The 139,533-nt window shown below is 36.2% G+C and overlaps 19 protein-coding genes across 24 annotated transcripts in view; 9 read left to right on the top strand and 10 right to left on the bottom strand.

Moving 5' to 3' along the window:
* LOC147532633 (uncharacterized) overlaps window positions 1-281 on the top strand; it is a 4,201-nt gene extending 3,920 nt beyond the window's left edge. The window contains exon 3 of the mRNA XM_086647832.1: window positions 1-281. This exon is cut by the window's left edge and continues 475 nt beyond it. The gene's annotated coding sequence lies outside the window, so the exon portion shown is untranslated.
* An 11,234-nt stretch (window positions 282-11,515) lies between these two features.
* Window positions 11,516-14,183, top strand: LOC147532632 (uncharacterized). Its single transcript, XM_086647826.1, has 2 exons — window positions 11,516-12,028; window positions 12,601-14,183. Exons 1-2 carry the CDS (start codon window positions 11,963-11,965, stop codon window positions 13,699-13,701), a joined length of 1,167 nt encoding a protein of 388 aa, XP_086503952.1. The 5' UTR covers window positions 11,516-11,962; the 3' UTR covers window positions 13,702-14,183.
* Window positions 14,184-19,540: 5,357 nt separating this feature from the next.
* On the top strand, window positions 19,541-22,414 carry LOC147532631 (BTB/POZ domain-containing protein At1g67900-like). The gene is made up of 4 exons (XM_086647822.1): window positions 19,541-19,872; window positions 19,972-20,041; window positions 20,133-21,353; window positions 21,763-22,414. Exons 1-4 carry the CDS (start codon window positions 19,814-19,816, stop codon window positions 22,240-22,242), a joined length of 1,830 nt encoding a protein of 609 aa, XP_086503948.1. The 5' UTR covers window positions 19,541-19,813; the 3' UTR covers window positions 22,243-22,414.
* Window positions 20,070-28,915, bottom strand: LOC147532630 (RAF-like serine/threonine-protein kinase PRAF). 3 transcript variants are annotated; one of them, XM_086647824.1, is made up of 6 exons: window positions 28,634-28,888; window positions 27,397-27,584; window positions 26,307-26,770; window positions 25,923-26,192; window positions 25,208-25,263; window positions 20,070-22,183 (listed from the first exon to the last, which is right to left on the bottom strand). In XM_086647824.1, the coding sequence occupies exons 3-5, from the start codon at window positions 26,593-26,595 to the stop codon at window positions 25,256-25,258; spliced, it is 567 nt and encodes a 188-aa protein (XP_086503950.1). In that variant the 5' UTR covers window positions 26,596-26,770; window positions 27,397-27,584; window positions 28,634-28,888; the 3' UTR covers window positions 20,070-22,183; window positions 25,208-25,255. The 3 variants fall into 3 exon arrangements, with proteins under 3 accessions (XP_086503950.1, XP_086503951.1, XP_086503949.1); XM_086647825.1 differs by having other exon boundaries at window positions 20,070-25,263; window positions 28,634-28,915; XM_086647823.1 differs by lacking the exons at window positions 20,070-22,183; window positions 25,208-25,263 and having other exon boundaries at window positions 25,627-26,192.
* Window positions 28,916-39,495: 10,580 nt separating this feature from the next.
* On the top strand, window positions 39,496-41,913 carry LOC147532629 (Concanavalin A-like lectin protein kinase family protein). The gene has a single exon (XM_086647963.1). It carries the CDS (start codon window positions 39,744-39,746, stop codon window positions 41,694-41,696), a length of 1,953 nt encoding a protein of 650 aa, XP_086504089.1. The 5' UTR covers window positions 39,496-39,743; the 3' UTR covers window positions 41,697-41,913.
* A 569-nt stretch (window positions 41,914-42,482) lies between these two features.
* LOC147532628 (uncharacterized) lies at window positions 42,483-45,426 on the bottom strand. The gene is made up of 6 exons (XM_086647964.1): window positions 44,889-45,426; window positions 44,495-44,535; window positions 44,237-44,400; window positions 44,046-44,145; window positions 43,788-43,957; window positions 42,483-43,407 (listed from the first exon to the last, which is right to left on the bottom strand). The coding sequence occupies exons 1-6, from the start codon at window positions 45,026-45,028 to the stop codon at window positions 42,850-42,852; spliced, it is 1,173 nt and encodes a 390-aa protein (XP_086504090.1). The 5' UTR covers window positions 45,029-45,426; the 3' UTR covers window positions 42,483-42,849.
* A 7,961-nt stretch (window positions 45,427-53,387) lies between these two features.
* On the top strand, window positions 53,388-60,189 carry LOC147532627 (spermidine copper dependent amine oxidase 1). Of its 2 annotated transcripts, none has more exons than XM_086647820.1 (12): window positions 53,388-53,975; window positions 54,395-54,504; window positions 54,607-54,912; window positions 55,792-55,904; window positions 55,993-56,323; window positions 56,417-56,632; window positions 56,741-56,977; window positions 57,208-57,393; window positions 57,615-57,755; window positions 58,131-58,399; window positions 58,477-58,558; window positions 59,801-60,189. In XM_086647820.1, the coding sequence occupies exons 1-12, from the start codon at window positions 53,744-53,746 to the stop codon at window positions 59,927-59,929; spliced, it is 2,352 nt and encodes a 783-aa protein (XP_086503946.1). In that variant the 5' UTR covers window positions 53,388-53,743; the 3' UTR covers window positions 59,930-60,189. The 2 variants fall into 2 exon arrangements, with proteins under 2 accessions (XP_086503946.1, XP_086503947.1); XM_086647821.1 differs by having other exon boundaries at window positions 53,398-53,899.
* A 478-nt stretch (window positions 60,190-60,667) lies between these two features.
* On the bottom strand, window positions 60,668-61,459 carry LOC147532626 (uncharacterized). Its single transcript, XM_086649979.1, has one exon. It carries the CDS (start codon window positions 61,457-61,459, stop codon window positions 60,668-60,670), a length of 792 nt encoding a protein of 263 aa, XP_086506105.1.
* A 3,796-nt stretch (window positions 61,460-65,255) lies between these two features.
* Window positions 65,256-68,085, top strand: LOC147532625 (uncharacterized). Its single transcript, XM_086647819.1, has 2 exons — window positions 65,256-65,353; window positions 65,691-68,085. Exon 2 carries the CDS (start codon window positions 65,914-65,916, stop codon window positions 67,762-67,764), a length of 1,851 nt encoding a protein of 616 aa, XP_086503945.1. The 5' UTR covers window positions 65,256-65,353; window positions 65,691-65,913; the 3' UTR covers window positions 67,765-68,085.
* A 2,735-nt stretch (window positions 68,086-70,820) lies between these two features.
* LOC147532624 (transcription factor MYB35-like) lies at window positions 70,821-72,613 on the bottom strand. 2 transcript variants are annotated; one of them, XM_086650900.1, is made up of 4 exons: window positions 72,212-72,589; window positions 72,002-72,131; window positions 71,159-71,894; window positions 70,821-71,062 (listed from the first exon to the last, which is right to left on the bottom strand). In XM_086650900.1, the coding sequence occupies exons 1-4, from the start codon at window positions 72,342-72,344 to the stop codon at window positions 71,057-71,059; spliced, it is 1,005 nt and encodes a 334-aa protein (XP_086507026.1). In that variant the 5' UTR covers window positions 72,345-72,589; the 3' UTR covers window positions 70,821-71,056. The 2 variants fall into 2 exon arrangements, with proteins under 2 accessions (XP_086507026.1, XP_086507025.1); XM_086650899.1 differs by having other exon boundaries at window positions 70,821-71,894; window positions 72,212-72,613.
* Window positions 72,614-80,264: 7,651 nt separating this feature from the next.
* LOC147532623 (histone deacetylase 6-like) lies at window positions 80,265-85,546 on the top strand. Its single transcript, XM_086647818.1, has 6 exons — window positions 80,265-81,441; window positions 82,728-83,168; window positions 83,284-83,426; window positions 84,466-84,556; window positions 84,649-84,779; window positions 85,046-85,546. The coding sequence occupies exons 1-6, from the start codon at window positions 80,902-80,904 to the stop codon at window positions 85,200-85,202; spliced, it is 1,503 nt and encodes a 500-aa protein (XP_086503944.1). The 5' UTR covers window positions 80,265-80,901; the 3' UTR covers window positions 85,203-85,546.
* Window positions 85,547-91,415: 5,869 nt separating this feature from the next.
* On the bottom strand, window positions 91,416-91,748 carry LOC147532622 (cyclin-dependent protein kinase inhibitor SMR6-like). The gene has a single exon (XM_086649977.1). It carries the CDS (start codon window positions 91,746-91,748, stop codon window positions 91,416-91,418), a length of 333 nt encoding a protein of 110 aa, XP_086506103.1.
* A 6,111-nt stretch (window positions 91,749-97,859) lies between these two features.
* Window positions 97,860-98,291, top strand: LOC147532621 (oleosin H2-like). The gene has a single exon (XM_086649976.1). The coding sequence runs from the start codon at window positions 97,860-97,862 to the stop codon at window positions 98,289-98,291; it is 432 nt and encodes a 143-aa protein (XP_086506102.1).
* A 944-nt stretch (window positions 98,292-99,235) lies between these two features.
* LOC147532620 (Transducin/WD40 repeat-like superfamily protein) lies at window positions 99,236-104,016 on the bottom strand. Of its 2 annotated transcripts, XM_086648175.1 has the most exons (11): window positions 103,848-104,014; window positions 103,645-103,724; window positions 102,352-102,452; window positions 101,755-101,864; window positions 101,584-101,650; window positions 101,342-101,441; window positions 100,774-100,890; window positions 100,557-100,694; window positions 100,294-100,375; window positions 99,645-99,694; window positions 99,236-99,563 (listed from the first exon to the last, which is right to left on the bottom strand). In XM_086648175.1, exons 2-11 carry the CDS (start codon window positions 103,714-103,716, stop codon window positions 99,393-99,395), a joined length of 1,008 nt encoding a protein of 335 aa, XP_086504301.1. In that variant the 5' UTR covers window positions 103,717-103,724; window positions 103,848-104,014; the 3' UTR covers window positions 99,236-99,392. The 2 variants fall into 2 exon arrangements, with proteins under 2 accessions (XP_086504301.1, XP_086504300.1); XM_086648174.1 differs by having other exon boundaries at window positions 103,645-104,016.
* A 915-nt stretch (window positions 104,017-104,931) lies between these two features.
* Window positions 104,932-108,571, top strand: LOC147532619 (AP-1 complex subunit mu-2-like). Its single transcript, XM_086647817.1, has 11 exons — window positions 104,932-105,340; window positions 105,585-105,731; window positions 105,829-105,891; window positions 105,982-106,158; window positions 106,242-106,345; window positions 106,721-106,828; window positions 106,912-107,008; window positions 107,125-107,222; window positions 107,331-107,472; window positions 107,827-107,949; window positions 108,290-108,571. The coding sequence occupies exons 1-11, from the start codon at window positions 105,212-105,214 to the stop codon at window positions 108,386-108,388; spliced, it is 1,287 nt and encodes a 428-aa protein (XP_086503943.1). The 5' UTR covers window positions 104,932-105,211; the 3' UTR covers window positions 108,389-108,571.
* A 156-nt stretch (window positions 108,572-108,727) lies between these two features.
* Window positions 108,728-112,969, bottom strand: LOC147532618 (uncharacterized). Its single transcript, XM_086647816.1, has 3 exons — window positions 112,353-112,969; window positions 110,942-111,223; window positions 108,728-110,141 (listed from the first exon to the last, which is right to left on the bottom strand). The coding sequence occupies exons 1-3, from the start codon at window positions 112,626-112,628 to the stop codon at window positions 108,948-108,950; spliced, it is 1,752 nt and encodes a 583-aa protein (XP_086503942.1). The 5' UTR covers window positions 112,629-112,969; the 3' UTR covers window positions 108,728-108,947.
* Window positions 112,970-116,762: 3,793 nt separating this feature from the next.
* LOC147532617 (FKBP12-interacting protein of 37 kDa-like) lies at window positions 116,763-120,983 on the bottom strand. Its single transcript, XM_086648456.1, has 7 exons — window positions 120,787-120,983; window positions 120,262-120,540; window positions 119,631-119,684; window positions 118,576-118,701; window positions 118,291-118,360; window positions 117,805-117,860; window positions 116,763-117,127 (listed from the first exon to the last, which is right to left on the bottom strand). The coding sequence occupies exons 2-7, from the start codon at window positions 120,526-120,528 to the stop codon at window positions 116,978-116,980; spliced, it is 723 nt and encodes a 240-aa protein (XP_086504582.1). The 5' UTR covers window positions 120,529-120,540; window positions 120,787-120,983; the 3' UTR covers window positions 116,763-116,977.
* A 5,856-nt stretch (window positions 120,984-126,839) lies between these two features.
* On the bottom strand, window positions 126,840-134,021 carry LOC147532616 (FKBP12-interacting protein of 37 kDa-like). The gene is made up of 14 exons (XM_086647859.1): window positions 133,838-134,021; window positions 133,682-133,730; window positions 133,540-133,601; window positions 132,673-132,740; window positions 132,526-132,562; window positions 131,797-131,884; window positions 131,319-131,383; window positions 131,163-131,240; window positions 131,021-131,068; window positions 129,956-130,009; window positions 128,733-128,894; window positions 128,427-128,496; window positions 127,938-127,993; window positions 126,840-127,303 (listed from the first exon to the last, which is right to left on the bottom strand). The coding sequence occupies exons 1-14, from the start codon at window positions 133,847-133,849 to the stop codon at window positions 127,154-127,156; spliced, it is 999 nt and encodes a 332-aa protein (XP_086503985.1). The 5' UTR covers window positions 133,850-134,021; the 3' UTR covers window positions 126,840-127,153.
* A 924-nt stretch (window positions 134,022-134,945) lies between these two features.
* On the bottom strand, window positions 134,946-139,316 carry LOC147532615 (kinetochore protein). The gene is made up of 8 exons (XM_086649378.1): window positions 138,466-139,316; window positions 138,061-138,126; window positions 137,319-137,465; window positions 137,032-137,145; window positions 136,768-136,857; window positions 136,531-136,653; window positions 136,131-136,366; window positions 134,946-135,239 (listed from the first exon to the last, which is right to left on the bottom strand). Exons 1-8 carry the CDS (start codon window positions 138,620-138,622, stop codon window positions 135,228-135,230), a joined length of 945 nt encoding a protein of 314 aa, XP_086505504.1. The 5' UTR covers window positions 138,623-139,316; the 3' UTR covers window positions 134,946-135,227.
* Between the last annotated feature and the right edge of the window lie 217 nt (window positions 139,317-139,533).

The following is a 139,533-nucleotide window of genomic DNA, read 5'->3' as shown; positions in this document are numbered from 1 at the left end:
TGCTAGAGGGGTGAATTTTTGTGAGCTTCTCTTTGAATGGGTGAATGGAGTAAAGTGTTCAAGTTGGCTTTGACTAACTCAGCTCCGTTGGTGAAGCGTCTTACTTTGATGTGTGGGAGGGGTCCGATTTGATTGTTGGGTTCCCAATTGAGTGTTTAATTCAAAGAAGTAAAATTTTAGTTGTGTGCCTCCTCTGTTAAATGATAAGCTTCGCATTGTACTATGTTCTTTCTCTCTTTGAATGATTTCTTGTTTTGCCAATGTATATATGTTGACATACACTTGCGTCGCTTAGCTCTTCTCGGAGTTTGTGTCGGAATACATACGCGTATATGCATATACACAAATGCACGCACACATGCTTGTACTTCTTGGTTTTTTCGGGAATGTGATCCTGAGAGAATAATCTGCTACCTTAGTTCCTTAAAGAAGTACCCCAGCAGCAGGAATACTAAGTACCTCCTCCTGCTATATTGGATGCAGATCATGCTACAAACAGGTAAAGTTCAATCATCATCTTTGTGTGTCTGAACTTGAAACAGTTCTTCGCGGAGAAAAAAATTGAGTTGAGGCTTTTCTTAACCATGTATTTCATGTTCGAAGAAGTCATTTCAGGAGCTTGGTGAGGCCAACAGGAAGTGTTTGCAGCCCTTCTGGAATCATATATGAAGACCATTACCCTGTAGAAGAGCTTGTATAGTTCCTCCTATATTTGGATCTGACGACCAAACCAAGCAACTAACCAAGTTAGTTTCGCAGGAGTGGCAGAGTAAGAATATTTTGAGAAATTTCTTTTATTTTGAATTCTTTTAAGGAAAAATGGTAAATACACTGATCTGTAATCTTGATACGAGAATAATGTTCAAGCTTGTGTTGTTACATATACAAATGCTGCCCACGAGTAACCGTAGTAAGCTATTAGCTATTACCTATTTATGAACATTATTTAGTTAAGATGGTGAAGTTATTAAGCTTACAGATATAACTTATAACCCATATGTATAGTCTTCTAGCCTGTCTATATCTTTATTGAGACCAATTTAGATAGTTCAAACATGTTGTCTTTCTGTTTTGATACTAGTTATTGTCTCAGATGGATATGATGATCTTTAGACCTGCTTGGAACATCTTCATGATGACGATAAATTGGATTTCTATAATATATTGTCGTCGCAGTGATGGCGTTATGATAGTTAGGATTGAAAGCAATTGACTCATTACTAGTTGTAGCTGTCTCCGAGTCCTGTTTAAGATGTTTCGATGAGTTCTGCCAACCACCAGGTTAACATGGCCTACATGATGAACTATTGGCTGAAAACCAACATAGTCTGTTGATTAAGTCATCTAACTAGGTGGTAGTTATTGCCTTATTGGTATACTGGTTTGTATATCTACACACACACCCACATATCGAGTTGCATCTAATGTCTATTGCCTTTTAACAGGAAGATGATCAAGCACCATATTCTCTGCCAGATCTTCGCATAAACTTGCAATCAGAACTGCCATTTGCAGTGCAAAAGACATCCAGTGAGTTTTTCTTTAGCTCTTAGAAATTTGAATTTCTTATTTTCAATTAAAAGTTAAGATACCCAAACTGTTAAGGAGAAAGAAACTCCTTCATCAAAAAAAAAGTAAGTTTTGGTAGTCTTGACAGGAAGTAATTTAGGCACCATCCTTTATGCTAAGTCGTAACATCAAATTATACAAGGGCCTTAGCAAAAAATTGTGGTTCCTTGCAACTCCCTAACGTGGACGTACTCACCCTCGCGTCACTGAGACGGGCGTGTCAGGCTATTTTTTTTTTTGGTTAAAAGGCGTGTCAGGCTATAACTATGCAAATTAATAACTCTTCATCAGAAGGGTATATAGGGCCGGGAAAACGGTCCGAGAATCCGAAACCCGGTCCTAACCGCCCGATCCGAGGCGACCCGTAGACCGAAGGAGATCCGGCGCGGGTTTACCCGGCCCGAAATTTCGGGCGGGCGTGGGCGGACATCGGGTAGGGGGTCTTACCCGAGGTCCGCCCCATACAGACCGCCCGAAATTCAAGCCTGATCCGCCCGACCGAAATTCAAGCCCGACCGCCCGAAACTCTTACCCGCCCGCGACTTAAACCCGTTACCCGCGACCAATCGCCGCAACCAATACCCGCGACCGCTACCCGAGACACATTTCTTTAATCCCTTTATGATCCAACGACTGAGAATCATCAATAGTTGGATCAAAATATCTAACCTATATATACCCTCTCAAAAGACCACTCTCCCTAAACTTAAACTAAAACCGCCTCACTCATACTGACAGTCACTCACCGCCGACGACCACCACTCCCGAACAACCGATCCACCATATACCACCACCATTACACCTGTAACAATAACACTACCACTCCATAACCACCAAATATAATAGATGAAATTTAGTTTAATTTTTGATATTTTTAATTATGTTTTTTTTTTATGTATATTATTTTTAGTTTAGTTTAATATAAACGGAACCCGAAGCCCGACCCGCCCGAATCCGTTAGAGCCCGAACGGGCACTCGGACATAATCGGGCCGCGGGCTCCCACATGCTCATATTTACCCGCCCGATATCCCGATCAGGGGACTTGCTATCCCGCCTGAACCCGCCCGTGCCCGAAAATCGTGAGTCCGAACCCGCCCGAACCGATTCCCACCCCTACTGGGTATACAACCTTGGCCATGATGTTACATGTGTCTCTTTAAAAGGGCCATGACGGGCTTTCTTTGAGCCACCATAGCCCGTTGTGAGATGGAGATGGAGTACTTGGGATCAGCAGAATTCTAAAACTACGGAACCAACTGGTTTCACAGCGGGGGAACAACATCCGGAGCAACGACCCCAACAATTTGGAAGTGATCTCGAGAAAAGGTTTTAGCACCGGTGTAGAAATTCGTGAAAAGAGATTCTATTTATCCTCATGGTTTGATTGATGTTCATTCGCTTTGCTCTTGCTTGTTGGCGGAACTATCGAGCAGGGGCAAAAATATGATAAGTAGATGCATGAGATTGAGTGTAATCAGACAATCAAAAATCACACAATGACAGAACGAAAGAGACAGAACGCGTACCATAAAAGCAGACGCCTCATTTTCTTCGAAAGAACTTGACTATAGTCTTTACTATCCCTTCCTTTTTGGATAAGATCATACCATAGGCTACCTACCTAAGAATTTCATTGTTGCACTTCACAATGTGAAAAATTCAAACCCAAAGACCCAAACTCTACTTCAAAAGTTATTTAATTTCATTGCGTTTTAGTTGAAACTACGCAAGGAAATACAAATTTTCATTTGACACTGCTAGGAAATAACCTGTCAACTTGAGCAAGTGGGGGCAAGCAAGCGTTGACCGAAATGAGATCGACTAATAGAGGTTTGGTCTCTTCAATAACTTGTGGTTAATCCCTTTTAATTTTTATATCAAACGATATGCGTGTCATATATATTATATATAAACAAAAAGTAATTTCTTGTTATCATCGAAAGTTAAATAGCAGAAAGAATGTTCTTTAAAAGTTATAATTCTAAAGTTGTGAGTATTATTCATTAAACTAATCCAATTTGATTATAAAAATATGAAAAAGAGTAACTACTAGTTCAACCACAAAAAATTTACAACTTAATTAATCCAGTTGTCTCTTAACATTTGTCCTGTTAAACTATACTGAATTATAATTTGTTAAAGTATATCTACCGGCTGTTCGGTTGAACCAACTAATACTGTTAGTTGACCATCAAAGTGTACGACTAGTCGATGATTAATTATTTAATAGAAATATTGCAACATTAGGGTTCACGAAGTATAAAGCTAATTAAAAAAATGGATATTATAATTTAATCTATTTGATAGAGTTGGAAAAGAAATAAAAACTCAAGGTTTCTTTTTCTTTTTGGTGGGAAGAGGCCTCGCCCTGATTTTATTAAGAGGAAACATTAGCTACATCAGTCCGCCTATTGACTTACAATGCGAGAAGGGATGATCGGATACATCCGACTTTGAGTTACATTATTTATAAAAGCAAATTTTGCAAGTAAATGAGTACTATTATTCATGATTCGAGCACAATGCCCAAACTCTAATCTATCGAAATTCTGCAGTAGCTGAACATCTTAAAATATATGTTCTATTCTCCACGGCAGTTGTTCGTGCACTGCCATACAAGCCGAGATAACTTGCAATGAATCCCCCTGAATAATAACTTTTCGGTGCTTCAACTCCTTTGCCAAGCGAACTGCCATAGCTTCCGCCACGACTGCATCCGACAATACCATAACTTCAGTTATGACTACTAATAACGAACCTTCATGATCCCTTGCCACAGGACTGCTGCCAACCCTTGTTTAAACGTTTCGTCAAACTCAAGGTTTCTTGGACAAGTTGGGTTTTTTTTTTGTCAAAACATTCCAACTCAGGTATTTAGGAAAATATATAGACTTTTGGTATATTTAGTATAAGTTAATTACTATTTCTCAAGTATAGAATTGAATTTTAAGTATAGAATTGAAATTTAAATCACATCATCTTTAGTTTCATTATTTTAGTTATAGTTCTGACTTTGTTTCAGTTTCAAATCACCTAAATTCATATACACATATATGCTATATGCATGATGCAAAAGATACTATATTAATAAAAATTGTTAATAAATCACAGTTTTACAAATATTACATGTGTTTTGAGTGGAGGAAGTTTGATTTCTAGTAATTTTAGTTTAACCTCTACTCACTTAGAATCCTGTTCCGCCCTTCGTCATACATATAATTTTCGTAACATTCATCATCAGCCGATTCAACATACTTCATAAATCTTCTTGTTTGTAATTTATCTAAAGATAATTTTATGTTTGATTTCTTTTTTTTTTATCTGGAAAAATAAATTTATCTAATGAGATTGTAAGAAGATTTCGAACAAAAAAAGTGTTTGAAATGCTTATACCTTTGCCATTAGAATTGTGAAAGAAAAGTATAAGTTAATTACTATTTCTCAAGTATAGAATTGAATTCCTTCCACAACAAAAAAAAAAAAGTATAAAATTGAATTTTAAATATCCCAAAGAGATTAAATATGCACACCCAATTTTTTTTGGTATTAATCAAAGTAGAGATAGAAATAAAAAAGTGGAAGTAGTGAGGTTGGACAAAGTGATGTGGAAGAGGAACCTCAAAATTCGTTTGCTAGTTTGGTGTGATAAGAAATGGCATTTTTGTAATTACATTTCACTATATGACTTATTATTTTGGTATTTTTATCATCCCTTAAATTTAGGAATATAACAGTTGTACTTTTTATCCTTTAAAATCATTTTAAGATATCTTTAGGATGTAATGGTCAATTAGCTCAAGCTCATATAATTAAATATGAGCTTAAGTTCATTGAATCACCCCTCTATTTTGGTACAAATAAGTGTCCCATGAGTTTATGTGAAAGTAAATGTCAAATTTAGCAAAATTCTTTTTTAAATATTAGCATAAAATGATCAAATAAACCTAATTACTCGTAAAAGATAAATAACATTATTGATACTATTTGTTGTGATCACGACCTAAGTCATTGGCCACCAAGTCTTTAGAAAGGCTTATCATTTAATTCTATCTCCAATTCCTTTTTTTTTTTTTTTGTTGAAGATATCTCCAATTCCTTGGTGTTCTATTTCAAAGAATTACCACTAACCATACAATAAATACTTTTGACGAAGACCCAAGTCATTCTCATTGACTACCAAGTCTTTTTGTTTTTTTTGTTGAAAGACTACCAAGTCTTTGGTAAGGCTTATCATTTAATTCTATCTTCAATTCCTTGGTGTTCATTTCAAAGAATTAACCACTAACTATATAATAAATACTTCTAATACCCCACAAGGCTATGGGTTTCCCCTTTTGAGTTAGATGAAAACCTCTAGTTAGTGTCATCTACTTTCATGTGTTAAATTCGTTAATATCAAATCAGATTTCCATAGTGGTGGCCAACGGGCCGTGCCGACATTCATGTGTTAAATTCGTTAATATCAAATCAGATTTCCATAGTGGTGGCCAACGGGCCGTGTCGTGCCGGCACGACCCGTTTGGCAGCCGTGGTGTGTCAGAGACGCCACGGCCACGCCAGGCACGGCTTGAGCCGTGGCGTTCCGTTCCGTGCCCAGACCACAAAGGTCTGGGAACAGAAACGGCCCACGGGAACGGCCCAGCCGTTCCCGTGGCCTTTTCGTTACGTTTCTGGCCGTTTCCGTGGCGTTCCCGTAGTCGTTCTCGTGGCCGTTCCGTGGCATTCCCATGACTCCGACCCATTCATAAATATTTTTTTTACTTGTCAAAAAAAAGTAATAAAAGAAACATTACATTTTTTTCAAGTAAAAAATTGTGATGTACAAAAACTTTAGAGTTTATGTCATATCTTTGTTTATTTTATTGGAAAAGAGTTATATAAAGATTCTCCATATTTACTTTATATTTTGTGGTTTAGGTGTGGGGCTATCTTTACCACTTTATTTGTTTATTTTTTTGAAAAAAAGTTTTAGTTTCTTTCAAAAGAAAAAAATTCTAAGTAAAAAAAAAAAAAGTAAAACCTCTTTTGTTAAATTCAAGTATTACTTTTTTTTTAAGTATTACTTCTTTTTTAATTTAAGTATTACTTTTTTTTTACGTTTTTTCTTTTTGTAATATAAAGTAGTTGTCATGAAAATCTAACAATTTGTAAACACATTAGATTATTAGATGAATGAAGTAGAACTATAAACAAAATAAAAATCGAAATAGCTCTTTATTAATGTGAAAAAGATCAAAATTTGCATCACTATAGTTTAGATACATCCCAACTAGGTTGGCACCCAACTAACTATCAATCATTTGCAAAAAAAAAAAAAAAAATACAAAATTGACTTAATAATAGAAATCATCACTATCACCAATTTCATCACAATGGGGTGGGGGTGTACAACACCCTCACCCTAAGTAACTTTTTAAAATAAAAAAAAGTTGAAAGTGTTTTGAGGATGTTAGTACACCTTAGGTAATTCTTAAAAATTCAAACAACTAAATTGGGTTGTTGCTAGCGTGTCGTTGTTGCCGTTTCCGTTCCGTGTCGTTCCGTGCCTACGGGTCGTGCCGTGTACGATCCGTTCCGTGTCGTTCCTACGTGTCTAATGGGCCGTGTTTAACGGGTCTGGGGCTCTAAAATCCCAGCCCCGACACGGCACGCCAGACCCGTGACGGGTCGGCGCGGCACGGAACGGACCGTTCCGTGTCCTCAAATAAACGGGTCGTGCCGGTCCGTTTCCGTGTCGGCACGACCCGTTGGCCACCACTAGATTTCCACACAAATATGGTTAGGTTTGTTAGGTGGCTTTGGGCCCCAACACTATAAATCCGCTTGGGACCTCTTGATCATTTGGGTCGGCCTAAGTTATTGGGATGAGATTTTTTATTATCTGGGTTCTGATACCAGTGTGTTAGGTGGTCTTAAACCTCTCTCACCCTAAAAGCTAGTTCAAAAAGTAAACTTCTTTTACACTTATTAGCACAACCCATGCCCCTTCCACAACCAACGTGGGATTATCCTAACAAGGTTTCCATTTGGCTTATACTGCAATCAATTCATCTGTTTGATTTCTAAGTTGTTATCAAATAACCCTTCGGTTGCCAATAACTCTTGGTTGGAGTGTTAAGAGATTTAGTCTTCCACCTTAGAAGTTAAGGGTTCGAGGCACGTTGACAATTAAAGAAAAAAAATAGATTTTAAAACATTTCAAAAAAAAAAAGTAACCCTTTGGTTTTCTACTCATTTTGTATAAAAGCATAGTGTTTCTCACAATGTCTAAGAGAACATTGACTTTATCGTTATTATGTGCAACTAGTGTTATCAGATGAGAGATGATAAAATATGAGAATATTCAATATATATTCTTGTTCAATCAATAAAATATGAAAAAGAACAAGGAAGGAACCTCCATCTTTTTCACCACCAATTCCCCATGAAAAAATGAAAAAGCTTTTTAAGCTTTACAGGTTAACAGTCTGAAAGTGAAATTAGGAAAATTTATATAGTAAATCAATTTCATATGAGTTAGAATTTTTGGTAAGAATGTTCCCCACGTGTAAACACACAAGACTCAAACACAAAAATGAGAATACTAATCTATGTTTAAGAGGTTTAGTCTTTCACCTTAGAATTAAAGAGTTTGAGGCACGCTAACAATTGAAAAAAAAATCAAATCAAATGTTGCAAACTACAACTTTTGATAATTTGAATCTCAACAAAGTAAAAATATGTTACTATATATTGTGAAAAGTTGTGGTTTACTTCGGTCTTATATTAATAAAGTGTTTGAAGTTGAGCTCATTAAATCATAACTCTCCCCGATAAGTAAAATCAAATTATCCACAAAAAACTTGTAAGTTAATGAATTATGGTCCAAATAACTAAAAACTAAAAACTTACCCATCAAAGTACGAAACCTAGATTTCGTAAAGAGTTTCTTACTTCTCTTTACTTATTTAGAGAAGAAGTGTTGAGAGAGAGAGAGAGACTGAAGTGGTCCATGGATAATAATACTGTAGGAGGATATAGTGTGAGGAGTGGAAGTTTCAAAGGAAGGTGTTGATGATGAGTGGATAGAGTGAGAAAAGTCATGTATGTGACTTTTGTTATTAAGTATACCAACACTTGTGTCTGAGTCAGACTACTCTTTCAAAGAGGAGGACCATTCATCTTTACCTTGGCTTAGTATCATCCTTAAGCCATGTTTAGTGGACCAAAACAAATAACAAAGGTGTTGCTATCTCCGGCCAATATATCCCTGACTAAATCCTAACCTGAATACTTGATTGTTTCAAACTAGATCATGCACGTCCGAGTACCCCAGCCGTCATTTTTGAACAAATAATTACAAATAATCACCAAGAAGTCCTAAACTATATTCCATACAGGTGTTTGGTGTGGGGAGAAATGTTAGGAATACAAAAATGATGCTATACCCGGTCAGTCTCTTAGATAAGTTTCTGATTGACCGAGATTTAGATAAAGTTTTCCACTTTCTCTCTTAAAAATCTCACCCAGTCATGTCACTCGGCAGGATTCACTCGAGAAACGGGTCGGGAGAGTATCTTTGTTTTTTTTTTTTTGTTGAACTGAGTATCTCTGTTTTTTTTTCTTTTTTTTTGTTGAAGGAGTATCTCTGTTGTTAGAAAGGAATAAGATTTCTCATGAGAGAGAGAATTCCAAACTATAATCTACACACATAATGTGCCAATTCTACTCCAAACAAAATAAAACAATTTTCAACAAATAAAAAAACAAAAAAAAAAGAACAGTAAAGTAGATATTGTATTACTAGTGTTATCAAATTATTATTTCTCGTAATCACTTTCTTTTCTACACGCTAAAATATCTTTTATTCTCTTTTTGTTTTGATCGACATTGAGATGCAACTAGACAAACTAGTCTATTCATAATTGATTGGACAAGATACAATCGACTAAAACGTGTTGACTGGAAACGTTGGCCAAGTTAAATTCAATGAAATCGGTTTGACCAAGTGATATTATGATTCAATCAACTCATCTTATCATCGTTCATATTTGAGATATACTGGTAAAATTTACCGAAATAATTCGAATGCTCGACTATCTTAGGATAATATGAGTTTAGACAACTAAGGTAAACAAAGGGTCGCGTGGGACTTATAGCCCAACAAACTCAAATTAATAGCCTATGACTAGTAGTAGTCTAGTAGGATTAAGTTTACTTCATAAAATAACATAATGTGGTTTGAGTTCCAAAATAATGTTGTCCTTAGAATTGTGTTATCTCTGTGGATGCAAAATCTACCCTAACCATACCTAAGTTTGTTTCCCTAGATATTTTGTTTAGAAGTCAATGACCACTTATTTGAAAGTCTTTTAATGGAGAGCTATGGACTCAAACGAATTATTGACTTTTTTTTTTGTTAAGATAAATGAATTATTGACTTGACCCTCAATACGTTATGCACTTCTGCTATCCACAACTTAAAATTGACTAAATTGCCTTCTCTTCTTTTCCCCTTTCTAACTTTTAAATCTATAGTGGATTGTAATTTTTTTTTTTTGTTGAAAGATAGCGGATTGTAATTGTCCATCAAAAAAAAAAAAAATAGTGGATTGTAATTTTAAAATTAAAAATTAAATAAAAAAAATATTACAAAATAACATTTTTAACCTGACACTCTTGTTTTTTGATGAAAATAGGTTCTGTCTAATTTTATTAAATCTCAAATCAAAGAAATGTTGGATTTATCTGTCTCCGACTGACATACAATATTCTCAAGAACCGTAATCAATACACTAGGTGTGTCAGAATTGTTTCTAGTATAAGAATTAGCTAGCAAATATGCGACTTTATTCGCATTTCTCGGACAATAAGCAAAACTACACTTATTGAGAAGTGTCATATTATTTTTAATATCAAGCACAATAGATCGAATTTTCCATGTATATCATCGTCTTCTAGGTTTGAGCAAGTCTTGTTAATTGGGTGCTTCTATAAGCACCGAGCCAAACAGTTGTTACCGAGCGACCATATTAGCACCAGGCCCAACAACTCTTTTCTCTATTAGCACCGTCCAAATCTGTAAGCACCGGTCCAAATGATTTAACCCTAACGCCTCCATTCGTTTCTCACAAAACCAGACGAAATTCCCAAACCGAGATTTTCTCTCTCTAAACCTTGGAGGAACTGAACCTCTCCTCGTCAAATTGCTCATAATCTCACGAATCTCTCTCAAATTTTGCTCTCAATAAGTCCTTTCACTCTCTAAGTGTTAGAATCAACAATCATTTGGTGAAGACGGATAGTGATGAAAGATGAACATTTTAATTTGCCCTAAAAATCTATCGGAGGGACTGGACCAGTCCGAAATCTAAGAGGACCAAACCGATCAGTTGATTCGAGACCTAAGAGGACCAACCGGATCAGCTAATCCGGGACCTAAGAGGACCAAACAAATAAACTTATCCGGGACCTAAGAGGACAAAACGGATCAGTTGATCCGGGACTTAAGAGTATGGATGATAGTGGACCCTTACTTCTTTTAAAAAGATGATATAACACAGTTGAAAGATGAATATCTCACTCAGATTGATGGTTCTGTTTATTTAAATGGCCGTCGGTAGGTGTCGATGCCGCTGTCGGAGAATGTCGGTAGTAGTTCACAACCTAGGATTTTATTTTGGAAGAAAAATGAATTTTGTTTTGGAAGAAGAATATAAAAGAAAAAAATGGAGGTGAACTTTACCAAAATTAGTTGACCGGGTGCTTATAGAGACCTCGGGTCAATGATCATTGACCCGAGTCGACGAAATGGACACCCACTAACAGCCTTTTAGGACGGTGCATTTAGAGTCACCCTTGTTAATTAATAGTATAATATGAGTAAGCGATACGAGTAGGGTGTAAACTATATACAGATCGTCTGAAACAAATATGTGTAATGTCAATTAACTTCAAATCGGGAATTTGAGGGGGTTCCAAAATTATCATAGTGATATAGAGAACTTTTTTTCTAAAATTGGTACAAAAATCGAATGTTTTAGTAGTACATTTAATATTTTAACTTTTTTGTTAGGGTAATAAAAGGGATTTCGATAGTAACAAGTACATGTTTGTTATAAATAAGAGAGTGTTTGGGAGTCACTTATTTGTGAAATGAAGAAAGAAAATATCTCTTCAATGGCCAAAAACCAAACGGCTATAATTGTCGTTTGAGATTGAGAGAGAGAGAGCGTGGCCGACGATCACCCTACGAAATCTTAGGGTTTTCAGTCCATCGAATTGTAAAAGTGTGTGGGTCGTCCTCTCTAAATTCGAAGTTTCATCTTTGATTTGAACGATTTGATTGAGAGAGAAAAGAGAGAAAGAGAGAGAGAGGATTAAAAGGAGATAGATTTTTGTATTAGGTGTTCATGATGCCTGAAGGAGGAGGAGGGTATAAGAAAACTGATGATATATGTGAAGAAATTTGTGGGGAGGTAATTTTTTCTTAAAACCTTTTCAATTTTATACTAATTTTGATGATTTGGGGTTGTTTTCCTGCTGAATACATTCAATACTGAATTGTTCTTATTTAATCTCCAAATGTGATGATTTGTTTTGTTCTCTCTCTAGAATTTCTAACACTTTTGATTAGTTTTAATCTGAGAGATTCTGAACCTTGAGGATTATTGCTGGATGTTATTTTACCCCAAATTTTGATTTTGAGTGGTTTGTGATTTTAATTCCCCTTTATTATGATGAAGATTTGAGAACAATAAAAGGGATGATAATATAGTGAAGATAATCAATGAATTTTGTGGTTTTGAGGGTATTAAGTATTTTTATGCAACTCAAAAGGGTAAAAGAAAAAAGTTCATTTTTTCATGTGAAAAGCATAATATATGATTTTTTGGATTCTAAAAGTTGAATAAGAATCAGAATTGATTCAAAATTCAATTCTCCCTTTTCCCTTGGGTTAATAAATTCGATATTTATGTTCTATGTGATCTCTTTTATGCTGATTCCATTCTGGGTATCTTAGAAAAGTTTATGTTTTACGAATATGCAGGAAATAAGTGGACCGGCTCTAAGCATGTCGAGGCTTCGTTGTGTTCTTAGAGGTTTGGATTTGAGAACTTGCATCCTTTTATTTGTTCTTATTCCGACAATCTCCTTTGGTATATATATGCACGGGCAGAAGATTACGTACTTTCTTCGACCAATATGGGAGAAACCACCGAAACCCTTCAATGAAATACCACACTATTACCACGAAAACGTATCGATGGAGAATCTCTGCAAGCTTCATGGATGGGGAATTCGTGAATCCCCGAGACGTGTTTTTGATGCTGTGTTGTTTAATAACGAGATTGATATTCTTACCGTTAGATGGCAAGAATTATACCCATATGTTACACAATTTGTACTTCTTGAAGTGAACTCGACGTTTACTGGAATACCCAAACCTTTCTTTTTCTCCAACCATAGAAGCCAATTCAAGTTTGCTGAGCCTCGGTTAACTTATGGAACAATTGGAGGAAGGTTTAGGAAAGGGGAGAACCCATTCGTTGAAGAAGCTTATCAACGCGTAGCCCTAGATCACCTCTTGAGAATTGCGGGTATAACAGAGGATGACTTATTGATAATGTCAGATGTTGACGAGATACCAAGTGGTCACACAATTAATCTCTTGAGATGGTGTGATAATATTCCTCAAATTCTTCATCTTCAACTCAAGAATTACTTGTATTCTTTCGAGTTTCCTGTAGATAACAAGAGCTGGAGAGCTTCGATTCATCAATACAAGCCAGGTAAAACAAGGTACGCCCATTACCGGCAGAATGATATTCTCTTATCAGATGCAGGATGGCATTGCAGTTTTTGTTTCCGTCATGTTAGCGATTTTATATTTAAGATGAAAGCTTATAGTCATAATGATCGAGTTAAATACAAGTACTTTCTTGATCCTCAAAGAATTCAAGATATAATCTGCAAAGGAGCAGATCTTTTCGACATGCTTCCTGAAGAGTACACATTCAAGGAAATCATAGGAAAGTTGGGACCCATCCCTCGTTCTTTCTCTGCTGTTCATCTGCCAGCCTATCTTTTGAACAATGCCGAAGAGTTTAAGTATCTCTTACCAGGTAACTGCAAAAGAGAAAGTGGCTAACGAGTTCAACACCTACTGGAGGTACAGCGTTTTGACCGCTTTGGTAATAGTTGGACAGATGCTGGATGATTTCCGTGTGCGTACTACATACAAATATCATATAATCCAACTAAATTTTAGATCATTCTTTAGAGATAGATTTAAATATGGGTTTCATCTAAAGTAGAGGAAGATTTCTCCGAACATAATGATCTTCGGGGAGAAAGTCACTCCATGTCACCGTGTCTTGTTGGTACAACTTGAAACCCTGAAATGCAAAAAACGAAAACGAAGAACAGGAAGAATAGAATGAGGTTTCGTTGCCGTTTTTATTCTAGGAATTTTGTTTCGTTATAAAGGATATAGTCATATAGTTGTCTTTTTAAGGTCTTGATTATATTTGCAACAAAACAAGGCCTTGCTTATATGCTTGTAAAAAAGTTGTACTATCCATTACTTTCTGATATTTCCTTTGGTGATGCCGAAGCTATTACTTTTACTGATATTTCTTACAGTTTTATGTGATATAATCACTGCTGTTACATTTCGCAATCGAATTTGGAAATTGGTTTATCTTTCATTTTTCTAGCTTGAGTTTCAGAGTGAAAATTAAATATTTCTGGTTTGGGGCTTATTTTGTAGTTTGGGTTGCTAAGGTTATTCCTCTTAGTCCCAGATGTCTTAGGAAGACCTAATTGATTTGGGCTATTAGGTGGAACCTTGTATTAATGGCTACGTCTTAGGGTGGGTCTAACTCCCAGTTAAGTCGAGTGGAGAAGTCTGTGATGGTCTAGAACTCGAGCAACGAATAAATCATGTAGTGGGGTGGTGCCTAATTCAAGGACAATTGGCTGGCATTTGGGTTGTCTATCCATGATGTGACAGAAACACCTAGGTCAGAGATGTTCTAACATAGAGTAGGAAAGTAAACCATCAACAAGTCCAACTGGTCCAGTGCAGGCTCGGTGAGTCGGTGCTTTAATCAGGGACAATGTGATTGGTATCGAGATGGATGGGTTCTGGAGTTACAGAAGCACTTAGAGCATCTCCAATGGGACACTCAATCTCTAACACTTAGAGTGCCACATTTGATTTTTGAGAGTTTTTGTTAAAAAATCATCTCCAATGGAACACCTTGTTAGACACTCTAATGTGAGGTGGACACATTTATTATAGAGTGTCTAGAGAGAGAAACTCTAAAATGAGAGTGTCTACTTGAGACTCTCTAAGTGTTACTTTAATATTCCAACCAATAGAAACCCTTACTTTTCAACTACTTTTTATCTATTGAATTAAAGAGGGACATGTGTATTACTTATGGAGTCCTTAGAGATCTCCATTGGAGACCAACAAAAATTAGAGTGTCTTTATATTGACATCTAGAAAAGAGAATCTCTTTTGACCCTTGACACTTAGGATTTTTAGAGTGTTTGTTAAGTGTCCCATTGGAGATGCTCTTAGGCTAGAGTGAAGCACTTAGGCTAGAGATGTTCGAACGAGATTTTCATATACAAGCATAAAAAAAGGGAACCATAAAAAATTTCATATCTGTAACAATGTAACCTCGAGCAAGCATTAGCGCCTTCACAAATCCCATCTGAATGTTGTCCCACAAGTAGTGGGTGGGAATCCGGGTTGGGTGGGCTCGGATGTACTCGGTCATTGGGCCGGGTTCCGTAATTTTATGTCTATTAGGGTTATTGGGCGAATTCGGATGGATAATTTTAAACATTCTAGTGTACAACATCCACCGAAGCCCGTCAAATCCCTTGGCTTTACTTGTTGGATACCAGGTGGTTCAGGCTTGAGTTTACACTCTCTAAAAAGAGGGCACTATTACGGACTACTCAAGTAAGGGCACCTTGAGAAGGCGTCGACATGTACACATCGATACCGAAGGCCAGTAAGTCACTTGAGCCTAATGAAATTTTGATGAGAAGTTCGGCCATTATGAATGAGTATCATCCAAACACGTGATTTCGCTTACAATGTGGGATTAAACCACTTATATCCGCCCTCTATTCATTTGGTCACGCGGGATGTCAGGTATCACTTTAAAATCTGAGCACGACCCTTTTACTTTTACTTGGAGTTGGCACAGTTGGGTTGGAACCACCTTCGGGTTTTGGGTGTCTATGTCACAGTGGTTTTGGGTGTCTATGTCACAGTGGTTTTAGGTGTCGTTTGGCAACACTAAAATAAGTTACTTTTTTGCTTATTTAAGTAGAAAAGTCAAAAAGTTAGTTTGGTACGCAAAAATTATCGACTTCATTTAAGTTAAAATTTGACTTTTTCTAGAAGTTAAAATTTTTAGCTTTTGACTTCAAAGTAAAGTAATTTTTTTTTTAAGACATGCATAAATTTTACTTGACGAATTTTTTTTGTCTATCTCAATTCCACTACCACAACTAAACTTCTACCATACCATTCTACCCTCACCACCACCTTACCTCAACTAGCACCACCACACCTTAACCACCACCTTCGTACCACCACCACCACCACCTTCGTACCACCACTATACACCACCACACCTCGACAACAACCACCTTGTAGCTCCACCACCACCACCACTATATTGTACCTTCACCACCACCACGATACCTTCACCACCACCACCACCGTACCTTCACCGCCACCGCCACCACCACCATACCTTCACCACCACCACGGTACCTCCATCAGTACCACCTACATATCTTATCCACCACCTTTACCACCATCACCATACCACCACCACCATAACTCCGTCACTATCATTCACATACCTTATCCACCACCACCAACGTATTTCCACTGTTACCACCACCGTACTTTCACCACCACCATCGCCACTATCATACCTCCACCACCACCATAACTCCGTCACTATCACTCACATACCTTATCCACCGCCACCACCGTATTTCCACCATCACCACCACCGTACTTCCACCATCACCACCACCACCGTACTTCCACCACCATCGTCACCATCATACCTCCACCACCACCGATGCCACCATTATACCTCTCTACCACCACCACCATCAAACCTCTCTACCACCACCACCATCAAACCTCTCTACCACCACAACCCATAACCATACCTTCTAGCACCACCACTACTACCAATATCACCACTACTTCGTCTACAAGACTAATCGTGGAAATCTTGAGTAAATCCAAATTAAAATCAAGTATCTCTATGAGAAAGAAAAATAAAGTTATCAAAAGTAAATTGAGTTACCAAACTAACTTTTTGACTTTTTTACTTATAAGTAACATTTTTGCCAAATATACTTTTAAATTTTTTTTACTTTTTTAAAGCAAAAGAACTTCTACTACAAGCAAAAGTACTTCTACTTCTGGTTGCCAAACGACACCTTAGGTGTCTATGTCACTATGTGCCCGAACAAACTCAGGTGTCCATAAGGACTTTTGGATTTTTCACTTTTTTCCAAGCCCTACTCAGAGGTTCTTACCCATGAATAATCTATAGTAGGGGAAGTTCTATAGGCGCTCACTATTATTTCGAGGGTGGCCCTTTTCCATATTAATCTAAACAGAGAGGGCCCATAGAAGAAGTTCCCTTTATATGATTTTTTCAACACATTGTACATGAAATTAATCTAAACAGAGTATCCTACTAGATTTCTCTTGTGTATTTAAGATTTCCCAAAGATTGTGGAACTATAAGATCACAGCCCATCAATATTAAGATACGGTCCTTATTAGGCCTAATGGGCCTTTACTATGTTGAGCCCTTCAAACAAAAGGAGTGTTGAAGGGACCGTCCAAATCTCATCCATCTTGGTTTGGTCCATTGTCTATGACTAAGAACACCAGAGTTATTTGTTTGAAACTTTTTTGGCAATGGGGGGAATTGTCCTTCCTTGTTTTTTTTTTTTTTTCGAAACTTGTTTTCACTTTGTTAAAAGATACTGTAATTGATAGAACTACAAACAGATATTTTGAATACTGTACAAATGCGAAAGGGGGGTAGGACCTCCTCCGTCCATGGCTCCATGCCCCCTCTCTATAGGCTTCTCCGGTCCATTTGGCTAACTTATCAACGCTAGAATTACATTTTTTTTTTTTTACTAAGAATACCTAAATTGAACTGAAGCATTCCCATTTAGACATTAGCACAGACGTGCTACCCCTCAATTACTCTATTGGAGTAATAAAATGTGGAGTCTATGATTAATGAGGCTCATCACATGAATATCATTGCTTTGTTCCATAACTTGATGCATGCATGTATCTTAATCAAATAATTGCTCATCAATACTCATATTATAATTAAAATATATACATATACTCATGTAATCATGTATGTACATTGAACTCCTGCATAAAAATCATATGTTATTTTATTTATTTTAGTTTTAAATATAATAACTAATTAAAAGATAAAAGAATAAAAAATTTGGATCATCGTCGTCATACAATCAATTTCGTTTCTCTTACTTTATCAAGGGAAAAACAATGAAAAATAAAATCATTTCCAACTCATTTGTTTAGTACAAAGATATTATTTTTTAGACGTATTTTCATATGGTATAATCATTACATTAAGCGAATGTTTAGTTTTAACCCTGCAGTAGTTTCATCTAGATCAGGTAGAGGAAACTTCTCATCCTCATTTTCTCTTTAAAATGTGAATGTTTTGGGCAAAAATGGTGTTTGGGTAGAAAAATTGGCTAACCCCAGTACCCCACGGGACCGATGAAGAAGTAGGCTCTCCACGCTCTTAACAAGAGGCGATGTTTGGCCCATCCTATAATACGCCAGCCATAGGTTAGGTTTGGATCAAACAAATTGTCCGGGCAATGGGTCACAAGGTTGTGTTTTGGGTGAGAATGGTACTTGCAAACTACTACTAATAAGTGTAGTTCTAGAATCGAAATCATAATGAATACTAATATTACAAGGCCAACTAAGCTTGTTAAGTTGTCTGATATAACACAAAAAAAAAAAGTCAATGCTGAACAACTAAGCACTAATTCTGAAGAACATGCAGTACTTACCAACAAAAATGGTGATGACTAGGGGACCCAAAGGATGAAGGTATCATTTAAAGATTGAGTGTATAGATCTGTCAGTACGATGCAAGTTGATCAATCTATTTGGAAAAGAAGAGTTGAAAAATCTTTTAGGGCAGAGAAAAGTAACATTATTTTATGTGGGGTTGCTTTGGGGAATACAATTTTGATAATAGAGTCTACAAATGAAGATGTTTGTTCTTTATCTTCTGTTCATCTTAACCATGTACTATTATAACTGACTTGAACCTGATATAGAATGGGCATCCAACCACTACACTAAGAAGTGACAGATCTTTATGAGATTGGCCAATCAAATCTGGTTTAGAGTCTAATAATGAAGGTGTTTGTTCTTTTATTTCATCTTCATCGTGTACCACTATAACCGTCTGACTTGAGTCCTAAAAGCTATATACATCTTTAAAGGTCATCTTAAGATGTCTAAAGTTCATCTAATCTAATCTAAGTCTACATTATTTTACATTCACGTCTAATAAATCTTAAATTTGCACTTTCATGAGACAGATTTTCGTGTTGCAGAATAAGTGTCCAACGGGTACACTAACATGTGAAGATTTAAGTAGTATTGTGAAGATCCATTGGTGGATTGTGACACCACTATCTTTGGAGAATCAATCACCTATAGGGAGAGAGAGAGAGAGAGGTCCACATGAACATTAATGGGTCAATCAGAACCCTAAGTGGCTGGCATTTGAAGGTGGACCCGTACAGCTCGTGGATCACGTTGTCTCTTCTTCCCGCATTTAACATCCCTTATTTCCATAAGTACCCTTATCCTATTACTAAAATACCTAAAAACCCTTCTTTCAGGCACGCGTGGGGAAGCTTCACCAGTATTACGTTATTGTCAGTATTTAGTTCAAACATCAATAAAACAACAAGAAACAAGAAGAAGAAACTCAAATAGTTGCCATCTTTATTTGATCTTTCTAACCTCAATTCAAAATGGGTTTTTCAATTTTGATCTATCCAATATGATCATTTGATCATCTGGGTCATCAAATTTTTTACCAAATTCTACTTCAATTATATATATATATATATGAAAGCTTCAATTCTCCATTAATAGAATATTAAAGCTGAAAATGAAGTTTATGAAGCTTGGATCTAGACCTGATACTTTCTATACTAATGGGGATATAAGGTAAATTTTACAAACATTACTGGTTTTCCTTTAAAAGTTTGTTTTTGGGTTTATACGAATGGAAACCTTATTTTCATATCTCTCACTCTATATATATAGGTCTATAAACAGAGAAGTCTCTACTGATATCATAATTATAGTTGAAGGAACCAAGTATTTGCTTCACAAGGTAAAATTCAGATTACCCATTTTTCGAATTTTTCGATATTAAGATGTTTTATTCATGACATTAATTTATACTTCATTTTCTTATTATACAGTTTCCTCTACTATCAAAGTCGTTTCATTTACAACGGTTATGTTCGGAGTTTTCGAATTCACCAAAATCATCTCAAGAACTAGTAATTGAACTTGTTGATTTCCCTTGTGCAATTGAAGCTTTCGAAATCTGTGTTAAGTTCTGCTATGGCATTACGATAACCCTTAGTGCTCTTAACATTGTATCGGTTCGATGTGCTGCGGAGTACCTAGAGATGAGAGAGGATGTGGAGAAAGGAAATTTAATAAGTAAGCTTGAAGCTTTCTTGGATTCTTGCATTCTTAGAGGGTGGAAAGATTCACTTTTAACACTACAGAGTACAAAATTGTTCCCTTCTTTGTCCGAAGATCTTGGAATTAAAAGTCGATGCATCGATGCAATTGCATTAGGAATTCTATCTTTTCCATCGAACCCGAATGTATTAAATAGTTCCTCCAAAGTGGGAAGAGATGAACTTGGTTCCCATGGGTGGTGGGCAGAAGATATTGCTGAATTCGGTATAGACCTATACTGGAGAACAATTGTGGCAATTAAATCGGTCGGAAATATGCCTGCAAATATAATAGGAAAGGCCCTTCAAGTTTACGTTTCTCGATGGTTACCTAATACTATATCTAAAGAAGGGATGATCGAACCACAAGATGATTCGGAATCCATTGAAGAGATTAAATCAAAATATCGGTCTCTACTCGAATCTATAGTAAGTTTACTACCAATGGAAAAAGGTTGTGTTTCATGTGGGTTCTTGCTTAAACTCTTAAAGGCTGGAATTGTTCTTGGTGCTTCATTTTCTTCAAAAATGGAGTTGGCTAAAAGAGTAGGAATTCAATTGGAAGAAGCAAAAGTAAGTGATCTATTGATTCCTTCTATATCGGTGAACGGGCCAAAGTATGATGTCGATATAGTCATGACTATACTGGAACAATTCATGCTACAAACGCAAAGCCCACCGACGAGTCCACCAAGAAACAGGGAGAGGTTTCACAGGAGATCAAGATCTGCAGAGAATTTCGATTTTGATTTTAATGATATTAAGAGGTCTTCTTCAGCGTCACATAGTTCGAAACTAAAGGTGGCAAAGCTTGCAGATAAGTATCTTCACGAGATCGCTCGAGATCCTAATTTAGGCTTGTTGAAGATGATTGGACTAGCAGAGTCAATACCTGATTTTGCAAGACCTGATCATGATGATCTTTACAAGGCTATTGACATTTATCTCAAGGTAAATATTACCATCTTTCTTATATATTGAAACTTTTCGTGGATCTAATACCAGTGTTGGCCTGTTGGGTGGTCTTGGGCCTCTCTCACCCCAAAAGCTGGCTCAAGAGAGGAAGCTTTTCCTCACTTTTATAAACTGACCGTCTGCCCCTTCCACAACCAATGTGGGATTATCCCCACAATCTCCACCTCACATTGTTTTTAACTTCAAAAGACCGTAGGGCTGAGACTTGTTTCCTTGGCACTGAAACCAGTGTTAGGTGGTTTTGGCCTCTCTCACCCCAAAAGCTCGCTCAAGAAGTGAGACTTTCTCCCACACTGATAAATTGACGACCTACCCTACTACAATATGGCCATATGAGATTATCCCAATAGTTCACAATTTAAATAATTTTTGTTTGATGATGCAGTCACACAAAGACCTCAGTAAGAGTGAAAGAAAGCAGTTATGTCGAATTCTAGACTGCAAGAAGCTATCGACAAAAACTTGCATGCTTGCCGCACAGAATGAGCTACTCCCATTAAGAATGGTGGTACAACTTCTCTTCATTGAGCAGGCAAGAGCTTCCATGGCTGGTGGTATAGTGACTGAACTGCCTAACAATATCAAGGTCCTTCTTGGGGTAGATGAAGACTCGTCGAGGATTCAGAGACAAATAAGCACCACGATAACTAGGCCCGCGGAAGAAGAACGGAGCATGTCTGGGTCAAATTCACCAAATTCGAAGCTTTCAACTCTTAGGATGAAACTGGCAGAAGATGAAGACCCGGATGAATATGGTATTGGCCCAGTCGGTAGGAATCCCAAGCTGAAGTCACTTCGCTCCATTCCTGCTAGACCAAAGAAGATGTTAACTAGGTTATTGTCACTCAATAGAACTGTAAGTTGAACAAAAATTGCTCTTATTTGTTTTACTTTTTTCTTTGTAGATAACTTGAAGAAGTTATCGATCAATGTTTTCTCTTTCGATTATTATTTCCTTGGAAAATTGATATGAAGTTGTAGATTATATATTACATTCTATTTTCATCATATTTCCCAAGTATGGACTAAATTGGTCACTAAGGGAGCAATTTCTGTTAAGCTTTTAGATTGTGGAAGTGTAAATTGGTGAATGTTTTAATGATATCTGATTGTGGAAGTTATCGATCAATGTTTTAATGATATCCTTTATGTAATTATCATGTAACCCCAACAATTTAGTCCGAAATTCTTGTCCAATACTCAAATAGTATACGCCATTCCAGTATCTCTCTCCCGAAGGGAATCAGCTGATGCATTTACACGAGCCGAGCTAAACTAGAAGTCTAACCAAGGGATTTGGGCTTGGATATGGTCTAGTACAAAACGCCGGTACAATATTCTGCAACCAAATTCGGACAGTAACTAGAGGATTTGGATTCAAATCTCCTCAGTTTCCCAGTCATCCGATTTGAAAAGAGAAGTATAGAATCTGGCCAAGAAAACAACACAATTACGTGATTGGAAATCTAAAATCAAACAAAAAAAATCCTGTGGGCAAAAAGTGCCCAGACGAAGAACCCTTAAAGCCCAATCTTACTTGGGGTTCAGACCTTGGCTACGGAGCCAAAGAGCACGAAGCCAATAAGCCACATCGCTCATAGGCCACAATGCCTGTCGAAGCTCGCACTGTATTGAGCTTGAATGTCAGGGGCTACATGTCTACTCTACCATACCCTGTTGAGGCCCTCCCCCAAATGGAGGTGGCTAGCTCCCTTAAAACCCAACCTTAATTAGGCTCAGTCCCTAGCAGACCTACCAAAATCCATATGCCACCAAGCAGCTACGTTTCCACTCTACATAGGCATGGGTAAGAGGCTACGTACCCCACATGGGATAGAGGTTATTCGCTCTGAGGAAATAGAGGCTACATGTCGAATGACACAAGAATGACCCACGGACTACCGAGTTATCCCCACATTACGTACCTCATGCTCTAGGCTGAGGGATGCGACACCTAACACAGGTAACTGATTAGCTTCGTAGGGATAAAATCCATGAAGCTCATACCTAAAATAAGTGATATGGTACTCGACACTCATAGTAAAGCTACGGTACATGACACGTGTAGTGGGCGAGCTAACTACCCATGAAGCAGCTTCATCTTACTGTAGGTAGTTAACTCGTGCTGGACCCATCTTATGGATATTAAGTATGACATGTGTAGTGAGCGAGCTAAGTAGCCATTAAGCACCCACCTAGCGATGGGTGGATAGCTCGTGGTCGACGCCCATCTAAGAGCTACCAAATTACAAGTATAGTGCACAAACTAAGTACCCATAAAGCTCCCATCTAACGATGGACAGATACTTGTGCTCGACACCCATTGTAGTAAGCAAGCTCAGTGTCAACAACCACCACCAGACAATGGATAGATCATTCCTGCTCGACACTCATCATGGGGCTATTGTGCTCTAGACATGTAGCACATGAGCTCTATTTGAGCATCCGAGGGTCAATCATTCAACTCGTGCTCCGCGCCCATCAAAGGCTTGTGACACTCGACGCGCGTAGCCCATGAACTTCGCGAGGTAATTATCGTAGAACAACGGGGAGAGTACATCTAAGGGTCGGTAGCTCGTCCATAGTTGACTCCCTAAGAAGGAAATATTTTAGCCGTCGCAAGGGATACACTAGCTCATATATAAGGATCAGCTCAACAGCCATGATCCGATGTCACCTCCTTCCGTCCTTCGTACGGTCGTAGTAACACCCCCCACGGCTAGTTGGTCGGCATCAAGGTGACGACCCATGTCACCAAAAATAAGGGCTAATTCTATAGAGGAAGGGTATCAATCCTCCATACAAATATCACATCTTCTTCAAGCTTTCTTTTCTTCTCACTTGCTCATTTGCTCACTAGCCTCCTAATCTCCTAAGTTTGGTCATCGTCCAGAGATGAAAGTTACTCAATACTCACTGATCAGAGATCGCCCTTAGTCGACGTCCATTGTTTGGAGATAGCCAGTGCTCTACAACCATCGTTCAGAGATAGCCGCTACCTGACAACCATCATTCAGAGATAGTTGTCATGCAACAGTTGCTCAATACATCATAGTTGCTCTCCCCGAATCATTCTTCAACTCTCTTGCTCACCAACCGTTTGATCTTCGAGGTCCCTAACTATTTCGCTTTGAAATCGCGAGATTAAGTGTTACTCTACATCAATAGTTCGTAGAAAGTCATTGCTTGACATCCATTGCTCGAATATAGGTGTTACTCGAAGTTCATCTTCCGGAGATAGTTGTCATCCTTCGACCATTATTGTAACCCGTAAGCGTAGATCACGAGCTTTATTCCGAGGTGCGTCGAGCACGATTATAATTTTGAGGTGTGTCAAGCACGAACTTCATCTCGAGGTGTACAGAGCATAAGCCTAATCCAGAGGTATGAAGAGCAACACCCAACTCTATAACTCTTCTCACATTGTTGCCACCTTCCAACTACAGTAAGTACATCTAGAGTGAAATTCCGACTGCTACACTAGGAGCCGAGTCAACTCTAGAACCTCCAACGAGATTACCGGTTACTCCTTACTTTATTTCAATTCATTTCATATAAAATATCCAATTTGATTGTCGGAGCCCCTCTAGGCACCATCCCAGTGTCCAAAGGGTTAACAATCCTCTTTTGCCTACTTATTCTTGTAGGTCTTTTCACCACGTAGCTGCTGGTGTCCAGCAACCAAGATCCTTGACTATTGACTTCGACCATTGGAGCTCTGACCTTTGAAATTTCGACCCCTTAAATTACTTCTACAAGAATTATATATTTGCTGATTAATTCAAATCAAATTGTTGAATTTCATATTACTTCCTTTCAAATCGAGTTACCAGATTATTTCAAACGACTTTGACTGAATGGTCTATCCTTCTGTCCTATTATATACCTGCAAATTAATATAAGAACAAGGATCAGACCAACAAAATAAACAGAGATAACAAAAAAGTCGAAAAATCACATATGCTAATGGCTAAATATTAAGATGAAGAACCCAAAAAAGAATCATTTATACGTAATGACGGAAACAAATAGAGTTTTTTCCATGAAAGAGAATCAAAGATTATACCAAACACACAAAATTCAAGAACAAGAAGATATAAGCAGGCATGGCAGTAAAATAAACACACTTGTATTATCAATAAAAGGTGTAAAGGAACAACTCTTCCGGCGGATCAATTAATGGTGTAACGAACCCCTAACGGCAGAGAAACGCTAATTGGCGATCAAATTCATCGGGAATCAAAATCTATTTGGATAATTGCATTCATTTACTCAGCTACTTACAAATCAAACACTAACATTTTCATTTTTCGTAACGATATAGTGAAAATACATACATAATCATTCAGTAAACAAACTTCATTCTTCTTAATTCTTTGATTATGTTAATTAAGTGTTATCGCGAGTAGTTTTTGTGGTGTACAAGGTAGTAGTATATCTGGCTAGGGTTTCCTTGAGGAACACAAGCGTAGTAAGGAAGATTTCTTCTAGCAGGAAATTGAATCGATTTTGAGATCTGACAGACACAGTAATGAACTGGCTTGCCTGGAGAAGACGACGATGTAGATCTAACATCAGTCAAGGATTTCGCCGACGGAGGTGGAGAAATCTTTTTGAGTGATTTTGGAGGCGAAAGAAATGCTCTAATCTTTAAAGTAGAAGATGTCACTTTACTTGCTCGATCATATTCCTCAATGAGATTTGATAGATCTTCATCAGAGGTGATCGAAATCAAAGCATCTAAATCTTCAGTCGGCAATTGACATCTCAAATTCACTGATGATCCACATAATTCTCCGAGTTTCAATAGAACTTCTGTAACAAATTCAAATATCTAGCTCTAAATCCGTCCTCGAAATTATAAAACTATAGAAATTGAATCATAATAAATCAAAATTTCAAAAGGAAAGATGAAATCGATGAACTAACCGGCAAAAGATAATGATCGGTCAATGGCGAGAACCCTAGTTTCTCCACCGACGTACCGGAGCTTTCCATCGGGATGACGAGGGAGAATTTTTCCACCATAACTACAGAGGAATTTAACAGTAGTGACGGAATTATTGCTTTTGACGATGCCGTTGTCGATAGAGGTTTCCACCGCCATGGATTTTAGGGTTTTGGATTCAAAGATGGATTGTTCTGTACAGAGAGAGAAAGAGATTCTCCTCGAGACAGAAAAAGAAGAATAGGCAGTGGTTGTTCTTCCAAGCCTCATCTTAGTAACGTTCTCACCTAATTTATAGAGTTTCAAATGGATCTTACCTAAATTATGAAGTTTCAAGGGGACCTAGATGTAAATAGCTCGTTGTATAATATTTTGGCGGGAAGTTTAGCTTAACCCCCTCCCACCTTAATACACGCCATTGACAAGCTAATTAGGTTTAATTACCCTCTTTTTTTTTTTTTTTTTTTTTTTTTTAATCCAAGGGAAACATATCCATTAATAAGTGATAAAATCACAATGATACAAGGATGATAATTGTTATTTCTCTCCTCTGAAGACTTCATGAGAGTTACATACCTTTAAATGCAAAGTGCCTCATGAAGGAAAAGAAATTGGACTAGACACAGACACAAGGGATCCTAAAGATCCGAGAAAAGAGACCCTAAAGGTCTGACAAAAGGATCCTAAAGATCCGTGAAAGGAGACCCTAAAGGTCTGACCATAACGAAATTATTATACTATTAATACAAATAAACTCAAAATGCGACAAAATAACTGAAAGAACCACCGCCGCTGTCACCGGAAACCAACGCTGTCACTGGAAAACCGTCGCCATCACCAGAAAACCGTCACCGGGAAACCGCCGCCATCACCGGAAAACCACCACCATCATAGAAGAATTGTCGACACTGAATCCCAGAACCCCCATCACCACGCCATCACCGTAATCACAATCATTTTCTATTGTTCATCTTTTGCGAGTTATATGATAATCTTTTCAGTCCACAGGATGCTTGTACTTCCATTTCCATAAACATTAGTCTGAAATCTCCATTCTTTTCCTTCAATTACCCTCTTAAGTTGACGGTAATGGTAAAACCGCAACTTGATTTTTTTTCCGAGAAATCGACTGTACCTAAGTTTAACATTAATGAAAGGTGTCTAAAGTTCGACAAATTTATTACACTATTTACACCTTTAATAACCCAAGTTCAAAAAACTATGGATTCCACCCTCTTTCAGAATAGAACTTGGAACCTCTAGGCCATGTTTGGCGCGCAGGAATGGCGTGGGAATGGAATGTGATTCCCCGGAATCACATTCCAGATCATTGTTTGGCTCGCGAGAATGGTGTGGGTCGGGGAATGTGATTCCCACAAAAAAGGGTAATAATAAATCCAGGGGGAGGTGGGTTTGTGATTCTCATTCACCCGGAATCACATATTAATATTTATTGACGAATATATCCTTAACAAAGTATTGAATTACCAATTTTATTTTTTTGTAGGATCTGATATTAATAAGTACTATTTATGTTTATGAACAAAATTTATGAACAAAATTTAATTTTAGATAAATTTCTATTGGGTCCATGGGTTTTAAGTCCAAAATAAAGTTCAAAAAAAGTTTAAGGTCCAATCTTCCCAAAAAATAGGGTTTTAGTCCTTTTCGTTTTGTAAGAAACATTGTTGATAAATAACGTGTTATGTATGACACATATAAAAAAATAAAATAAAGTATGGAAAACATGAAATAAAGTATGAAACTTTAACAATAAATAACAGGTAATTTATGAAACAAAACAAGAACTTTTAAACAGGAAAATACTGTAATTTTAAAGTCTAAACATACTTTAACTAATTTGGACTAAATATCAATTATAATTATTATTTTGGCTTAAAATCCTATATTAATATTAGGGGGGACTAAATATGTGTTTAGGGGTAGATTTTTGGACTAAGAACCCAAAAATTCTAACCCGTTGATGTATAGTGTTATTATTTCATATCTACGAATTTGAAAAATTAATGTTGATTTTAATATATAACAAAGTTGATGTGTATATTTTATGCAAAAAAGAAAAGTTGATATGTATTTTATGTTTAAGTAAGGGTAAAAGTGAAATTTTACAAATATTTACATTCCTATTCCTACACGAACTAAACACCTAATTAGGAATATGTCAGGAATCAAATTCTCATTCCTGGTCAAACCAAACAACAAACTACAGTAATCTGATTCCCAGTGAACACGTTACGGGAATGTGATTCCAGAGAATCACATTCCTTTCCGGCGCGCCAAACATGGCCCTAGTGTTTTGTAGTCTATGTCAACACTTTCAACCACTTGAATGAGCAAGTGTTGACTGTACATGTGCAATCCGCACAGACAACTTGACAATATTACCCTCATTCTAAATAGTTTGTTTTAATCAGAACCTTACCCAAATGACCGATAGCTAGATTTGTCATAGGGGCATATCGCTTGGGAGAACTTTGACTCAATTGCTTCAGTGTAGTATATGAGAGTAGTATCATACTTCCCTTTTGAAACATTCAACAATGCTAATGGATATTCTATATAAAATCCTAATTTATTACTTTTAGACCAAGTGAAATCTTATCTTTCTTCAACAAAAAAAAAAAAAGTGAAATCTTATCTAACATTTGAAGTGGATGATTAAAGTCGTCCACTCAGATGATTTCAAAATATTATTTTTGGATCGTTTTCAGTCACTCTCTAACCCCCAAAAGTGTGGGGGTAATCTTATGTAAATGGTCCGACTTCTTTTTGTTTGGACTGTGCATGAATCTAGAATTTGATTAAAATGATTCTTTTTATTTTTTTAGTTTATATTTTTTGTTTTTCATCTTAAAATACTTTATCGTAGTGTTTTAAAGTTAATTAACCTTAAATATATTTACCTATGCTAAACTAGTGAACCACCTCTTGTTATTTATTGGTATTCTAATTTTATTTAGTAAACCTCTATTTATATAACTCAAATCTTCCTACAATTACATCAGGATTTATTTCTATATGATGCCTGTTAATAAAAATCCTGTTGATTTAGATAGAACTTAGATTTCCGTTTTATTGGGATATTATTTTAAGTCGGCTCTTATTTTGTATGAGGTCATTTTCTATCATATAATAAGTTAACTTTAGCCGTTTTATATTGTTTGTCTTCATTAAAAAAGTGATTAAAGAGAAAAAGAGATGGTTCTTTTGGGGCTCATCAAGATAAGATAAGGTTTTAGTAGTAATGATAAGGGTGAGAATGATACTCCCATTACAATCCAAAACTTATGTTATATTGGACACTTATCCTACATTTTATTTCAATAATATTTGCTGATAAATTTCCTATTAAAGTTTTTTTTTCTTTTTACGTATAAAAGACTGCAATTATTGATTATACAACAAAAAACAGTTACTTCTTATTAGTAGAGTATTATTCAAAACCGTCTCTCTTTCTGATGTAGAACGCAGCGGAATTAAAGAAGATGAATAAACTAAATAAGAACGGTAAAATAAAGACTTAAATAACTCTAAAATACTCAACTTTATTAAAACTTCAAAGGGGTTTCTCTTCAATCTGAGAATAATGGACAAACTAGATATCCTTTTATAGGATTCTGGACTTTCCTAGATAGACTTGAATTAGACTTTCCTAAATAATTAAAATACTGCAACTTCCTAAATAACTAGACTCAAATCTGGACCTTTCCAATTATTGGAAATACTAAAATAACATAATTTCCTAAACCTAAATTCTCTAATAATCATACTAAAATTGGGACTTCCTAAAACTACTCTCCATGGCCGGTTGGCCCATGGCCCGGTTTGGTCATGGAAAAAGCTTCCACACCGGGTGCCCCTGCATCAGCATCCCCTTCTCCCAAGAGGTTCGTCCCGAACCGTTTTTGAAGAGAATGTAGTTCCTCTGATCCATCTTCAATTGGTAATAACGTCACAATCTTCTTTTTCCATGGAAATTCATAAACATTCAAACGACCACGGTAAGTGGCATCAACATCAGATTGCCATGGTCGTCCTAATATGATGTGGCATAAATCCATATCTGTGACATCACAAGTAACTGTAGACAAATAAGAAGAACCAATAGAAAGATTAATAGTACACATGTGATCAACCCGTGTAGTAGTACCCGACTGAATCCAAGCGGTTTTATACGGGTTTGACTTAATCATTGTAGTAATATCCAAGAAGTTGACAAGCTTTGTAGAAATTAAATTCTCTACACAACCATTGTCAATCACAATAGTACATACTTTATTCAGTATTGTTCCCCGTGTAACGAACAAATTCTTTCGTTGAGATAAATTCCTCTCGAAAGGTGTAAAAAGAACTCTCCGAGTGAGTAACATAACTCGATCACCGTTGTCTGGAATAGTGTTAATACGTTCCAATTGATCTTCATCTGAATCTGAATCTGATTTCTTTTCTACAATATTTGCTTTACCACGAGAGGGGCAAGCATTAGAATGGTGTCCCGTTTCAAAACAACGATAACACTTTACTGGTGGAGGTTTTTTATAAGGATTATCGGCTACCGATTTAGTACCCTCCTCTGATTGTTTTGATTGATCTAATTCATCCGGTAGAGTTCGAACTGCTTGACTTCTAGTAGTGTGTCCCTGGAAGATGGAACGTGAATCTGATTCAAAAGACCGAGCTACACTGATACATTCAGAGACCGAATTAAAAGACCTTAAATTAACCAAATCTTTAATATCATTTCGAAGTCCGTCTTTGAATTTTTCTACTTTCATTGATTCTGAATCTGGGAGATTAAGCCTTGTAATTAGTCGTTGGAATTTCGAAGCATATTCCTCAACTGAACGTCTTCCTTGACGGCAACGTAAATAATCAACACACAATTGGTTCTCATAATCCGGAGGGAGGAATCGTGAGAACATTAATGGTTTCAATTCTAACCAGGAAAAAATAGGAGGTAGGTGTGATAAACGACGATTTTCAGATTCCTGTTTCCACCAAGTAAGAGCAGTTTTAGATAAGTAACCAGTAACACAACGTACCTGTTCAGGACCTTCCACTTGCATAACATCAAAAAAAATCTCGAGTCGTGAGACGTAATCCAAGAAATCTTCAATATTAATCGAACCATCATATGATGGCACTTCCATTCGAATACGGTACGATGAACTAGGGTGTGGACATTCGGTTTCGGTTGGTGGAGTGTGGTGTTCAAGTTCGGTTTGAGTGGGTTGGAAAACCAAGGGTGGTCGTTGGGGTAGGGTGATTGGGCGGTGGATAGGTGTGGTAGGTTCTCGAGTTTGGGTATGGGTGAAGTTGGGTTCTCGGTTTCGGGTTAATGGATGGAGTTGTTCTCGGTGACGTGGGAGAGTGGTGACGTGGATGGAGTTGTTCTCTACAACCGGATCTGTGTTTGTTCCTCCAGCAAATGATCCTCCCTTCACCGGATCTCTTTCTTCTTTCCTTTGTAGTTAGTTTTCCTTCCATCAATAGTTTCTCGGGTCCCAGATCGGTGTGGTAGCAGTTGTGTTCTTGATGAGATAGTGGTCGTGTTATATTGTGGTGGTCATTTTAGGGTTTCTGGCGAAAGGTTTGAATGGAAGCGATGATGGTCTGGTTAGCATCGTATAGTGGTTGCGGGGGTTTTGTACGAAAATGATGGTGATGGTTTGAGTTGTTGTATTTGGTGGTGGCGGTGGTGGCATTAAAAACAAGATATGGTGGCTAGAGGTAGTGTTTTTGGTGGTTTTCAATGGTTTTAATGGGGATAGTGGGAGTATGTTTTGTGTTACGAAATGGTGGTGGTTTCCTGGTAGTGATGGTGATTTTCCTCGTAGTGGCGGCAACTCTTCAGTGGTGACGGCGATTTACCTTCATCGGCGGCGGTAGTTATCTCGGTTGGGGGCAATTTTAGTATTAGTTCTTTTATTTTGTCGACTTTTAGGGTCTTTCATTCTCGATCTTAAGAATCTCTTTTTCTTTGTCGACTTTTAGGGTCTTTTGTTTTGAGTCTGTGTCTTGTCAATTCCTTTCCCTTCATGAGGCACTTTGTATTCGAAGTTTTGTGTGGAACTACTTATGTAACTCTCATGTAGTTCTATGAGGAATAAAATCTCTCATGTAATGTTGTGGTTCAATTAATGAATGTATTTATGAGTTTCCTCAGGAAAAAAAGTAGAGTATTATTCGAGAAATATGACATTATAAAATGTCTAAGAGAAATTTAAAATCTATTATCTTTTTTAAGATTTAGTTACAATTCGAGATCATTAACTCTCACAAACATATTTATAAATAAAAAGAAAAAAATAGTTATAATAGGGTATAAATGATTGATTTTTTTTTTTTGTTGAAAGAAGAATATGATTACTTTTTTTTTGTTGAAATGAAATATGATTACTCTTTTTTTTTTTGTTGAAATAAGAATATGATTACTTTTTTTTTTTGTTAAGAGAAGAATATGATTACTTGGATTGCCTATGAAATAAAATCCTATCTTAATTTTGGGAAAGCCACTATGTTAGAAGGGACTGGCCAGTGGCCACCATCAAGAGGTCAGGTAGGGGTTTTTTTTTTTTTTTGATGAAAAAAAGGTCAGGTAGGGTTAGTATGGTTGAGTTGGATCATTTGGCTCTATTCTTGATTCTTATTAGGCATTTTCGTGTGTGTCAAGTGGCTAACAAAAATCACAAAAAGATATTAATTGGTAGATCCTATACCACACGTACGCCTGCTATATTTTCATATTGCTAGAAGGGTTTATTGGGTAGTAGTCATAAACTAATATATTTGTCTTGGAGTCTGGCGGGCTCTGGTCTAGTGAATTTTTAAGTAGGCCGCGGCTTTGGGGAATAAAGAAAATTCTCCGGGGAATAAATTCTCGAGGGAATTCAGATTTTTTTGAAAATTCTCGAGGGAATAAATTTTTACGGGGAATACATAATACATTTTTTTGAAAGTTCTCCTCCATCTCATCACCTCTCTCTGCCACTTCATCTTCTCGACACTTCATCATCTTCTCCGGCGAAAGTCGCCGGCCGACCAATTTTCCGGCCGGCGACCTTCAAACATAAAAAAAATAAAAATTTTCTCTCTCCTCTCTCTCTCTCTAAATTTTTCTTTTTTTTTGTTTTTTTTCTTTTCTCTCTCTCTAGAACAGATCTAGAGAGAGAGAGAAGGTCTGTTCTCACGAACAGATCTGTTCGTGAGAACAGACCATTGAAGCTATAGTTCAATTAATATAGCTTCTTTTTTATTTCTAGGGTTACACCATCTTCAACACCTATCCTGTAAAATCCTCAACACCTACACCAAATTCAACAACCCCATTGAAGCCCTAAATATTTTCAATCAAATTCAAAACCCAGATATAATCACTTGGACAAGTCTAATATCTCTCTACTTATACATTGAACAACCCTTTCAAGCACTTTCTGTTTTCTCAAAATTAATCTCCTTGGGTCTAAAACCAGATAGCTTTTCAGTTGTTGGAGCTCTTACAGCTGCTGGAAGGAATGAAAGTTTGGGTCATGGAAAAGTAGTTCCTGGAATGATTTATAGACATGAATTGGATTCTGAATCGATTGTCGGAAATGCTTTAATTAATATGTATTCTAGAAATGGAGAAATTAAAGTTGCCCAATTGATTTTTAGGAAGATGGAATTTAAAGATGTTGTTACTTGGACTAGTTTTTTTTTTGTTGAAATACTTGGACTAGTTTGATTCATGGTTTAATAAAATGTAAAGATTTAGATTCTGCTCGGTTGTTGTCTGTTCGTGAGAATTATGCATTGGTTCTCATGAACAGACCATTGCTCTCTCTCTCTAGATCTGTTCTAGAGAGAGAAAAAAAAGGAAAAAAAAAGATTTAGAGAGAGAGAGAGGAGAGAGAAAATTTTCTAAAAAAAAATATGTTTGAAGGTGTCGAGAAGATGATGAGGTGTCGAGAAGATGAAGTGGCAGAGAGAGGTGATGAGATGGAGAAGCCTTTTTTGTAGCATCTTCTAAAAATTAGATGCCCCTTAGCAATAAAAAGAAACATAAAAAGTCAATCTTATTTGACTAGTTTTAAGAAAAATGTTTATTCCCCGGAGAATTTTCTTTATTCCCAAAGCGGCGGCCTTTAAGTATGTCCACCCCCATCTTTTTTTTTTTTTTTGTTGAACTATATATTCATATATTATATGACAAAGTTATTACAATACTTATTGACTAACATAAAAGGTACATTCCTCCATATTTTAGAAGCTTCTTTCTTTCTCGCCTATTTCGCTAATTTGTCTGCACTGGAGTTGCATTCTCTCTTTGTGTACTGTCCACTTCCATCTTTGATAATGCAAATTAAAACAGTCTAGGCAGTATCTTTTTCAATCTCATGAGTCAATTGTTTTCTTTTTCACATGAGTATCGATGGGTGATAAACCCCATATAAGAAAATATTGACTTTAAAGTAGGGGTGGGAATCGGTCCGGACCGGTCGGTACCGGACTCTAACTTCATCGAACTGGTCGACTCGGACATAAACTGTTGGTGAGCACCTATTTATTCGGGCGGACTCGGACGGTCACTCTCAAGAATTCTTTGTCCATTGACCGTCCAAGACCGTTTATTTTACCGGTCCAGTCGGACACAGGACGGTCTCGGTCCGGACTTTTCAATAAATGCACTTAATTCAGAACTTTATTTTTATTACCACAAACAAAATTACTTACAAATGAAGATGTTTAGCCAAGAAATCAAAAGTAAATATAAAAAAGAAAAAAAAACAGTCGATCATCATTTGACAAGATATAATTAAGCCATGCACTAATGTTTGGTCTTCCAGAGGACTATATGTCTATAAAATTCAACGGTCAACTTCTAAAAATGAGGACAGTTTAGTCGGTCAACCTATATTCGGTCACTCGTACCGGTCGGTTAGCGGTCGGTCCTTCGACATAGAATTTTGACCGTGACCGTCCACCAATTCTTTCGGGCCGGTCGGACACTGACCGTTATGACCATCGGGTGTCCATGGACACGTTTTATCTCGGTCGAACGGGTCGGATAGCGGTCTTCCGGATCTTTTTTCCACCCCTACTTTAAAGCCCAAATTTGATGAAAAAAAGAAAGAAATAATAAACCTATGGGTTATTTTCTAAATAGCCCCTAACTTTGTGACCAGCTTCCTGCCTAGTCCTCTACTTTATCAAAAATATCCAGATAGCCTCCTTTTTTAAATTCTGCTATAACACCGTTAACCAGTCATCATTTCTCTTTCCTCCATCTCTTGACCTCTCTCTACCACCTAACCTTCTCGCCGCCTCATCGTCTTCACCGAAGAAGGTCGTCGGCCAGCAAATTTACCGACCGGCGACATTCAAACATAAAAAAAGATAATAATAATTTTTTATCTCTCTCCTCTTTCTCTCTCTAAATTTTTTTTTAATCTCTCCTCTCTCTAGATCTAGTGAACCAGATCTAGAGAGAGGAGAGATTTAAAAATAAAAATAAAAATTTTTAAAGAGAGAAAGAGGAGAGAGGGAAAAAAAGTACTAATTAATTCTTTTTTTTATGTTTGAAGATCGCCGGACGGAAAATTAGTCAGTTGGCGACCTTCGCCAATGAAGTGGCGAGAAGGTTAGGTGGCAGAGAGGTGATGAGATGGAGGAGAGAGAAATGATGACTGGTTAACGGTGTTATAACGGAATCTGAAAAATGGATCATCTAGGTATTTTTGATAAAGTAGGTGCTAGACAGGAAACCGGTCACAAAATTTGGGGCTATTTGGGAAATAACCCTAAACCTATTTCTATTAATCCAATGTTTTATCCTCATGCCAATAAACATCGAGAATTTCGGTTGAAACATCCTACATAAATTTTTGTTTTACTGAAAAAGAATCACTCAATTTTTTTTCAGTCTTCATCTCCTTAAGTATTTTCGTAATTTGCAAGAGGCTTGTAAGAATGTTGCAAAAAATATTGAATTTTTAACCAAACAAAATACAAATATTTAAGTTTAACCAAACAAAATATAAATTGTCTTTTTAACTTAAGAAAATTTAAAATTAGGTCTTCCGTTCAAGTTCCTGATAACAAATAAAAAATGCATAAGTGGTATGTTAATGTTTAGTAAAAGTGTAGATACGTATAAGAGCAGATCTGTTGTATATGCAAGAAAAACTAAGCTGCATGAACATAAACTAGAAAAGGCGTAAGACTAGTTATTTACATTTTTTAAGTTGTTAAGGCCCATTTTTAACCCTTAATACAAAAAAATTCTTGTTATGTGGGAAATCAATCGTGGGTGACGACGGGCAACCTCTACTTAGAGCATCTCCAATGCAAGACTCAAGAAAAACTCTAAAAATCTTACGTGTCAAGTGTGTAAAGTGGATCTCTAAATTATTTTTGTTTCAACATGTCCATTTTGAGATACTCTATTAGAAAAGCTTCTCCAATGCAACAATCAAGAGAGACTTCAAAGTTTATATTTTGACCATATAATCAATTGATTTGCTTATGTGGCCCTTAGAGAGTTCATGAGGACACTCTAAACTAAGAGTGTCCTCTTAAGGATCTCTAAGGAGCCCCATCATTTTAGAGATTCATGTTGAGTTTTGCATTTGAGATGGTTTTTAAAAAGAAACTCTAAAAAATTCTATGCGGCACTCTACATTTTAACGTGTTACACTGTAAATGCTTAATCTGATCTCTCTTAGTGAACTAAGAGCATGTGCAATGCAAAATTAAAAAAAAATTAAAAAAAAATTAAAAAAAAAAACTCAAATTGTCCGATGTGTCAAGGAAGGTTTAATTGAGTTTCTCTTTCCTAGATTCAATATTGAGATCCTCAATTCAAAAGACATCTCCAATGCAACACTCTAAAAACTTAAAAACAACTTAGGTGTCATTTCCTAAATAGGTAGATTTGTTTTTAATATTGAGTAGCCAATTGAGATCCTCAAAAGAAATCTCAAATATAGAATTTCTTCTTGAGATATCTCACATTAAATGATGCCACATCATTTTGAGATTTCATTTTGAGTATCGCATTAGAGAGAGTTTTTTACACAAAAAAAGAAACTCACAAAATCCTTAGTCACTTTCAGTTTTTCAATTTAAATGTTGCATTGGAAATACTGTAAGGTGGGTGACGCACTTTATTAGTTAGGGAATTGACGAAGAAGATGAAGTTGGTTTTGAAATCTTTGGTTGCCAACAAGAAACACTCACTTCCATACCTTCCTTAACTTCTTTCTTATATTATTCGTCTGTAGTTTTTGTTGAAGGTACTATTATTATTCTTCTATTATTCCATATACTTCCAACCTCCTTTCCAATTGAGAAATATATATGTAATTATTCAACTGAACTGAATTTGCATAAGAAATCAAAGTGGTCCTTACAGATTCCGAATTTGCAACGTTTGCGTTTTGTATTATATATCATCAGGTCTACGTCAATGATAGTTCTCAAATTCAATATCTACATTTTCTTGAAATTTCACTGAGTTCGAAACCTATATTTTTGTATCTAATTTAGATCTAACTATTGGTCTGAAAGGTCTTGTGCCACTACTTTTTTCCTGAATCTCCACAAAGAAGACCAAAAAATTCACTTGTCTGATGGTTAGCCACATTGTGCTCAGACCAACCCAGACACAGGATTCATACATGATAGAATTGTCATTTCATAAACCTAACCCTAACTCCAAAACGGTAGTTATGCAATAAAGGTAACATGGTTGTTTAGCTAGGGTTAGTTGGCCTTGTATTCAATCATGGGCTATTCCTTCATCAATTTGCCAAATAAAAGTAAAATTGAAAGTATAAAGTGGTAGGAACATGCTCAACGATATGCCTTGAATGGCCTCAATAAGAAGTTTGTTGAACCACATACACTAAATTCCTAGAGAAAATGACAAATGCCCAACCTAACATATAATGATAATTTCTTTTGTAAACAACCTATTCATGTGGTTCTAGTAAATCAACACTTTTCAAATATATACTCTAATTGTTTTGGTAGAGTTTATATCATTCAACCAATAATCATCGGAAAAGAAAAAGATCCACACTTTTGGTGGTTTGACGTGTAATGATGTAAACTGATAAACTAACTTTCTTGCATATATTTATCGAACTTGAATTTGTAGTATCATCGGTTAGAAGTTTTAGTGGTTCATGCCCTTTTGCAGTAAGGGATGCACTTATAGAACTTCCCACTTGGTCAAGTGGCGCCAATAAAACCACATATGTTGTTAATACAGTCCAGGCCTATATACCAATAGGGCAACAGGATATTTGGATGCTCAAATCTGATATAGATCATTATAAGAAAATGTTACTTGGCGTGAGATTCTTGCCCGAGCATGCTCCAAGGATAATTTGGTCCGAGTCTGAAAATGAGCATGCTAAGTCAGCAGTTGGGATGCAACAAAAAAAAGAGTCGGTAGTTGGGCCATGGTCACACGAAAAGCTCGAAACAAGTAGCATTGTTGATTATGAAATTTTGTTGACAATATTCAAAGGATAATCGTGTAATTTAATATAGACGAAGATTTTTAAGAGATCCTACAACCCTAATTTACTTTTTAAAAACAATCTCTTTTTTTCGATCTTTATCTTCGCCTTTTTTACCATGCCGACCCCCACCCTCTCTTTCTACCCCCTTTATTGATGACAGAGGGATGAGAAAGAGATTGAAGAGAAAAAAGCGAAAATATATAAATTAGATTTGAATATCTAGGTCCTTGAAGAAGACCTCTTTATTCAAAAAAAAAAAAGAAGACCTCTTTAAACAAAATGAATTGAAACTGTCAAGTGGAATTGAGCAGTTCCTCACAATTTTCTACTTTCCCCTCGTCTAACCTACTGTCCATGTAGAATCCTCCAAAACTAATTGACAAACTCATACGAACTTATTTATCGAGAGTTCCCTTGTAGTACTATGTAGCCAGGACGTGCTTTGAGTTTTCGGTGGCCTAAAACGAACGAAAATCTTGTGGGTAAATAGAACTAAGTAAACATGTCATCGTCATGTTAACCTATATATTCTAGTTTATCTTGCTTCGTTTCATATGACTTGTTTGATGACACATATATTTGCCAACAACTAAGGGTTTTAATATGACATTTCTAAGATGTAACTGCAAATCTCATCCAAAAAAAAAAAAGATGCAACTGCAAATTAAACTTCCATTTGAACATACTTCACAGGTTAGTAGAGATCAAGTTATTTATCTAGAAAATGCATGCAAAATATAATCCAAAGACTTTTCAACAAATTGAGGTTTGACCAATCAAGCTGTCCAATTTTGACTTAAAACACCATTAATGAAACTACTGTGACTTCCTAAATTTTATACTAATTCAATTCCAACCCCATGTTGTCTCTCTCTCTCAATTTCTTCAATGTTGAACCAAATACTTCTTATCCTGTTCTTCCTTTCCTCCATTAATGCTCTTGATTTCCTCTTTAACTCCTTCAATTCAACAGATCTCACCATAATCAAAGACGCCCAAGTTGATTCATCAATCATCAGATTAACCAACGACACTAATCAATTCTCAATCGGCAGAGCTTTTTACCCATCTCAAATCCCATTCATCAAAACCATTAATAATTCAAATTCCAGCATTATTTCATCTTTCTCCACTTCCTTTGTCTTCTCCATTCTACCTCAAATCAGTTCAAGCCCTGGTTTTGGTCTTGCTTTTGTCATCTCTAATACAACTTCACCTCCTGATGCCATTTCTGGTCAATACTTTGGACTCTTCTCAAATTCAACTGTCCATACAGTTTCTCCATTAATAGCAATTGAATTTGATACAGGTAGAAACCCAGAATTCAATGACCCAGATGATAATCATGTCGGAATTGATCTTAACAATATTGAATCCACAGTTACCCAAACAGCTGGTTATTATAATTCAACTACTGGATTGTTCATCCCTGTTAATATGAGAAATGGTCAGAATATTAGGGCTTGGATTGAATTTGATGGTACCCAATTTGAAATCAATGTCACAATTGCTCCAGCAAGTTTACCTCGTCCATTAAGACCTTTAATTACATTCAAAGATCCAGTTATTGCTAATTATGTTTCTACCCAGATGTTCATTGGATTCTCTGCTTCAAAAGTAACTTGGGTTGAAACACAGAGGGTTCTTGCTTGGAGTTTCAGTGATTCAGGAATCCCCAGAGAAATTAATGTATCAGGTTTACCCATCTTTTTACCCAAATCTTCATCGAATTCTTCGTTATCCATCGGAGCTATAGCCGGAATTGTAATCGGTTCTGTACTAATTTTAGGTCTCTGCTTATTTGGGTTGTACTGGTTTTGCTGGAAAAAGAACAGAGACAGTGAAGAAGATGAGGAAGAAGAAGAAGATATAATTGAAGATTGGGAATTAGAATATTGGCCACATAGATTTAGTTATGAAGAACTCTATGAAGCAACAAAAGGGTTTTCAAAAGATGAATTACTTGGTTCAGGTGGATTTGGTAAAGTTTATAAAGGGATTTTAACAAATAACACAGAAATTGCAGTAAAATGTGTTTCAAGAGAATCAAAACAAGGGTTTAGAGAATTCATGGCTGAAATTTCAACTATGGGTAGACTTCAACACAAGAATTTAGTTCATATGAGAGGTTGGTGTAATAAGAGAAATGAATTGATACTGGTTTACGATTACTTACAAAATGGAAGTCTTAATCTTTGGATTTTTGATAAACCTAAACAAGTTTTAGGTTGGGAAGGAAGAAGAAGAGTAATAGTTGATGTTGCAGAAGGATTGAATTATCTTCATAATGGTTGGGAACAAGTAGTACTTCATCGAGATATCAAATCGAGTAACATTTTGTTAGATTCCGATATGAGAGGAAGATTAGGTGATTTCGGTTTAGCAAAATTGTATCAACATGGTCAAGCACCAAACACGACGAGAGTGGTAGGCACTCTAGGGTATTTGGCACCTGAACTCGCGGTTTTAGTTTCGCCAACAGCTGCAAGCGATGTTTATAGCTTTGGAGTGGTGATTTTGGAGGTGGTTTCTGGGAGAAGACCTATCAATACTTGGGATGAAGATGAGATTTTGTTGGTTGATTGGTTTAGAGAGCTATACTCTCAAGGGAATCTTAGCCAAGCTGTAGATGAAAGAATAAGCGGGGAATATAAGGTGGAGGAAGTTGAGTGTGTATTGAAGCTAGGGTTAGCTTGTTGTCATCCTGATCCTGAACAGAGACCAACAATGAAAGAGGTTTTGGCGGTGTTGTTGGGCGAGCATATGCCTGTGGTATCAACAAGGTTACAACCTAGCATTACCCATGGTGGTGGCCTCGAGGAGGCCCCTTCATCGCCATAGTCATTTGTATGAGTTATTGAGTTTGTGTAAATAGTTTGTTTCAACTTCGCGGGCATACTGCCAGCCATATCCGACAGGAATTATTGTAAAGTTCGCTACGATATGAATTTGTGGGTAGTTTGCGTTCTACTGTTCTATTAGGAAGAGGACTGCTTCCATGTCAAATTCGATATATAAACACATTCCGGATCTTGATTTCTCCCCCAAGATGAGAAAACTTGTTATCCACTACAAATCTTGTTTCAGATTAGTATCTTGACAATACAACAAGTAGCAGACATATATATATATATATATATATATATATATATATATATGAATCAGGTCGATATAACTAAAATTAAGAGTCTAGACGAATCACTCAAGGATTGGAACTACAGAAGAGATTACTTGCCCGATATAACTACGATTTGGCAAGTAAACAAACACATTCGCGAATTCAGCAGGGCATTTTATGTCTTAGAAAGCAACCGAGTAGATATGGACTGGGCTAGTTTTAATGTTTATTTCATTGTCGGATTCGTCTTAACCTAAATCACCCGACTCACTCAAATGGACCAAATCGACCTTCTGCTATTCCGACAATGTAAACATCACAAGTCAGAGAAGAGAAAAGACATACTGAAATCAGAGTCTAGCCAATTCAGACCTCAAGTTAGATTCCATATCTAACTCGGGAAAAGAAAACCTACGAAAGAATGACTACGATGTAGATGAGCCTCAAATGACTAAACATAACTAGCAAGAACAACACCCTGCATATTTTAGCATCATTCACCTACAATATCCAACCAAGATACTAATCTCCTCATATAACTGTGGTAGTTCAATAAGTACGGAAAGCATCTACAACAAAAGGAAGCAGAAATAGAGCGAAAACACAAACTTGCCAGAGTAATCGAAGATCGAAAAATGACATTAAGAACTGTTGAACCAAAAAGAAAAAGAATATGTCCCTACAGCTTAGTTCTGGTAACAGATGTCTATTAATAAAAAGGAGTTCACTAATTCTCTTAAAGGTAACAAACCTCCCCTGAGACTGATGTAGAGAGCAAGCAAGAATTATCTACCCTTTGGTACTAGATCTGAGTTAAACTTCTTGACAGCTAAAAATGGAAGACTAATCCTGCTTTTGCTGCTTTCACTGTAATCTCTATCTGGAATAAGGATGGTATCGACTAGTTCCACTACCTCCATACCCACCTCTATTGCCATATGGGGCGGCGGAGCTTCCACCGCTACCTCTATAACCACCACCGCTACCAAATCCGGAATCATAGCTACTTCCATAACCAACATCAGCTCCGCCACCATACCCACCATAACCACCACCATAACCCTCGCTACCACCACCATAACCACCAGCACCTCCTCCTAGATCATAACCTCTACCATAACCTCCGCCATATCGGCTTCCATAACCTAGAGATGGCTCCCCTCCTCTATAACTGCCTAGATTGCTACCACCATATCCATATCCTCCAGGACCTCCACCATACTCACTAGCACCATATCCGGCATAGCCACCTGGTCTACCCCCATATCCCCCACCTGACCTATAGGAACTACCACCAAAACCGCCACCACCTCCACCATATCCACCATAAGCATCTCCATATTCACTACCATAACTGGACCTAGAATTGGAAAAACGCTTAGATGGTGGCAGTGGCGGGTTTGATTTCTTTGGTTCGGCTTTCTTGATCTCCACCTACAACAAAAGAAAAACATCAACCTAGACTGTCATATTTCACAAGCTATCTATCTAGAAGACCATAGACCATTGTGGTACTAGTTCTTAAGCCACCACTAGCGAACGAAGAGATGAAAAGTCAACCACCATAAGGCAGCAACATCACACCAACAACATAGCAAATATATAATTAACAAAGGAGACAAAGAAACCCTGGATAAGAGTATGCAAAATATTCTTAAAATGTAGGAATTCATTAAAACATATCCAGCATTGTAAGTTTTAAATATTTTATTGACACGTGATAGGTAAGGAGTACGCAAAGAACTTAAAATCATGATGAGATAAACAAAGATACAAGAGACTTGGGTTAGTTTCCGAGCAGGCTCTGCACTCACCTGAGTTCCAGAGAAGTCGATCTTGTTACCCTGAGACAGAAGGCTGTCAACAGATTGCTCACTTTCAAAAGTAATGAACCCAAAACCACGAGAGCGGCTGGTGGCATGGTCTCGCATGATCTGATGTTCGCTCACCTCTCCGTACTTCGAAAAGAAATCCTTGAATTCATCTGTCAAGGTTAAGAAGAAACTAATATGATTATTTAGGTGCTCATAGATAGTAAAAGAGAAAATCTGTAATATGGAAACAAGAACAACCTTCAGTCACACTAGTAGGAATCCCGCCGACGAAAATTTTCTTTGTCTTAAAATCCTTAGAACCAATGGCTCCTTTTGGTATTGTTCGCTTGATTTCTACCTAATATTCCCCCGAAATACGAATATACTCAGAATAGCTGTATTCAAAATAACTAAACAAGCAAACAACAACATCCGAAAACAAAACCTACTTGTTTTCCATTGATGACATGGGTATCATCAATGACTTTATCGACCACAGCTGGATCTGCATAAGTGACAAAACCGAAACCACGGGGTTGCCCAGTCACCCGGTCTTTCATTATCACAGAGTCTGTGATTTCACCATATTTACCAAAATGCTTGGTAAATTGAACTGCATAACCAGAAATACCATAATCATAAGCTAAATTTGTCGAACAAGAAACAACTAAAAGTAGATAATGATTGGTCAGAAGTAAGAAACTAACCAGGAGTTGTTTCTTTTGCTAAACCACCAATGAAGATCTTACTGGAACAAGAACAGTAATAAAGATACATTAGAGAAACTGACGTCCTAACCCTATTCAAACTCATACAAGAAATCTGAAAAAAAAAATGCCCTAAAAACTAGAAAAATCGATTTTTTAACAGAAATAATACCAAATTGAAAAATGGGTAGCAAATAAAACAACCCTAAAATGTATAATGGAAAAGAAAAACATAATAAGAGCTGTGTCACTTAGTAATCTTTAGATGTTCTAAAAGAAAAGCCATGAAGAAATTATACCAGATGAAAAGGGGAAAAACACAAAACAAGAATCACAGAACTGAAGAACAGGTAAAACCCCATCAAAAGATGATAATGGAACCAAGAAAACGTACCCAGGGCTAGCTCCATCTCCACTACCACCACCACCTCCTCCTGAATGATGATGATGAGGTTTCTCTTCTTCTGAATGCTCTAAGGGTTTAACATCGTTACCTTCTCCATCGGAGGAAGTTTCAATCGTATTGAAATCCATAGTGATATTACAGCAAAAAAAAATCGAACTGAGATTTTAACGGCGAAGAAAAGCGCGAAGGATAGCGGTGGAACGAAAGGGGGAAAACTTGAAGCCCTAATTAACTTATGTAAGCAACAAAGTTGGATTTCAGACGCGGATACATTTCCAATTTTACCCTTAGAAATAAAAAATTACTTATATTTTATTTCAATTGCCTAAGCTAGGGTTTAACGTAACCCGGCTTCCCAGATATCCAGATTGAGTTAGAACATGTTTCTGCAATTTTGGTTCCGGACGTTGCACATACAACAATCCGTGACTAGGGTCTAGGGGTGGGAAGAAAAGTCGATACCTGCTATCCAACGGGTCCGTCCGTCCGTCTGACTGGGATGGACCACGTGTACCCGCTATCATACACGAGAACACTCAGCACTGAGATGAGTAGTTAACATTTTGGACATGGGCAAAGACCTCGGATCGGGCAAAGAATTGTGGATTGTTGGACTACGAGGGAAGAATTAGAAGTCTTCATATCTTCTCAGCTCTTTTATAACCTTTTCCCCTGCAATCTTGTCTCTTGTTCCATCCCATCTCTTGTATTTGGATTATTATTTGTATATGGTGAATGTGAGTAATTGAGTATGAAATGCTCAAGACTCAACGGTGTATCTTGGATATTATTTCATGTGTTATTGAAGTTTTAAAACTGTAATTTGTTTTTCGAACTCAATCGAGAGTGGACTAGGAAATTTGGGCACGTGGACAACCCAACCATACCAATTCAATTCATACCCCTACCTTGGACAAAAGTTTGGCTCATTCAACCGTCGAGAGAAGACTTTTCGAGAAAATTGATCAATTTTATTTGACCTTGTATTTCTCATGTCTCTTTAGTTCTTTTTATGAGATTTTTTTTTGATGAGATAGTTCTTTTTATGAGATTCATGTCTCTTTAGTTGCGACAGAAAAAACATTTCCAGCATCGACATAAGAGAGAGGTGTACGGCCATGGTGGTTGTTAAATACGTTATGAAATACTTGCACAAACACAATTTCAAAGATCTATTTCTCAAGATCACGAAAGGAAGTTACATCAACAAGAAAAAAACAAGACGTTGTATGAGATAAAAACATGACTTAGATATAACGATACAAAATATTTTGTATGGATTTAGTTATGCACGTTAATCACCAACAAAAGTACAAGTTATCATTTATTTCAGTGTCTTAATGACAATAGGCGACGCTATTTTGCCTAAATAGTAGACATTTTCTAGTATCTTAAAAACACATAATATTTCGTGGGGGCTCTGAAAAACCTTTGTCTAATTAAATTTTCCTTTTTCTTTACAGTAGTCCAAATTATATAATAGCTTTAGGCTTCCTAGAAAGTAGAGCAATCATGGGTACGACAATGTCATATGGTGTGGAGATACGGGTGAAAACCTATGTTTAAGAAAGGTCGCGGCTTTGGGGAATAAAGAAAATTCTTCGGGGAATAAATTCTCGAGGGAATCCAGATTATTTTGAAAATTCTCCGGGGAATAAATTTTTATGGGAACACACAATACATTTTTTTGGGGGTTCTCCTCTATCTCATCACCTCTCTCTACCACCTCATCGCCATCTCATCATCTTCTCCGACGAAGGTCATTTTCCGGCCGGCGACCTTCAAACATAAAAAAAAAAAAAAGTTAATTAATTTTTTTCTCTCTCTCCATTTTTTTCTCTCTCCTCTCCATTTTTTTTTTCTTTTCCTCTCTCTCTAGAGATCTCTCTCTAGATCTCTAGAGAGAGAGTAGATCACGAACAGACCTGGTCTGTTCGTGTAGATGGAGATCTACTCTCTCTCTCTAGATCTGTTCTAGAGAGAGAGAGAGGAAAGGAAAACAAAAAAAAAATCGGAGAGAGAAAAAAAATTAAATGAAATTTTTTTTTTTATGTTTGAAGGTCGCCGGCCGGAAAATTAGTCGGCCGGCGACCTTCGCCGGAGAAGATGATGAGATGGCGATGAGGTGGTAGAGAGAGGTGATGAGATGGAGGAGAACGCCCAAAAATTAGAAGTCCCTTAGTAATAAAAAAACATAAAAGTCAATCTTGTTTGACTAGTTTTAAGAAAAGTCTTTATTCCCCGGAGAATTTTCTTTATTCCCCAAAGCCGCGGCCTTAAGAAAACGAATAACGCAGTATTCGAATATATATCTGAAAATTTATTTGATATCCAAACAGATAACACATTTCCATCTGTATTTGCATCGAAAATCGGGCATATCAAAAAAATATCCAATCCGATGAGTTAATTTCAATATCAATTTTTCCAAAAAAATAAATATTTAATAATTTTATTTCTAACATACTATTTGATATCTTTTAAAATTAAATATCAGATCACGGTATGTCTACTTAATATATTCAGTTATATATCTAATGTTTAATATATTTGAGTATTAAACATATTCTATTATTTTTTTGGTATGATATCTTTGGACATGTATAATACAATATTTGTATAGTCAATGTTTGGGAAACAAGAAAATTTTCTACGGTACAAAATTTTGTAAGGTGGGAGAACTAAAAATTTCCTTTTAACACGTCCTTCTTCTCATGTTGTCGTTGGCACGTGGTCGTCGGCTGACGACCTCTACCTCTTCTCATTTTCATCTCTCTCTTTATCTATCTTTTGTCTCCTCCTTCTCTATATTTATCCCTCTCCCTGCCTTTTTATCTCTCTTTTTAACTTCTGGCGAAGGGAAGGCCCTTTCGCTGTAAACTTTCGTCTTATTTCCAGGCGACGTTGCTTGTCTTAGATCTAGAATCTTAGATCCAAACAAGAGTTTCGAGCGAAGGAGAGGGGAAAAGAAAGAGAGGGAAAAAGATAAAAGAAAAGCAAGAAGGAAGACGAAAGAGGAAGAGAGGAAGGAGATTGTTGGAGTTGGTTGAGGAGGTATCGTTAGATTTGATGGTGAAGGTGTCGCCGGAATCGATGGTGGTGGTGGGAGGGGAAGATAGATGACAAAAAAAAATTGAAAAACATTAAAAGGTGGGTGGTGTTCAAACAAAATATTACAATTTTTTTTCTACATAACTTTTTTACCCCATAAAATTTTCTCGTTTCTCCAAAATATCGACCAAATTGTAATCGAAATTGTAGAATATATCAGTATGGGTATCTTTTCCCCTCCTTCCAATGATCAAGATTTACTCTCTCATGTTTGTCTCTAATGGTTGGGATCCATTTCTTCAAAATTTGAGAGTTCTGATTTGATTAGAATTCATTCAAGGGTTGAGATTATAAGAAATAACATCTTTTCAAAGATACCATTTTTCTTTGCGAATATCCATATTATTATTGGAGACACCTCATTTACGTATGGATTCCTTAAACTTTAGCCTTTGAGAGTGCCTATAGCTGCAATGTTGGACGCGTTAGATCAACCACAATTATCTTAAAGCCAACCTCATGTGACGCATCTGATAGAACTGTCTGTGCCCAGCAGGCACTGGTTATACCCTCGCGCGTGTGTATATGTGTGTGATGTCCAATTTTTAGGATGAGTCATCAGACTCTATCCACATCCTTGTTCTTATACCTGACACGTTGCTACCAAGTATGTTAAAAGAATGGGGTTATGAGGTTATCTGCGGTGAATGTAATATATATAGAAGGAGAGAAAGGGAGGTAGAATTAGGGTATGCAGTTAGTGGGTGAAGAAGTTGGTAGAGAAAAATGGATGCTAAAGTAAAAAATAATGAAGTTCAAAGAGGAGGCACTGATGATGATTCCAACCATGATAAACAAAAAGACTTGATCTTCAACAAGAATATCCAGAAAACAAGCAGTGATCCAAGAGAAGAAGAAGAAGAAGATGGTATTGATCATGACAGTGAGTATAAGAAAGATAAAGCTGAAGATGTGAAAGGTCTCCCGCATCAGCAAGTTCCTCAACCTGGAGATTACTCTTCCGAAGCTCTTGAACGAATTTGATCTTCAATTAATACTAATATGTTATGTTATAATATTTGTTCCCACAAACGTACCTGGCTTGAAATTAACCATCCGACAAATCAAATCTCTTCCCAAGCTCTTTATTTATCCCACTAAATCACTTGTCCAAAGTTTTTTTTTTTTTTTTCGGCTAGAAACATGTCCAAAGTTGATAGAGAGGTAAAGCCAAGTCCACTCCCTATATCATAGTGCTTGCTTGCTCTTTATCCCATTAATCACATGTCCAAAGTTGATAGAGGCAGCCAAGTCCACTGTCTAAGCCCCTATCGTACTGCAGGCCGCCCCAATAAGATGGTTTTTTTTTTTTTTTTTTTTGAGAACAGATTACATTGTCGTTACAATTGCCATTGAATACATATGTGATAAGTTTGCTACCCACCAACTCAAATTCTAGCATGACCTGGCCTATAGCCCGCTCATACTCTAACATAATCTGACCTATAGTCCACTCTAACATAACATGACCTATAGCCCAACTAGATAATGTCCTAAAGCTCAATTACCCTACATTATTTATACCCTAATAATCCGAATTCAAATAACCAAAGATTCTACCTTCTCTGATATTCTAACCTGAGACCTCCAGGATTTCTGGAATTTATGTCAACACCTTGGAACCACTTGGACTACTAACGGTTGACTCAATAGGATGGTTATGGTTCGGTTGAAGATAGACAATCAAATAGGTCGAAATCAATTTTTATGCGCAACATACAACAGCAATGTTAAGTGTATAATGGTTTTGGTTCGGCTGAAAATAGACAATCAATAGGTCGAAGCCAACTTTTTATGCGTGTGCAAAGGATTTTTGATAAAATATTTGTCTCGATAAGTCACGAGGGTCGAGTAAAAGAACGGTCTAGATCAAAATTAAAATTCCATTTTTTATTTTTATTTTTTTAGTGAAAATGAGTCACCGTTCCGGTAGAAGAACGGTCTAGACCAAAATGGTAAAAGAACGGTCTAGATCAAAATTAAAATTACGATATTTTTTTTTGTTTTTTTAGTGAAAATGAGTCACCGGTCGGGTAGAAGAACGGTCTATACCAAAATCAAATTAAAAACATTTTTGTTTTTTTAGTGAAAATGAGTCATTGAGAGAAATAATGTAAAAATTTGTAATTGTAGCACTCCCAAAAATACAATACCAAGATTTGTTTTTATGACCACTCATAATGTGGGTTCCATCAGAAATACACATAACATAGTATAGTTGTTTTTCTTCGATGAGATCTAGTATAGTTATACTACATTAGGAAAAGAAACTAGGGTTTTCTTCTCTCTAAATTTTGTATTTTCTTTATGAATTAGTATACTGTATAAATAGTACGTTATTTTCTAGTAGGTCACAGGAAATAGATCATCTTTTTTTTTTTCTAAAAAATGCGGAGAAAGCGTTTGTTCGGTCCAATTCAAACAATGAAACCCTCCAAAATAGATCATGTCCATCTAACCATTTAGCCAATTGTAACAACTAGTCTGTTTTGTTCCCCATGGCTTTCATATTCCCTGACCTTCTCCTATATGTCGTTAATATGTTTTTATCCACTACTAATAAAGAAATAAATGCAATTCCTCCTAAGTTCATCAAATTAAAACAGTCGTTACTTTATTGATGTTTACAAGAAGACCTAGGAAACTAGATTTATTTATTTTTTTTGTTGAACAGTTTTAATTTGGAATCCCAGACTAACTCCTAAAAACAAGATAGGCTCACAAACCCTAATGGAAAAAAAAAAAACTGATGAAAAATTTATTAGAGAACAAATACTAAATTTTCATTTAAACTAATTAATTTCTAAACTGAAACTTTACAAAAAGGAAATTAATTTTCAACTCTTATATAAACACAAACTCATTACAGAATAAATTAACAAAACAATTGAAAAAGAAAAACTTCATAAAGAATGTCTACTGGTATACTCAAATATGTTATTTCCATTGGAATTCTTGTATTATTTATGTTAAGGGAAACCAGTACGGCGGAAAAAATTATCATTTCAAATAAGTTGAGAAGTCATAAGCTAGTGGAAATAAATTGTTTGATACGATTTCAGAAGCATGATTACTTTGTTTTACCAGGAAACAAGACTTTGATTGAATGGAAAGATGATCATTTTTATGATTTGGTTCCACCTCCATATTGTAGAGGACAGTGGAGGGACGAAATTGATGGTGATTTTACTTTCTATGTGTATTCACCTATTAGGGATCAAAAGAGATGCATTGATAAGTGCTTCTTGGAATTAAGGGATTTGGGTTTGTATGGTTTGAATACTACCATTAATAGTTGGGAGATGATTTACAAATGGCCTTACCACCCAAACTCCAAATTAGTTTCTTGATCATCTTTTACTTTATTGCTTTAGTGAAAGGTAAGAACACCAAAATGTAATGGATGAAAGGTAAGACAATCAATGGAATACAATTTTTTGTTTTTGTTTTAGTAATATCTATTTATTAACAATTTAACATAGTTATTTCCATTTATCGACATCTCATGGGTGAAATGTAAAGTTTTTTCTTTTCGCCTTCGATGATAAGTGGGGTTTTAAATTTCAAATTTGTCCATGTGTGCCTCGTTTTCCACGTTTTTTCTCTTCTTGTTAGGGATGAGTAGGTGAATGGGTAGATTTCTCTAGTTTTATTTACGCTCTTTATTATTTCTTGGTAATTCAAAACCGACTTCTATCTAAGGGACTGCATGTTTCGTGTGAAAATAATATGATGAGAAAATCAATTTTTTTTAAAAAATTGATTTTTGTTGTATGGTTGGTTGAAAAAAATGTGCGAATGTAGATTTCTTATTGGAAAAAAAGGGTGTGAAAAAACTGGAAAGATTTACTACCAAAAAGTGGTAAAACCTTTCCCTACTCACGCTCACCCTTGCGCTCTCTCTCCTCACTCACCCTTGTACTCTCTCTTCTCACCCATGCATCTCACATGTATTGTCTCTTTCTTTCTCTCTCTCTTCTTCTCCCTCAAATAGTCAACCGTATATCTCCTCTCTCTCTACTATTCTGTTTCTGCAAATAATCAGATCAAATTTTTGAAGAGGGGTTTAGAAGCAGCCAAAGATAACATAACGTACAAGGGAAGAGCTCGATGATTTTTGCATTTTCGGGCTTTAGATCTTTTTGCCCTCCCTTTGTCTACTGTTTTATTTCTCTGCAAATAAGTGCAGAATCGGAAACCAACTAATTGATGTCTCTGATTGTCTGAACCTTAACTTGAAGATGCACACTAACGATTTGCTTTCTGATGAACACTAACGATTTGCTTCACACTTAATTGTGTTTACTAAGGGTGCCTCACGTTACTTCCATCAGCGTCTAGGTGAAGTGCCAACGGTAATAATGCGTGAGAAATTTAGAAATTTTCCTCAAACTTTCTCACGCATACCAAATAGTCAAAAATAAATTTATGGTATGACAAAAAATGTTTTCTTTCTCATTTTAAAAAAAAATGATTTTCACATCAAAATATTTTCGCGCATGTCAAACTGACCTAAGCTATCTCATAAAAAAAACACTGACCTAAGCTATGTTAGATTTACTTCCTTGTTCCTAGATTACTTATCACTACTTTCGACCAAAAAAAATTACTTACCTGTTGTAAATTGTCGGTATATTTGCTTCAATGTGTATCGATATTTGCATGCAACTTAATGAAATTAAAAGAAGGGGAACTGGAGAAGAGATGTAGATAATGAGCTATACTAAAACAAAAGAGATAAACTTAGATTAGTGTCCTATAATTTAAAACTTGGCTTCACACTCGATCTCTAGTTAGTGGAAACATATGAAATGTGTGTTGAAGATCAATTTTTATGCAAACTTACTATACATATCTTTTGTAAAATATACTAAACTCAAATGTATTCTTTTGTAAACTTACTATACATATCTTTTGTAAAATATTTTTATGGACGACTTATTGAATGTGCATCTAAGATGATCAATTTCTGACAAACTCGACACATTTATAAAATGAAAATAAATACATTATATCTAAATTGTTCAAGGATAGTAGAAATGTTATTTTTTAAAGATTTTGTGATACTGTATTAGACTATTGTGCTACTAAAGTTTATGGATCCAAGATTTCTTGATTTAAACGCTTTTTACACACTTCAAACAAGACTATTGAAACTAGGAAACACGTCTCATTTTGCAACAAAAAAGAAATACGTCTCATCATCTGGCGTGATGGATAAAAAGTACTAGTGGAGAATCACACTATCGTCACAAAGAAAAAGAGGTCCCATGGCAAACCCATGCTATACATATTTTTTTTTAAAACCCATGCTCATATAGTCGTATGGATGAGCAAAACTTCACGGTATCGATCCCTTCGTCTTTTTTCCCTTGGAAAAAAATCTTCCACTTTTTTATTTTCCACTCTACAAAACCCTTGAAATGCACGTGAATTCTTCTCTCAAAAAAAAAAAAAAAAAAAAAAAAAAAAAAATTCTTCTCTCAAAAGCACGACACATAGTTTCTCTCTCCTCTTCAAGTTTCTTCTTCCTCTCTCTCTCTCTCCTCCACAAATCATCGCTTTCAAGTTCTTCGATTTTATTTGTTTCCTGGTGTAAACTCTAGGGTTCTTTGACCTGTTTAATTTTATTGATTCGAGAAAAGTAAAGTGAAGTTGTGAAATTGCTGTATGTCAGTAGCTTCCAGTGAGAGTAACTACGGAGGTCTCGGTGAGCTTGCAAACCCTCAACAATGGCCACAACATCGAAAGAAACGACGTCTTGTTGTATTCAAACCAAATCATCATCATCTTCTCCTTCATTACGTCGTCAACCTGCTTCTGCTAAGGAGATCGTTCAGGATTGGATCGTTACAACTGGTAATCGACGAGCTGATCATGACCAGAAGGTAGTTTCTTCTGTCACGAACTTGATTCGTCCTGTTGATTCTTTACCTGGATCTTCAACTAATCCTTCTTCCAAAGGTATATGATTCAAAATGATGATCGTTTTCTATTTTTATTTTTGCTTCCGATCATTAGCGTTAAGTTTATTTTGTTGATTTTATAACTCAGATCTGTCGTTAATCTTCATCCACGGTTTTACTTGATGATAACTATAAAAATTTGGAAAGCTAGTTAGAAGCTTATATAAAATTAGTTTTACTAGATGTGTTAATCTTCGTAGCAAGCCGTGAAATCTAAGCTTTTGAGCCATTGGCTTCCATGTGTTAATCACTCTTATGTTTTGCCCTTTTGTTGATTGAATAAGTTTCTGTTATTATACTTCATCTCATTGCAATCTGCCTGGTCTTCATCTTGATTTCTTTTGATATTGGCGTGTTCTTTTACATTTGGATTGTTTGTTCTGGATTGATTTTCAGTTTGTTCCAATGCTTGTGCAGGGGTCCAGATTATGCTAAGAGCTCAAAGCAGCCACCCTTTGGACCCATTATCAGCTGCTGAAATCTCAGTAGCAGTGGGGACAGTCAGAGCTGCAGGAGCAACTCCAGAGGTGTGAACCGCATCTGAATTTATTTCTACTATCTGTTCGAGTTGATATTTTTTTTTTTTGCATCTGCAAGGATTTACATTTTAGCTACTTACCCATATACAGGTGAGAGATGGAATGAGGTTTATCGAAGTTGTGTTATTGGAGCCAGACAAAAATATTGTGGCGTTGGCAGATGCATATTTCTTCCCTCCTTTCCAGCCATCGTTACTTCCCAAGTCAAAAGGCGGTGCTTTCATTCCCAGCAAGCTACCCCGTAGGCGGGCTAGACTTGTTATATATAATAAACGGTCTAACGAAACAAGCATCTGGATTGTTGAGCTAACAGAAGTACATGCGGCAACGCGAGGTGGGCATCACAGGGGGAAAGTCATTTCATCAGAAGTTGTTCCAGATGTTCAACCTCCAATGGTATATATGTGTCAAATATATATATTTCTGAAACGTAAATTGTTGAAATTGCTTGCTTCTATGAAATGTCTAAAATTTCCAGAAGTTCCAAGAGTAACTTGAGATCGATTTTGAAATTCTTATTTATTTTGATTACCTGATCCTCGAGGATTAGTTGGGTCTTCAGCCAAATCTTAATCATTTGCAAGATACTTTTGATATTAACGGCCTCTTTATTTTGTTTAACTGATCCGTATGTCTTTTTATGTGCTTGATTTTTCTACAAAACAAGGAGTTTTGTTGGCCATTTCCCCTGGAGTAGAAGTAGTTGTTTATATGTAAAAACTAAGATTATTCACAAATCACACGAGTTTATCCTGTATTAAGGTAAGCTACTTAAATTGAAGTTTCAGTCAGTGGCAAAGCTTGTAACTGGTTTTTCTGTGGGGCAACTTAAGTTTCAGTGATTCGAGTGAGTTACTTACTACTTTAATGTGCAACTTTACGAGGGCAGTTAATAAAATACTGCTATTTTTACTGTTTCCTGAGTTCCGTTTTCTTGTAGAGACCCTCTAACTGTTCGATTTGAATGTTCTTTTTAACTTGTTCGGTTGTTCCTCATATTAACTTTAGGACTTCCTCATTGTGCTTGATTTTTAGATGTTCAGATGCCCACACTACTCTCTAAATGTAGCTCTTCTACTATCCACCAATATGTGTGATAATGATGAAAGAATTCTATTGTTAACGTAACTAATCACTGGTTATTTCATTCTTAGCATAGATTCCTTGCCCTTAATAAAACCTCCCAAACGCACAAAAGTGTAGGTGCCCCGGAAAATTAAATAGTTGTTTTCAAACATTTCTCAGTGTTGATCTTCTTTCGCCTTTTTATTGTAGGATGCTGAGGAGTATGCCGAATGTGAAGCTATCGTTAAAGACTTTCCACCATTTCAGGAGGCAATGAAGAAGAGGGGTATTGAGGATATGGATCTTGTGATGGTAGATCCTTGGTTAGTTACTTCTGTAAATCATTTACTTCCGTTTTGATTCTTGAGGACATTTTGCTAACTCAAGAGCTGTCTTTAACAACTTTTCTAGGTGTGTTGGCTACCATAGTGAAGTTGATGCTCCTAAACGGAGACTTGCTAAACCACTTATATTCTGTAGAACTGAGAGTGATTGTCCAATGGAGAATGGTTATGCACGACCAGTTGAAGGCATCTATGTACTGGTTGATATGCAAAATATGGTTGTCATTGAATTTGAAGATCGTAAGCTTGTTCCTCTTCCTCCTGCTGATCCATTACGAAACTATACTGCTGGTGAAACCCGTGGAGGTGTTGATCGTAGTGATGTGAAACCTCTGCAGATTATTCAGCCTGAAGGACCAAGCTTCCGCGTCAATGGACATTTTGTAGAATGGCAAAAGGTACTCCTAGTTAAAGTATACCTGTAAATGCGTTTGAAGTTCTCTTGAAATCATGATATTATAAATTATTCTTATCTTATTGGTGGCGCGTAGTGGAACTTCCGGGTTGGTTTCACCCCCAAGGAGGGTCTGGTCATATACTCCATTGCATATATTGATGGTAGTCGGGGTCGGAGGTCTCTAGCTCACAGACTGAGTTTTGTCGAGATGGTCGTGCCCTATGGAGATCCAAATGAACCACATTATAGGAAGAATGCATTTGATGCAGGGGAAGATGGCCTGGGTAGAAATGCACATTCTCTTAAAAAGGTTAAGTTAGTTATTCTCTGTATGGTTTTCTTTCTTTTTATTATTAGATTTGCTGCTCGTAGGTTTTTTTTTTCAAATTGAAGTGTCTGAAATATATTTGTCTTTCAGGGGTGTGATTGTTTAGGCTACATCAAATACTTCAATGCTCATTTCACCAATTTCACCGGTGGAGTTGAAACTATTGAAAATTGTGTCTGTTTACACGAAGAAGATCATGGTATTCTGTGGAAGCATCAAGACTGGAGGTCAGGCTTAGCAGAAGTTAGGCGATCTAGACGCCTTACTGTGTCCTTTTTCTGTACCGTGGCTAATTATGAGTATGGGTTCTTCTGGCACTTTTATCAGGCAAGTTAGTATTTGCTTTCTATATTCAATATATGAAAATGGTACATAACCTGCCGTGTCTGTAATCAGTGGAAAAAAATTATTTTTTGAATCGTTTCGCAACAATTGTTCGAACACATATCTTCCGCTTATTAGTGGTTAGCTTAGTTCCTGTATTTCTACTTCTTTTTCGAACGATCTATGTTACCGAAAACCTATAATAAGGATTATAAAGTTTTTGTTTGTTACAGGATGGAAAAATAGAAGCTGAGGTTAAGCTAACAGGAATACTCAGCTTAGGTGCACTGCAACCAGGTGAATCCAGAAAGTATGGTACAACAATTGCTCCAGGATTATATGCACCAGTGCACCAACATTTCTTTGTTGCTCGTATGAACATGGCTGTGGATTGTAAACCTGGAGAAGCATTTAATCAGGTGCATTACTGTGATTAATGGGACTTCTTATGATACATAGTTCCTTAAATCGTAGGGGATATAAGAGAAATGAGAAACTTTCTTCAATAAATTTTTTGATTATTATATTTGGTATCTCTGCCCCTTGTAATCCTTTGTCATTTCTTTTCTGTTTCTTCTTCCCAACTCATTTCATCTACTTCTTTAATGAACATAGAATGACTGACTCCTATCTTCCTCAGGTGGTTGAGGTGAATGTTGAAGTTGAAGAGCCAGGGAATAATAATATTCACAACAATGCTTTCTATGCTGAAGAAAAACTGCTAAGATCTGAAACGCAAGCAATGCGTGATTGTAATCCTTTGTCTGCTCGCCATTGGATTGTAAGACATTCCTACCTTTTCTTCAAATAATAGTGTGGTTACTGAGAAGTAAGATTGTAAGAATAGTTAATGATGTGTGTTATTTTTGCATTTAATAGTTTCTTATTTCTACTCTATTTATCAAAACCTCTTGCCTGAATTACTTTAGTATAAACCATCAACCATGCTATCTTCTTCTTTGGTTTGGATGATGTCGAATTGCTTATCTTCCGAGATGAATTCAGTAATATGTGGTTTCATGGTTCACTGGGCCTAGGATTACTTAAAGTCCAGCAGAATGAACTTTACGTGTGGGCTGTCCCATGAAAAAGTTTGAATAGCTTTCTTTAGTTAGTAAAGACATGTTTTAACTTTTCTGTCTCTGTTTCTATTCAGATCAGGAACACAAGAAATGTGAATCGCACAGGGCAGTTAACAGGCTATAAACTAATGCCTGGGTCAAATTGTTTGCCATTGGCTGGCTCTGAGGCAAAGTTTCTGAGGCGAGCTGCTTTCTTAAAGCATAATCTTTGGGTTACACCTTATACCCGTGATGAGATGTATCCAGGGGGCGAATTCCCTAATCAAAATCCACGTGATAGTGAGGGATTAGCTACCTGGATTAAACAAAATCGCTCTCTTGAGGAAACTGATATAGTTCTCTGGTAAGTGCTATTTCCATTAACCACAATTATATCTGATAGATTTCGGTAGTAATACGTTTTGGTTTTATTTCCTGCAGGTATGTATTTGGAGTTACTCATATTCCGCGATTGGAAGACTGGCCTGTGATGCCGGTGGAGCATATCGGTTTTACGCTTATGGTATGTTCTACTTCCTAAAGTGTTTGAACTTTCATATCTTCTGTGCTAGACTGCTAGAGTCTAGATAGTTTATGATCTGCTGCATGGGTTTGATGATTAGAACTCGAGCGTACTTTTCATAGTGGACCAGGTTGACCCTGCCATTCTTACTCGATGTTTGAATAGGCTACAATGACCGTGAACGTTGTTAATTCCGATGCTTAAATACGTAGTGAATTTATTCACCGAGTTTAACTACTCAAGAATTGCAATTCAGGTGCTGAGCTTGACTTGTGTGAATCTGAATTGTTTGAATCAAACATGTTTTGGTCAGGGTATGAGATCTATTCTGTGTCTGACAAATCGATACAACTTAGAAGATCAGTCTGTGTCAACCATCAGTCGAGTTTGCCAAAAACAAACATTATAAAATCAACCGAGTCAACCTTTCAGATTTTGATTCACAATGGGGTGGTACGACACGAATACGTAACGATCCAACCTATTTAGAGGCTATGTTGACTTGAAACGACACGACCCACTTATGAACGGTCCAGACTGGCACAGCACGACCAAATCGGGTGTGGCGTGCCAAGATTTTGGCCACACTAGCTTGTCTAGCCATGCCCCACTAGAAACAATGCGACAAGGAGCGTGAACTGACACGAAATGTCAGACATGTGCTGAAGTACATTGACTTCGGTAAATGTGCTGAAGTTATACTAGCTTTACACATTTGAGTTTTGATGGGCTAAAGTTATACAATCTATTACAAAAAACCATTATTACTTGGTCCCATGAATTTCAAATTAGAATTGGGTGTCCTAACACCTTATCCAACTGCGAAATTGATGCTAATTCTTTGCTAAAGTATCCAATTTTGTTTAGTAGCATATATCTTCTCGTTAAGACTTAAAAAAAGTCCCACGTACATCAAGAGCTCTTATAAAGGACAATAGGATTTGGGCTTTTATAAGCCTCCAAACCCCACCGGTGAATTTGTAAAAATTGGAGCAGCTGCCATGGTCCAACAACAGCAAGGACACATCTGTGCCGTTGCTACATGGCCCGTACTCCTGTTGTCTGTCCACGTTGCAGCCCGACTCACGTGCCAAATGGTTCCGTGGCGCGTCAACCCACTACATTCACATATGAATTAAGGACCTGTGGCTGTTATAAAAGACTTCTTCTCTTTTTGTCTAAAAAGGTTATTGTTGTTCAGGGTAAAGTGACTCAAATAATTTTTTTTTTATGGTTGTGCAGCCACACGGGTTCTTCAATTGTTCACCTGCCGTCGACGTCCCACCAAGTAGTTATGCGAACGAGTTGGATGTGAAGGAAAATGGAGTTGTAAAGCCTATTCAGAACGGAGAACTGCTTTCAAAGCTCTAAGCAACTTAAATCAGTACCAATCTGGGTTAAATCGTCTTGCTTTCAAGTTTGTTTGATATTTCTGTTGAGTATATCGGTAAAGTTGTACGATATTGTAACGTTTTATAATATACTGTAATGAGGTTGTTGATTATGATAAAACAGGTAAACGATTAGACTTTCCTTGGGGAAAATATCAGTTGTTATTTCCGCCTCAGGAATTAAGAAAAATAAACAGAAAAAGACATAATAGAAACGTAAGATAGTATGACTTTTCGTGTTTGAGGTTTGTTTCTTTTCATTTCTTAATGTGAATTTTGTAAGGTGAGGATGTGGAGTCTGACATCAAATTTTTAGGTATCCACTTATTTTAATAAGCTTATTTTTGTAAGGTGAGGATGTGGAGTCTGACATCAAATTTTTAGGTATCCACTTATTTTAATAAGTTAACAAAGTTGATAAGTTAATGTTGTATTATAATATCAGCCATTATTATAAAATTCTTGCTTTATTCCGAATCTTTATCTTTTCAAATATATAACTCTTAAAATAGTTTAAGAAATAGTATCTAACTTTCAACAAAAAAAGAAGAAAGAAATAGTATCTAAACTGTGATATTTGTACTACCTACATCAGCATCAACTAGAGAGGCATCGAACGCCCTGTCCTAGAGCAACTGGCCATACTAAAATGAAAATAGATCGGATCGGGTTGAAAGGTTTTTTTTTTTTGATGAAAGGAGGTTAATACCTCAATTTATTAAGTACTTGAATTTGAATTCATGTTGGAACAATCTGTCTCCAACTGACTTACAATAGAATTTGGAATCTCATAGATTTCCGTACTTTGATTTGAAACATTCGTATATGCAGATTTCGCTAAGATATGAGCTACCTTATTTGCCTCACGATAGCAAAAATTAAACGAAGTATTTTGTAACCTTGCAAGACCCTCGACAATTTCCATAACAATTGGTTTAATCTTCCATGGGATAATCTCCCTATCCTTCGAGCAAGCCTTTATGATTGTCAATGCATCTCCTTCTAGTATATACTCATATTCTGGCATAGATAGGGCAAGTTGTACTGCCAACTGAGCTGCAATAGCTTCGGTCTCCATTGCCGATGAAGATTTGAATTTCCTCATCAAAGCCATAACGAACTTACCTTCCTCATTTCTGCACACAGCAGCTGCACCTCTCTTATCATTTGAAAACGCTCCGTCGAAGTTGATTTTTAGACAACCCGGTGACGGTGGTTTCCAGTATTGTATTTCTTTTTCCACTTGTATATTCACCTGCTCTTCACTATTTATTCTCCCAACCGAGAAGTCTGCTTGCATAGTAGAAGCCTCCTTTATTATTTTGTACACATCTGGTTGTACTCCATTAAAGACACAAGCATTTCTTGCTTTCCATAAGCACCAAATAACATATAATCGATACTCAATAACTATTTCCTCTTCTTCATTGTTTCCCATCCAACGACAGATTAATTGTTTAAAATTTTCTTCCCCTTCAACTCGTAAATTTAAGGGATAGCTCATCCACATTTCCCTTACCTTCTTACATAATCGGAATAGGTGATCATCATCTTCAACTCGTAAATTTAAGTGAATCAACTACGCACATACTATAAAACAGTATTTGTTGTTGTCATAAAATAGGGATACCAAGACAAACATTCTCGGGCTGTCTTAATTCCTAGAGATGTTAGGTATCCACTACTCTTGTGACTCCGCCTTATGATAGTGACCCATTTTGGCCTATTGTGATAATATAAACTTGGCTGATACAACAAATATCTTCAAACAAAAGAAATAAATTTGTTGTTCGATTTAAAAAAATTCCTGAATCAGAAAAAGACAGAGAGACAAGACAGATATAATAGAGAAATATAAAATGATTTAGTCGATTTATATGTGGGGAGATCGTCATGTCGGGTATATACCAAGGCAAAACTGTAAGGTCCCTTAGGCCCTTACCATGGGACAAGTAATATCTATTATATAAAACAGAAGGGAAAACGGTGACTGGGACAAACATCCTTATTTAATAAAGGATATTGTCTAGAAGCCCTTCTCAAAATTTAAAATATAGTCCTCCGTAGAAAGAAAGTTACCTATTTTAAAAAAATTATCCTTCTCAAAATTTAAAATATAATCCTTCGTAGATAGGGATGTCAACGGGGCGGGTTTGGGACGGGTTACCTCTTTCCCAAGTCCGCCCCGTTAGTCAACGGGTTTTACCATTCCCGTCCCAATAGTTAATCGGGGCGGGTATTTAATTACCATACCCGTTCCGATTAGAAATTACTTAACCATTACCGACCCGCCCCGCCCCGTTTAACATGAAACGGTGCGGGGCGGGTCGGATTTAAACATAAATTTCATATTTTTATTTCAGATAAGTTAGATTAATCAAAATAATATAAATATTATAAACAAAATTTTATAACATTTTGGTTTTATCAACTATAAACACTACAACTTATTACATAATATAAAATAGTTAAATTGATGATATAAGATAAAAAGTTTTAGAAACCTATTGTATATATAATAATACATAACATATATAATCGGGGCGGGGCAGGTTCTACTACCTAATCCCAAACCCGCCCCGAACCCGGTAAATGGTTTTATCTTCATACCATTACCGTCCCATTTAATAAACGGGGCGGTAAAACCCGTTCCATTAGGGGCGGATTCGGGAAAAAACCCACCGGTTCGGACTAAATTGCCACCCCTATTCGTAGAAATAAAATTACCTATTTAAAAAACATAATCTTTTCCTTCTTAGAAATAAAAATTCTAATTTAACAAAAAAAGAAACATAATAAATTTCAAGGGTTAAAAAAAGAAATTAAAATTTCTCTATCTCTCTCAATAAAATAATAACTAATTTAAGAGGAAAAGAAACAAAAAAATAATAACTAATAAAAATCTCTCTCTCTCAATAAAATAATAACTAATAAAACTCTCTCTTTCTCAATAAATATAATAATAAATTCCGTAACATTTGATTGATACAAGTTGCCGTGCCCTAGGGCACGGGATATACCCTAGTTTAGATAAACATAGATTAGAAATGCTTTGAAGAAGGTTCTAGTTCTCATGCCATTTGAGGGTCATACTAAAGTTACTTCTTATTTCACTTTCTACTTTAGAGGGGGACAAAATAAGGCAAGGAGACCCCCTTTCCCCTTTTCTTTTCACGATCGCTATGGAGGGGCTCAGTCGGATGCTTTCTGCTGATTTAGGAGAAGGGAGGTTCTTAGGTTTCCCCACAAAAAACAATACCCTGACAATTTCTCACCTTCTTTTTGCTGACGATTGCATCATCTTTGGTAAAAATTCGATCGAGAATGTCCATAACCTTAAAGCCATCCTATCCACTTTCTGTTCAACTTCAGGCCAGATGATTAACTACAGCAAATCTAATATCTTTTATTCCAAAAATTCTCACCCGAAATTTAAACGCATCATTATGAAGACTCTTAAAGTCAAATATGCTTCGACTTCAGAAAAATATTTAGGAGCACAGTTATTCATAGGTCCTAAGAAAACTACAGTTTTTAACTCTATTCTAGAGCAAATAGACAATAAATTGTCCAAATGGAATCATGCGTTCCTCTCTCAGGCTGGGCGGACGGTAGTTGTTTCCGCCGTTGCAGCAGCCATTCCCCGATATCAGATGCAATGCTTTGCTCTTCCTAAGAGTATAAGTAAACGCATAGCGACTTCTCAGAAGTCTTTCTGGTGGGGAAAATCTAAAGGTATTTGTACCAGAGCTTGGTCAGATATTTGTCAGCCGAAAAAGCTGGGAGGCTTAGGTATTCATCATCCGGACCTGGACAATCAAGCCCTTCTGAGTAAGTTGGCGTGGCGCCTAAAGACTGATTCAGATGCGATGTGGGTGAAATTCCTCAAAGCTAAATATTTCCATCAATCTGATCACCCAGGTCCGGTAAAACCTCATCACTCCTGGATCTGGAAGAATCTGAAAAGGCAGTATGATCTCATGAATAATCATATTATTTGGGAAGTCCATACTGGAGAGCATATAAACATTTGGAAAGATAATTGGATTCCTGGAGAAGCCCAACTGCTGCAAAACTCTAATAACGCTAGGATAAACAAAGTGTCTGACCTTATTAGCAATAACAACTGGAATGAGCTCATCCTAAGGCAAACCTTCCCGGAAAATATCTGCAATCTTATAAAAGCTATTCCGATTCAGCAGGAGGGAACAGATAAGATGAAATGGAATCTCACGAAATCAGGAAACTTTACGGTCAAATCCATGTACACGCACCTTATCTCAATAAATCAACCTCCTCCCGCGGGGGAGATAAACTGGAATTTTATTTGGTCTTTACCCACTATTCCTAGAATTAAGCTATTCATATGGAAAATATGCACAAAAGCTCTGCCGGTTAGGCATCGCATAGGTAAATACATCGGAAACATAACTAACTGCCCTAATTGCACAGAGATCGAAACTATTGAACATGCGCTGTTACACTGCCCTATAGCAAAGAGAATATGGTTTCACTTTAACATTATTTCCGAACATATCTCCTCAGTTGCTGAGTGGATCATGTCGTGGCAGAATCAGGATTACACCAATTGCAATATTGGCAATGTGCAGTTTATCACTATATTATGGTTTATATGGAAAATGAGATGTGATCACTGCTTCCAACAAACCGTGTATGATGTTAACAAGGTAATAGAATCGATAAAATCGTTCCCGCAAATAAATGAAAGTAAAGAAAATCCTGATAAAAAAGTCATCTCGAAATGGCAACCTCCGATTCAACCCTATGTGAAAATCAATGTCGATGCATCGTTTGTTAACGTAGCTCAAAAAATAGGTACTAGTCTGATTGTTCATGATTACAGGTCTAAATTCATGGGAGCAAGCGTGAATAGTGGCAGAGCAAGAAACAGCGAGGAAGGAGAAGCTTTAGCTATTCTGAACGGCATTATATGGGCTAAGGAAAACAACTACATGCAGGTCATCATCGAAAGTGACAATATTAACCTTATCAAGCATTTGAATAACCCAAAACATCAGGTCCAATGGCAATCACTCGCTTACATTCGTCAAATAAAAAATGTAAAGCAGGAGATACACCAAGTTAAATTCCAATACATCAAGAGAGAGCAAAATACACAAGCAGACAAGTTAGCTAAATGGGCGCGTCGAAAGGAAAGAGTTAAAAAGTGGAACTGTATTCCGTATTTTCTTCTTAATATGTACTGTAATGAGATTCTGATTTAGTGTTTTAATATATTTACCGTTAACAAAAAAAAAAAAAAAAAACTTCATAATTCTACTCATAGACAATTAATTTTGTACATTTTTTAACTCTATGGTGTTTATTAGGTAGTCAAATCCAAATAGGCCAAACTTGACAAATCCTATATGGTGCTTATTAGGTATTGTATTTGCAAGGCCATGGTCATTCCTTCCATCTTAACAACAGATGTTCTCTCTTTGTTAGATTTTAGAGTTTTACACTATTAATAATGTCATCTAAAATTCAAGAAATATTAAAAAGGACTTCATAAAAGTTTGCCATAAAACCGAATTCATTAAAAACAATTTATTCATAGCTTTGTTTGCTCTTCTTGTTTGTGTAGAGAAGTCTAATAAATAGACTTATTAAACTCATATTTCTATAATCAATTATATAAAATAAAAATGGAAAAAACATTTAGTTGCTTACGTGTCATTTTTATAGTACAGAGTTGACTCCCTGTTGTGTCTGTGCAGGTAATAATAGCCGCCCGAAAGAAACCGATAGAAGACGAAGACGAAGACGAAAGAAAAGTAAAACAGAAGAAAGAAGAAACAACGAAACGTCCTTAAGAAGAAGAAATTCCACTCTAACCTTCCTTCTACTTTTTAGTGAGAGAAAACCGGAAACCCTTTTAGAGAGAGAAATTGGAAAGATTTTTAGAGAGAGAAAGTAGTCAAGAAAGAAAGAGTCAATCATATGGCTGAAGAAGAAAAAAAGAAGAGATTAGAAGAAGAAATCACAATACCAATCTTATTATCAGATAGAATTATAAAATCAATTGAAGAAGCTGAATCATTCAAATCTGAATGTTCTGAAGTTTCTAAACTTGTTGATCGTATTTACCAAATGCTTCGTTCACTCTTTAAACTTTCTTCAACTAATTCTCTTCTTTATGAACCACCTATTCGTCGTATAATCTCTGAACTTACTAGAAATCTTGATCGTACCCTAACCCTAGTTCGTAAATGTAAAAAAAGTGGGTTTTTTAATCGTGTTGTTACTATAACTATTACTTCTGTTACTGATTTTCGTAAGATTATTAATCTTCTTGAATCATCAGTTGGTGACCTAAAATGGTTACTTAGTGTTTTTGATTATTCTTCACTTGATTCAACTGGTGGTGGTGGTATAACTCTTTCATTACCTCCAATTGCTAGTAATGATCCAATTCTAGCTTGGGTTTGGTCTTATCTTGCTTCTATTTTAATGGGTTCTCTTCCTGATCGTATTGAAGCTGCTAATTCACTTGCTTCTCTTGCTCTAGATAATGATAGGAACAAGAAACTTATAGTTGAAGAAGGTGGTATTCCACCATTACTTAAATTGTTGAAAGATGGAGCTTCCCCTGATTCTCAACTTGCTGCTGCTACTGCTTTATCTAATTTAGCTACTAATCAAGATTGGGTTCGTCAAATTATGGCTGATCTTGGAGTACCCATTATTGTTCAGGTACTTAATGATTCATCTATGACTGTTCAAACTATTGTTGCTAATTTAGTTTCAAGAATGGCTGAAAATGATCCTGCTGCTCAAGAGGAGTTTGATAGAGAGAAGGCAATTAGACCTCTTGTATCTTTACTTTCTATTGATACGATTTTAGACGAAAACAAGACTAGTACTCAATCAGGGAAACCCCATAATTTTCATGATTTAGTTCAGATTAAGAAAGAATTGGGTGGGGGGTCGAATCTTAAAACTAGTAAAAATCATTACTCACTGCGTTCGAGTTCTTCTTCTGATGGTAGTAGTCATGGTAGGAACTACAGGAAAGATAGAGAAAATGAGAAACCTGAACTGAAACTCAAACTTAAGACTCAATGTGCTGAAGCCCTACGAATGCTTTCTAAAGGGAGTGTTTCTAATAGTAGGAGAATTACCGAGACGAAAGGACTTTTTTGTTTGGCAAAGATTATCGAAAATGAAACAGGGGAATTGCAGCTCAAATGCTTGATGGTAGTGATGGAAATAGCTGCAGCTGCGGAATCAAACGCAGACCTAAGACGGGCTGCTTTCAAGACCAATTCTCCTGCTGCAAAGGCAATTGTTGACCAACTTATTAGGTTAGTTCAACAGGAAAATGATCCATTACTTCAAATTCCCGCTATAAGATCAATTGGATCACTGGCTCGGACCTTCCCGGCAAAAGAAACCCGGGTAATTGGTCTCTTAGTAAACCAGCTTGGCAACAAGAGCACAGATGTGGCAACAGAAGTTGCTACTGCCTTGGAGAAGTTTGCTTGCCCTGATAATTTCCTCTGTGATGTTCATACAAAGGCGATTGTCGAGTTTGGTGGGGTTACTCCTTTGATGAAACTTCTGAGAGCTAATGAGCAAGCTCGGAAGCATGGAATAATTCTCCTTTGTTATTTGGCATTGAACGCAGCAAGTAGTGAGGGTCTGGAAAGGGTAAGGTCAATACTCGAAGGAGCAGCTAGTTCTCCGTTTGCTCAAGATCCTCATCTGAAAGAACTGATTTCTAAGGCTATCTGTCACCTTGAAATCTACCAGTCTGGTATTCATTCTCTTATACCATCTTATCCTACATGAATAACCTGTGGTTAACCATGATCGCCAAACGTGGAAAAGAGAGGGAGGACAACTTGTTCACCAATCAAAGGACCACCACGCTTATTGATTTGTCATGGTAGTGAGTTCTCGGACAGTATCGTTAAATGTAAACTTCTCATTGCTATTTTCATGTCTTCATTGAAAAACATATCATAAATGTAGTTTAGTTCGATCAATTGTTCTATTTTTTGCAAATATGATGTTTCCTCCATTTTGGTATGGTGTTCTTCTTCTTTTAAAGCATGTAATAGCTTCAATTGAGTTTCCTAACTTAGATGAGATGTGTAGTAGCTTTCTCAATTGATCCTTGCCTTTAATGAGCTTCTGTTACAGATCTAGCATAAGTATTATAATACAAGCTTCCTTGTATATCTTAGCAGAACCAAGTCATTGTTAAGCACTTCCAGTGTTGTAATCATTTCATAGTTTGAGATTTATACTGTTTTTTCTCCTTTTACTTTTACCAATTATGTTTACGACGAAACCTAGAAATCGATCCAATTTGAGCGGTTCTACGGGATAAACCTCAACAGAATTGAAGCCCATTTGTTTGTTTCATACACCAGTGGTGTCAAATCTCGTTTTGCAAGGGTACATAGATATTTCTGTGGGTGTGGTCCATGGGCCTTACCAGCCCCAAAGTGGTCTTGAGCCTATCTCACCCCAAAAGCTAGCTCAAGAGGTGAGGCTTTCCCTCACACTTGTAAAGTGACCACCACCCCCTCCCACAACCAATGAGGGACTAACACCAACCATCTCGAAGCTTATACTATATCCGGGAAGCAGAAATCGCCACTGCTCAAAGTTTTGAAGTACAATCCTGGTGTCTTCTCTTTGGCATTGAGTTACTGCCTTACTGGTATGGATTTTCTACCTCTCTTACTCTTCATTTGTCAAGTTAATACATTCTTTCTCTGTTATTGTATTTATGAATTATGATAACGTAGTTGGTATCTATAATTAGTCATATATATTACAGCACGTAAGCATGAACCTTCAATTTTTGCACCTTTCTTGTTACTTCATTGGAACATTTGGAATCAATGAATCTTTCCTCTTAGTTTTGCACTTACATTCAAAAATTGGTGTTTGACGAACTAAAAGGTCTGGGCTTGGCATTTCTGGGGGTGCCTGTAGACCTTCGCTTTGATGGTCTGAAAATGGACGATTCATGCTGCTGAGCAGAGTCTTTCTGGGCATGGAATAGTGGTATGTACCTATATATGTGTATGGAATAGTGGTATGGAATAGTGGGCATGGAATAGTGGTATGTACCTATATATATATATATATATATATATATATATATATATATATATATATATGTATGTATACATATATATTCATTTCTCTAGGTGGGGCTTATTTATCCTTGTTGATATTTGGTTTGAAAATTTGCCATTTGAAAAAAGTCATTAAGTCGTTAGCTATAATAGCTTTTCCAATTAACCGTTGCCTTCAATGAGTTTCTGCTATTACTAAGGCCTTGTCTTGCATATATATAGGCTAGGCATTTTGTGTTGATTTGTCGCCTAGATTAATCAGTGGAGAAGCCTGAGGTGGTATAGGACAGGCCCATGCCAAGGAAAAACCTTCTCCTACATATAGGCTAGGCTGCTAGGCGTTTTGGGTGGATTTGGTCCCTTAATCCATCTGGAACTAGGCTAATGGGCTTGGGTGGTGCCTAAATCAAGGACACTATAACTGGTCTTCCAGACAAGTGTTACATCATTACGACATTATGATCCCTAGTGACCTTTCACATTAGAGCTGTTGTTGGTATTCGTTGTTCTATCCGTTATTTTAACTGCATATTTATATTCCTTTATGTGCTCTAATTTTTCACAAATTTGTAGTTTTAAGTTGGACATACAAATCCTGACATTCATGTAGTTTTTCAGCAGTAATACATTTTTGTTCATTTACACAGTTACATATTTGGACTTACTCTTATTCCTCGATTAGAAGTCTTGCCTATAATGCTGGTGGAGCTGATCAGTTTTACGCTTACGGTAGTAGATTGATATTTGGAAGCTTGTGCTGCATGTGGAATGCAAGATATTTGGAAGCTTGTGCTGCATGTGGAATGCAAAAATGGCTCATCAACTGAGCGAAGTTCGGCATGTAATCGTGGTGTCTTTCGCTTCTCATCGGCTAACTACTGGTACGGATTCTTCCAACTTCTGCTCTTCTAAACTGATATATACTTCCCCTGTTTGGGCTAAAGGCGGAAATCAGTTGTTTAGTCATGTGCGTTTATGCTCTATAGAAAATAAACCAGACGTCGATTTCGTCAAACCCAAGATTATCCAATTCTAAAAAATTTACTTACTGGCGACGGTTGCAACTTATTAAAAATTGAAGGGTAGATATTTTTTTTTTTGTCACTGATAGCATATCTAGTGAGTGACGAGGTTAAAACTTATCAAGTGTGATCTCTTTCGCATAAAATGATTTCCGTAACAGCGAGAATGTTATTTTGATATACCAGTCTTCGGTTTATCTACATGTGAATTATGTGTGCTATTGTTATAGCTTGTTACAATTAGGTTTTTTTAGGGTTGTCAGCCTCTGTCTTGGGCTTGATAGTGACAACCGTGTCATGCGGAACAAGTCGTCTAAAGCCACTTATTTTTTTAGCTATATATATAATTAGGTCAAAGTGATTATTTTATCTCTGACCGATTAAAATAGTAGATTTATCTTGTGTTGGACATCTTTACATGAGTAAAAATAGAACCAATAGCTTTCAACTAGTAATATGGTTAATTCATAAATTCGTAGCTTTCTGGTGTTCACCGTGCTACTTAATGTATAAAAAAATGTTATTGAGAAGAAACATTTAATCCGAACAAAGCTATAACTTTGTCTAGTATATTTCAAGAGACAATATATATTGTTTGATGTTGACACATGTAACCAAGATTTAAAACGTTTTAGAAGAATAATAAGTAGCGAGAATATATAACTTAACATATACCGGCAGCAAGATCTTTAAATAATACTATAATTATGAAATATTCTAACACGACTAATTTGTTGGCAGTTTCTAATTTATTCAATTCACATAAACAAAAATAAGAACATCAAAATTATTACAAAGATTGTCCTTCCCTAGCAATCTCGCACGCATAATTTTTTTAGGAAAAGGTTAAGAAAAAACTCTTGTATGGTAGGCTATGACCGTAATCATCTCTATATATGTTCCACAAAAAAAAAGGAAGAAGAAAAAAAAGAAATCGTAGCAGGAACCCTCCATATTTCTGACAATTTAAATCTGCTCAAAGAAATTGAAACTCGAATCGATTAGATCTTCTGATAGAGTTGTTGTCAAGATGAAGCTATTAAGATTATTTATAGTTTGTCTATTTACCTCATCTTCCTCCCATGAATTTTCATTCAGTTCTTCTTCGGACTTTATCCCATTGAACTCAAACTCTGATGGTTCTAACTTCATCTCATCAAGATTCCAAGAAAAAACTTCACTTTCCATCATATTAGTGTTTGTACCGTATTCGCATTGAAAATTTATACTAGAACTAGAGGTGTTCTTTATCGAATTTGATGATAATGTACTTAATTTCGAACTTGAGTTGTCGGAAAATAAGTTTGTACTTTTAACATCTTCATTATACCAAGAAGTTAAATTTGGCATAGAATTGAACTCATGAAAATCTTGTTGGTTCATCTCCTCAAAATGGGTATGGTCTAAAACTCTCAAATTTTGGTCACATTGAACTTCTAGATGTTTTGGATGATCAAACCTAGATTGAAATTCACATATAGGAAACGGGTCGAACTCGGGTTTCATTGTAAACTGTCTTTTTGGAACAAATTCGTCGATTTCAGCATCGAAGTAAGTCGAATTATTGCATACGAATATTGATGAATGTTGAGATTCTTGTAGTAAGACATTTTCATGTTCTTCATTACTACCTGCATTTTTCTCATCCAGTTTTCCAGTACTAATGATATCTTTGATCATTAATGGCTTATGAGTCTTTGGATCAATTCCTTGATATTTGAGTTTCTTTTTCAGACTTGAATTCCAAAAGTTTTTAATCTCATTATCTGTTCTTCCTGGTAATTGTGCTGCAATTTGAGCCCATCTGAAACCACAGAACAAAATAAAAAGTTGAAATCTTTAATACCCATTTCAAGTTTTTCTTTTTGGGTAATCGAAGAAGAATTCGAGTAATCATTTATCAATATATACCTGTTACCCAAGATTTCATGAAGATTGATAATCATATCTTCTTCTTGTTTTGAAAATAATCCTCTCTTAAGATCTGGTCTTAAGTAATTCAACCATCTTAATCTACAACTCTTTCCACATCTTTGTAGTCCTACAAATATTGATTGAACATAATTTATAAAAGAGAGAGAGAGAGAGAGAAGTGTAGAGAGAGAAAGATGAGATTGGTACCAGCTTGTTTAGCAACTGAACTCCAGCAACCAACACCAAATGCAGAGATATGGTTGAACAGTTTTTCATCTTCTTCAGGTGACCATAAACCTTTTCTTAATTTTGGTTTGGAAGTAAAAGAATTTGGACCCATTTTGATTTATTGAGTGAAATTGAATTGAGAGAACTTATATAGCTTATTAATGGCTTTAAATATGAAAATAGTGTCTTATAATATAAAAAGGGTAACTATAGAAGAGACATATTTAACTTAATTCATGCTTAGAATTCAAGTTATGATGAGGTTGCATTCTAGAGAGAAAGAAGAGCAATAAGAAGGTGAAGAAATCGAGTGGTTCTTACGCTAATCTTGGTACTGCTTTTGTATTGAAATGAATTGATGTTTAAGATATCACCATCTTTAGAAAGAAAACAGCTCAATAAACGTGTTGTTATAAAGAGATAGATAGAGAGGACAAGACACAAGTCATGAAGTGTATAATTTGTAGGGTCTTTGTGGATATTATGCTTTAACAAGGATTTCAAATTGAGTACCTTATGACTGAACAAAAAGAAAGAGAAACAACCCAAGAAAAAAAGGAGAGGAACAAAAGAAGAAAAATGCTCTTTTTGGACATTTAATTAGTGATTTTGATCCACAAAGGTGCTTGTTTCTTATGTTAGGTGTTTTGGGGAAAACATTTTGACTTGGGGATACTCAAGATTTTGGGTGAACAAATAGTGAATATTCACAACCCCACCCCACCACCTCTTCTCTCCATGCATGCTGGCAAGGCCGCAAGGGTAGTTGGCAGACTGTTATTTTCAGTGATAAGGAAAAAAAGATCTTCTCATCTCCTTCAACCACCACCATCGTTAACCTGCCACTACCATTTCTCTCTTCATCTCTCTCCCACGACCAGATGAAGGTTTTTTTTTGTTTAAAAACCCGAGGAATCCTCTCGTCTGGATATCTTAGACAGAGGGGTCCTCTGTCTGTGGTTTCTAGATGAAAAAGGTCCTTTGTCTATTGTTTCTAGGCGAAAGACCCTCGTCTGGAAACGTTAGTTTGTGTAGCTAGGGGAGAGAGGTGAAGGAGATCCCTTTGTCTAATCAAGAGAGAGAGAGAGAGAGGGAGAGAGAGAGGGAGAGAGAGAGAGAGAGAGAGAGGGAGGGGGGTGGAACTTATGAGCATTGGAGAGTTTCCTCCCGAAATCTTAGAGCTCCATAAATTAAGCAATATTTGCACGTAGTTTGAACATCTTAGCACTCCATATATAATTTACAGACATATTGCGCAATGAGCACAATGTTTGTTTCTAACAAATTTTTGAGATCTTACTCCAATAGTTTCTACGCTTAATCAAACTTATAGAAAAGGTTGATACGATCCCAAAGTTTTGGACTAAGTCATTTTGTAGACAAAAGAAAATTGTATCCTTACCAATTACATATAATAAATGATTAGTCATATAGTAAACGATGTTTTATCTTAACTAGAAAAAATGTAAAAATATTCCGAGAATATAAGCACACCACATGCAATATTTAATATGAGAACTAACTAATTACTTTAGTATGGAATAATTCATGTATAATTTATCAGACAGTCTACATTAAATTTATGACATTACTTAGAAACTATGTAGAATGAGAAAAAATAGAAACTATGTAGAAGATTAGGACCTACAAAAAGTAATTCAAATCATACCAACTTTTAATTCTTTAGTACTTTTCAACTTTAAGTGACAACTTTGAGACCATTTTTTCTTGACAGCTTTTCATAATTTCATTTCATGGGTCTCCGTTAAACATCGATCTCTCACCAACTAGGGACTAACTACTAGTGTCACCGTGGGAATCGCCGGGCCGGGCAGTCTACCATCCCTACTTTAGAGGCAGATATGCATGGGTCAAGCAAGGAATTTGGGTGTCCAATTAGTTTAACTGGTGGTACACTGAGAATAGATCGTTGTACTTGTAAAATTGATATGTTTTTTTGCGAATCACGCTGGGTAGCATTAGCCGGTCTGATTGTGGTGTGGACTCTATTGATAGCCCAAAATTGATTGGGGGACTTCCCAAGTCTACTCCTAGACATGCCTCAGGTGACTAATACGACAAGAGTATTTTAGTCCCTTTAAAGTCTGAAAGCATTGTAAAAATACTAAAATATCCCTAGTCCTATTAGAGGGAGTGTCTGGGGTAGTCCCCCTATCAGTTTTATTAACAACCACAAAAAACCTAATTACCCACGGCTTAGAACCGTCATAATTATCATTTTTAGTGATTGTGAAGTTGAATAATTGATTTTTTTTCGTCACTTGTTAATCCTCTTTAATACCTAGAAAACCAATTTTCCATCATAATTAACTCATCTAGCTAATTCTAAAATTTCATTTAGTGAGAGTTAAAAAACAATAAAATAGCTTTCATGAGCATACTTGGAATTAAACAAAAATATTCTTATAAGAAAATGGAATTATTAATGAATTAATCTTGGCAGCAGCCTATATAATAAATAAATAAGTGATGAGAATAGTTGTCGGCAAAAGAAAGAATATTGACAAATCCCTCTCTGAAAGCTAAAGGCTGGAATGAACTTTTTTTTAGTTTTTTTTTTTTTTTTGTTGAAGGAATGAACTTTTTTTTAGTTGGTAAAATATAGAAGATAGAGAAATCAGAATTTTATATTTCTGTCGGGGCTTAATATGTGGGGGTGGTGAAAGCAAATGTTTGATTTGTTTGGATCTTTTTCAAAGAAATCGGCTTATCCTCATTGAAGTTTCAAAGGGAAGGTGTCTTACTAGAGGAGGAAGAATGATTCATAATGGTCCACCTATATTCCCTCTTTCCAAGTTATCAACAAACCCTAAAAATTAGGAAAATTCAAATCACCAAGATAATGATTAATGTTATAGGATGGCGCGGACCAGCCTTCCGCGCTGATAGTGATACTGTCCGCATTGGCACACCTGGACCTCACGGTTTTAAAAGGCCTCACTAGAGAAGGGTGCGTAACCTCTTAAGAGGAGCACCACACTCCTGTCTCCCACCAATGTGGGATTGCTAAACAACAATTAAGGCATTGTTCTAGGAAGAGTTATTTTTTTTCGTCGGAAACAGTAATAATCGTAACTTCATCTCAGTATTAGAGAAACTTACTAGCCAATTAAAGTGAACTTCATTGTTCTTCAGAGAGTTAGTGAGTATCCTTTATTTTTAGCATTGAACTACTTAGAATAAGTATCTCTGAATTAATATATTTACTTTTGTTCTTTTATTATATACATTTGTGCTTTTAATATTTTCGAGGTTAAATGATAAAGTTTGGAATATTTGTGATATACTTACATAATGTACTGTAGACTACGAAATGTCAAAATTGATGAAGTGCCAAGTTTGTTTAGGCCAGCGCTTTGGGGAAAGCTAACTAGTTTCCGGGGTGTGAAATTTTAAAGAGAATAGGTAGAATTTTAGAAATTTTCCGAGGAAATAAATTTTAAGGGGAGATAAGAAAAACACTCCACCTCACCTCACTCTCTCTCCACCTCACCTCTTTGTCTTCTTCTCCGATTAGGTCGCCGGCCGGAAAATTTTCCGGCCGGCGACCATGAAAAAAAAAAAAAAAAAAATTCACTATCTCTCTCTCTCTCTTTAGAAACTCCGGCGAAGGGGTTTCCCTTCGCCGGAGTTCCGGTCTGTTCTGGTCTGTACCGATCTGGTCTGTTGAAGAACAGACCGGAACTCCGGCGAAGGGAAACCCCTTCGCCGGAGTTTCTAGAGAGAGTGAAATTTTTTTTTCATGGATTTAGGGTTCAATCTTCCCAAAACATGGATTTTTAGTCCTTTTACGCTTTGGTCAAAAAACCCTTACCATCTCTATTTTATTTCCAGTTATGTCCCAACTCTATTTACACGGGATTTCTAAATGTGGGGCCGAGCGAATCTTGGTAACGGTTAAATGAAGCGTGATTTTTGGATTATTTCCGTTTACAACAAAATCTCTTAATCGACTTTCTCTCTCATCAGTTGTACTGTTTAGGCAAAAATCACAACTTTCCCAAATTGAAACGCTCCAAAATCCTAACGAGAAAATTGAATCGCCATCTTCCAGAAGGTAAGAAACCGGCTTTATTCTTCAACTTTCTTAATCTTTCAAGATTCCGATTCAGTTGAAGAGGTATCATCGCCATTAAACGAAAAGGTTTCTCGATTCGTTTGGGTTTCGAACCATCATCACTTTCAGGTGAAAATCTATATAAAACCGAGTTTGCATGGTTATTTTTCATCATAAAGCAGTTTGTTTCAACGTTATGGTGAGATTTTGGGTTGATTTTTATGATTTTTTCTGTTGTGACATAGTTTCTGATGTTCAAAGCTTCGTCATAAATCAATTTTTAGAGACCTGTTTGATAAATTATGTTAATTTCTGTCTGGTATAACTTAAACTACTGTATTCGGTAATTTTTGATAAATAACCAATGATAACAGCAAAAATTTAAAAGTTTTTAATTGATCAAACCTTGTAATTTCTGATAGTGGTCATTTATATGAAGGAACTTATATTGTATACTGATATACAATAAGTATGTTTTACAATGGGATTTAATGATGTACAACAAATTATAATATACTAATGATAATGTATAATTTTAAACGTTATATACCTAAACTGTAAATACGGTATTAAGTATAATTTACAATAAATTATGCAAACTTTGTGAAAAATAATGAGACATTTATCACAAATAATGAAATCATGTTTCATTTCCATGTCTTTCAATATGAACATAGAATCGCATTTCAATGATGCCCATCCATGCACTATCCATTTGCAATCTTCAACAGGACACACAACAATAACACGCTTAGAATCGTTCTTTATGAATTTGAAATCATGACCGGTGTTGATGCTATATCGCCTAGGAGCATATCGAAAAGCTTTTGCACTCCCAGGAAATAACTGTCCTGGTTCTGTAAATATCTTATCCCAACCATCTGATTTCAGTTTGATTTCCTTATTTTGATTTGATGATTCTGCCTGGAACTCCATCTGTGATAACAACAAAGTGAGATAGATTAATTCAAATAAATTATATATACAAGTATATTATTTGCAGTAAATTATATGAACATTTGAATAAATTACATGTACTTTACAGAAAAGTACACAGAATTTACATATGTAAATGAAAGATGTTCTAATAATAAACGAGAACTGTTTTGATATTAACTCATACATAATGTTCCATAAATTACGTATGATTTACACAAAATAATATAATGTTAATGTTATTCGTGAAAAATTTGCAGAACCAGAACATATATCATGTTCTCAATTTGATAAACATCGTAGGGAAAAGTTTATATAATTTACGTTACATTATGGTGATTTATTCTAAAGTATATATAATGTTAATTCTGTTATGGGTATCACGTTTCATCAATCTGTACGGAAAAAAATCAGATCTGAAGAAATTTGAATATCATACTTTGCATAAACTCCAAATCTATTGATAACTGATATGACGATTGATTGCAAACAATAAGTAAACTCGATTTGTAAGATTTAGAAATGAAGTATTAATCTCATCAAGATCGTGATCATTAATACAAACTTTAGAGAGAAAAAGACAATAATAACTTTCTTGATCTGAAACAGAATCATCAAATAAGAAAATTGTTTACCTGATTAACAATTAAGATGATGATTTTGAATAGCTCTAATGATAATGAAAAAGTTAATGGAAGATTTTCAATCGAAACATAATCAGAAAACATAAAAATTTGATTTGAGATGTACCTGAACTTAGAAACTCAATTTTCTGTTTTAATGGAGAAAAGTTTCAGAAGATGAAGATGTAGAGAGAGAGAAAGATAGGACGAGAAGGTTTCGGTTACAAAGTTATCTGTTTTAATGGAGGATAGTTTCAGAAGATGAAGATGTAGAGAGAGAGAAAGATAGGACGAGAAGGTTTCGGTTACAAATTTAAGGAAGATAACGATTTCTTTTTTCCTTTAGAGCCGGTAATTGGAGAGAGAAACAGGGAGATAAAAAAGAGAAACGAATATTGGTTGTTTTGAGCTTAAATTAGATCTTATATATATGGAAGGTTAGTTTAGGTATTATAAATTATTTGGTATTCTAGGGATTTGTGTTTTCTCTCTAGATGACACCAAATGGACTAGATATCCATTTGTATTATTTTTTTGGTTTTGAAACCCTTTATAGGATTAGAGAGGACTAAATGTCTTATTAGGGTCCGTTTTTTGAGCTATAAACCCAAAAATTCTTTTTATAATATCAAATAGCATGTATACTTTACTTTGATAATATGATAACACATACACGTGTTTAGGGTAGAGCTTCGAATTTAAGGTAAATTCTTTTTCTACACAAGAAATGAAAAGTTATAATTAAACGTAAAGCTTCATCTTTAAAGATGTATTTTTTTTTTCCTTCACCTATAACAAGTTTAGCTAATTTTTTTTTTTTTTTTTTATTTTTTTATTTGTATAGCCTTCCTTAGAAAGGAAATTTCACTAATTGCATCTCTTCAAGTCCCAATTTGGAGTGTAATCCTCATCATTAATTTTATCACTTTGGCTTAAACTTGACACAAACTATGTGTGTGGGGTTTTAACAATCCTTTGCTCCATTCAATATAATTCAAAAACTTCATGACTAGAGGTGTCTTCGACAGAGAGAAAGAAAATTCAAGCTAGATGTGAATCAATACATATCCATATGTGTTCTTTAAACCTTAAATAAAGCTCTAATGATGCTTAAATTGAAACTTATTTCTTTCATGGTCACATGAATGATTACTCCATGCTTTATTATGAAAACATAGATAGTCAAGATATAATTTAAAAGTTTTGACTTGGATATGTCCCAAAGTAACCTTTTTTTTCCTTTTTTGATATCTAATGTCGGTAGAAAGCTAATTACCATAATCCCCTCACAAATATCTTGATTAGTTACATTAACCTTGAATTTGAAGTACAAAATTAGCATACAGAAGACCATAGACCAAAATTTCATAATTCAGTATGTCTCCAAATAAATAAATAAATTAGAACAACAAAGTGCAAAGATTGTTTAGGTTGGACTCGAAAGGCAAAGTCTAAATCCTTTTTGTGGATAAAAGTTCAAGTTTCAGAAACTCGTGACACATTATACAAAAAAAGAAACTAATGTTAACGCTAAGGACATACTGATACATGTTCATGTTACTGGGGACTCGTGTCGAAAATGCTTATTTAAATTGACAGAAAACAGTTAAAGTTGATCAAAGAAATTATTTTATTTCTTGATGGTTTACAAAAGAAACATAAGACTCTATTTGTAGAGTTACAATACTATTAGTTTCTAATTTTATAATATATTTACTAGCTTTTAATATATTTAGTAGTTCTAATATTTTACTAGTTTGTAATATTTTATATTTCTTAATACCTCAATATAAGAACAATATTATATTGAAGATCTTAAAATATTGAAATATATTCCAACAAAAACTACCGAATTAAATTCCAATAACCTCACTTAGTAACATGAGTTCAATTAGTGATTTTATATCGAATTCATCGAACAAATTCAACATGAAGTCGCCAAAGTGAACTAAAAAAAAAGTAACCGTAAGTTTACTCTAGTTCAAATCAGTTGACTCGTGTCGAATTTCTTAATAAAATTTGACAGGAGAGCACACCAAATTGAACTCCAATAATCTCGCTTAGTTATTAAAGTTCAATTCGGTGACTTTATGTCGAAATCATATAACAATCTCGACATGATGCTCCCAAACTCACTCCAAAACTCTCACTTAATTTACTGCACCTAAAATCAGTGAGACAATGTCCAAAGTGCATTCGAATTTTGGTGTGGTTTAACCAAATGAAAAATTTAATAATCAAAACTAAAGTAACATATGATTAACCCAAATAACCTATTCAAGTGTACAACAACATGCATAAAACTAATACATACATCAAAACATCAATATAAAGGCATAAAACTAATACATACATCAAAACATCAATATAAAGGCATAAAACTAATACATACATCAAAACATCAATATAAACTTCATAAAAGCATAAACAAAAAAGTGTCCGCCACTATTTGGTGCAAAGCGACAGGACACCCATCTTAAGCCCATGAGATTGTGCGATCGAGTCTTTGTGGAAGCAGTTTGCCATCAAGATTTATCCGATATAATTTAGACAATATAGTAAATAATATAATAATTCATCAGACTTTAAGCCTCTTTCATGTTGTCGGATTTTAGGCCTATTTCATTAAAGCATAAAAAAAAGTTCGATTTAGAGTCGAAGAAGTTGATGCTGCCATAGAACGTGCAATTCGTGCGAGAAATTAGAGAGCGAGAGAAAGAAGTTTTACGAAAGGATCGAAGCCCGAAGGAAGGCCGTTTGGTGGAGTCAAATTTTTTGAGTCGGCGTCAAATTTTGTTCATATGTGAACGAGTGTTTTTTTTAGAGAGAGGTGCTTATAGAAAAACAAGGGTGCTTTTAAAGGCCCTTTAAAAAGAGGGAAGGGGGGGCTATAAAACATACCTAAATATTCTTGTTGTGGAAATTAGAAATATAGCAATCCGGTTCTTAAATCACTCATCACCCCTCTTTCGCTCTCAAATTTTTTTTACTTCTTCACTTCGAAGCTTCAACTGTAGAGAGAGAAAGTGATAATGGAGGAGGATATTTCAGGGATTGCTCTCCCATCAGGACCAGACGGAAAGAAACGACGAGTGACCTATTTCTATGAACCCTCAATCGGAGATTATTATTACGGTCAAGGTCATCCGATGAAACCCCATCGTATTCGTATGGCTCATAACCTAATCGTTCACTACAATCTTCATCGATTAATGGAGATTAACGTTCCTCACCCTGCTGCTCCTGAAGATATCCGTAGATTTCACTCCGACGACTATGTTGAGTTCTTGTCTTCAGTCTCACCTGAAACCCTTCATGATCATACTCATTCTCGTCACCTTAAACGATTCAATGTTGGTGAAGATTGTCCTGTTTTTGATGGATTATTTGATTTTTGTCAAGCTTCTGCTGGTGGATCTATTGGTGCCGCTGTTAAGTTGAATCGAGGTGATGCTGATATTGCTTTGAATTGGGCTGGTGGTTTACATCATGCTAAGAAGTGTGAAGCTTCTGGATTTTGTTATGTCAATGATATTGTTTTAGGGATTCTTGAGTTGCTTAGAGTTCATAAGGTAAGATTCTGATTTCTCATAAATATCATTAATTCTAATCATGGGTTTGATTTTATTAGTATTATTATTTCTGTTTCAATCTATATACTAGTAGTTAAAATCTTGATTAATGTTGATAATTGCTAAGGCTTGGTCGTTATACATTATTTAAGCTAAAAGTTGTTAAAAGTACTTCTTCAGTTAGTGTAGATTTTATGCTTGATTATATGGGTCGCATCGCTCTTTGATCGATATGGGTCTAATCTTCGATGTCTGACTGTCAAAGTTTCGATTCATTCAGTTTTGGGGGTTGAGTTGTTAAAGAATTCTAGTAATAGTAATTTCATTAGGGGGTTAACTCTAGTTTTGCTACTATTGTTTCTTTCTTTCTTTTTCTATTGGTTGATTGGCGTATAGTTAGGCAATTTTATTGTCTGGGTAACTTGCTATTTCATTACCTGTGGCTGTATGCTAGAAATACTTGTTGAAATCTTGTTGGAAGGAGTACAATAAATTTAATTTCTTAGATGATATGTTAGTAATTTTATGCGTAGGTGGCCTTGTCTATCATTAGAAGCTTCTTACGAGATATATTGTTCGATATGCATTACAAAGAAAGTTGAAAGAAATTTCAGAATCTCCCTCCTTGCCTTATATAGATAGAAGTATGGGAGTGGAACTCAATGGCATTAAGTTCATATAGTGGATAAAAAGTTAGATATTATGTAAGTCTATATGAAACACATGCGACTTTTTCGACCTTGTTTTGCCTGGGTAACAAGACCATGGCATGTGACTGGAGGAAATTCAGGAAATCTATATGCTTAAATTTCACATAGGACAGTAGAACAAGACTTCGTATGGAGTACACAGACCTCCCCTGCTTTGAAAGACCTCTTATGACTCTTCTTTTCGACTATAAACGATGGAGTTGTCCAATGCGATGTATAAAAAATGATCGATTTACCATCGTTTACCACTTCATGGTAAGGTACTACATATGTGAGGGCACCATTTTATTTGAAGAGATTTTCTGAATTGGGAAGGTTTTAGGTCCATGTGTTACAGTGATTAGTCTGATAATTTGTTAACGTAAATAACCGATGAAGTCATTTTATATGTGAATTAAAATGTAACTTTTTCGTTGCTCTCTTTTGGGTCTGTCACTTTAAAGACTCAACTTTTTCTCCACCTAAACAGATGTAATTGTGTTAATTTAGAATACCCTTAATCTTTATTCTCTTATTACGCTCGATTTTAATAAAGTATCTGATGATTTTGTTTTGTGTGATACTACTATCTGGCAGCGGGTTTTGTATGTTGATATCGATGTTCACCATGGAGATGGAGTTGAGGAGGCATTTTTCACCACTGACAGAGTCATGACTGTATCATTCCATAAATTTGGGGACTACTTTCCAGGGACGGGGCATATTAAGGACATTGGTGTAGGGCCTGGAAAGCATTATGCCCTTAATGTACCTCTCAATGATGGAATTGATGATGAGAGTTTTAAAGGTTTATTTCGACCCATCATTCAGAAAGTTATGGAGGTTTATCAGCCAGAGGCGGTTGTTCTCCAATGTGGAGCAGATTCTTTATCAGGAGATAGATTGGGGTGCTTCAATTTGTCTGTTAAGGGTCATGCAGATTGCTTAAGATTTATCAGGTCTTTTAATGTACCTTTAATGGTCTTGGGAGGGGGAGGATACACCATCAGAAATGTTGCCCGTTGTTGGTGCTATGAGGTCTCTCTTTTTGGCCATTGTTCTTTTTTTATTTACATTCTTCTTCTCTTAAAATTGTATTTGGTTAATTAACATTCTAACTTAGTTTCAACATTTTTTGTGTTTTAATGTGCAGACTGCAGTTGCGGTTGGAGTGGAGCCTGAGAATAAACTTCCTTACAACGAATATTACGAGTACTTTGGTCCAGACTACACTCTTCATGTTGACCCAAGCAACATGGAGAATCAAAACAATCCAAGAGATTTGGAGAAGATAAGGTAAATGTTACGTGACTTTTGTAAGCTTTCTCTAGAGCGATATCTAGAAAAATTGGACGAAATCAAAAAGTAAAGATTCCAGCTAGCCTTAGCTGAGTTAGCAATGACATTTTTTGTCAAATAGGAAATTCAATCTGTTGATATGTTTTAACAAGAATTCTCTGAAAGTTAAGTTTAGCATGGTTAGTTAAAAAAAACGGTGTTAGTGGCACCAATCCCATTATGCAGGCATGTAACCCAGTGGCTGTTTTATCTCATCCTCTTTTTTTCGAATTTTGGGGGGCAAATGTACATGAAAGAGAGGCCATTGGATCAACTTGATGTTCTATATGTGCAACACTAATAGACGTTTTATTAGTACAATTTCAGCACTCAATCAGGCGTTATGTACTTTATTGACTTCTAAGTTGTAACTCAATTAAGGTTGTCTTATCAAATCCTTTAGAAGAAATGATTTTGGTGGTTATGGGTATAGCATTAGTTAGTTTTCCACTGCATATAGGATATTTGAGCTGCACCTAGGGAGTTATAACTATCGTCAGATATTAAGTCTTTCAAGTGGTTAGCATTTCTTTGGCTGTTGATATAGGTGTGAAGCCTTTTGTCTCCTGATTTTTGTTATGGGAAACTTGGTTTGGTAAGGCTTTGGTTTTCATAGATAAACTCTGGCATGGAACATACAGTTGTTTTAGTATTGCTAAACTTAGCTTTACCTTATAAATAGCATTTAAATAAAAAATTATATGTTTACTGTAACTAATTTTCGAAAAGGAGACATGGCGTATGTGTATTAACGCTTGGTAGCTATAATTGTAATCTACACTTGCTTTTGTTATTAACATTTGAAGTTAAGCATCATATTAATATCCCTATAAGTAGTGCCCCTGATGAAGTATTAGTGGTTGATATAGGACATGTTGAATTATATTGGTCAGATGGAAAAATGGCCTATATATCATGGATTTCATTTCCATTTTTTGGTGGTTAGAAATGGTTCCAGCAATCTAAGAGTTATTTCTGATTGTGTACTTTGCTGTAGGAACTTTCTGCTAGAGCAACTTTCAATGATAGAACATGCTCCAAGTGTACAATTTCAGGCAAGGCCACCCGATACAGAAGTTCCAGAAGAGGTAAAATAGTCGAATTACTCTTTCCACTTTTATTTTTGTTGTTATGTGATGGTGTATTCAAGTCATTTTGTTGGAATGATTTGGATGTGTAGGATGAGGAGCGTATGGATGAAAGGCCTAAGTGTCGCATTTGGAATGGCGATACATACGGGTCTGAATCTGAGGAAGAACAGAAGCCTCAAATTAACGATTCTAGCAATGAAGGTCAATCAGTTGTCCCAAGGTAATACTGTTTTATATTCATCATGTCATATCTTATTCCAAAAAGAACCTTGTGTGGGAGAAAATCATAGTTTTATTGATATCCATCTAAAGCAGCGGCAGAAAATCCATTCTTCTGTATAACCACTGGCCCATGTCACATATACCCGATTCTAGTTTTAACTGTTCGATAAAAACAACCAATGATAACTGCCTTGCTCAAAATCAGTCGGATCACATTATTCTGGCCTAACATCTCTCGTTCTTCTTATTTCAATTTGAATCCAGGGACATAAAAGAAGAAGCCATGGATGAAGATCCTCCATCTCCTTTTCAAATACAAGATCCTCCATCTCCTTTCCAAATAGAAGATCCTCCAACTCCTTGGCCAAAACAAGATACTCCGTCTCGTTTAAAGGATGAAAATCATACATATCAAATATGAAGCAGGTAAACTATATGAATGATCAAACATAATCCTCTGATCAGATCTCATAACCAAATTACATACAGATATTAACATTCGCATTCGGAGAGATTGTTCTATGATCCGATCATTATATGTCATACTTTTCATGTGTGGGGTGTTGAAGGAGGTAGGCCCTATGTTTTCTTTTCAATTAGCTAGCAGATTACAGATATTATCCCTATTTTCACCCTTTTCTTAGCTTGGGCAACTGAAGAATTATACAGAGTAATGTAGTACTCATAATTGTCGATTTGTTCAGAAAACTATTGTTATTGTAAAAGACAACACAGGTAATATGAGGTTTCTTTTCTGTGACAAAACAGAGGGTGTAAGTGGAGTGTTATAATAAGTCTTTATACCTTCCATGTTTGCTCAAAAAAAATGGGTAGGGGCAATTTGGTCCTTCGACTCTCGGGAAATGTGGAGGGAGAGCCCTAGGTGTAACCCGCTTCTTACTTTTTGGCGCGAAACGCGTTCTCAATTTATTTCAAATTCCCGCCAAAAAGAAAGAGGAGAGCGGGCAGGTCGGGTAGAGAGTAATGTCAGAATGGGCAGTTAGGGCAGAGAAAAGTAAAAAAGCGGATTATAAGGGGGGGAATAGAGAAAAGAGGATAAAAATGAGGATGAAAGCTGGATATATATAAAGTAGTAGTAGTAGTAGTAATAAACTCTGATACCTTTTATGAATCATCATGATCTACTTCTGCTTCTTAGGATTCGTTTGAAAGCCATGTGTTGATGTCTACTCACATATTCACATTGGATTCCTCTCTCTCTCTCTCTTCGAATTCTAGGGTTTCTTTTTCTTCTGAGTTTTTCTTCTGAGTGTTTCTTCTGCTACTATGTTTTGGCAGTCATTAACTTCTTCAAATTTTCCCATCTTAATTCCTAACTGAACACAGAATGCTGTAGAAATCAATTTTCTCTTAAAAAGTTCCTTCCTCTTCTAGAATCTAATGGAGAAATGGGAATCTTTAAAGGCAACCCTTTTATTATTAAAGAATGCAATTTTTAGCCTTTGGTTTGGTGAATTCCATTTGACCAAGTATGGCAACTTGAAGGCACTGTACTCAAAGTTGGTGTAAGACCAAATTTAAAGGTTTTTTTTTCACTCACTTTTAGTTTTTTCTCTCTAAAAATCTGAAAGCAAATGAAATCTTAGATCTCCCAAAATTCAAATTCCTAAACATTATCACCAAAATGGCTTAACTAAACCTAATTTGTGCACCAGCGCATTGTGTTCTCAAACTGTAGATGCAAGAGATACATCTTTGTTCCAAACCACTGTAGATGAAGGAAGTTCCAAAAAAATTAAAGAAAGGTCAAACAACTACACCAAATCAATTTCTGGAAAGGATTCCATCTCCAAAGATGTATATAAACATACCTAACACTTCAATACATGTTTGATGAAGTATTTTTCGGTAAGGAGAAGAAAAAAATCTGAAATGCGAGCTTGAAATCAGTCTGGTTTAGAATTAATCCCACAAGTTTGCTTCAAAGTCGAGTGGGATGTCTAGAAATTCTAATATGGTACAAGATTAAGGACCCAAATTTCATTATCCAGTGTAGAGTTAGCTAGGCTTACACGTCATAGGCCTAATGCCCACCATGTCACCTAACATAATTTTTTCAAAAAAGAAACGCCACAATTGAGAAAACATGTGAGAAGAATCGTCCACAGATAAAATCAAGTAACAAGTAAAAAATATTTAAGGTCCCATTAGCTTTTAGTTGATACCTTCAATTGGATCAAAATCTTAAGGTGAAAATTAGTTTGAAGGACATATTCTGATTCGAAGAAATGACAGAATAGTACATGATTGAAGTGATTTTGATGGCTGATGCATTTGGTCACAGTACACACTACACAGCCAGCCATTAGAGAATCTTCCTCTGTTCTTCCCCATCTATTCCTTTTCTTCTTCATGGTCCCTACGATTCATAACCCTCCCACAATGAAAAACAATTCTTCCACTGCCACAAGTGATGTTGTTTTCTTCGAGGTAATCTTCTTTTTGAACTTTAGGTTGAGAAGGATGTCTGTCGGCTCGAAACCTGGTTCAAAACTCCCGAGGGCCGAGTCCATAGCACTCATGGGGCTACTAGACAAGGTCACACAGGTCGTGCTAGTGTACTAACCACACTATGATATCAGTTGGATATATAATAGGTTAATCCACCATTTATTAACGTTGACCTAAAATTAGGTTTTTCGGTCTTTTAGCCCCTACAAAAGTAGCCGTGGCTTGCAAACATTTCAGGCTATTGGACTGGATCCAGGTTAAAAAACTTCTCAGCAAGCTTAAGCCCGCACGGGAGCCCTAATGTAGAAATGAGTACGACAACTTACCCGATTGAGCTCGTGCCTACCCATACTTTAAGATAAGAAAATAAGTCTACCATGCATGTTTCTAAGTCCTAAATAAAAAAATTATCGAGTACGATGGAAAATTTATTTATATTTGATTAATGTTAGTATAAAATCTCTGCAGCAATCCCACAAAATGTTAGTTTATAGACGTAAAAAGTAGTTTAAAAAGATAATTAGGCTAAGTTATCATGTCATCATCTTTTACCAATTGCCGCTTTAAGTGACATAATAATGTATCAAAGAATATTCTTTCTTCCTCCATTCTACAAATAAAATTGTTATCGTTTAAAAAGGTGATACATGTACTAGAGCAACTCCAATCCCAGTTCGTTTTAAGTCGGAAAAAATATTTTTTTCATCAAAAAATTTCAGTTCCAACCCCAGCCTCTCTTGAGGCCGAAAATTTGTACATGTGGGAAACGCGTGTGTAGACTTTTTGTCGTTGTGCGAGAAGCGTATATAATCTTGTGTATGTACGAAACACGTGTTTGAACTATTTTCGAAATAATATTTTTTTCCCAAAGTTGAAAAATTATTCTGAGACCGACAACATTTCTAGAAGATGAGGTGGCAGAGAGAGGTTATGAGATGGAGGAGAGAGAAATGTTGACTGGTTAACGGTGTTATAACGGAAACTCAAAAAAGGGGCCGTATGGGTATTTTTGCTAATCTAGGGGGCTAGGCAGGAAGCTGGTCACAAAGTTGGGGGCCACTTGCGAAATAACCCTTTTAATTATTAGTGTCTAAGTTTTTGTTAGAGTGAAAGATTTAAAACTAACTAAAGTCAAAAAAGAAAAGATTAAATGTAAGTACATTTAAAAAAAATGGAAATGATCTAGCGGTTGGAGAAAACCCAACGGCTAAAGATGATACCCAACATGACCGTTGGGGTCTCCAATGGTCATGTTGGGGACCTCCAGGCGACTCTAAACCCTGGGTCGGTTGAAGAGGTCGGTTGGGGCTCAGCCCCAACTGACTGAGGTTGGAATTTTCAACCTTAGCCAACTGAGGTTGGACTTTCTAAACTGAGGTTGGAGTTGCCCTTACTAGGGGTGTACACGAGCCGAGCTTTTAACGAGTTGCTCGAGCTCGGCTCGACTATTGCTCGTGCTCGACTCGAATATTAACGAGCCCGAGCTTAACACGAGCTCAAAATCAAGCTCGTTTACATAAACGAGCCGAGCTTGAACATTCTTTAGTGTATCACGAGCTACTCGTGAACAGCTCGTTTAACATACTCTTATAATAGTATAGTACATAATTACATATTAGTATTGAAACTTGTACATGAAATATCAACCATTAAAAAATTATCAGAATATGAATCATTAATCATTATTATTGTATGTGACAAATGATCATTGAAGTATTTTGATGATTTAGAAAATTTTAATTTGAAGTATTTTGATAAACGAGCTTAAAACAATGCGAGCTCGAGTTCGAGCTCGAGCTCTTTCAATCTTATACGAACCGAGCTTGAACAAGTGGACAATTACTCGAACGAGCCCGAACTCGAACTCGAGCTCGAGCTCGACAGTCAAATACACGAACCGAGCTTGAACATCTTACTACTCGGCTCGGCTCGACTCGAGTACACCCCTAGCCCTTACTACAATTTTGTTTTGAACCCTAACCTAATTTAAAAAGATCATTAGCAACTTGCAATAACTTAAATCAAGACGTGGGCCAAAAGAAAAGCTTCATCTTTTTTCTTCTAAGTTCTAACCCCACATTATTTATTGGTCGAAGTAAAACAAGATAGTCTTCCTATTCCAATGCCATTCTAAAGTAGAGACTTGAGAGAGACAGAGGTTAGAGTAAGTGTGGGACTGGGAGTCAATCAATTGTGAAGTACAAGTTGTAGCACCTGAGGCTTTAAAGTCACATGTGAATGAGGGACTTTTGGTGGATGCATAAGAAAAAGATTCATTTGTACCCTGTACTCAACACTGCACAAATTTAACACAATATATAGGACACAAAAGAAGAGTTAGGAGAGAGAGAGAGTGAGAGAGATGGGATTGTGGTATCCTTGGATATAATTACATCCAGTGGGCTATATGCTGGGAAGAAAATCCAAATGGGGTTTTAGGTGCCCACAAACTGTTAAAATGGAAAGTGTTAGAATCGGAGCCGGTTGGGTTTGTCAAACTAAAAAACAAGAAGCGTTCAATGTGTTTGTCTCTTCGAGCGCTTAAGTTTAGAGCCAAGAATTGCTTAAATCCGATTCCATATGAATGAAATATTCAAGTTTGAACGAAAATAGTTACAATTAATTGAGATCCGTTAAGTTGGGGACTAAATGGACATATGGAACAATTACTTTAGGGGGCAAACTATAACGCGCTGAAGATCGATATCAGACGGATGGCGTGCGTATGACGCACTTGATCAGACTACTCGTGATGTCCGTTCAAGCGCATTTCTGGCGGTTTTTTATAAGGTCCCAATTGCGCCCATCGGACATCCCCGAAGCATCCCGCCTCAGGCAGAGGTGGGATAACCTGAGACCTTAATCTGGTCGCTTTTCTTCATTTTTTCGAGTGGATTAGGGGCAAATCCAAGAGATGACATTCTCTCCACGTTTTTAAGCCAAATCCAACGGTCCATATCGCAGTCAACCTAGATTAAGTGAAAAGTCACACTTTTCAAAAAGTCACACTTTTCAAACAGAAAAAACCAATCATGTCCTTAAATCATGTCTCTATTCAATTCCTATCAATAAGACCCTAATTAGACTCCAAAAATAATTTTGATTGTCCATTCCATTTAACATTAAGATATCTATTTTCTAGTCTGTCTAGAATATTGACTCTATGGTGAAAGTAATGAGAATTTTAGTGTGTCTAAAATAACACCTCTATGGGAACGTGAGGAAGATTCTAGTTTGTCTAGAATATCAAGTCAGGAGTATTCTAGTTTATCTAGAACCCAAGTCTCAAATAAGGAACATTCTATTGAATATAGATCTTGGTCTAGAGCATCCTAATGTACTTAGAAGATAAAATTGAAATCAAAAGTTATCTCGAATTCAAGTCTGGAGTTATTTTTAGGCATCAAACTGGTCCAATCAGGAGAAGTGAAAAAGTTCATATTGCTTATGAGGGTTCGCCGTTTTCACCACTGTGGAGTGTGAAGTTCCATCACAACTTTAAAAGAAAGTCTTTGGATCTTAGGAGGCAGTCATGGTACAACTAGTACTGTTGTGGGGGTGTAATCGTTTCAAGGAAAAATAATTTACTATTGCCTTGACTTAACCCACTTTACGTCCATCTTTGTTTTTGTTTGAATAAATATTTACTGTTAGACAATAACGTTGTTATTCTGGTCCGCATACAACCGAGACTATGTTTTCACTTGACAAAATATATAAAGTGACAACTCCATTCCAATTCAACTACGAATAGAAACTCGGTTTTAATAAGGAAACCAGAGAAAGTGAAAGTTCGAATCGTACAATGGGAACCAACATGATTGACCGTGTTTCGGACCATGTTCCAGGCACTCGGATTAACTCTCGAGTGGAGAGACATGATTTCATAATAACTAATGTTACTATTAAAGAAAAATCCAATTAACTCCACAACAAACTCATTGATGGTTGAACTAGGTTAACTCTCACTTGGCAAAGATCAAAAAAGAAAAGATAGATAAGAAACAGATCAAGAACTCAACTCATTAAAATGTAGTAGTTAATACTTCATATAGTTATTGAACTGTACATTAAATACTCTCTTCTGTTAGAAAGAAATCAAGAACAGAGCTGAAACACAAGTAAGAAATAAGATGGGCCTTTTTTTTTTTAACCTAATGATCTAACTAGCTCTATCAATCTGGCAAATAAATACAGAATCTAAATCAGGGTGAGTAAAAAACTTCCTAACACCATTAAAATTACATCTTGAAGAAGGTCTACGCTTTCTTGGAGCTGGTGGGCATGGTAATTTCTCTGGTATTCTAGCTTCTTTGTTTGTTGGTGTTCTTGGACATTCTTCTTCTTCTTCTTGATGATCATTATCCATTTTCTTTCCAATCCTTTTTGTTCTAATCTTCTTTAATGGAGCTTTTACTGGAATTCCAATACTTACCCATTTCTTCCCTTCTGATTCTAGTCCTCCATCTACTTGAACTTTTTGTGAAATCCCCATTTTGAAATCACTCAGAAGTTCAAATCAAAACCCAATTGGGAGAAAGAAAAAAGAAAAAAAGAGAGAGGGAGAGATGAAAGGATTTGGGTAAAGGAAGCTTTATTAATTTGAAGGGAAATCAGGAGAAAGAAGAAAAAGGGTCTGAGCTTCTTTCTCTGTTACTCTTTAAGAGAGAGAGAGAGAGAGAGAGTGAGAGCTTTAAATGAGTAAATGGGGGTTTGAGGAAAGACTTGTGTAGTGCTATAAATTGGTTTAGAGAGAGAAACTAGTGAGAGAGAGAGAGAGAATATATTGGCTGAAGGAGAGAGAAAACCGAGGAAGCCCGTGACCTAAGGGAACTATGAGAAAATGGATTATGATGTATCTATCTTATCAACCGTTGGATGTGATTTTGTACGCGTCATGTATAGATATCGAGGATGATCTAACGATATTTATTTAGGGAAGACATCCTTTTCAGTACACTGAGGTCATAATTACGGAGTACAAAAAAGGAGAGGGGAAGCTGCCCGGGAAAATAGCTGACCGCGGGTAAGCGAAAAAGAAGTCGACTTTGATTTTGGCGCCAAAATTTGGTGTACGGCATTTAATAACGGCTACGTTTCCCTCCAATTTTTCATTTGAAATTCTTCCTATCTAACCCTACCCTTTATCGGTATTTACTCCTTCGTCCTGACGTTTCTCAGTTCTGTACTTCTGTAGAACAATTCATTGACGACAAACATAATAAATTCTCCCGTTATAAAAGGTGACGTCATACGCCTAGATACATGGTGGCTGGATGGGCCTAGATATATATGATCATTAGGCCCAATAAAAGATAGAGTCATTCAACAAAATTGAAGCTTGGAAGTGCCCTAGCTGCCCACTGGCCCACTGTTACTGCTAAATGGGCCTCCTTTCCAAATGGATTCAGTAAGAAGTTTACCGTAGAGGGCACCTTTAGTTCCATAACAACTTCATCATCAACATTTTTAATGGGCCTACATTCTTCTAACTTTCTTTTAGCTTTATGGAAGTGTTTTTTGAGCACTTCCCATCCACTACTCCTACTGCTAAAAACCTTTTGATGTCAGTTAGTTTCTGTCTATCTAACTCAGAGCATCTCCAATGCAAGACTCAAGAAAAACTCTAAAAATCCTATATGTCAAGTGTGGAAAATGGATCTCTAAATGGCTTCTTTCCTATTTGGCCATTTAGAGACACTCTATTGCAAAACCTTCTCCAATGCAACACTCAAGAAAAACTCTAAAAACCTATATTTTGATTTGAAACTTATAGATTTGCTTATGTGGCTCTTAGATAATCTCGAGAGGACACTCTAAATTAGAGTGTCCTCTTAAGGATCTCTAAAATAAATCTAGACACATCACTTTAGAGATTGGTGTTGAGTTTTGCATTGGAGATGAATTTAAAAAAAAAAACTCTAAAAAATTCCTATGTGGCCCCCTAAGATTTAGAGTTTGAGTGTTGCATTGGAGATGCTCTCATTTATGATCCATCTCTCCCACTCGCTCACTCGATCTGTTCACTCGATTTATCTCACTCCATCTCTCCCTCTATCTCTCTCTCACTCGATTTCTCTCTATCCCATTTCCTTTTCTTTTTGGTTCATGATTGGCGAGCAGTTGTTGTTAGAGGGTTTCGCTTTGCCATCTACTGTGATCTTAACCAAGAAAGTTGGTCCAAGTGTACGAGTTTATCCAAAGAGTGATGAAATGTAGAGTTGATAGAAAGGGTGGTGCCTTACACATTTCCTACATAGCTTGTACTTTATTTATTTTTTTGTATAAACATCTAAACATTTAACGACTAAACTACAACTAACAACATAACTTCTACTTTATTGTTAAGTAGATAATGCCCTCTAGCTCATTTAGTACGGGAAACTAATTGTTCATCGCCAAATTTATTCTGATTTTAGTGTGTAGTGCATTGGATTCGTCAATAATCACTCTAATATGTACGCCTTACTATTACATGACCTATCTGTAGTGCAGTGCTCTACTTTTCTAATGTTTGGCCGTTCGTGTGGCATTACTATTATTTATATACATTAAATTCAACTATATATCCCATATTTTAATGGTGTTTATTCAAAATTATTCCTTAGAATATAAGAAACAACATTTGGAATTGTTAGGGATTTAGGGCCAGCAAATTGTAAACCTTTTCTCAGCCCATTTTCACATACTAAAAACATAAAAAATTGACATAACCTCTAGAGAAAGATAGGACTTACAATTCTTGTTCTTTTGGTAAAGAGATAGAATTTAAAACTCACCATGCACCACCAACCCACAGAAAATGAAAAAGGTGGCAGTTTTCTCTCCATCACACCATCTGTTAGAACTAGGGTTAAGAAGAAGAAGAAGAAGAGTTACAAATTTAGGGTTCTGATGTTTCTCTTTGTATGGTCAAAGACCCAAGTCAAAGTGAATACAAGGAGTCCATTTCAAAGCCAGCAACTCAGCAACTCTTCTCTTATAGGCACCCACAGTGTCCCTGAAATAATAAAACAGATTAGTTAGTTAGTTAATCTAACAACTAATCTTCTCTTTTCTGTTATAATAACAGACTGTCTCTACTCTCTCTCTACTTAGTATATAAGTTGTGTAATAATAGTTTTTCATTAAGAACATTGTACTACTATTACAATCAAGATTGAATTAAAATAGAGTTGGAGAATTTCTTACATGGTATCAGTTAGGTTAAAGATCCAAAGCTAAGTTTTCTTCTCTCCAACTCAATAGCAATCATTCAACATCTCGCAAAATTCAACATGAAACAAAATCATGATCAAAATCAAGTAAAATCAAGATCACAATCAAGTAAAATCAAGTAAAATCAAAGCCAAAATCAAGTAAACTCAGTGATCAAGAATCACTTACTGTTTTTCCGCACTCATCACCAACAATCTATTGGTTCTTCATCATTTCTTCATCCTTTCTTGATCATGGCAACTCAGCTTCAAGGTAATCTTCCTCCCATTTCTTCTGTCTTTAGTTTTATAACTGAGAAACTAGATGACAACAATTATTTAATGTGGAAAGACCAAGTTGAAACTCTACTTGGAACCTATGAGCTATTAGGGTTTGTCACTGGCTCTATAGAAGAACCTCCCCAATTTCAGTACATTCATAATGTAGAGCAAGTAAACCCAGATTTTCAATGTTGGAGATCAAAAGAAAGTTTTGTAAAGTCATTTCTCAAAAGTGTCTTATCAAAATCAGTGTATTTGGATATATATGGTCTGAAATCAGCTAAAGATATATGGGATTATCTTAATCTAACAAATAATGAAGCACTTGAATCCAAGAAGGATCAACTTAGAAGAAAGCTGCATACTTTAAAGAAAGGAAATACCTCTATAGCAGATTATTTGAGAGAAATCAAACAACTCTCAGACTCTTTGTTATCTATTCATGATAGAGTACATGAGTCTGACCTTGTTAGAATAGCAATTCAAGGTCTAACATCTGACTATGATCAGTTTACTATTGCCCTAAGAGTCAATAATGAAGATTTATCTTTAGCCCAACTCAAATCTAGGCTCATTCAACATGAACAATGGTTATCTAATAAGGAGACATATCAAGAAGTCTATTATGCCAACATATCAAATTGGAAATCAATTCAAAAATACAAACCTTCACCATCTTACTATAGAAATCCCTCTCATTCTAAGAAGGAAGGTGTTGTTCCGAATAATCAAAGTGCTCAATATAAAAATAAGAGGGCATATGATTTTGATTTTTCCTCAATTCCATGTGGAATATGCAAGAGATGGGGCCATTCAGCAGGAGTATGTTATTTCAGGTACAAGCAAAATAAGTCACTAACAGGTTATCATACTGAAAACCATATTCATAAGGAAGAACTAGATGTTAATGAAGGTGTCAAATCACCTAAGTCTTATTCATATGAAGTAGAATGTAAAGATGCAGAAATATATGAATATGCACAAAGTGATAATCAACAATTTCATGAGTGTTATACTGCCATAGATATTCAAGAACAGGAGGATGTATATTTCGACTGTGAATCAGAAATGCTCCAAGATGATATTCCAAGTGAAGAATGGTATAAGTCACTTACAAAGAGACTATATATATCCAGACATGCTATTTTTGATGAAGGAAACTATCCTTATGCCAACATCAGTAAAATACAGTCAAGTAGTGATCAGAATTCAAGGCCACATATTTCATTACCTTTGCCAACAGTCACCAACTCTTCAATCCTTACCACTGAACTGGGTACATCTAATACTCATACTAGCTCATCAGCTAGTTCAGGTCTTAAAGGTTTGGCTTCTCATGAATTAGGGACATCTAGTTTCCAAACCATTTCACCAGTTAATTCACAGGTTCCAACACCTACTATAGAGATTGATCAAGTGGTAACTAGAGGTAAGGATGGCATTATCAAAAGTAAGCAGTTACCTGCAGACTTTGTGGCCGTCTACTCCTCACCTCACAATGTCAATATGGCCTATCTATCAATTCTTCCCTTACCCACTAAAGCATCAACATATAAAGAGGCAGAAATACATAATGAATGGGGCCATGCTATGAATGAAAAATATCAAGCACTTCAACAACACAAAACTTGCTCTCTTGCCCCTTACAATATTCAACTGAATATTTTGAGTTGTAAGTGGTGGTTATACAAGTTCAAACAGAAAATTGGTGTTTTCTTTACAAAGGTTCAAGGCAAATACAATAAGCCATCCATATGGCTTTCAGAATGGTAAAATTGACAACTCAATGTTTGTGCATCACAGTAAGTCATATATGATGGTATAGAAGTCACATATGAAGATTCTACCAGCATATTACTCATGTCACAAAAGAAATATACCTTTGAGCTTACAGTTACTTCAGAAAGCTCCACTATTAAATTCAAAATCAGCAAAGTTACCAATTTCCTGTGTAAAAAGGGTCTCCATCACTGATGGTGATGAGTTGTTTACTTCACCTGAGTGCAGGAGCTTGGTAGGTGCACTCTATTATCTCACTCTTACTCGTCTAGACATCTCGTACGCAGTACATTACGCGGCACAATTCATACATAAGCTGTCAACAACAAGCATGGTTATTATTATCAAGAAGATACTTCGATATCTAAAAAGGGTTGTGAGCTCGGGAATTTGTTTATCTCATGGAGTTCTAAGAAACAAGCAAGTATAGCAAAAATCGTCAAAAAGAAGCTGGATAAAGCTTTATCTACAACAGTAACAGAGTTGCTTTCGTTGTCTTACCTCATGAGTTGATTTGGTTGTCTTTCCAACGATCTTTTTACTCTCTATTTTGCTAATCTCAGTGCTAAGCATCTTCAATGGTCTATTTTGCTTCGAACCCTATTTTTCATGAGAAAACGAAGCATCTAGTGGTCGAATTTTCACTACGTCCTTGATTTGGTTTCAATTGGATTGGTAGACATTAAACATATAGCAACTTGTAGATTTACTCAATAAGGGGTTATCTTTTGATCTTGAAGACAAACTGATGGTTTCTCGGAGTCGTCACCATCGGTTTGAGGGGGGATGTTAGAACTAGGGTTAAGAAGAAGAAGAAGAAGAGTTACAAATTTAGGGTTCTGATGTTTCTCTTTGTATGGTCAAAGACCCAAGTCAAAGTGAATACAAGGAGTCCATTTCAAAGCCAGCAACTCAGCAACTCTTCTCTTATAGGCACCCACAGTGTCCCTGAAATAATAAAACAGATTAGTTAGTTAGTTAATCTAACAACTAATCTTCTCTTTTCTGTTATAATAACAGACTGTCTCTACTCTCTCTCTACTTAGTATATAAGTTGTGTAATAATAGTTTTTCATTAAGAACATTGTACTACTATTACAATCAAGATTGAACTAAAATAGAGTTGGAGAATTTCTTACACCATCTAACAAACTTGTTTTCTCATGCAAAACTCCAATACCCTCTTTACCAACAAGTGTCTTCATTTCTCCACCTGTCTTTCCCTTTCATTTCTTTATATACACCTTTCCTTTCTCACTCTTATCTCATCTCTTAAAACCATCATCTCCAAATACTACCCAAATCATCTCCAAAAACCATTTAAAAGGTCATCATCATAATCATCATCCATGGCTGAACACCACCAGCAACACCCAATGGGAAGTATTAAAAGCATGCTTCCTGATAAGGGTCCATCGACATCACAAATAGTAGCAGTTGTATCTTTGGTACCAATTGGTGGTATTCTTCTCACTATATCTGGTTTAATCTTAACTGCCACCATTATAGGTTTGGCATTAGCAACACCAGTATTTGTTATATTCAGTCCTGTTTTGGTACCAGCAGCTATAACAATAGGTTTAGCTGTGACTGGGTTTTTAGCTTCAGGTGCATTTGGACTTACTGCACTCTCATCTTTGTCTTGGATCATCCAAGCTATTAGAAGTACTAGTTTACAGGCAGCAAAACGTGTGGGTGAAACGGCTGGACAAGTGGGCCAGAGGACTAAAGATATGGGCCAAAGTATCCAACAGAAAGCCCAAGAAACAACTAGGACATGAGCTGATGATGAATAATCTAGTATGGCCAGCCTTTCAATGGGTGTTTGTTTTTCTTGTCAGGAGTCTCAGTTTTTAACAGGGGTGTGTGTGTTAGGGTTTATAGTGGTGGTGGTGGTGGTGGTGGTGGTGGTGGTGGTGGTGGTGGTGGTGTAAGTGCATGTTGTTTCTAGTACTATGTAGTATTATAATAAAACGGCGGGGGATTCTCTATTACTAGGTCAGGCTTAGGAGGATGAGCAAGTCTTGTTCCTTTTATGTTATATCTGTTTGTAGAGAGATTTTACAATATAAATACTGATGTTCGCTTCCTTTATCCGTTCTTCAATTTTCTTCTTTACAATTCTTGTTTTTTTCTTCTTCTTTCTCTTCCCTGAGGAAGCAAAATTTTATCATTAATTGAGAAACTCAAAGCCTGCACAATTGGATGCCTATGGCATCCCAATCTCTTTTTTTTGGTTGGATATGTAAAGTATATGCCTGGTTGATTGCAATTTTTTTTGGTTGGATATGTAAAGTATATGCCTGGTTGATTGCAATCGGGTCGGAAATTTGCTTTCCATAAGAGTAACGCATGTGAGCAGAACCATAGGTATCATTTCCCGTTTCCTGCCACTAGTAGTGAAGTATGATTTTGATTTCACTGTACTCTTTTGGATTGAAGGTTTTGCCTTTCGAAAAGGCCTTTGGGCTTTTCACCGCTAGCTTTCTAAAAGCTTAAGCTCATGCTTGCCTCGGTGATAGCCCTCAAAAGCCCAAAAGGCATAGCTTTGGACTCATTTTTGGTTAGAGGCTTAGGCTTGGGCTCATTTTTTGTTAGAGGCTTAGGCTTGGACTCACTTTGGCTCATAGGCTTACGGTCGGACTCTGTTTGGGTCTTGAAATCAGGAGTATCTCAATCCGCATAAACTGGTGCATGACTTAGAAGAACAACAAATACAGATAGTTCCCAATCAAGAAGGGACCAAGATTCGATTGCAGTTCCATTGAACATTTTACATAACCCATAGAATTTGATTTTTCTGTGTGTGTCACTTTTGTCTCATTTTCACTGAAATCAGAAAGAAAAAAACAGATGATAACTCGAATACATCAACTCTTACGCTAGTGTTGTACTCCGGCATCAGATTCAACATTGCCAGAATTCCCGTCCGACTTAGGGGCGTTGTTGGGAATCCAAAACGTCAAAACAGAGGAAGCTGCTACAAACATGGCCCTACGAGGTGCCCACTTTAAGCACGTAGCTGCACCAATGTGGCTATTCCAGCATGCTACCTGTCATTTGCCATAGTTGCATTTGAACCATATCGGCAAAAGCACATATATATGTGTATAGATAGATAGATAGAGATATACCTCGTTTCGCTTGTTGATGCTCCATGCACGTAGTGTTCCATCTCCAGATCCTGCAGTAATGAGATGAAATTAGATACAGAGTATCTTTCACGTAGGTTTCGGGTAGAATTATAGCAGCTAATTGGGTTTGCGGTTTCTCCCTTATGATGTTTAGTTTGTGAACATCTAACTCACAATCAATTGGTAATTACTGGAGATGACCTAGATATTGTTTACTTTTTCTTTTTGTTGAAAAGATATTGTTTACTTGGTTATAAGACTTTCTTTTGTCTACGTGAGACTATTCTCACACGCCCGTCATGCGAGGCAGTTCTTTGAGCCTAACATGTTCTTTTGTTCACGTCCTCCACGTCACAGTTGAACCTGTGACGTGTAGGCCTAGCTCAGATACTATATTAAATTGTGGGCATATAACTAAAAACCAGTTGGTAAAAAATGGATAGGTCCTACATATTGTGTACTTGGTCCCATTTCTCTATGAGGGACTATTCTAAAGGAGAAAAATCTAATCTTACTGAGGATTTGATATTGTGTACACTTCAACTCTACTGAGACTATGTTTTACTGAGCCTCAATCTGGGAGTACACTTCAGAGGAGTTGTGTTCATGTGACTGCATTTGAAGAATAAATATTCAGATCAGAATTTACCAGACACTACATATTGCCCATCTGGTGTGAAGGTTGCTTCCATTGCCACATTTGGAGATGGATCTAAGCTGAACCCACAAAGCTGTAATGGCAGAATCATTGGTTAAAAATAAAGAAGTTACTAATCAATAAAGAAAATCACAAGTAAACGTAAGATAAATAATAACACTTAACAGTACAGGAAATTAGATACTTTACGAAAGAAAAGTTTCGCGAAAAATCATAGTATGTCTTTTTATCGAAGTGGTTTACCCAATACACACCTTGTCTCCTGCATAAGCATCAAGAATATATATGTTGTTGTTTGTTGTTGTCAATAGCATAGACTTGCCATCGTTACTAAATTTGATGTCAGTGACCTCAGCGGTATCTCCACCGACAAAAAAAGTATCAAATGGACCCTGCATTATGCGGAGAAAATTATTATGATGACTCTATAATTGATTCCTTAAACAGGTAACTTCTATATGAGATATCGACCTTATCATATGAACGTGAATCGAACAATTTAATAGCTCCCCCTTCCATCGCTACTGCAAATACAAGACCTTGTTGATCGTATGCAACAGTGGGCCTACCTCGTAAGCGTAGTATTCCCTGAAAACTATAACAGTAAGCATGAATCACTAAAGATTGTAAAATGTCAACTGCACCTTAAACAATTCATCGCCCTTTTCCCCTTTCATTCATTACTTGGCATTTACAAGTATGACAAGAATTTTTCTTACTGTCAAATCAAATGCAAAACTGTAAGAAAATTTAATTTCTTATCTGCTAAGTGCTTACCCAACACTACCCATTATGACTTCCGGAAAATTGAAGAGAATTTATATCCATATTATATGATTTACTCAATTTTGTTTTGCTACTTGACATACAAACTCGACATGGAGTGTATCAAGAGTGAACGCCTAGTACCCATTCACAGTAACTGAAGGTAATTTAACGTTGTATGTTTACCCTGTGAATAAACAACTTAGATTTGACAATTACTTTAACCAAAAAGATATATGAGACTCGCGGCTGGAGAAGAGAACAAAAGTCGAACCTGGCAGCTGTTTACACGAAGATCCCATATCCTAACACTGTGGTCAAGTGAGCCAGACATGAAGCTGTCGTTTATTGGAGACATGCAGAGTGAAACAATTCTATAGCCAAAGGGTAAAAGGTAAATATCAGAAAATATCATAAACAAAATATAACCCCAAAAGTTGCTTAGTCAAACAGTTTCCATCTTGTTCAGTCACTTCAAAAAATGCATAAACTTTTAACCACAATAGTTGTGCTCACCTCTCTTTGTGCCCTTTGAAGTAGCGGAGGCATCGATTATCATACATAGAAAGATAGCGCAAGGACTCTAGCAAAGGAAATAAAAAAAATTACCCATCATTTTTGTTGAAAACATTATTATATTTTGGGGCACTAAAACGAAGATAAAGCGTGTAGCTTTAGGATAAATACCGCCTGTGGAATCCAAATTGTATGTTGAAGAACATATAACAGAGCTTGGATGGTGTGTAAAGCATATTCGGTCAGCCCCATGCTTCTTATGGTATGTGGTCTTCAACAACCTGAATATTGAACAAGAAGGACCAGAAAGTATTACAAATCCCTCCATGTATTAGGTAAAACTGTAAAAGTAAAACTCCTAGAATTCTCTTTAAAGTAATTTCTTTTTTAATGAATAACAGCAAAAATGTAGATCTGATAACATGGTACTGATAGGGAATAAACACGAACATTCTAATACTCTTCGAAGCTTTCATACAATCCGGGATTGGGAACAAAAGCTGTTGAGGCCTCTTTAAATGCACGATTCAGACACTAAGAAGGTTAGGTGACCACCTCTAACAGGGTTCTTTTCAATTCTCAAAAGGATGGTTACTTGTCATGACTCATGAGATAACAAGGACGTCACTGGTTGACTTGTTAGTTCTTACTTTTTGTTATCTCCTCTAAGCTCTAACACACAATTAAGAATTATGCTTCAATTTTTACCATACTGTTATACTTTCTTATCTAAGTATGATATGATTTATTTCTCAATAGCATACTTACGTAGCAGTTGCGATGTTGTAAAACCTCACAGAATCATCCTCACTGGTAGTAACCAAAAGATCATCAGTACGGTGAAAATCAACCGAATTTATCTTCCCGCCCTGAAATCCAACAGAACTTATTAAGGAATTAACAAAAAACTTGCAAATAAGATCCGGACCAACATAAAAGATCCCACCAAATTCAAGCACGATGTAAAATTTATGAAGAAGCAAGTGTGGTTAACTATAAAAAGAGATTGCTGAGGAAGCAATCACAAAGAAAACAAAACCAAACACTTCACCAACTCCCCATGGAGTTCATTTGACTAAATTTACTTATAGATTCATTTATTATAATATAAAACTGGCAAAACGGGCAAGGATCAGGAAATATCTGGTCTTAACGGAACATATTCTAACATCTCAAGCCATGATGATTACACCATTTTGAGCTGTTTGCACAAATTTGGAAATTTGATGATCTAGCCAGTCTATGTTGTCAAAGGCAAGCCCGAGAGTGTGGTTTATATGGACTTACTTTCCCCGAAGTGTCTTGGGTCTATTTCAAAAGCCAGCTCAAGAGGTGCGCCCCTCCCCCAGACTCACGCAACCAACGTGGGGTTTAACACTAACAATCTTTCCTTCATACATTGAACCTGGAAGGTTATCTTCTACCCTACAGTGGACCTGAGAGACTTTGGTAAACCTGAGCTCTAATACCATTTGTAGGTGCGGTCAATGAGTATTACTTGCCCTAAAGTAGTCTTGGGCCTATCTCGCCCCAAAAAGCTAGCTCAAGAGCTAAGGCTTTCCCTCACACTAATAAAAAGACTGACCACAACACCTTCCCACGCGGCCACGCCTAATGTGGGACTAACATCTACATCACCAAGGCGAGCTGAGGCGTGTCGGAAGCCTCCTCGCCTCGCATTACAACATAGCTAGCCATGAACTAAAACGTACCCAACTCCATCCCACAACAAACTCATATGAGAGAAACAACTTTGCTTTCATCCAACTTTCTCTGCACATTACTGAATCTAAACAGTATTCACCCTAAATCAAAAATTTACTCAGATGGCATACGCGATTTTAACTAATGATTCAAGAGTTGCTGTTAGGTAGTCAAGTGAATCCTCAGAGTGGCAATAGCTAACTTAACTTTACAACATCTAACTAACTACATTGATGTGTTGATGTCAAAGTAGTAAACTAACTACGTTAATTAACTATTTCTAATCGATTTAAATAGGCAAAGATTTATATAAGAAATAGAAATTAAATAAAGATGATAATGAAATCTTGAACTCACGAAGTCTGAGAAAACTGCTCCAATGGCCATACTGCGAACGATCTGATCATCTAGTTCTGTGAGTTCCGTCATCGTATATACTGGTTTCAAAGGAAAGAAGAACGGATTTTAAAACCCTAGAAGAGTTTATAGGTAAAATATAGTAGTAATTGATAATGAAAACGAGAGTATTAGAGATTATAGGGTTTTAAATATTGGTATACTGCGTCAAATGGAGTAAGATTGGGTCGGAGAATACAGAAATTGATTGAAAAACAAGGTTTTTGATTTTGACGGTGAGATGAGATTATAGGGTTCCAGTCTGCGAACTGCGATTGAGGATGGCGGAACGCGAGAGTCATTAACCAGTAACGCTGCCTGTAAGCTGTAACTAAGGGTTAATTCCATTTTGACCCTTTGACGATGACCAACTCATCAAACTAGATCCCAATGATGACCAGTTTCCAAAATGACCCTTTTTTTTAATATTTTTCCTTGTTTTTTTTAGTTAATATTTTATTTTCTTTCATTTCTCAAAAAGAAAATATATTTTCTTTTTTATCCTTCAATTCAAAAGTAAATTTTGTCCACCATCCTTTGGTGTTGTGGTTGGACACCCCCTCTTAAGCACATGAGGTCTTGGAATCAAGTCTTACTGGAACCAGTTTGCCATCAAGATTTATCCTATGTAATTTAGTCAAAAAATAAAGTAAATAATGTAATAAATTTGTCGGGCTTCAGACCTCTTTCATGTTGTTGGATTTTAGGCCTATTTCATTAATGGTTTAAATTAGGCGGTTATCATGTTTATCACATCTTCATGATGTGTCAATGCCTTGTAACGACTGACGTAGATCGTAGTTGATTTCTCAAAAAAAAAATTCAAAAGTAATTCTCTTGTATTTTCTCACTTTCTTTATTAAAGGAGTTGCAGATAAACGGTTGCTCATTTATCGACGACCCCTTCCCTAAAAAAAAAAGTAAAACATTTTTTTATTTTTCTTCTTCCACCTATCTCGCTTGTCAACATAAACTTTCACCATCATTCTTCATCGGCCCACACAGAAACATTCATCATAATTTTTCTTCTTCTCTCTCCCAGTCTCTCTCTCTCTCTCTTCAAATTCGGTCAAATCATGTATATAAGTCATTACAATGAGAAGGATGGAATAAACACATAATTGAAATGACCCAATCTTAAATGTGTCACGAGAAACAACTCTAGACATACTACGAAAACTTACCCTACACAAATCATCAAACAACTAACGGGTACTCCATTTCAACAAAAAAAAAAAAAAAAAATTCGAGAATGGGACACACAACCTCTAGCCCTAAACGTCCTTCCAGAGCCACAATAGAACCAACTTAGGAAGCGGTAAAATATTGAGGGAAAAGTGTTCCCGCCCCATTCGCATTATGTGTTCTTTTTTTCTTTCTAAGCTTGTGGTACAAATATGGATCGGTCAACTACCTTCCTCGATTATTGCATCAACTGTAAAATATCTGAAACCGTTTTTTAAAATCCCCATTAGAGGTTTGATTCCGGAATTCTCATCTGATTCCGATCACTTTTACCACTAATTTAATGGCCGGCGCAGCTTCAGCGCTTTTTCTTCTTGATATCAAAGGCCGTGTTCTTGTTTGGCGTGATTATCGTGGAGATGTTTCTGCTGCTCAAGCGGAGAAATTCTTCACCAAATTCATTGAAAGAGAGGTTTCATTCTTTCATTTCTATTACATTGTTTGATTTGGTTAAGTGAATTGACTTGGGGAATTAAAATTTTCTCTTACTGATTGAATTTGATTAGATTCAATCTTATTTCCATCGTCTTTGATTTTACACGTTCCTGCTTTGACAATTTGTTCGGCTCGGATCGTAGTCAAACTTTTTTCTGTTGTTTCTGTTTGAATCTGGATGAAATTCATTTCTTTATTTTGATCATGTTCTTGTGATTCAGGGTGATCCAGAGTCTCAAGATCCAGTCGTATACGATAAGGGTGTAACCTATATGTTCATTCAACATAACAATGTTTACTTAATGGCAGCAACAAAGCAGAATTGCAATGCCGCTAGTCTCCTTCTCTTTCTACATCGTGTTGCTGACGTAATAATCTCCTTTCTTGACATTGAAATTTTTTGTGTATTTTGTAAGATGATTTTTGCTAACCCTAAATTTTGGAAGTCTTTATGCTGATTTGTAGGTTTTTAAGCATTACTTTGAAGAATTAGAGGAGGAATCTCTAAGAGATAACTTTGTAGTTGTGGTAAAATGATTTATATCTCTTCCTTCACTTGGGTATTTTGAAGGGGAAGCAATTTAAAAAATGTCGTCTAATCTTGTAATGTTGTGGCAGTATGAATTGCTTGACGAAATGATGGATTTTGGTTACCCTCAGTACACCGAGGCGAAAATTCTTAGCGAGTTTATCAAGACAGATGCTTATAGGATGGAAGTAAACCAACGACCTCCCATGGCTGTGACAAATGCTGTGTCCTGGCGTAGTGAAGGGATACGATATAAGAAGAATGAAGTGCGTAAATCTTTAGTTTTTAGAATAACTCATTATCTTCCATTGCTAACATGTGAGATCAATAATTTTCTCTACTTTGTTAGGTGTTCTTGGATGTGGTTGAAAGTGTTAATATACTCGTCAATAGTAATGGCCAAATAATTCGATCGGATGTTGTCGGGGCATTAAAGATGAGAACTTATTTGACGTAAGTTTCCTTTTATTCTTGTGGAGTTTATTTAAAACTTACTCAGTGTCAATAAGAATGATATCTCAAGTAGTGCTTGCGCCTGGCACATCCCCATGGTAGATATAGCCTTCTTGCCCAATGGAATCATTTATCGGTAAAACAAGATAGTGAATTCTTGGATTGTTGCATGCTGTTTTCGTCCTAATGATGTTTAATAGCAATTTGAGTAGGCTTTGATTTTCAATTGTTATTATGTGAGGCAAGATAGAAATCTATAATCGTGGATTGCTTTTGAATTGTGATAATGTTATCTAATCTTGTCCTGCTAATAGGGATGACGAGAAGTGTTTGTTTTTTTCGTTAAAGTGGGTTATTTTGTTTGACTTTTTGCAGTGGTATGCCTGAATGTAAGCTGGGTTTAAATGATAGAGTATTGCTGGAGGCTCAAGGTCGATCGACGAAAGGAAAAGCAATTGATCTCGATGATATCAAATTTCATCAGTAGGCAATCTTACACTTTCCTTTAGTTGTAGTTCTTCGTAAAATCCTTTCTAGTCAACTGACTGCAAGTCTACTTGTATTAGGTGTGTGCGGTTAGCCCGATTTGAAAATGACAGGACAATATCCTTCATACCCCCTGATGGATCTTTCGATCTAATGACTTACAGACTCAGCACTCAGGTTTCTCTCTTTCTTGTTATTGACTATTTGTCTGCTAATATCAGTCACTAACTGCTTATCTAGCTAGGTGCTTAAAGACACGATATTCATTTATTCTTTTTGGTTCTTGTATCTAGGTAAAGCCTCTTATCTGGGTGGAAGCGCAAATTGAGAGGCATTCAAGAAGTCGAATTCAGATTATGGTAAAAGCGCGGAGCCAGTTCAAGGAACGTAGGTATATTAAAGAACATAACTCTGTAGCTTTTTCAACATCATGGGTAGGTTGGTGTTTTCTCAGAATGTTCAGATTTCATTAAAAAGTCTTTATTTTTTACTGATTCAGCACTGCTACAAATGTGGAAATTGAGTTGCCTGTACCATCTGATGCTGCCAATCCCAATATACGGACCTCAATGGGCTCTGCTACATACGCACCTGAAAATGATGCCGTTATTTGGAAAATAAAATCTTTTCCTGGTGGAAAGGTATATTTCTTCCCTTGGTATCTTTCATATCTTATATGTACCTTTTGTTAATGCACAAACAATTCACCATGAGAAGTCGACTTAGGGAGACCCAACGCCCATTTTCTTTGTTTTTTGCTTCTTCATTTGTTTCTTTTTTCATAACGAGCCGTGGTACTGTTATCAGTATCGGACACTGTTAGAGGTATCAGGTACAGTGAGTGTCAAAAGGCCACAAGGGATAACCACTACACGTGTGCGCTAGCGCGCACAGACACCCACATTATATACTGCTTGATCTGGTGTGCAATTGATTATTCATTTCGATTCTTGAATCAATTTGATTGACAATATTTTCTGTAATCAATCATTTAGGAGTACATGTTGAGGGCAGAATTTAGTCTCCCAAGTATAGCTGCTGAAGATGGAGCTCCTGAGAGAAAAGCTCCCATCCGTGTGAAGTTTGAGATACCATATTTTACAGTCTCCGGAATACAGGTATGCATTTCCAGAACTAGAAATTGCCCTTCTTGTTGAATTCAAGAATTGCTTCTTCGGTCTGTTTTTTTTTTCTCATCGTCTGAAATGGATCTAAAAAGACAATCCAAATAATTCATTTAGACGAGCGAGACATCATTAGTCAGACACAAACAAAAAGTCTCAAATCTGACTCGAGTCAATTCAGACCTCGAGTTTATTTGAAACTTCGCTCTACTGCCATGGGATGGGATTGCTTTGTATTATTTTCTGAAATGAAAGTCATAGGAGATATTTTACTTTATATCCAACTCTGATCATGTTCTGCTAAATTGCTAATGTGGATCTTAACTCGTTGTAGGTTCGATATCTGAAGATCATCGAAAAGAGTGCGTACCAGGCTCTCCCGTGGGTGAGATACATCACCATGGCTGGTGAATATGAACTGAGACTTGTTTAAACTTCTAGTATTGCTCCTTCCTGTCACACAAAATCTCTCTTGCTCATATCAATGTTGAGTTTGAAGGATCACTCATTAGATGAACTTTTTTTTTCTCAATCCACTCTGATGAGTGGATTTCATTTTTGTCCTGATTCTCACAGTTTACATATTTAATGAAGTTTTTTGCGTTGTTACAACTTACCAAGAGGCATATTTGAGATTTCAGTTTGGGCCTTATGATAATTGTATTTTCTCCTTTCGTTTTTTGTGTTGTTGAGTGAGTTCGTATCCACTTAAAATGTTCAATTAGATCTAAAAAAGCTTGACAATCAGAACCAGAGAGAGATGAACAAGCTATTACGCAGTACAGAAAAATCGAAACCCCATATTATTCAAGAGACGAAGTTATAGTATATTTATTCGGGATCATACTGGTTTGGGGAAAAGATAAAGCAATCAACAATGAATCATAGAGTACTGGTATTCGACAAACTCACTCACTAGTATAGGGAAAACCTTGGTGATAGTCGTGCCTCACAAATAGAGTATGTACTTTTTTCACAATTGGCCGTCTTTTTCACCCATTCATCAGCTTATCTAAAACCACATTTAGGTCAACCGATTGTCCATTCTCCGTGAGTCTTCTCACTGTAGTTCTTACCTGGTCTCTCGAGAACCCCATCGACACCACTTTATCTACCACATCATCAATCGGAACTCTTTTCCCAGACTCAGAAGAGCTTGATCCGCTACTGACACTGCTGGCAGTTGGCAGTGATTGAGGTAATAACCGTGCTGTTGGAAGACGAGCATAACTGCTGCTTCCTCCACCACTTTGGTCTGAAGGAGATGAAGAGAGCTGAGGTGGTTTTGTTGCTGAGCTACCGTAGCGAGAAGGAGACCCGCTATAGGAATACGAATCATTGACATTCATCCCACCTGCTCTGCCATATCCTGATGATAACCCAGCTGGAGGATCGTACATATAAGCAGCACTACCATAGAATTGTTGGGATGGAGGGTTTACACTGGGTGCCTGATTTATCGAGGGCGATTGGAAGGAAGTTGGTGGGTAGCTCCTAGCTGGGACGTAAGAGTTTTCTTCCGAACGATGGCTTATAGAAGGTTGGTGTTGCTGATGAGGATGAGGGATCACCGGGCCAGTTGGTTGATGGTGCTGAGGAATCTGGGATGTCTGAGAGTAATGTGGAGGTTGCGAGACTGGCTGGAAAAGTTGATGTTGTGGAGGAGGTTGGGCTGACAGTGGAGGAGGTTGGGCCGACAGCGGAGGAGGTTGGGCCGACAGCTGAGGAGGTTGGGCCGACTGATGAGTTAGGGCTGCCTGATGAGCAACTTGGGTCGACTGAGGAGGTTGGGACAAATGAGATGCAGATAATTGATATGGTTGTTGTGCCACCTCAGGCAACTGCACTGGTGGTGGAAAGTAATGTTCTCTTTGTGAAACCGGAGGGGCTGGATTTGCGGGTAATTGCGGTGAAAGGTGCATCGAGGGTGGGCCTTGTTGAGGTTGGGGAGGAGGAGCATTAGGAGGAGAAAGAGAGGAAACTGGTTGAGGAGGAACAGCTGGAGGCAGAAGTGGCTGGTGAGATTGTTGGGAAGAAAAACCTGATTGTGGCTGGGAATCTGAGTGAGTAGAGCTAGTTCGGCTTTCAGACTCCTGGTCTCTCTTTGACGCTTGAAGCTTTGCTAGTAGTTCATGAGCCTCTGCTATTTCTTGCTTATCTTGCAAGAACTGAACTCCAGTTTGTACCTGCAAAATGCCAGTAAACTAGATATGTTAGAAGAACTTAAAGATGACCTTTCTATAAAGTCATGGCAAAATCTAAATCTCCCGAACTGATCTCTAAATGGCTATACCTTACTATAACAATCAGGAGCCAAAGTACTTAGCGTTGGTTCCAGACTAGTACACTCGATAATACAGGTGATGTCAAAAGCCCTATTCTCTCTCAGACTAGGCTAATTGACTCGTCTATTACTATATTTTCATTACCACCCGACCTGTTAATGAGAATTAGCTAGACCGTCGGGGCGAAATTTGGTCGAGGACGTAGGTGCAAATCCTTGATCCACACAACGAGCTGAGTCACTCGACCGGGTTATTTACTCATTCCTACAAAATACACCACACATCCACAGACACACACAAAGATATATAGATGTAGTAGATATAGATATAGATATAGATATAGATATAGATATAGTCATATGGATGTTTTTAGACATGGGTCACAATCTTTACTCCAATAACATATAGATGTTCACAATCTCTACTCTAATAATTCAAATAGGTTTAAGTTTTCATACATAACAAATTACTCGAAGACTCGACCCAAGTTACTCTGGTGGATTGGCTGATCCCAACTACTAAAAACTGAAAGGAAACAGCGAAAGACCTACTCGCTTTCGACTTGTGTTTCGAATTTCCATGTCTACTTATTAACGTAGTTCAATGCACAAATATAAGATAATACCATACCTTCATATATGTATAGACAGGTATTAGAGAATTAGAAGTCTAAGTTCGATAATCGGGTGAGGGTACTATACCTCTCTTAGCATATTCTCCATCTGCCTCAATTTTCCTTCAGTAATGCCATGATTGTTCTCGACGAATACCTTCATATCAAGCACCAAACTCTCAAGGTTCCGAGTTCTGCTCTCCATTTGTGTCAGTCGGGCACTGACACCTTCTATGGCATGAAGCAAATCATCGGCATGTCGTTTCACTGCTCGATCAATCTCAGACAATGCCCTTGCATCAAAATCCTTACAATCTTTCACCGGAGAAGTGATTTTCGCAGATTCATTAACATCCATTGAACGACTACTCTGTATAAATCATGCAACCCAACAAAATAAATTATATTATAAGTTCAAATTTGATTTGCAATTCTAATAACACTTTGTTCCGACGAAGAATAATAAACCTAATTCAATTTGGGTTTCCCCAGGTTTTCATGAATAAAGTAATATATTTGGGTTATTTTGCGAAAGGGTCATACATAAGTACCGGGTTTTGCGAAAGGGGCATGACCTTTTATTTTTTTGCAAAAGGGTCGTGGACTAGTGTTGACCGGTTAAGTTCTAACACCATTAATCTAATTCCATTACTTAAAAAATATATTGTTACATTTAAGAAGTTTATGCTATTTTGACACTAAATTCGCAAAGGTGAAAAAAAGACATCCACCTTAAAAAAAAATTATTTTTCTAGATTTTCTAGCATTACACATTTAAATAATGAATTTCATAATCTAATATATGATGAATAAATGATACAATCAAAATATATTTATGTGAAATATAAAAAAGGAAGCAAAATTTCAACTCCGACATAAACAAGAGAGAAAAAAATATAAAAGCACATGAATATAAATCTAAACTTTATTCTGTCTACTCAATTTAAAGAGTTAGAAAGTAAAAGGAATTTAAGAAGTGTGATGAGGATTCGTAAAAAAAAAAAAAATTAAAAAAAAAACCCAAAAAAATCCTAAGCTCTTCTCTTGTCGGCACAATCTCTTAGTAAAACTCAAGCGACAACACCTCTTTCGATTTTCGATTAAAATCGAAGGTGGAAGAAAGAAAAAAAAATAAGAAGATGAATGATGTTAACTATTCATGTAATGTGATGTTAAATTTAACATTTATTTAACGGTCAATGTTAGTCCACGACCCCTTCGCAAAATAATAAATAGTCATGTCCCTTTCGCAAAACCCGGTACTTATCTACGTCCCTTTCGCAAAATAACCCAATATATTTTCCTTAATTCAATTTCACATCTTATCCCAGAGTTGAATTGAGATCAAACCCCCTACTACAATTATTCAACTAATCTTCAAACAGATAATCAAAGAACAAAAATCAATTAGAAGAAAAAAAAACCTAGAATCAGTAACGATGGGTTAGTGCAAAACCTAGAATCAATAAATAGAAAGAGAGAGAGAGAGAGATACATACTCTAACAGAAGAGTTGATCTTGGTATCAACGGAATTCGAAACCCTAGTTCCAGGTTGAGTGATCCCTTGGTGATTAAGAGATTGTGAAGTAGTGAGAGGTCGAATTGGTTGAAAATCGTAACTAGGTAATATATTTTCGTTCTTAACACCCGTTTCTTTGTTGTGTTTTTCTTCTTGAGAATTTAATAAGTCGATGAAAAAAACGTCGTTTGGGGATGATGATGATGATTCTGAAAGATCCATGATTTGTTTGTCCATGAACTTGGAAGTATTCATGAAGAAATTTTAGATTACTTTTTCAATTTTTAGATTTAGAGAGAGAAAGGGAAATCCAATGAACGAACTCTCAGTTTACAACTAATAGAGGAGAGACTAGAGAGAGAGGACATCAAAAAGTTTGAGTCCTAAAAGGGAAGTCTTTGACAAGTTTAAACCGTTGGATGTTCTTTTGGTATTTATAAGATGATATTGTTGACGGTCACTATCGCTCTAGATCTTTCTCTAACTAAGTTTATAAGGATTGCTTTGGTGGCAAGTCAGGATGATGTTGGTGCAATTTGGCTCAAATGGTGGCCCCTATGTGGAAAATAATCCATAACCAAAAATATTACTCCTCCAAAATTATGTGTTTTTTTTGTTGAAAGTTCCAAAAATTATGTTGAGTCTCGATAATATTTGATAAGGAAGAGTCAACAGTTGGTAGCCTAAGTGGTTCCAAGGTGTTGACATAAACTACAGAAATCTCTGGAGGTCTCAGTCTCAGAAAAGGTGGAATCGTTGGTTTTTTTTTTTTTTGATGAAAAATCGTTGGTTATTTGATTTGGAATTATTAGGGTGTAAATAATGCAGTTGGGCTTTAGGTCATTGTCTTGTTAGAGTATAGGCCCAGTCTTGTTTCAGTTTGAGTGGGCAGTTATTGAGCATATCACATCTTTGATGTATCAATGCCAAATGTAGCGACATACGTAGATCGTAGTCGACTTCAAAAAAAAAAATATTTGATAAGGAAAAATATTACTCCTCCAGCAATCATGTTGAGTCATAATCCGACGTACACATCTAAATTTTGTCTATATTATATTTTTGATGGCTTAAGTGAAATCTAGCGGTTAAATTTAAATTTTTATCAAATTCCAGTGTGCATTTTGAGACAAAATATTATTGTTGGTGGTTAAGAATTTGGACTTTGGTAAGTTTGTTCATCATAATAATAGTAAAATTGTTAGACAAATGTTTTTAGATGAGAAGTAGCCATAAAAGGTAGAAGATTATGTCATTTTGAAAGCCCTCCAATGGACATTGTCACAACTTTTTACAAGTGTAGGTTGATGGTGATCCTTAGAGAATTACCAAAGCTATTGCATTTAAAAAAGAACAATTTACTTGCATCTATTTCAACTCAATTGTAGATCAAGGAAGGGAGGAGTACATCTAAGTTTTTTTTTTTTTGTATTTCTTGTACATGTAATAGCTAAAGAATTCCCTACGCAAAACTCAAGAAAATCTGTAAGGGTCTTATGTGTCAAGTTCTAATTGAGATTCTCATTTTTAGGTGGGTAAAATGGATATCTTCAATTCTTTTGTTTCTCCAATGCAAAACTCTAAATTTGTTTTATATACTTATGTGACATAATTATTTTTGTAAGTGTATATTAGTTTATTCTAAAAATTTATAAACACTTGACTTCTAGTGGTTGAAACCTAAATATTGATGAGTTGAACAATTAGAGATATCTCTAAGAAGACATTCTATTTTGACTTCTGGTGGTTGAAACTTAAATATTGATGAGTTGAACAATTAGAGATATCTCATAAAAGACAATCTAGAAATAGAGTGTCCTCTTGAAGTATCTCTATTTAACTACTTTGACATCATCTTTGAGATCTAAAATTCTTATATAACACTTAAAGTTTCTAAGATCGGGTGTTACTCTGGAGAGGTTTTTAATTGATATATTACCTAAAAAAAGGCAGCATGCGAGAAAATATGGGACTGTATTATCTTTTTCACTTAAAATTGAAGTTGGGTCATAGCTTATAAAACTCTTAGTATTAACTATTTTGTTTAAAAATGTTGCAGCTTTTTTCAGATTAGGAAACACAAATTTTCTCTCAAAAAGTCAAAAATATAAACCACAATCTCGTGGTTGTTATATAATTGTTTTCTAGAAATAGATGGGAGATTCTAAAGGCAATGCCCGAAGTTATTATAGGCAATTTCGCTAGAGGCAATCTCTAGTTTAGTTAAAGGCAATGTGTGCTTAAGAGGCAATATTTAAAATGAGAGTTTGACCTTACGTCTAAGAAAAATATTCTTCTTCATCTTGAAGAGGAAACATATCGATTAGGTGAAATTCGAACTGAAGAGGGAATCCGTTTGAACTGCAAGGAAATACAGACCCCAATCAGAAAGTTCGTTTGCCAAAAAAATGCCGCCAATATAGAAATTGCAACAGAATCGAAAGATGAAGTGAAATTCGAATTGAAGAAGAAAGCGATCTGAGAAGTAGTGAGAGAGAACCAAACACCAAAAATAGACCCAGGTTTGAGAATGAGAATCAAGCATGTAGGCTATCAGAAGACCTAAGGTTAGGGTTACCATAATAGGAGTACCACCAAGGTCAAGGAGAAAAGCATCCAACAAGAGCAATGACAATCCATGGGTGTGAGAGTACCCATCCTTTTTCTTTTTGGATCTTAAAAATACTTGTAATGCTTGAAGCTAATAACAGACATAGTATCAACTTACAAGTCACAACAACTAGTCCTTTAGCCATATTCAATTGATTTACCCATTTCCATTTCATTACCAACTCTCTTGAAGGTCGGATCATGCAAGTTGAAGAAAAATTGGTATTAAACCAAAGTATAAAGAACAGAAGGAGGAGGAAGAAGAGAGAGATTTTTTTGTTTAGGTTGGGTCGCACACCAACAATCCTTGCCGAAAAAGAAAGAAGTGGTGTTGCCTCTAACCATTTCTGGTCAAATTGTTTTGACCAAGTATTTGGAGCAAAATACATTGCCTTTAATAAGAAAACACATTCTGATAAAAAAAAAAAAGGTCGCGACTTTGGGGAATAAAAAAAATTCTCCGGGGAATAAAGACTTTTCTTAAAACTAGTCAAATAAGATTGACTTTTATGTTTCTTTTTTATTGCTAAGGGGCTTTTAATTTTAGAAGATGCTATAACTCATCACCTCTCTACCACCTCATCTTCTCGCCACCTCATCATCTTCTCCGGCGAAGGTCGCCGGCCGACTATTTTTCCGGCCCGCGACCTCCAAACATAAAAAAAAATTTTCTCTCTTCCTCTCTCTCTCTCTAACACTCCGGCGAAGGGAGACCTTCGCCGGAGGTCCGGTCTGTCCATGAACAGACCAGATCCGGCCTGTTCATGGACAGACCAGATCCGATCCGATCTGTCCATGGACAGACCTTCAACAGACCTCCAAGGTCTGTCCACGAACAGATCTGTTCGACCTTGAAGGTCTGTCCATGGATAGACCAGATCTCCCTTCGCCGGAGTGTTAGAGAGAGAGAGGAAGAGAGAAAAAAAAAAGAAAAAAAAATTTTTTGAAGGTCGCCGGCCGGTGAAGATGATGAGGTGGCGAGAAGATGAAGTGGCAGAGAGAACAGATGAGATGGAGGAGAACTTTCAAAAAAATGTAATTTGCATTCCCCATAAAAATTTATTCCCCGGAGAATTTTCTTTATTCCCCGCGGCCAAAAAAAAAACACATTGTCTTTAAAATTTCCCAAACTAGATTATGAAAAAAAAACGCCTCTCTTTTCTCATCGTCAATAAAACTTCACCATTCTTCAACAAATTAATAAAAGATAAAGTTCAACAAAAAAAAAAAAAAAAATTAATAAAAGATAAAAAACCATCACTACAACCAATCAACCACTTCACCACCATGACCACCACACCACCTCTACCCCCAACCACTCCACACCTCTACCACACCCACTCTAGAACCTTTGCCACCACTTGACCACCACTCAACCATCTCCCCCTCTCTTTGTAGTAGCCAAGAACTACAGAAAGAAATAAAGCTAATCTATATTCACTAGAAAAGTAGTTTTTGTAGTTGTAAAAAAAAAACTCATTTTCTCTCATTATCACAACTAATCTTTTGAGAAAAAGTTTTAGATTTCAACTTTAAGTCTTTAATTGACAAATTGTTTCAAATATCAAATTTAATTTCAAAGTCACTCAACCAACAGGTCTTGGAAATGACAACAACTCTTCAACACAGTTCAACAAAAAAAAAAAAAAACTCTTCAACACAATACATGACCTTTGACTCTAAGCTCCTCCCTTTGGGCTCAATAGCAGTCTATATGTTGCATACGAAAATAAAGGGCAAAAAAAACAAGTACAAAAGATAGCTACTTGCCTGGATTACTTTAACCAAAACAATTACTAACTATTTCGATATAACTGTACCATTTGCTGTATCTATTTCGAAACAAAACAGTAACTTTTCCACAGTTATCGACTCTCGAAACATTCCTCAAGCAAAGATAAATGGAAAATGCTGAATGTAAAAGAGTTGTATCGATGTCCATATATACAAATGTGGATTTGACCTGACACTTAGAATCCTAAACCTCAACCAGTTTAGACAGAATCAACCCAATCCATTGTTTTTTCCTCACCGGCTAAATCATCTTCCTCAACTTTTTCTGTTCCTGCTGTCTGAAACAGTGCTTCCTTCAACCTTCTGATTTCAGATTCCCCCTCTTCTAGGCTCTCCTGTAACATTAGTACCTATAGCCATAATTTTCAACATTTATGTTATTTAAGCATGTCAACAGAAGGGGTATAATAAGTGAAATTCTCTACAGATCACAGTTATAGTTCATATATCCCCTTGGAACCCAGAAAAACCTGAAGGAATCATAGAGAAAGAGAGAGGACTGCCGGCCCTCTATCTCCTCCCTCTCTTCACTCTATTGTAATAATTAAGATATAGTAAGGGGCAAGAGAGTAGAAAAATAGAAAACGATGAAAAGGCAAACCTGTAAAGAGAAAAAGATAATTTTAACAAGGAACTGTAAGTTCTTTCAACAAAGAAAAAACAAACAAGGAACTGTAAAGTTAGGGCCCGCGCTGTCTATCGGTCAAATATAAGGGCCAAACAGGAAGCTTGGTCAAATCTTGGGGGCGATTTAAGAAATCGTAACTCTTTTTTTACAGGCGAAGGGCATGTACACCTAACTAATCTATAGGTCAGACACTAAGGATGCCCTATGATGGATCTGGAACACATAACAGAGCGACTAAAGAATTAGTTCGATAGAGTGATGTTTGCAAACACACTAATCAGCAACTATTCCTTCAGAGTTTGATCTTCTGACTTCTCGATTAGTATCAACGAGTTTCGCCCAAGAGTCTTAACTACTTGTCTAACCCAACCAAAGTGACGATTTGTAGTTACCACTTACCAACTCATTTGATTTTCCTACATCATCAAGTAACCCCTCCATGTTCTTATGCAACCCTGCACATCCAAACAAAAGCATTAAAAATCAATAAACCAATATGCTGGAATAACTTAAAAACAAATGATTAGAACTAGACATATTCTTCACAAATGTGTTTGGCCTACAAAATATACGATAATTAATCCAACGAAATCATGGAAACTGTTAAACGAATATTCAGAAACAAGTATAGGAATAGGCGTATTGCACAAAAACGACAATGAATCATCATCTTAAATCTTCAAAGAAATCAAGAACTTATAGGAGAATCAAGTGAATGCATAAAAAAACCGAATGTTTTCAAACTTCAAGTCAAAACCTACCATTTAACAAAATCAAACAAGTTCTACCTTCAGATTTCAAAAGATGTTAAGCACCAACAATAAAGAGTCGCATAAAGCTCTATTCGGGCAAGCACAATTAATGTCCATTAGATATGAATCTTACCATCAAATTCCTTTCTGAGTTCTACATTTTGAGATTTCTGTAGACCAAGTTTCATTGCTAAATCATGGATCTGCAAATAAAAAAAATGTAGTCCTTACGCATGAAACGAAAAGAGACTGAATTAAACTATATCTAGAGTTTAAATACTGGAATCGCTTTCTATGGGAAAAATAAATACAATAACATGAGTTTAAAAGGGTAGTTGAGGTTAACGAAGCATAACTATATAAGCACACAAGAAATGTGCAACGACTTGTCCGTTGTGGGATAGTACTTTTTCTATACCTTTCCTTCAGGGGCGATCTGTCCAATCTCCTCATTTTCCACCTGCAAGGTCCTACATTTGGCCATAATGGCATTAAGATTGTTCTCCAGTTCTTTTACTTTCCTCTCCTTCTCGTCAAGCAGTTTCTGCTTGTGCCAAAGAGCAAAGATTAGTAGCTCTTACCAAAACAAAGAAGCAAAACTAGGACAAAACTCTGTTTTAGCTCAAAGATCGGGAAAATATCAAAATAATACACTTTAGTAGGACAATCCTCAAGCTTTCAAGCATATAAAAAAAATCAAAGTACTTGAGAGTTGAGAATTACCCACATAAGAACAAGAGAAAAGAAGTATTGTTACGACTATCAAGTTCCGATAAGTTACAAACGAGGGATCGATGGACCACCTTTTTCTTCAGTTATACTTGCTTGGGGGATTTGGATTTTTTTTATAGTTCCCCTATTGTTTGAGACCATTCTGAAGGATTTGGATGAACTTCTTTGTTCTTGGAGGACAAGTACTCACAAAGAAGGTACAAAGCTTTGGGACTTAATCCCCGGTGCGGTTATATGACATATAAGGAAGGTTTGTAATAGGGGTGTCTTTAATGAAAAAAGATTTGACTTCGACCACATTAAGGTGACCGATTCATATGCTACTCTTCTTTAGGGCCAAGGTGAAGAATAGAACTCTATTAGGGACTTCACTCATAATTCTCAAAGGCAATCCGTGCAACATTGTAAACGTTTTAGTGTCGAAGAGCATGGTTTTCCAGAACCTCTGTTTCCGTATCAACGGATAGTTACTTTGAAAAGCTGGGATCAAGCCCTTCCATATCAACGGATTCCCATTCAAACTGGTTCTACCAGTTCCTCTATACTAGGGTTTATCGAAGGATTAGATCCTGCCATAAAGTGTAGATCTGGGATAATTACTTTCTCATATCAAATCTAGCAAGTGGTATATCATGGTTGCAGTTAAAAACTGCTAACAACTTTATATCAGAGACAATCTTTCCTGGTTAAAAAAAAAACATTAACCAAAGACCCGTTATTAAAGAAAATAACCTACAGCACCTTTAAACCCGTAATATGCTCATGTATAGCTAGATCAAGAAATGACCTCCTTGCCTGTCAACATGAACAAACTCTTGTAACTTTGTGAGACAAATGTTTAATGTAATACCACTATCGCATTTGTTAATATGTATCCAATAAGAAAATGAAGAATACAGGCTACAAGGGACACCAGATAACCAATACTCAAGGACTTGACAGTAACAGACCAGAATGCATGAAACCTAATAAAATAAAATACCATGAGCATATATCTCAGTGTGGAAATGGCTCTTTGTGAAACCACCAAACTAGATCATATTACCAATAAAAAGGGAAAAAAAAATATTCTTAGGTTGTGTTTGATAGCAAGTTGGGGAAAGGAAAAAAAATGGAGTAAAATTTTCTTCGAGAAATTCTCTATAAATACCTCCCATATTTTCTGATGGATTGGCTGATCCCAACTACTCAGAACTGAAAGGAAACAGCGAGAGACCTACTCGCTTTTGACTTCCGTTTCGAATTTCCATGTCTACTTATCTTAACGTAATTCAATGCACATATTTAAGATAATATCATATCTTCATATATGTATAGACAGGTATTAGAGAATTAGAAGTCTATGTTCAATAGCCAAGTGAGGGTAATATACCTCTATTACCATATTCCCCATCTGCCTCCGTTTTCCTTCAGTTATGCCATGAGTGTTCTCGACGAATACCTTTATATCAAGCACCAAATTCTCAAGGTTCCGACTTCTGCTCTCTATTTGTTTCAGTTGGGCACTGACACCTTTTATGGCATGAACCAAACCATCGGCATGTGTCACTGCTCGATCAATCTCAGACAATGGCCTTGCATCAAAATCCTTACAATCTTTCACTTGAGAAGTGATTTTCGCAGATTCATTAACATCCATTGAACGACAACTCTGTAAAGACCGTGCAACCCAATAAAAACAATTAGATTATGAGTTCGAATGAAGAATAATAAACCTAATTCAATTTCAGTAAAGACAATTACAATTATTCAACCAATATTCAAACAGATTATCAAAGAACAAAAATCAATTAGAAGAAAAGAAAAAGACTAGAATATCTTATCATGGATAAGTACATAACTATCCCACAAACATCTAGGGCAAAAAATATATATAGAGAGAGAGAGAGATACATACTCTAACAGAAGAGTTGATCTTGGTATCGACGGAATTCGAAACCCTAGTTCCACCTTGAGTGACCGTGTTTATGACACTAGTACTGATGTACTCTTAAGTTTTCAAAAAAAAAAAGAAAAAGTGTATTTATGTATAGAGTTTGTTTCTCTCTGGATTTCTCACTGTCTACTGTCGAATGAATGAGTATAATATTATACGAATATAGGCGCCCCTTCTAGACAAATTTAAGGGAGAGGTGTGAGGGAAGGGGGCGCCTTTAACAATTATGGCAAACTCGTTTAAAACTCCCCGTTAACTCTTTTTCTTTCAATTTTTGTTACATTTGCTTTGTAATTTGAAATATCTACAATCTGATATTTGTTTGAAATTTTATTCTTTCAAATTTAATTTTCGATTTCACGTGTAGTATTTTTTTCATTTTTCAATTATAATACGGAGGGCTTCCATTAAAATTTCGCACCAGACTTCTAAATTCTCGGTCACGCTACTCGTGACCCCTTCGTGATTAAGAGATTGTAACGCAGTGAGAGGTCGAATTGGTTGAAAATCGTAACTATTAATGGAGAATTTTGGTCTTTAGTAAAGGGACATGGTTAAATAGCAGTGGGAACTTCTCAAAAATAAACTTTTTCATATTTTAAGTCCCTTTTCTAATTTGGTAAAGTAATATTGCTTTTGAAGATTAAAATAAATAAATAAACATTTATACTGATTCAAAATTAAATTTAAAAATAGCAATAAAAAAATATATCAAAATTTTTTGTCTCCTTTTTCATTTTTCTTAAACCTTACACACTCCACGTCTCCACCATAAAACCCTACTTTTACCCTTTCAACAATATACAATCACCACTAATAACCTTGTTTATTTGTATTTAAAGCGTTTAATATGTCTCAAGACATAGATGATCCTTTATTAATGAAATATGATGTTTCATGGATGGAAGGTAATGGACAATGATGTCTCATTAATACAAGATGGTTTTTCTCAATCTAACAAATTAATACAATCAATAACTGAAAATGTTGGTGAACACTTGTCGCAAGAGGTAAGAAAAGTACTTATTTGATATTTAATTGAAGAAATTTGAGTTCTTAGGTTATTTCTTCGATGACATAATCTCGAGCACCTTTTCAATTGGTGAAGATGATAAATTTCGACATAATGGTCGAAATTAATGACAAATTTTGTCACCAGAATAGTCGAAATTAATGACAAATTTTGTTACAAGAAAAGTGTCAAAATTACGGTACCGAAATATGTAATAAATTTCGACCACCGTGGTCGAAATTCTGTTAGTTGGTCGATTTTTTTTCTTTTGCAGAGATTATTTGTAATTATTCGTTTGTTTTGTTTTATATAGCCAAATATCTGTAATGACGGTGAAAATTTCGAAAATGTGAAAGAAAAATAAGAGAAATTCGTTTTGAGAAACTCGGTTTTTCACCTGATTTGGAGGGAGAGAGAGAGGGAACTCGACTTTCACAGAAGATGAAGAAAGGGGTTTAGGGTTTTAGATATTGTTAGTTCTAAAACTTTTAATTGAAGACTTATTTTTATTTAAAAAAGTTTTTTTTAATAAATATGAAATATTTTGATAGACTTATTTATAAGTTAATGTCTACTTACTAAAAGTGTCAAAGTCCCTTTACAATTCATGTCCCAATACACCTAAACAAGGTCCCTATACCAAAGACTGAGAATTTTAGACTACTTCTTTAATTTTAGATATAGAGAGTGAAAGGGGCAAGGAAATGACGGCCGATTTAATGAGCTCTTGTCTTTTTTTAGATTGTTAAGTTTATATGTTCAATCTTCGATTAATTTCCGTTTATGAACTATTTGATTATGATCCAATATTACAAAAAAATTATCACCAATTTATCTTGTCTTTTTTTACCTAATTTAGTGTTTTAGTTTTCTCCATGAAACAAAGAGTTACTTGTTTCTATCGAGTAAGTTGACTAGTTGATTTGCAACAAAAAGAAAAAGTTAGCTAGTAGAGAAAACAAATAGAAGTTATTTTGGATGAAATCGTAGGAGATTAGGAGACCACAAAAAATTAATATTGTAGACAGTTTCTTTGTTGCAATGGTGTTGTAGACGTTAGAAGGCAAAAAAGTTTGAAAGTCGCCGAAAATTTTAACCGGTCGGCGACATTCATCGTAGAAGATGATAAGGTGGCGAGATACATGACGTGGATGAGAGAGGTGATGAAATGGAGTAATGAGGTGTCTTTCGTCTTTTTAAAACAAATTTCATTTTGGCCCCTAGTTTGTTCTAAAATAATTAAAAAAATTTGGGAATTAACCCAAACTTAAAAGGGGGCCAATTTTGAATTTGCAAAATCATTTTTATTGGAAGGACAATATGGAAACAAAAAATTGACCATGAAAGTTAGCTAATGGTGTTAATAAAAGGGGGTCAAATTTGAATTTACGAAAAACAGGGGGTCATAAAAGGAAGCTGGTCATAAAGTAAGGGGTCAAAAAAGAAATAACTCATTAATTTATTTTGAAAATTTATGAAGATTTGACTTCTATTGGTCGAAACTCGAATGTTCACGAGTTAGACAACTAGAGGTACCTCTGAGAAGACATCATCTTTGATATCTAAAAATCTTATGTAACACTTAAAGTTTTTAAGATTGGGTGTTGCATTGGAAATGTTCTTAATTGATATACTACCTAAAAAGACAGGATGCGAGAAAGTATGAGATTTGTACTTTCTCTTTGACTTAAAATAATCTAAAAGTTGGGTTTTATCTTTTTGAATGCTTATTGGGAATTTTATTCATTTTGTTTAAAAATATTGCAATTTATTTGAGGTTAGAGAAACAAATGGGTGCGGCGGCTAAAAGCACCTGAAAAAATTGTTGTTAGCATTGAGGAGATTGACTAAGGGCAGTCTCGATTGACCCCCAACGTTGTTGGCACCCGAGTATAAAGACCTCGGATCGACCCATCTGAAACCCAAAGCAAACTTTCAAACTTGGACCAGTTCGAAAAGTCTCATAATGACCAGTCTGAAACCAATCCAAGAGGATTTTTAATAGTGGTTTAGGATCAAGCTTTTGGAACCAAGGTCCTTTCTCTCTAACTCATCATCATTGATCAAGGTTGATTTGAAATCAAGGTTATTTCCATAGTGGTTTTACTTTCTTTCTCTCTCTAAAACAAGGTTCTTTCCCCCTCTAACTCCTCATTGTAGATTAATGATGTTGGGTTAAGGTTGTTCACTGACAACGTGATGATTGTGATGCGAATGAGAAGAAGATGCGATAAAGATTGAGAAGAAAAAAGAGGACAAGAACCGAAAAAGAACAGAAGAAAGAAATAAAAAACAAAAAAGAAGGGGGTTGGGTCGGACTAGGTGCTTACAGGCACCTGACGCGAATAGCAATTCCGCCGGGTTCCTTGAGCCACTCCCAAAACAAATAGGGAAATTTTATAGGCAATACCCAAACATATGTTAAAGGCAATGTGTTTTTCACTTAAGACTTGGTCCAAACAAGTTGACCAAGTATGGTTAGAGGCAATGTCCAAATTTTTTTTTTCTCTTCTTCCTCCTTTCTTCTCCTTCTCTTCTCTTTATCTCTTCTCCAGATCGGAAACTCTTTGTTCCCTTAGCCTTCAAAGAGGGCTTCCAGATCTAGAAACCCTTCGTGAAGGAGGGTTTCCGATCTTCGCCTTCACGAATTCAACTTTCATGTGTTTCTCAATTTCGCAATTCTGAAATTAGTTCAAATTTTTCATTACAGGGCATTTAGAAAAGTTCAGGTTTTGTTATGATCACCTGGGCATCTGCTTCACCACTTGGAGTATTTTTATTGATTGATGGACCAAGAAGGAGGAAGGAAAATTCAGTGCGCGGTTTCTGTTCTCCTCAATTAGTATACAATTTTGAAGTTCTTGCTCTATTTTTTGTAAATCTTCTGTATAGTTTGTCAATGATCAATCATTATATGAGAAACAAATGACGAGGACATACCAAAATGATCCACTAGATTGTCGTTTGGCAACACTAAAATAAATTACTTTTAACTTATATAAGCAAAAAAAATAGAAAAGTTAGTTTGGCAATGGAAAAATGTTCCACTTCAATTAAGTAAAAAAAGGCCAACGCTTTGGGGAAAGCTATATAGTTTCCGGGGTGTGAAGTTTTGGGTGGAAATAAAAAAAAATAGATTTTTTTATTTCTCCCAAACAACCAAATCCTTTTCAGCTTCTTCTTCTTTTCTCCGGCAACTCCACCATCTCCGACGACTCCATCATCTCCGGCGACAATTTTTTTTTTTTTATTCTCCATCTCCGGCGAAGGGGAGGAGCCCCTTCGCCGGAGGTCTGGTTTCCAGACGAGTCTGGTTTGTTGACCAAACCAGATCCCGTCTTGTTTGATCTTCAAACCAGGCGCGTCTGGTTTGAACAAACCAGACGAGCTCCAGCGAAGGGGAGGACAAACCAGACGAGCTCCGGCGAAGGGGCTCCTCCCCTTCGCCGGAGAGAAAGACAAGAAAGAGAGAAGAAAGAGAAGAGAAGATGGTGAACTCGTCGGCAACATCCGGCCGGCGACTTTTTCCGGCGACATTAAAGGGGTGTTTGGTTTAATTTTTTTTTTGTTTTCCACCGTCTTCCCCGAAAACTTTAATGCTTTCCCCAAAACAGTAGCCTAAAAAAACTGACTTTGTTTTAAAGTTTATTCTTTTAATTTTTGACTTAAAAGTTTAAGTCATTTTACTGCCGAGGGATGGGTCAAAAGAAATTTCACGTTTTGTAGGGAAGTCTACGTTTGGAGGGAAGTTTGTTCACCTAATTACTTTTCCTTCAAAGAAAAGCTGCTATCTCTTGGTTCCTAATAACTGAGGGATACACCACCATTAAAATCAAATTTGCAGTAACTGACTACTAAAGGCACCATCATTGCCAGATTGTCCTCCTCATTTACTATCCAAATTTAATGGGAAGTGAATGACAGGGATACAGTTACCATTTCGTCCTGCTACAATCGAGCATATATAAATAAGATGTCGAGTGCATTTAGAATTCAGACCGAAGTAGTCTTAGTAGTAGGTGTAAAATGACGAGGCTACAATCCAGCATATATAAAAAAGATGGCGAGAGCATTTAGAATCCAGACCAAAGTAGACTGAGAAGTGGGTGTAAAATGACAAAGGTATTCCCCTTCGCCGTGTTTTTACCGGCGAAGGGGAACTTAGTGTTTCTACCGGCGAAGGGATAACTTAGAGAGGAGGGAAAAACATTAAAGTCGCCAGCCGGAACCGACTTAACGACAATGGATGTCGTTAGGTCAAACAGTAGTTGAGACATTGCCTCCTAAAGACACATTGCCTTAACCAAAGTAAGAATTGCCTTTAACGAAATTGCCTATAACAACTTTGGCAGTTGCTTATAACGACTTTAGGCATTGCCCGTAAAATCTCCCAAATTTTCTCTTAAAAACATACACTACAATTTTGTAGTTGTTATGTAATTGCTTTTTAAAAGCTAGTTTCATCGTCAATGAAAGTTTACCATCACTACAACCAATCAACTCCAACAAAAAAAAATATACAACCAATCAACCACTCTACCACTTCCGCCACAGCTTCACCACCATGACCACCACACCATCTCTACTGCAACAACTCCACCTCCTCAACCACAACCAGTCCAGAACCTTTGCCACCATCACCACCACTCGACCGCTCTTCGTAGTAGCCAAGAACTACCCGAAAGAAAAAAAAAAAAAAGACAATCTATATTCCCTGGAAAAGTAGTTTTGTTAATACAGATTTAGGGAAAGAAACTCAATCTCTCATCATCACAGCTAATCTTTTGCGGAAAAGTTTTAGATTTCAACTTTTGATTGACAAAATTGTTTCAAATGTCCAATTTCATTTCAAAGTCATTCAACCAACAGGTCTTGGAAATGACAACCACTCTTCAACACAATACATGACCTTTACTCTAAGCTCCTCCCGTTGGGCTCAATAGCAGTCTATATGTTGCACACGAAACTAAAGGCCAAAAAAAAGTACAGCTACTTGCCTGGATTACTTAACCAAAACAATTAACTATTTCGATATAACTGTACCATTTGTTGTATCTATGTCATATGATGTAATTAATCACTCAAAAAGAATATGGTGTTCCCTGAACAGAAATTGGCTCTAATGAGGTTTGAGCCACATCAAAAGTTCTGCCCCTCTAATTTCGAAACAAAACAGTAACTTTTCCACAGTTATCGACTCTCGAAACATTCTTCGAGCAAAGATAAATGGAAATGCTGAATGTAAAAAAGTTATATCGATGTCCATATACCAATGTGGATTTGACCTGACACTTAGAATCCTAAACCTCAAGCAGTTTAGACAGAATCAACCTCATCCGTCGTTTTTTCCTCACTGGCTAAATCATCTTCCTCAACTTTTTCTGTTCCTGCTCTCTGAGACAGTGCTTCCTTCAACCTTCTGATTTCAGATTCCTTTTCTTCTAAGCTCTCCTGTAATGTTAGTACCTAATGCCATATTTTCAACATCTAAGTTACTTAAGCATGTCAACAAAAGGGGGGGAAATAAGTAGAATACTATACAAAACACAGTTGTGGTTTATATATTCCCTCGGGAACCCAGAAAAACCTGAACTAACTGGAAAGAGAGAGAGAGAGAGGACTGCCGACCCTCGTCTCCTACCTCTCTTTCTTCACTCTATTAATAATTAAGAAATAGTAAGCGACCGGAGAGTAGAAACTAGAAAATGATGAAAAGGCAAAACCGTAAAGAGAAAAAGATAATTTTTACAAGGAACTGTTAGTTAGGGCCTACGCTGTCTATCGGTCAAATATAGGGGCCACACAGGAAGGCTGGTCAAATATTGGAGGCGTTTTGGGAACTCATAACTAATTTTTTACAGGCAAAGGGCCTGTATGAGTAATTTACAGGTCAGACATTATGGATGCCCTAAGATGGATCTGGAACACATAACAGACGACCGACTAAAATTTGTTCAATAGAGTGACATTTTGGAGCTAAGAGTTCGTAAAGACACTTATGAGCAAGTATTCCTTCAGAGCTTTTTTGATCTCCTGACCTCTCGTTCAGTATCAAAGAGTTTCACCCAAGAGTCTTAACTACTTGTCTAACCCAACTTACCAACTCATTTGATTTTTCCACATCATCAAGTAATCCGTCCATGTGCTTATGCAACCCTGCACATCCAAACAAAAGCATTAAAATCAATAAACCGATATGCCAGAATAACTTACAACAAATAATTAGAACTAGACATATTCTTCACAAATGTGTTTTGCCTATAAAATCTACGATAATTAATCCAAGGGAATCATGAAAACTCTTAAAATGAATATTCAGAAACAAAGTATAGGAATAGGCGTATTGCACAAAAACAACAATTAATCATCATCTTAAACCTTCAAAGAAATCAAGAACTTATAGGAGAATCAAGTGAATGCATAAAAAGACCGAAAGTTGTTTTCGAACTTCAAGTCAAAACCTACAATTTAACAAAATCAAACAAGTTCTACCTTCAGATTTCATAAGATATTAAGCACCAACAATAAAGAGTCGCATAAAGCTCTGTTTGCGCAAGCACAATTAATGTCCATTAGATATGAATCTTACCATCAAATTCTTTTCTGAGTTCTACATTTTGAGATTTCTGTAGAGCAAGTTTCATTGCTAGATCATGGATCTGCAAATCAAAGAAATGTAGTCCTTAAGCAGCAATCAGGAATCAAAACTTGTGCATCGAAAAGAGGCTGATATAAACTCTATCTAGAGTTTAAATACTGGAATCGCTTTCTATCGGAAAAATAAATACCATAACATGAGTTAAAAGGGCAGTTGAGGTTAGCGGAAGCATAAATATACAAGCGCACAAGAAATGTGCAACAACTTGTCCATTGTGGGATAATACTTGTTCTATACCTTTCCTTCAGTGGCGATCTGTCCAATCTCCTCATTTTCCACCTGCAAGGTCCTACATTTGGCCATAATCATTGTTCCCATCTTGCTGGATGGGGTAAAATTAATAGCATTAAGATTATCCTCCAGTTCTTTTACTTTCTTATCCTTCTCCTCAACCAGTTTCTGCTAGTGCGAAAAAGCAAAGATTAGTAGCTCTTACCAAAACAAAGAAGCAAAAGTAGGACAAAAGTCACAGGAGCTGTTTTAGCTCAAAGATAAAAAAATATATCAAAATAATACACTTTCAACAAATTCTTTTCATCAGATTAATGTATCCTCAAGCGTTCTCGCATTAAAAAAAAAAAATCAAAGTACTTAAGAATTACCCAAATTAGAACCAGAGACAAGTATTATTACGACTATCAAGTTCCAATAAAATACAAAACAAGGGATCAATGGACCACCTTTTTCTTCACTTATACTTGCTTGGGGGATTTGGAAGTTTTTTTATAGTTCCCCTATTGGTTAGGACCATTCGAAGGATTTGAATGAACTTCTTTGTTCTTGGAGGACAAGTATTCACAAAGAAGGTAAAAAGCTATGGGACCTAATACCCCGTGCTGTTATATGACGTATAAGGAAGGCTTGTAATAGGGGTGTCTTTCAAGGGAAAAAGATTTGACTTCGACGACATTAAGGTGACGATTCATATGCTACTCTTCTTTAGGGCCAAGGTGAAGAATAGAACAAAATTAGGGACTTCACTCATAATTCTCAAAGGCAATCCCTGCAACACTGTAAACGTTTTAGTGTCTAAGTGCATTGTTTTCCAGAACCTCTGTTTCTGTTTATTGAAACTTGTGCATTATCATATATTAACATATGAATTCTTTCTCTTGTTCAAAAGATACAATAAGAGATGAAGTTTTCCATAAGTGCAAGTTCTTGGAGAGAAAGATAAAATCATATGAAAGTTACTTTGAAAAGCTGGGATTCCGATTCAAATTGGTTATACCAGTCCCTCCATACTAGGGTTTATAGAAGGATCAGATCCAGCCATAAAGTGTAGATCTGGGATAATTACACAATCCTGGAACTTGACAAGACTTTCTCATACCAAATCTAGCAAGTGGTCTATCATGCTTGAAGTTCAAAACTGCTAACAATTTATATCAGAGAGAATCTTTCCTTGTAAAAAAAACATTAACTAAAGACCTGGTATTAAAGACAATAACCTACAGTACCTTTAAACGCGTAAATTGCTCATGTATAGCTGGATCAAGCAATAACCTCCTTGCCTGTCAACATGAACAAACTCTGTAACTTTGTGAGACAAATATTTAATGTAATACCACTATCGCATTTGTTAATATGCAAGGTTTTAAAATACGTTTTTACGCCTCAAGGCGGTTTGCTCTCACAAGGCGAGGCGGTGCCTCGAGGCGCGCCTCAATGCGTAAAATACGTAAAAGATTTGCTGAACGAAATGACATCAGTTATGTAAAAATATAACATAACAAGTTTTTCTACTTTACTACCATAGTGTAAAGTCTGAAGTGTTGCCAAACAACTCAAAATAACAGTGAAAAACAAAACTGAAATTTCTAAAGAAGTTATTGGATTCAAACGGACAAACTTCGATAATGACTTAAAATACGTACACCTGGACAGTTATTTCAAACATTGTTAATATGTATCCGATAAGAAAATAAAGAATACAAGCTACAAGGGACACCAGATAACCAATACTTAAGGACTTGACGTTAACAGACCAGAATGCATGAAACCTTCCAAAATAAAATACCATGAGCATATATCTCAGTGTGGAAATGGCTCTTCGTGAAACCATCAAACTAGGTCATATTACCAATAAAAAGGGAAAAAAAATATTCTTAGAGATTTACGATACAAGTGACTAGTGTCACTAACCAAATCAAGTGCTTTTAACACCTCGCTGTAAAAAGATAACATGAACATTACTCCAGCAGCAATGTCACTAAGAAGATGAGGATACACAGATATAGACTCCAAGGTGAAAGGTCATATTGATTTAGTAGCTCAAGAAGACATGATGAAAGTCGAGAAGATTGTTAAGTGGTGTTATCCCATGAGGTTGCCCTCAGTAAGCGATACACTGCCAGGTAAATAGACTACTGCTTAGAACTCCATAATAAATAAGTGACCATCAACTCCTATTTCCACTGTTCCACAGATAAAATTAGACGAGTATGTCTCTCCTATATCAAACATTATAGCTTACACAAATACTAAATGAAACCCGTCCAGATGTACGGTTAGTATCCAGGTACCTGCATTGACGGTGGCTTCAATTGCACTTTGAGATCCCGAACAGCAGACTGGAAATATGTAATTGCTACTTAATGTTAGAGACTATAACACACAAGATTTCATAGTAAATAAAGAAAAGCCATGTATCTATTACATCCTAACCTTCAATTCCGCTATCTCCTGTTCTCGTTTTGCAAATGTTACAATAAAAGCAGCTTCCTTTTTCTTTGCCTTCTCAAGCTGAAAAAAGGTGACAATGAAAACTAGGGTACTTATCTCTATTTATGCTGCCACAAAAGTGAAATACAGAACACCGACCTGTTCTTTCAGGGACTCCTCAGAAGACTTCAAGGTTTGAAGATATCTGACCACTAACACAGGTTCTACAAAAATAGAAAGAACTCACGGAAGCTTGTGAGACAACAACAAAAAAGCATAGAGGTAATAGTAAACAAAATCATATGTATGGAAATCTTTTCTTCCAAAATATCACCCCTTGGATCCAGCTAGGCCCACTACTAATTTCTCAATTGAAAATTTGTTTGTTCAATGTATCACATCTCATAGCAAGACTGGTTGTTCAATATGTGTGCTTGCGTGTCTGTTGTATGTGTGCGTGTCTGTCTGTTTATCATGTGGGATCTCAAAAATTTGGCGGCCTGAGTTAGGGATGAAAATTGTGATAAGGCCAATACTTCTTTATGACTGAGGAAAAAACTATGATTGGTAAGGTTACTTCTTGTTCTTATGACTGGGACATAAGTCGTGTTTTATTATAAGAAGTGAAAGAGCTAACCTGGAGATTTGCCGTCTGGTATGATGGGCTCATTCTGAAAGACGGAATGCCATTTTTGAATTTCTGATTTTGCTGCATCAAGCGCCACCTAAATAAGTAGATAAATAAATAAAATAAACAAGGAAGTAGAAAATTTTCTAACAGCAAGCTCCCAATTCAGGATAAAATGTAACCCACAGATACATGAGAAACAAAATGAGGTTATGGAGTAACTCCATAACATGGTCCATCTTCTGACTTTTATGTACTTAAGAATTCCATTTGCCTTATTTTAATGAGGTATAGCATTACTGCTATGAGACACAGTTACTGAGTCACAAAACATACTACTATATCAGAAGATGTTTCCAAGTGTCAGAAAAAACACATCTCTGTGAGAAACTTCAAACTACTAAAATCCAATATCAGCATATATTTACATGTAGTTTGTATTATGTTTATTTGGCACAAACCAGACTCGCACTCTGTAGCAGTTGAGTCCTAACTTATAACTGGTGAAAAAAACTCTTCATCTTAAATGATGCCACTAATCATTGTGGATAAAATGACAAGATGCTTATAATGGAAGAGAAAAAAAAAAGTAAAAAGTGCAAGTCCAACCTCCAATGCACAAGCCCGATATTTCAAATGGCCAAATTCAGCATATGGTTCACCAATTCAAATAACAAAAAATTCAAAAGACAAAACAGAGATGAAAGGAACTATAATAAGAGAAGAAGAAACACATACCTGACATGTTGCAAGGTCATCCTTACAGTTCTGGAGACTACAAGATTAAAAGAAAAGTTAAATGGAATTTATGAGATAAACTCTAAACCAGTTAGCTTATAAATGCAACTAAATTCGAAGACTTATATATCCACCAGACTATGATACCTTTCACGAAGAGATAAAATCATTCCAGTGGTAGCCCCAGGTGCTGATTCTTCTACTTTGGCCCTTTGCTGATGTGACAAGAAATTTAAAAGAAAATTCTCATTTTGAATTTTGTGAAAATCAAATTTACCTCGTCTTACTTTAACCCAAGGTGGACTTAGTTCATTTCTTTACCCGAAACAATAACAACAAAAGAAATAAAAGGATTAGGAAGCCTCAAAGCAATAAACATCAAGTAATAGCCTATGAGGACTTCTCAGAAAAACGAACAGTAATAGTCAATGTGGCAACTCGCGATGCAAAATGTGGATTCTAAGAACGAAACAAATGAAACACTAAACGTTTGATATATCCAAAATGACTAACTGAGACATTGACGGTAACATACACCAAACTGTCATAGTCATAGGATGCGGCTTTTATCGGTAGTTAGTTGTGGGTTCATGATTTAGAGTTTGTGAATACGATCTGTGAAGGATATCTGATTTCTTTCTGGGACTTCCATAATTTCATACTAATCGCCAATGGAAATGATATCACAAAACAATAAAACGTCGATATATATCCCCAATATATCTTGTATGATATATAGCTACTTGCCGATACGCAAAAAATGTCTTATATATCATTAGTATATTCTTACATATCATAGATATGTTTTTGATATATAGTCATTTTCTCTAAATTCCTAGTTCTACAAACAACGCTGACTAATTCTGATTCAATTTTAGGTTAACAAACCAAATCATTCTATCATTAAACAACTCATGCTAACATAAAAGTATTAGGAGAAACCAATTCTGAACAAATACAATCTTTCGAACTCTCATTTAAAAAAAATTAGATTTTCAGATGACAACGATGTACCTTAGAACCGAATAAATCATCATCGTCGTCGTCATCCAGGTCTCCAAAACTCCGTTTGCTACCTATTATTCCACCATTAGAACTAAATCTATGAATTTGAGTTCCATACATAACAGATAATAAAACGAGAAATGATGACAACCTGATCGCTTGTTATTCGTTCCAGGAGAATCTCCACCGAAATCATCCTCCTAATTTTCAAAATCGGAATGAAAAGATCAAATCAAACCTCTCAACCACAGAATTGAAGAAAGAAGATAGCAGCTTCAAATATCAAGTAGAAAATTAGAATTCTTACGTCGTTAGCCATCAACTGAAAAACCCTAGAAATACTCCCGCGGTTTTGTGAATGGGCGGGGGAAATTTGTATTTCCCTGAATTCTCAAGTCTAAGATTTTGGGCAACTCCTATTTTAACCTGATTTAAGTATTTTATTGTTCATTTTGGCTTGTATTTTAGTTGGTCTTTACGTCCGTATCTATAAGATTTAGATTTGACGTGGTTCGTGTTTATTACATTTTATTGATGTACTAATATCATTATAATCACTATCATAGTAAATGGCCCTGTGAAGTCAAATATATTCTTTCAACAAAAAAAAAAAAAAAAAGTCAAATATATTACTTGGCGAAGAAATACCCTATATATTAAAACAGGTCAGCCGGTTACAAGAGGGACAATTTTGCCGTCTAATTTTATTGGGAGTTTAATAAAAGATCGCATCCGACAACTAGTATAAAACATCTTCATGTAAATTAAATCAAAACAGAAAGGTATTAGTGTAAATCGATCAAAATCGGCTAGAATATATTTGCAATAACTACTACCCACGTTTTTCTTTCCAAAATCGACATCATTTTTATTACTGATTGTTCTCTCTTTTTCCATCTCGACTCTCCAAAGGGTTCTTAAGAATTTTGATTTAAATGCCATCTTGGGCTTTAGCCAAGAGAGATTTGTCACACGCTCGGAAACCTAGTACTTATTTAGGTGGCACAGTATAGATACAATGAAGTGAAAATTGACGGCATAGTCAAGAAGTACGACTACTGAAATATATTATTGTTCTCATAAAAAAAAAAAAGAAATATATTATTGTCATACTGAGAGCAAGTCAGCACACTCTAGCTCAGCACCATGGTCAACCATGAAGAAGGTAGCTAGGTCGGGCCTGCCCTTTCAACTATGTTATCTTTTGTTTGATTAATTATGAAGACAATCTAGCCAAGAATACTCCATGTTATAAGTTTAACTCCACAATGCACAACTGCAATTAAAGGTAAACAACTGTCCTCGATCCGTGAAGCTTTTGAATAGGTTACAAATTTTCAAATGAATTAGTTTCGATGAAATACGAAATCATGCCCCCCGAAACAAATCGCAAAGGAAAAAAGGAACAAGACACAAAAAAGAACAACGCTTAAATTACGAAATAAAGATCTCTAAATTAGCATCCTTACATATCATACATGACCATCTCTGGATCGAGGAGTTCCAGTTCTATTCAGTTAACTTCAATCTAAAATCCTATCCTTGTGACATAGGTGAGCACAAATTATAGTTTACATGTCTTTAACCTCATCGATCATCGTACAATCTGAAGTTGTTCATCCTATAGAGTTGATAGTTAGGGGTGATAAACGAGCTGATCTCGTTGGTGGTGAAGAGATCTTCCTGTTTTTAGTTTGTCATTTCTTGACCTGTTATAAACGACACAATTATAATTCAGTTGAGAACGTAAAGATCAAACCCAAGGGATTCAAGAAGGCATACCTGCCAGAATATATGACCTGTACTACTAAGAGCATCTCCAATGCAAAACTCAAAAAAATTTCAGATGTCTTGTGTGTCAAGTCTCAATTAGATTCTCTTTCCTAGATAACAATATTGATATCCTCAATTAAAAGACATCTCCAATGCAATGCAATACTCTAGAAACCTAAAAACTACTTGGGTGACATTTTCTAGACGAGTAGTTAAATTTTTAGTATTGATTGGAGTACTGGACAATTGATATCCTCAATAGAAATCTCAAATATTGAGTTCTCTTGAGACATCCATTTTTTTACTGTCATAACATCTTAAGATCCAAACTAAGTTTTGCATTGGAGGGAGTTTTTGTCAAAAACTAAAAAAATCCTACGTGTTAGAGTTTTTCAAATTAAGTCTTGCATTGGAGATACTCTAACTCGCCACTACCTTAGAGATTCTCAGTGTGCAAAAAGTGAGGAGATCCGAAAATTTCAATAGGTTTCTACTTTTACAGTACAATTAGACAACATGGTTCATAGTAGAGGATACAATGAATGATCAGGGGCTCGGAATAATAGTCATAAGACACTTGGATTTCCATATTGAAAAATGAAACCTGCCAATTTCAACTATAAGAAACTGGACACCGGTCTTCCACATTTTAACGTTGTATATGTGGCTGGTCAGGCATGTAACAATTGTTCTTACCATGACACTTGTTAAATGACCTTAATGTGATGAACTACAAGTTGTCAAGGAAATGCTTCTTCACTGAAAATGAAAGTAGGAAATATATATATATATATATATATATTAATAGAATATCACTTTTGGGATACCTTAAAACGAGGGGATCGACGAACAGATGATGCAGATGCAGGAGATAGTATTGTCGATTTACTCTTTCGACCAAGGTTCATCTTTTTGTAAGATGCGTTCACTGCTCCAGGCTGTTGTGGCAGTTGATTTCTAGCTTTTGGGGATCCACTTCCGTCAACTGAAATTGAAGAGGCGGGTGCAGATATAGAAATTGCACATGAATCGGGATAGGTTGAAGTAGCTTCATCTGGTACTCCTGATAAATTAGGGATGAAATGGTAGACTTATAAGAGAGCAAAATAGAAGTGCAGAACCAAAAAGTCATAATTATCATCAGCAAAGATAATGGTGGTTCAGGTATCAACTAACTACAGTGGATGCACGACGGAAGTAATACGGATGCAAGATAAAGGAGCATACCAATTGATGCAGCAGCTTGAAACTTATTTCTCATAATCCGGACAAACTTGAACAAACCATTAGTTCGATTCAGCTCGTGTATTAACTCTTTCGTGTCATCCAAGTATGGATCACAATCTAGCACTGAGAAGAATTGGATATTGAAAGAAGCATATCAAAATTTCAATGGCTTCAATACTTTTAACCATGAGAAATGAGAATTTTCAGGAAAACAACAAAGTAAAAGTACCCACTTACAAGTATACATATTGTCAGCATGTCGAACAGTAAATGAGTACTCTTGACGTGGATTGTCCATGTTAATATTATTGAATATAAATTTGACTCCTGATATGATACCAAATTTTAGTACAATGGTGCGCTTTCATACTCTCATACCATAAGAGTATAAATACACACACACACACACACACACACACACACACACACACACACACACACACACACACACACAGATATATATTTAAAAAAAATGTCATTCTGTCGGAGAGGAATAGTTACCATGTCCTCCTTCAATTTTTAAGCCAAGAACCTTTATGTACCACGAGATAGCATCTTCTATGTCTTCTTTGTGTTTTATCTCTTCGTTGCCATTTTTTTCAAGGCTTCCCAAAGCTTTCATAAAAAAGGAGGAAGCGAGATTCAGGCATAGGCAAATTTACTAGATAGTAGTATTCAGTCTCTTATATCTTAATAGTAGATTATCCATGTTGAACTCTTTCACTCATTCCTTTCTCTCTTCATAATTTATATTTTTTAATTAAATCTACCAAGACAACAATACTCACCTTGTGATTGTTGAGAAATTATTGATGCATACTCATCTTTCCTAGCTGTTTGAGTTTGGACAATCCTTTTGAGTTCTTCTGTTCTCGATTTGGCAGCAGAAATGGAATCGGCTATAGCCATGCGCTTGGCCTCTTTACGGGTCTTCACTGTAAACGGTAAAAGGGAGAGTAACTATTATAAGATATTTCACTATGTAATCAGCAAAAGTTAAAGAGGCATTAGGATCCTTGCAAAAAGAAAAATGTATGATATACCCATACATCTTAAAACCTATAAGGCCGTGTCCGGCACATGGGAAAGTAATGTGATTACTAGGAATATCTATCCTGTAATGTGATTCTTAGTAATCGGAATACCTTATTTATTGTATAATTTGGTAAAGTAAGGGAATAGAATTGAAATGCGATTCCTGGTAATTGCATTCCATTCCCACACGTCAAACATGGTCTAAATGCTGAAGTGGTTTGAACAATAAAAGCTAAAACAACGTTGCAGGAAATCCAAGTAAAAGAGAGAAAAGTTATCCATATGTGATAGTTAATCAAAGAATGAAACCATAGCCGCATTGCTTCATTAATACCGTCAATTTTGCGGCTTACCATAAACAAAGATCACAACTTCAACTAAAACAGAACCTAAAAATGGGATATAGCATGAAATTTCGTAATACACGGTATTTGCCACATTATCTACTTAAAATAACTCAAATTTAGTGAAAGAACAATATATGGGTAGATATACCTGCTAGAGCTTTAACCAATTCATCTTCTTTTTCTCTCAGGCGAGCTTTGAGCTGTCCAACTTTTTCTAGAAGTTAAAAGAAAACACAGGAATTACAAATGCAAACCTTGACAAGATAAAGAAACTGTTATTTTTAGTATACTTTCAACTTCAAAGTAGAACCTAAACCTCATCAAACTCAGCCAAAATAACCTAATTCCTAATAAAGAACCCTAATTTTCAAACTGAAATAGTAAACCTCAACCATATCAATAAAGACTATTTTTTTTTTAGCGAAAATACAACTGTGAATTCTCAAAAAAAAAACCTAAATTTCCTAACTAGAAACGACAATTCAACTGAAATCCCCCAATTCTGTCACAGTACAAAATGAAAAAGAGGTCGATATATATGTAGTACTAGTACCTTGATTTAGGGCAGTTTGTTCGGCACTGAGCTTAACCGATTGGAGTGAATTCTTAAAGAAAGTCAGTGATGAACTCATTTTATCCTGTTGAATTGAGATCTCTTTATCACAGATCAAACGAAACTCCTGCATTTTCTTTTGAATCGGATCCACCATTTCTTGAATTTTTAGTATAGAGAGAGAAAGAGTAAAGAGCTGAGAATGAGAGAGAGATTTCAAATTCGCAGGGAAGTCATTTTATAATCGTGGAGATAAATCCCGGCGAGCTCTAGTACTGGAAAAACCCTTGCTTTCTTTTTCTTTATGTCGTCGATCCACGCGCCAACCTAAATTCGAAATTGAAATTCCAAAGATTTATTATCCGGAGGGTGCTACTGCTAAAAGCACCCCCAAAGTTATTAGTTGAGGTTAGTGGTCATTGACCCGAGCACTACTTATTATATAAACATCCACAACTTAAATCTTCAAAAAAATTTACATCTCCGACTCCAACCACTTCAATCTTCCACCGGAATCACCTCCACACTTCCGACGAGCTTTGAAATGGGAAAAATGTAAGTCGAGACTTCAAGAGTAAGAAAACGATTAGAGGAAATAATCACCTTCAACTCTTCATGAAGCACAGTGAAATTGAAAACCTGGTTCAAAATGCAACATAATAGTTACCGCACCTTGTTAGACCTCTAGGGTTAGGGCGGAGGTTTTAGAGAGAGAAATTGGGGAAATTTTCTGAAGTAAAGGAAAAGAAGGGAAGAAAAAGGTGGTCTGCCCTTCAGTTTGGGTTCCAAGTCAAACGGTCAGTGGGGAGGTGCCATTTTGGTAGGGGGCGCTCATAAAGAAAGTGTAACATGCTAGGTCCTGGACTAACCAGTATGTTTGGACATAGTTTTAATGTTTTTGTTTTCTCTTTTTGGCATATTCTACCTTATTCATGTACGTTGATATCTTTGATTTCTCAATTTCTCTTAAAGAAGATGAGTGAAGTTATACAATGCACCTCTTCAGTTATGATATTTTGGTGTATTACGGTACTTACTGTATTTATGTTTTTTCTCTTAGTTTACTGT

The sequence above is a fragment of the Eschscholzia californica genome, unplaced genomic scaffold, assembly GCF_041429995.1.
Source record: "Eschscholzia californica isolate CP2 unplaced genomic scaffold, dmEscCali1.0.p SCAF_6, whole genome shotgun sequence".
Classification (NCBI taxonomy): domain Eukaryota; kingdom Viridiplantae; phylum Streptophyta; class Magnoliopsida; order Ranunculales; family Papaveraceae; genus Eschscholzia; species Eschscholzia californica.
This window is presented reverse-complemented; position numbering and strand designations above follow the sequence as displayed.

Excerpts from the sequence above, each read along its gene's own strand:
- LOC147532632 (XM_086647826.1), top strand. The coding sequence starts at position 11,963 with ATGATGCCTGAAGGAGGAGGAGGGTATAAGAAAACTGATGATATATGT. Across the intron at positions 12,029-12,600 it reads GTGAAGAAATTTGTGGGGAG|GAAATAAGTGGACCGGCTCT; the intron begins GTAATTTTTTCT and ends ACGAATATGCAG.
- LOC147532622 (XM_086649977.1), bottom strand. The coding sequence starts at position 91,748 with ATGGGGATTTCACAAAAAGTTCAAGTAGATGGAGGACTAGAATCAGAA.
- LOC147532619 (XM_086647817.1), top strand. The coding sequence starts at position 105,212 with ATGGCCGGCGCAGCTTCAGCGCTTTTTCTTCTTGATATCAAAGGCCGT. Across the intron at positions 105,732-105,828 it reads TTCTACATCGTGTTGCTGAC|GTTTTTAAGCATTACTTTGA; the intron begins GTAATAATCTCC and ends GCTGATTTGTAG. Across the intron at positions 107,223-107,330 it reads AGCCAGTTCAAGGAACGTAG|CACTGCTACAAATGTGGAAA; the intron begins GTATATTAAAGA and ends TTACTGATTCAG.
- LOC147532625 (XM_086647819.1), top strand. The coding sequence starts at position 65,914 with ATGGCTGAAGAAGAAAAAAAGAAGAGATTAGAAGAAGAAATCACAATA.
- LOC147532615 (XM_086649378.1), bottom strand. The coding sequence starts at position 138,622 with ATGGTGGATCCGATTCAAAAGAAAATGCAGGAGTTTCGTTTGATCTGT. Across the intron at positions 137,146-137,318 it reads AATTTCTCAACAATCACAAG|CTTTGGGAAGCCTTGAAAAA; the intron begins GTGAGTATTGTT and ends TTTTTATGAAAG. Across the intron at positions 136,654-136,767 it reads TGCTGACAATATGTATACTT|TGCTAGATTGTGATCCATAC; the intron begins GTAAGTGGGTAC and ends AATTCTTCTCAG.
- LOC147532621 (XM_086649976.1), top strand. The coding sequence starts at position 97,860 with ATGGCTGAACACCACCAGCAACACCCAATGGGAAGTATTAAAAGCATG.
- LOC147532617 (XM_086648456.1), bottom strand. The coding sequence starts at position 120,528 with ATGGATGTTAATGAATCTGCGAAAATCACTTCTCAAGTGAAAGATTGT. Across the intron at positions 118,702-119,630 it reads AGCATATTACGGGTTTAAAG|AAACTGCTTGACGAGAAGGA; the intron begins GTGCTGTAGGTT and ends TGGCACAAGCAG. Across the intron at positions 118,361-118,575 it reads AGATCGCCCCTGAAGGAAAG|ATCCATGATTTAGCAATGAA; the intron begins GTATAGAAAAAG and ends TTTTATTTGCAG.
- LOC147532627 (XM_086647820.1), top strand. The coding sequence starts at position 53,744 with ATGGCCACAACATCGAAAGAAACGACGTCTTGTTGTATTCAAACCAAA. Across the intron at positions 55,905-55,992 it reads CTTGTGATGGTAGATCCTTG|GTGTGTTGGCTACCATAGTG; the intron begins GTTAGTTACTTC and ends CAACTTTTCTAG. Across the intron at positions 58,559-59,800 it reads ATATCGGTTTTACGCTTATG|CCACACGGGTTCTTCAATTG; the intron begins GTATGTTCTACT and ends ATGGTTGTGCAG.
- LOC147532620 (XM_086648174.1), bottom strand. The coding sequence starts at position 103,716 with ATGACGGAACTCACAGAACTAGATGATCAGATCGTTCGCAGTATGGCC. Across the intron at positions 102,453-103,644 it reads GAGCAGTTTTCTCAGACTTC|GGCGGGAAGATAAATTCGGT; the intron begins GTGAGTTCAAGA and ends GTTGGATTTCAG. Across the intron at positions 101,651-101,754 it reads CAATTTGGATTCCACAGGCG|AGTCCTTGCGCTATCTTTCT; the intron begins GTATTTATCCTA and ends TTCCTTTGCTAG.
- LOC147532628 (XM_086647964.1), bottom strand. The coding sequence starts at position 45,028 with ATGGATTTCAATACGATTGAAACTTCCTCCGATGGAGAAGGTAACGAT. Across the intron at positions 44,401-44,494 it reads AGCAAAAGAAACAACTCCTG|TTCAATTTACCAAGCATTTT; the intron begins GTTAGTTTCTTA and ends CTGGTTATGCAG. Across the intron at positions 44,146-44,236 it reads ATGTCATCAATGGAAAACAA|GTAGAAATCAAGCGAACAAT; the intron begins GTAGGTTTTGTT and ends GGGGAATATTAG.
- LOC147532616 (XM_086647859.1), bottom strand. Across the intron at positions 131,384-131,796 it reads ACCAGACGGCAAATCTCCAG|AACCTGTGTTAGTGGTCAGA; the intron begins GTTAGCTCTTTC and ends CTATTTTTGTAG. Across the intron at positions 131,069-131,162 it reads AGGAGATAGCGGAATTGAAG|TCTGCTGTTCGGGATCTCAA; the intron begins GTTAGGATGTAA and ends ACATATTTCCAG.
- LOC147532630 (XM_086647823.1), bottom strand. The coding sequence starts at position 26,595 with ATGAGGCTTGGAAGAACAACCACTGCCTATTCTTCTTTTTCTGTCTCG. Across the intron at positions 26,193-26,306 it reads CCGATCATTATCTTTTGCCG|AAGTTCTATTGAAACTCGGA; the intron begins GTTAGTTCATCG and ends AATTTGTTACAG.
- LOC147532624 (XM_086650899.1), bottom strand. The coding sequence starts at position 72,344 with ATGGGTCCAAATTCTTTTACTTCCAAACCAAAATTAAGAAAAGGTTTA. Across the intron at positions 72,132-72,211 it reads TTCAGTTGCTAAACAAGCTG|GACTACAAAGATGTGGAAAG; the intron begins GTACCAATCTCA and ends CAATATTTGTAG. Across the intron at positions 71,895-72,001 it reads CATGAAATCTTGGGTAACAG|ATGGGCTCAAATTGCAGCAC; the intron begins GTATATATTGAT and ends CTGTGGTTTCAG.
- LOC147532629 (XM_086647963.1), top strand. The coding sequence starts at position 39,744 with ATGTTGAACCAAATACTTCTTATCCTGTTCTTCCTTTCCTCCATTAAT.
- LOC147532626 (XM_086649979.1), bottom strand. The coding sequence starts at position 61,459 with ATGTGGATGAGCTATCCCTTAAATTTACGAGTTGAAGGGGAAGAAAAT.
- LOC147532623 (XM_086647818.1), top strand. The coding sequence starts at position 80,902 with ATGGAGGAGGATATTTCAGGGATTGCTCTCCCATCAGGACCAGACGGA. Across the intron at positions 83,427-84,465 it reads AGAGATTTGGAGAAGATAAG|GAACTTTCTGCTAGAGCAAC; the intron begins GTAAATGTTACG and ends ACTTTGCTGTAG. Across the intron at positions 84,780-85,045 it reads GGTCAATCAGTTGTCCCAAG|GGACATAAAAGAAGAAGCCA; the intron begins GTAATACTGTTT and ends ATTTGAATCCAG.
- LOC147532631 (XM_086647822.1), top strand. The coding sequence starts at position 19,814 with ATGAAGTTTATGAAGCTTGGATCTAGACCTGATACTTTCTATACTAAT. Across the intron at positions 19,873-19,971 it reads TATACTAATGGGGATATAAG|GTCTATAAACAGAGAAGTCT; the intron begins GTAAATTTTACA and ends CTATATATATAG. Across the intron at positions 20,042-20,132 it reads CCAAGTATTTGCTTCACAAG|TTTCCTCTACTATCAAAGTC; the intron begins GTAAAATTCAGA and ends CTTATTATACAG.
- LOC147532618 (XM_086647816.1), bottom strand. The coding sequence starts at position 112,628 with ATGAATACTTCCAAGTTCATGGACAAACAAATCATGGATCTTTCAGAA. Across the intron at positions 111,224-112,352 it reads AGATCAACTCTTCTGTTAGA|AGTAGTCGTTCAATGGATGT; the intron begins GTATGTATCTCT and ends TGATTTATACAG. Across the intron at positions 110,142-110,941 it reads TGGAGAATATGCTAAGAGAG|GTACAAACTGGAGTTCAGTT; the intron begins GTATAGTACCCT and ends GGCATTTTGCAG.